Source organism: Quercus robur, chromosome 9, assembly GCF_932294415.1.
Source record: "Quercus robur chromosome 9, dhQueRobu3.1, whole genome shotgun sequence".
Classification (NCBI taxonomy): Eukaryota; Viridiplantae; Streptophyta; class Magnoliopsida; order Fagales; family Fagaceae; genus Quercus; species Quercus robur.
In genome coordinates, this window is record NC_065542.1 from 13,258,219 (window position 1) to 13,359,727 (window position 101,509).

At 33.4% G+C, this 101,509-nt stretch overlaps 6 protein-coding genes and 1 pseudogene across 9 annotated transcripts; 2 read left to right on the forward strand and 5 right to left on the reverse strand.

The window, feature by feature from the left end:
* Nucleotides 1-319: 319 nt before the first annotated feature.
* LOC126699797 (uncharacterized) lies at nucleotides 320-2,181 on the forward strand. 4 transcript variants are annotated; one of them, XM_050397767.1, is made up of 2 exons: nucleotides 320-464; nucleotides 679-2,181. In XM_050397767.1, exon 2 carries the CDS (start codon nucleotides 695-697, stop codon nucleotides 1,973-1,975), a length of 1,281 nt encoding a protein of 426 aa, XP_050253724.1. In that variant the 5' UTR covers nucleotides 320-464; nucleotides 679-694; the 3' UTR covers nucleotides 1,976-2,181. The 4 variants fall into 4 exon arrangements, with proteins under 4 accessions (XP_050253724.1, XP_050253722.1, XP_050253725.1 ...); XM_050397765.1 differs by having other exon boundaries at nucleotides 323-464; nucleotides 568-2,181; XM_050397768.1 differs by having other exon boundaries at nucleotides 326-464; nucleotides 719-2,181.
* Nucleotides 2,182-11,231: 9,050 nt separating this feature from the next.
* Nucleotides 11,232-14,409, forward strand: LOC126700734 (probable serine/threonine-protein kinase At1g01540). Its single transcript, XM_050398926.1, has 7 exons — nucleotides 11,232-11,818; nucleotides 12,965-13,066; nucleotides 13,228-13,350; nucleotides 13,441-13,602; nucleotides 13,727-13,850; nucleotides 13,940-14,149; nucleotides 14,245-14,409. Exons 1-7 carry the CDS (start codon nucleotides 11,232-11,234, stop codon nucleotides 14,407-14,409), a joined length of 1,473 nt encoding a protein of 490 aa, XP_050254883.1.
* A 655-nt stretch (nucleotides 14,410-15,064) lies between these two features.
* Nucleotides 15,065-18,806, reverse strand: LOC126700735 (probable polygalacturonase; annotated as a pseudogene).
* Nucleotides 18,807-20,237: 1,431 nt separating this feature from the next.
* Nucleotides 20,238-30,451, reverse strand: LOC126700736 (probable polygalacturonase). Its single transcript, XM_050398927.1, has 7 exons — nucleotides 30,427-30,451; nucleotides 29,453-29,722; nucleotides 29,260-29,294; nucleotides 22,623-22,970; nucleotides 21,856-21,976; nucleotides 21,512-21,757; nucleotides 20,238-20,996 (listed from the first exon to the last, which is right to left on the reverse strand). The coding sequence occupies exons 1-7, from the start codon at nucleotides 30,449-30,451 to the stop codon at nucleotides 20,305-20,307; spliced, it is 1,737 nt and encodes a 578-aa protein (XP_050254884.1). The 3' UTR covers nucleotides 20,238-20,304.
* Nucleotides 30,452-34,033: 3,582 nt separating this feature from the next.
* On the reverse strand, nucleotides 34,034-37,398 carry LOC126700737 (probable polygalacturonase). The gene is made up of 6 exons (XM_050398929.1): nucleotides 37,339-37,398; nucleotides 36,795-37,133; nucleotides 35,486-35,606; nucleotides 35,211-35,385; nucleotides 35,054-35,124; nucleotides 34,034-34,861 (listed from the first exon to the last, which is right to left on the reverse strand). Exons 1-6 carry the CDS (start codon nucleotides 37,396-37,398, stop codon nucleotides 34,170-34,172), a joined length of 1,458 nt encoding a protein of 485 aa, XP_050254886.1. The 3' UTR covers nucleotides 34,034-34,169.
* A 16,155-nt stretch (nucleotides 37,399-53,553) lies between these two features.
* LOC126700738 (probable polygalacturonase) lies at nucleotides 53,554-55,921 on the reverse strand (the record flags this gene model as incomplete). The annotated part of the gene is made up of 4 exons (XM_050398930.1): nucleotides 53,554-54,364; nucleotides 54,583-54,828; nucleotides 54,926-55,046; nucleotides 55,598-55,921. Coding segments are annotated over 4 exons (1,380 nt in total), but the record flags the coding sequence as incomplete, so codon positions are not given.
* A 23,013-nt stretch (nucleotides 55,922-78,934) lies between these two features.
* LOC126700739 (probable polygalacturonase) lies at nucleotides 78,935-81,198 on the reverse strand (the record flags this gene model as incomplete). Its single annotated transcript, XM_050398931.1, has 4 exons — nucleotides 78,935-79,623; nucleotides 79,842-80,087; nucleotides 80,185-80,305; nucleotides 80,875-81,198. Coding segments are annotated over 4 exons (1,380 nt in total), but the record flags the coding sequence as incomplete, so codon positions are not given.
* Nucleotides 81,199-101,509: the final 20,311 nt, after the last annotated feature.

A 101,509-nucleotide genomic window follows, 5' to 3' on the forward strand; every position in this document is an offset into this window, starting at 1 on the left:
TAAAGTTTACGATGATGTGACAATTGATGTGGTATGAAAATAATAATTTATTTTGATTGTTAATCACGTCAGAAATTTTCATCCATCACTTAACGGTAATGATTATTTTAATACAATATCAAAATGTTAGGGATTAAATTGACGCATGTGAAACGCTAGGGACCAAATTGACATAAAGCGTGAAAGTGAGGGACCAAACTTGTAGTTTACAAAAAAGAAAGAGAGAGATATTAATATTATACATGGGCTTTTAAAAATCTTCCAGAGTGTATTAAACATTGAGCTCTGGCCCATTATAGTTAACATATTACACTACTGGACTGTGGACCCATAAATCAAGCCCAAGTAATGTTAAAAAGAAAAAAAAAATGGTCGAATTTTTAAGTTCTCCACGTAGCTTCTAAAATTGCAGACTTGTCCCTGATTAGTATAGCCTAGCACTGCCAGCATCGAACATGGTTATGGTAAGCTAGTTTCTTTATCTTGATTTTCTTCCTTGTCATTACGTGTTTTTTATTTTTTATTTTCTTCAATTGACTCTCACTATAATCCAATTATTTTTGTAAGATATTATGTACACCACATGTTTGATGAATGGTCCAAACGAAATTTTACAGCTAATGTGTTAAGGTGGGATTTGGGTTTTGATCCAAAAGTTGTTTTATTATATATTTAAAGGAGTCTGGGCTGGCTTATGATGGTGCACACATATATACAGAAGCTTGTCCATGGTGCAAAGTGTTTAAAAACTAAGCAAAATGGAGCTGCTTATATGAATGTTATGCTATATCACTGTTCAGAAGTATCCCATCAAGAGCCTTTACATTGTGAATGGTATGAGAAGGAGTTTCCAAAGATAACAGAATTGAGCCACTTGTTGAGAAATGTGGATTGGCTTGATGGGAGGGTAGTTCATGTCAGGGACAATTCAATTGTCTTTGATGGTGAAATTGAGCACAAAATGCAAACTTTCAAGTCCCTGGCCAGGGTCTTTATTGGGTCTCCATCAATTCAGCAAAAGATTCAGAAAAATGTGATGGCCTCATCATTGGCGGCAAGTAACAACTGCACCCCATTTGTTTGTTTCAGTGAACCTAGTGAAAGAGAGCCTATGGTTGTGAATTCACTCACTAAAGTGTGCAACTTCCTGAACATTTCTGCCCAACAAAGGAAGGTGGTTCGGCACACAATATGCCCACAGGTCACGCAAATGCGGATATGGACAAGTACACTTGAGGAGATACTAAATGGTTTGAAATCTGAGTTGGATTTGTTAAGTTGTCAATGCTCTAGCAAAGGGACCAAGATGGGTCAGCAGATTGTTTCTAGCTGTCTAAAGTTCCTGGCTGACACAGCTATTTCCTTTGACCATGATTCTGCTTCGTGGATGCGGCTTGCGCCTGCAAAAGTTGTTGGCTCCTCTGCTTCACATAAATGGGAAGATGTTCTTGAGATGTTCAATGATCTCATTGAGTGTTTGAAAAGTGAAAAGGAATTATGTCTTCTTGTGGGGAAGGTTGAGGTCATGAAAGAAGGACTGTCTCAAATCAAGGACATATTGATTGATAAAAGTATTGGATACAAAGAAGCTCGGCATCAAGAAAGCCTAGTGCAGAAGAAGCTCTCCAAGACATTGGGCCACTCGTCCAAGTGCTTGTTTACTCTTTTATTATATTACCTCCATGGACATGCTAGAGATATTGAAGTGGATTTATGCGGTCGAATTTATAGCGTTGGTGGTGAGGATAGGTTTTGCTTGTACATGGGAAAGATTTTGACTACAGAAGAGGATAAGATGGTCTGGAGTGGGGTGAGGCAATTGGACAGGGCTCTTCGGCTTTTCAAGTTTGTGTGGGAAACTGCGGGAATGAGAGGAGTTTTGCAGCTGCAAGGCCATTTGTGGTGTGTTGGTGCTGAGGGCAGGATGCTTGCCTATAGAGGAAATACATTCTTTGTACATGGGATCAGTGTTTGACAAAAAATTCCCTATGCATATTAGTTCAGAAGGTGAAAAGATATTTCATGGTGATTCATGGATCAGCGCACACTCTATGCAAGTCATTTCCAGATACTTATACACAAACTATTATTCATATGTGAAATAAATTGATATGGAGCCATTCGTGTACTGTTTAACTAAGGAAGAATTTCGCAATACACCCTACCTTCTTTTTCCTCTTCCATGCCAAATATTCTTAGAATGCTAATGAGTTCTAGTTCAAATGGCACATCTTCCCTTGTAAGAGTAAGATAGAGGCTAAGGTCTTATGCTTAACACTCACCAAGGGCGTATGTAATATCAAAAGAAAAAAAAGTCAAATATTCTAACAAAAGAATTCACTTACTCTAATGATTTGAAAGCCTCCATGGTATATCAAGTAGGGAGGACAAAAAGGTTTACTAGTACTACTCTCTACTGCCACTTATATAACAGCAGTAAAGTACGCTTGAATGCATAATTTAAGATAATGCCGTTAGACCACAACAAATTAAGAGAGAAAAACTTTAGTCAATTTATCTTCCATAAACGACCTGAACTTTGCTAAGAAATGGTATTGGGTTTTCTCATATTTGAGGGTGATGGAGGTAAGTAATTTTAGTCATTTATTTTCAGGTGTGGCGGAGCTGGTTTTGCAGCCCTTTGATGTTTCTCACTGATGTCAGCTTGTTATTGTTATGAACTGATAAAATAGAATGGTAGTTTAGTGGATTCAAGGTGACTAGCCTCCTAAGAGGGAGAAAGACAATCTTAGGGTTTATTTTTTGTTTAATTCTAATTTGGTAGGTGGGGTTGTATATCTGTGGTTTACTTTTTAGTGATGAGTCTAAAGGATCCTGCCTTGGTGAGGTTCCATATCATGAAAAAAATGTATATAAGTAATAAAAAATGAGATGACCTCATTACAATCTAATCTTAAAAAAATAGGAAGCAATTTCCATCTAAATTCAATTTGAAAATAAGAATACAATTTGAAATAATGCAAATTATAATCCACAACTATAATTATTTAAATTTCAAACTTCATCAATTTGAATGATAAGCTTAGCGCCTCGTGAATCATAACAACATACTATATGTTGTTATGATATGATATTATTGTGTAGAGAAACAAAATGTTCGACAAAATCCATCCATTAAGCATGGTTGTTGAAATTCCTCACTCAAAAGCTGTATTTGCATTCTGAACTTAAAAAGATTCTTTTGCTTGAAATTAGGTCACTGCCAAATGGAGTATCAATCTTCAAAAGTCTATCTTTCAGACGTTCAGTACCAGAAAATATAACAACAATATTCATTAAAAAAAAAAAAAATCAAAATTTTTTGTCATGTTTTCAAGCCCCCAAGTTCCTTTAAATTTCATCAAGACTTGAGAAAATGACATTGTTCCATTATACAAACTAGAGGACAAAATGGCATATTTTGGAATCAATATATGTGAACAAGTATACTTTTTCTCTCACTTTGATCATGGTGAAGAAGAAAGATTGTGCTAGGCAGGAATGTTAAGAGGTGATGGGATCTTAATTAGGATGACAAGTTGCCTTCATCCTATCCTGCCTTGACCTACTCTACTCCAGGTTTGTGTGAGTTTTTCTTGTCTTGCCCCATTACAATCCAATTGGGAATGTTAGAAATAAAGAATATGAGCTACAACTTTGATCCAATTACAAAGGCTTACACAGGAGTACAACTATAGCTTTAGAAGGCTTTGTAGTCCTATCGGAGGCTTTAGAGTTTTTGGCAAACCCCAAAATCATGCCAACTAAGAACAAAATAACTCGTTTTATTTATTTTTGGTTGGATATTGTTTATGGTGGAAATAGATATTGTGGGGGGTATAAAACCGGAAAGCCCATGTCAATGTCTGCACTGGGCCTAAGGCCCGATCCAAGGAAGGCCCACCCCTTGGCCATGGGAAGGATCCTCCTCGGCCATGGGAAGGACCCTCCTCGGCCATAAATGTAGCCGAGGGCAAAGGGAGCAACTCGGTCCTGGTGATGACATTCTGGGTCATTTCGCCGAACAGGAAAAATACTAAAACGACAAAGAACAAGGGAAAGACTACCATTACTGCAATTAAGTACCCTGCACCTGACAGAGCCATGTTTTTCAGCTTTTACAACCATCCCCAACCACTTTGGGTATGGGTTGATGGGACAAGTGTCAGCCTTATAAAGCTGAACCTACACGTGGACGTTCGAGGAGGGGAAAAAGCTAGTATAAAAGGAGGAAGAAGCAGTCCAGAAAGGGGACGGGGGACCAGGTCCAAGAACCGGAACCACCCAGGCCGTGCCGAGGAGGAAGTCTTCTTGGATAAGCTCAGTTCACCTCTGTGCGATCATCATGAACATCATGACTAACGACTGTCCGTTTACCAAGGCCTAGCCTTTTAGCCCACTCTCTACAAATTCATTGTATCAGGCCCGCTGGTCCAAGATCCCACCCACCGTGTTGTATTGGGCTGAAAAATGAGACCTTACAATTGGCGCCGTTTGTGGGAAGGCTTGTGCGTTGGCACAGGCGGCGGTTAGTCATGGTGGGATCAAGCCCCCGTCAACAAGGGTCCCTTGAAAGAAATAATTTTGGCAGTGGTGCAAGCTATGCGAAAGCCTCTCCATCATTTCCAGCAGTACGCGGTTGTTGCTCTAACTCAGCTCCCACTCAGGGCTACACTTCGAAGCACCAGTGGCACGGGCAGTTCTAGGGGCTTCTAACATCAAGTCTATGCCCTACACATTTGCCAAGGGGCTAATCCTCGTGGGTCCAGTAGCCCGATTCATCGAATTCCCATAAGTGTTGGACAGGGGGAAACTAGTTACTAGAAAATACAAGTGTTGGACAGAACCAAGGTCTTGCATGGTCCTCGGACTCAAACCTATGGGGAAACCAGCTACTTCAAGAAGAAAGTGTTAGACAGAACCAAGGTCTTGCATGATCCTCGGACTCAAACCTACGGGGAAACTAGTCACTAGAAAATACAAGTGTTGGACAGAACCAAGGTCTTGCATGGTCCTCGAACTCAAACCTATGGGGAAACCAGCTACTTTAAGAAGAAAGTGCTAGACAGAACTAAGGTCTTGCATGGTCCTCGGACTCAAACCTATGGGGAAACTAGTTACTAGAATATATAAGTGTTGGACAGAACCAAGGTCTTGCATGGTCCTCAGACTCAAACCTATGGGGAAACCAGCTACTTCAAGAAGAAAGTGCTAGACAGAACCAAGGTCTTGCATGGTCCTCAGATTCAAACCTCTGGGGAAACTAGTCACTAGAAAATATAAGTGTTGGACAGAACCAAGATCTTGCATGGTCCTCAGATTCAAACCTATGGGGAAACTAGTCACTAGAAAATATAAGTGTTGGACAGAACCAAGGTCTTGCATGGTCCTCGGACTCAAACCTATAGGGAAACTAGCTACTTCAAGAAGAAAATGTTGGACAGAACCAAGGTCTTGCATGATCCTTGGACTCAAACCTATGGGGAAACCAGCTACTTCAAGAAGAAAGTGCTAGACAGAACCAAGACCTTGCATAGTCCTCGGACTCAAACCTATGGGGAAATTAGTCACTAGAAAATACAAATGTTGGACAGAACCAAGGTCTTGCATGGTCTTCGGACTCAAACCTATGGGGAAACTAGTCACTAGTAAATATAAGTGTTGGACAGAACCAAGGTCTTGCATGATCCTCGGACTCAAACCTATGGGGAAACCAGCTACTTCAAGAAGAAAGTGTTAGACAAAACAAAGGTCTTGCATGATCCTCAGACTCAAACCTATGGGGAAACCAGTTACTTCAAGAAGAAAGTGCTAGACAGAACCAAGGTCTTGCATGGTCCTCGGACTCAAACCTACGGGAAACTAACTATATCAAGAAAGGCTTAAGTCTTAGACAGAATGGAAATCCCGCGCGGTCCTCAGACCCCTAGCTCTAAGGAAACTAACACAACCAAGTGTTTAGACCTGGTACAGTCATACCTCAGTCCTCGGACCGGATGCCCAAAACAAGTTAAGGCTATGAATATCATTTGAAATGTGGCAAAGCACCCTAGTGCCCGGCGACCCCCTCGGACAGTTCATTTTAGGTTACACGTCCTCAGGTGATCACCCCATATGCAATACAGAACATTCAGCTGTTATCCCGGTTAGTCTCATATGGTTAACCTACTTGAAGTCGGCATTGTTGTGCCCGTCAATTTTGATAAGTTCAAAGTAATAACTCTTTGCTAACATGGGCATCGGCCCTAAGTACTATTTGAAAGAAAAGGACACCAGCACATCCATTCACAAAATAATTATTGCAGAAAAGAAAGAACACGCAAAATGGGATAAAGTCATCTTTTATTAGACAAAGAAGTAGTACAGCATACATAAAAGGGGTTTAGACAAGCCTATACCAGAAGCTAACTACAGAAAAAAAAAAAAAAAAAAAAAGGGATACACGGGAACGATAGATCCTTCAATTTTGCTCTAGCAGCGACTAAGCAAGTTTGGATGGCACCAGTGATGGAAGAGAAGAAGAAGCGGAGGCACCTGGTCCACAACCTTGCTTTAGCAGCGACTAAGCAAGTCTGGATGGCACTAGTGATGGAAGAGAGGAAGAAGTGGGGATGCTAAATCCCCATACCAGCTCTAACAGCAATCGAGCAAACATCATATTAGCAGCAATCAAGCGAGAACGGATGGTACCGGCGATGGGAAATCTCAGTGTTGTCGCACCAAAAATCTGATGCGACCTCCACCTGCTTCGGATTTTGGCTGAAAGAAGGAGAGGCTCCTTTCTTGCCTTATCGAGGAGAGGAAATGTCTTGAGTCTTTGTCTCCCTTGCCCTGACCGGACCATTTTGAATCTCGAAGATACCCAAGGCTTCTGAAGAGGGTGTGGTCCCTTCACCCTCATCTTGGCCTTGACTATGTCACCCCTAAGGCTCAGTCACATTGGTAACGGGGACTTTGGGCACAGTTGGAGGGTTAGAAATTTGAAAAGCTTAAAGGGTCTGCAAATAAAAGGAATGACCTCCCACTGTGTTTCTTATATGAGGGGCAAGCCTGACGTTGGATTTACGTCACCTCATAAAAAGACCTTAATAAAGGCGCGCCTCCTGTACCGAAACGGCAGGAACGTGGCATGGGTAAACTAAAAGAATGTCTCACAATCAGGAACGTGCTCCTGGTAAACGAAGAGGCTCCAGCATTGATGAAGGACAAGACTTGGCAAGCCATGACATAGGCTTGACGTCACCAAAACCCTCCTCTCCGTCCGAGGAACCGGATAGCAGGATTTTGAGGGGCTATTGTGGAGGGGTATAAAACCGGAAAGCCCATGTCAATGTCTGCGCTGGGCTCAAGGCCAGATCCAAGGAAGGTCCAAGATCCCACCCATTGTGTGGTATTGGGTTGAAAAATGAGACCCTACAGATATATTGCTATATAAAAACTATTTGTAACTTTAGTTCTTTCAATAAATTCTCTCCATCAAATTTTCAAATTTTTGTGATTTCACATTTATATTCCCATAAAAAAGTAGCTTTAAATTTGAAATTTTATAAATTTTATGTTAACTAAAAATTAGTTATGGCTTAATTATAAAAAAAAAAAAAAAATAGCTTCAATTTTGAACTAGTGTTATTTCATATTAGAAGATTTAGAATTGAACTTATTTTGTGGTTTGTTGAAGACCTCCTTCAGTTGGATTTCCAAATAATGGATCGTATTAATCTATCTATCATTTAAAGGGCTTCCTTTGTTTGGATTCCTTTTTTTTTTTATTCCAAAATACTCCCTTGCATCAAACTTATCATATTTTAAAATAATAGGGTCAATTTAGTACATTATTGTTACTCAACTTCCTAATATACGTTCTCATTACTTTGCACTCCACACCCTCCATTGAGTTTTTCAAATTTTCTTTTCCACCTCTTTTTCTGTTCCTTCCCATGCATGCTCATTTCTCTTGATTCCAAAATTGCACACTTCAGACTTCTCCCCACAAAAGTTAACTGATGGTTGCAGTGTGGAACTTGTTATGAGATTCAAGTTTGTGAAGTCTAAACCTTAGAATCATGGATTACCCCATCTAAAAGGTATGATATTTTAACTGGGATATTATGAATGCTGATTTAGTGTGCCATTTGTTTGTTTGTTTTTATTTTTTATTGAGTTTATAATATAGGGTTTTGCTTTGATGGAATTTTTTCTTGGATTTTCACATTGACTTTTGTTGAGCATGTAAATCTTTATTTTTATTTTTTCAAGTTTTACTTATTTGTTCTTACAAATGATGATGACCTTGCCAGACCTCTTCTTTTCTTTTCATGTGCGCAAATGTTAATTATTATTTGGGTGTTCCTCCATTTGCTTCAATTTGATTTGAAGTGGCAAAAATTATAGTTGCGATTTCTTCTTTTAATATAGTTGGAATACTCACGATTTATTTTTCTTAAAAAAAAATCAGACCTGTTTGATGACAGAAAATGATGGAAAGCTAAGTAGATTCTAGAAACACATGCTGGAGACAACAAATAATCTTCCCCTCTGGAGAATTGCTTTGCAAATGGATAAAGCAGCAACCGTTTATGTCAATATTGGTCATAGAACCTCACCATGTCTCCCTTGCTTCGGCTGTAAGTGAAAAATATAATTCAATTACTACATAGGGCAGCATAAGGATTAAAAAAAGAGATTGTAGAACTACAGTTTGTAAGAAAGATAATGGGTATAAAGGAAGGGGAAACTAACAATAACCCCATTTAGAACTTAGATAAACAACCCCATTGTTAAAATGGAATTAATGATGATAAAATTAATCTATAGATATCGCAAATGTTTTACAAAAAACATTGTGATGTACACACACATACAAAAGAGACATTATTCATATTGAAAATGCTTGAACTAGAAAAAGAGAACACATTAAATAACGAAGGAGTTCTTTTGTAAGTGACAATGACAGAAGGCATTCTATTGTCCTAGCTGAGGGAGTTACCTATATTCTTGATTTGAGTCTTATATATAGGCAGTAATGTTGTCTCCACTAACCACCACATTTCACATTTTGATGCCATTGGCCCTAACTTTCGATTATTTCCTAGATTTCAGCCTAGAGAGTTAAAAACAGAGTGGCACTATATAGTCAGTATCCAACTCTTTCAACTACTCCCATCAGGAAGTGGATTTTATAATTTACATGCTTTTTAATATTGTTATGAAAAAAAGCGAAAAATTAGAAAACCCGTTCATATTGGAACCATGGACAGTAATTCAAAAACTTTATACTTCAAAAACTTTCTTCTGCAGTTTCAAGATAGAAGAATCCTTTCTAAAAATTTTTTTTTAAAAAAAATTCTTGAAAATTTCAAGCCTACAAAAAGGCATTCTTAGTACATCAATATTATTTTTGAGGAAATTTTATATATTTAAATATGAATCTTTTAAAAATTTAATATTACTTAAACTTTATGATCTTGTTTTATATGCAAAATTACTAATTAACATAAACCATGTAGAATTTTTTTTTTAGAAAGTCTATAGACACAAAAAAAAAAAAAAAATTGTCAAAACTTCTCACACTTATTGATATGACATATTGATAGTGGTAAATAAAAATGTGATATTAGTGGTGAACCTAAATGAGAATTAATAAAAATTTATCAACTTAATTGTTGTGAAAAATATTGTGAAAGTTTTTGTGTATTGCTTTTTTTTTTAGAAGTGCTACATTCTTGATATTTTCACAAAAAATCCTAGGCGTTAAGTTATTACTCGTACTAATTTAAACCCACTACTGAAATTACTTTTTTGTCCACTAATAACAACCCGTAACAACCTGTCACTTAGGATTTGTTGTGAAAAATGTTGTGAACATAGCATTTTTCTTACTCTTTTTCTTGTTTTTCATTTAATAAAAAAATTATTTTCTTTATTGACTAATATTTGGATTAATTAATATTATTATAATGAAATAAATAACTCTATTGGTTAAAATTTGGAAGCGTTTTTTTACTTGGCGGTCTTAGGTGACTGCCTTGCCTATACTATAGAGTCACCCATTGAGACTCAAAATAAAATTCTAATCCAACTCAACCTAGTCCACCAACCCACAAAAAAACTAACCTGATATGTAGAATTGGTTTGGATTAAGTGGGTTTCATGGGGTTGGTAGTGTAGTGATGAATGTAGTTGGTATTTTCACTTCAACAACAGGGCCGACTCAATGAATTTGGGGGCCCTGGGCGAAAGCTTTAAATGGGGCCTTTTATTATATTTAATTATAAATTCATATATTTTTTTCAATTAAAATTTATTTTTCTTGCTTTTTGAGAGGCAAAATTACTAATTAAATTTTTGCATTCAAGTTCCGCTAACATTTCCTTTTCAATTGGTAATATGGCTAATCCACTTAATCTTTCTTGTGACATAGTTGATCTTAAATAGGATTTTATTAATTTTAATTTTGAAAAACTTATTTCTATGGAAGCAATTGTAACATGTATAGTTAGTAATATTTTGAAAGCAATACATGCATTTGGAAAAGATTCTAACCTTTTTATATAATTTAATACATTAATTGGAGAGTTTTCATTTATTTGCAAAACTTTTTTTAAAACTTTTAGTTTTGAAAATAAATCTAAACCATCAATATCGAAATAAGTTTCATGTGTGAGAAAATATTCAAGATTATACAATTTTTTTTCAGATTATACAATCTTTTTATGAGATATTATATAATATTATATAATATATTATTACTATTTGGGGCCTCTTTATCAGTGGGGGCCTTAGGCCACTGCCTAAGTGGCCTATAGCTTCAGCCGGCCGTGTTCAACAAGATAATTAATATAGTATAATATTTGAATTATCTTTTTATAATTGGATATACATTAATCTATAAGTTACATGTTTGAAAATGCAACGTAATAGTTCCTAGCATAACACACACACACATATATATATATATATATATATATATATATTGCAATGAAAGTCACTGATTGCTTTATGTGAATGGACTCCCACAACACTTCTGTCACCCAGATTTCCCACTACTCTCGCCGGTTAGTTTGCTATTTGAAATTTTCAATTCTATCTATCCCAAAAGAGTTCTAGCTAACACAAACTCTTTGATATTTTTACCTTAATATTTCCCAAAAAAAAAAAAAAAAAACCTAAGCTCTCTTATATTTCCACATTAAGTAGAATCCCATTATTCTCTTTGTTTTCTCTCTCTAATCATGTTCTTTGACATTGTTAAAAGAAAGCTTTCACACCATACCTCATTCTTTAACCTTCCATTATGGGCTTTGATACTTGTTATCATTGCAATATTCTTTGTTGCTCTCAGTGGTATCATTGTATGTCTATATTTCATTTGTTATCTTCGAAGAAGAAAGTCTTACAAAGCCAAATTTTGTATGTCAAATCCTATAGCTTCCAAGAATCATCCTTACCATAGTTCCAGCCTATCGTCCCTTGATAGGAGGCTACTCTCACGTAACATGTACGAGATTGAGATGAACAATAGTAACAGTAGGAGCGGTAAGGGACACCCAGTGTTGTTGTCTGATCCTTGGTCTAGTCAGAAACGTTGGACAGGGTCAATTAAAAAATGTGATGTCACTGATTTGGAAGAGGTTGCTAGGTACTTGCCAATGGCTGAGGATGTTTGGAGGGGTTGCAGGTTTAGTTTAAAGGAGATTGAGATGGCCACCAATGGATTGGCAAAAGAGAATGTGATTGGAACGGGGGATAATGGGATTGTTTATCGAGGTATTTTGTTGGATAATACGCGAGTCGCAGTGAAGAAACTAGTGAGTAGCAGGTATGGAGTATTTGTTTTTGTTTTTAAAAATACAATAGGATTTGAATTTACAGTGTTTGCTCTATGATAATTATTCTTTATTATTAGATAAAAATATATCAGTAGGTTTCTTTTTGGTGTAGGCAAGGGTTAGATCCTAGGTCTGTTATTCAACAACAAAGAGATTTTATCAATTACAATCCATTATGAGTACTAAATTAGTTAATATACAAGTGGTATCTTTTAGTTGTTAATAAAAAATGCTAATAGAGAAGTGTCACTAACCCAAAACACAAAAGTTACAATATATATGATTGTTAAGCTACTAAGAAAGAATCAATATGTTCATTAATTGTTTTTCTACTTTTCTGGTTTCAACATTTATTGATCTCACAGAAGTATTGTAGACTAAGAGGCAGAGTTAGTTTGTCGAATTTCAAGCAAAATTAAATCAAAATGACAAAAAGGAGTTGAAATGTATGCTGATATCTTAGGTGCTACTAGATAAATATATATCTTGTAATCCTAGGTTAGTTCATTTCTATGTTCTGCAAGACATGATCTCAGTTTCCACTTAGCACAATGTATTCTTGGAACTGCATACTAACACAGCATTGAAATGCTCTACCTACTCAGTTTCCACTTGTAATCTCCAGAAAAGATATTTAACAACCAAAACTACACAAGAAATATACTGAGAATCCTAATTCCTATAATCTCTTCCAGTCTTCTTGCTCAGCCGTCCTATTGAAATTAAATAACAGTAACATATATTTTAGCACCAGGGAAAATTGAATATCTAATCATCCAACAATGCCCTTACTTTTGTCTCAAATGTTTCAGTTGGACAAGGTCTGGTTTTGCCAATGATTGCTAGAACAAAGATCTGAATTCCATGTCAGCAAATGCTTTATGCCTTAAATGGTTGGGTAGGTTTAAATTTCCAGCAACTAGAATGGAGTTTAGGTTTAAATTTCAGATTTGGATGGAAATTTGTCTAAATGATTTGGAATATAGAAGATAAACCTGAAACTTATAAGTAGGTTGGCAAAGAATTTTGTGCTCTAAGTCTTTGACCAATTGTTATTTTTGGCTTGTAGTGAGTGTGTCTATCTTTGAGCAAAAAAAAAAAAAAGTAATATCTTTTAATGGAACTATAACCATCAGTTGCGAAGCTGAGGACTTCATAGCAGAAGTGGAGGCCTTTGGGCAAGTTAGGCACAAGAATCTTGTCAAGTTGCTTGGACACTGTATTGAAGGAACTATCAGGTATAAAACATTTTCCTTTTTATTTTATTATTTTTTTTAATCTTATAGAATAAGTTCATATAATTTTTCTTTTTCCACTTGATGAACGTTATGAACATTTTTTATCCATAATTGACTGATTAAGATATTCAAACATTTGACATGAGTTTCCTTTCAATTAGGATGCTTGTATATGAGTATGTAGATAATGGTAATCTGTACCAGTGGCTTCATGAAAATTCAGAAGAAGTCAGTCCTCTACCATGGAATATAAGGATGAAAATTATCCAAGGAATTGCAAAAGGGTAATACGTGGCTCCCAAATTTTAGATGTATCATTATATTCTTTGTTATGAGTTTATGCCATATAAGTTGAAAAGAATTTGTTTCTGCAGATTGGCCTACCTTCATGAGGACCTAGAACCAAAAGTCATTCATCGATTCCTAAAATCAAGCAATATACTCCTTGATCACCAATGGAATCCAAAAATAACTGATTTTGGCCTTGCTAAGCTTTTTGGTCCTGAATGGGGTCACATAATTATGGAATCATTAGGGTCAGTTTCTCTGCTTTCTGAATCCTTCATGCTTATTCATTTTCTTTGCTATCAAAACCTGTGATTTGTGATAGCATAATTTTTTAAATAAAATAATTAATATTAAAATTTCAAAAGTCTGCAGTTATGTAGCTCCAGAATGTGATTCAACTGACGAATTCCCAGAGAAGACTGATGTTTATAGTTTTGGGATACTTGTTATGGAGATCATCTCTGGGTGGACCCCTTTAGATTGCCATCAACGTGAAGTACAAATGCCTAATTTTGAAAATTTTAACTTCTTTTCTTATCAATCTTATATACTAGATTATGGTTTGACTGGATTTCTTCATTGCAGCCACATTTGATTGAGTGGTTAAAGTCCATGGTTGTGAATCAGAAAATTGATAATGTGGTGGATCCTAAATTGTCAGAAATACCTTGCTCAAAGGAACTCAAACGAATTGTTTTGGTAGCTCTTCGATGTGTGGATCCTGATATAAAAGATAGGCCTAATATGGGAGATGTGATTCACATGCTTGAGCCATGTGACATGATACTCAATAATGTAAGGACAAACTGTTTCTTCTTCCAAAATTCAGGTCCTACTTGCTTTCCTTTTTTCTTCTGACAATCCCACTTTTTTCTTGTTTCTATCCTAAGCGTTCCGGGAATAGGAGAGAAACTTCTCATGGTAATTACCTAGAAGAGAGGGTTGTTGCCATATCAGATGATGATCCTGACAGAACAGATCATGGTGAAAGCGGCAGTGAATCACTACCAGTAAATGATGTTGAAAAAGACACTACTGATCATGAAGGTCTCTGAGTTCAAGGTACAGTCTCTTGTAGACAATTATCAAGACTATATTTCTTCTATTGATAAGCTTAAGCCATAGGATGTTCGTTCATTTTGAATTTCATTGTTGAGACTAATCTTTATAAGAGAAGCACTCCTAAGTCATTTATGATTGGAAATGTTTTCTCTAATCTAGTTTTATGAGTTATGACTTTATTGTATTCATTCTATCCATAGTTAATTAGATTGGAGAATCTGTCATATTCTACGACATCCTAATGATAAAACTATCCATAATATGTCTTAATTGGAAAATTCTTGAACCCAGTGCACACAACATTGGCAGATAATGCCAGACTAACAAGCAGTTATCAGGATATAATTCAATAGAGCTTGTAAAAATCTGAACATCTGGCACGATCAATTTCTATAATTATTATTATTTTTTTTCAATTGCATGGGCTTTGTTTTATACTTTAATGTTCAAAGAAGTCATGGAAAAATCAGGGGCGACTTAAGCTGCTTTGCAAATTGCAAAATTTGCAACCAGTTTCTTAACTTGCACACACTTGGAAGACTTGTCTGCATGAGAGAACAGTTGAAAACTTTCCATTTTTTCTTTATTTAATTTTTTGGTAACAAAATGGATCATAGATAAAACAACAAAAAAAGTCTTGTCAAACTACTCTTATTTCACTCGATTTTCTCTCAACCAACATGTTTGAAACATGAATTTTCAAGTACATTTCAATCTCATAAGATGGCATTGGAAGCAGAACAAGTTTTCAACTGAAAATTATTAATGGGCAGCAGAACAAGTCTTAAACTGAACATCATCAAGCAGAACAAATCTTCAACTGAACATCATTAATGGGCAACCTATCCTCAGGGAAGGGACAATTCAGACCTTGTTTCTCAGGCAACAACGCACATGGCTTAGGAGTTACATTGCTTGTCACTCCGGAAATATCAGTACAATTCCACAGTAATTCTTCTGGCTTCTCAGTCAAAGTAGTGGCCGCATTAGAAATGCATATTCCAGTGAAGGGATCTCCCTGAATTCCAGCAAGACTTCCTGGATAAGTAACGTTCTCTGCCACCACATCTCTAAAATTAATTCCTTTAATCTCTGGAATTGCTTTTGGGTCGAAGAAAGGGTCTGGATGTTGATTATAATTGCCCGCCATCCAGAAAACATACTTCATGGTCTTCAAGGTCATTCTTCTTACATAGATGTCCTTGACATAAGCCCCTCTTCCAACAGCAGTCTTAATTCTAACTCCCGATTGAGTATCAATGGCTGTGATGTCTTCAGCTCTAACATCTTGGATTCCACCAGACATTTCGCTGCCTAGAGCAATGGTAGCACTGTCAGGGGATATGCAGGTAAGCCTTCTAATAATCAGGTGCTGTGTAGGAATTCCAACTTTGATTCCATATTGATCCCAACCACTTTTCACGGCAACGCAGTCATCCCCTGAGACTATGAAGCAGTCCTCAATACGAGTGTTTGTGCATGAATCTGGACACAAAAAAAGAACATAAATTCAGCAATCGTAAATTGTGTTAATGATGTCATGTGAAAATGATGATATATCAATCGTAAATTGTTACCTTAGGCGAAAAATATGGAGAAAAAAGTTGTGTTTCTATCGTTACTCCTTAAACTAGGTGAATGGCAAGGGAATAAGTAATTAACCTTTCAACTAAATATTAATCAAAGCAATTAGGACAAGTGCTAAACATACCTGGGTTTACACCATCTGTATTAGGAGAATCAACTGGTGCAAGGATTGTGAGCCCTTTGACTAGTACATTACTGCAATCACAACCACAGGATTCTAAGAAGTAGAGGTGCTATGATCATATGTGCTTGCCTGCTTGGGATAAACTTAGTCAGAGGAGCACAATCAAACCTGCTGTAAATGGGATGGACAAACCATGATGGAGAGTTAATTAGAGTGAGATCAGATATTTAGATTTGATCAGAGTACATAATCTCAATCATGTATGGTCGCGTCACGTTGTATTCCCCGGCACGGAACTTCTTCCACCAAGTAGGACCCTGGCCATCAATCGTGCCATTGTTACCTAATATAATGCCAATACAAATGGTTTCCATTAGGCTTGTTAAGGCCAAAAATATTTGTCCAAAAAAAGGAAAATTAAGAGGCTTAATTAATCTATAATTACCAGTGATTACGACGTCAGTGAGATTTGTACCATAAATGAGAGAACTAAACTGTCCACCAAGTGCATCCCTTCCTTTTCCATTAGAAGGCAGCACAGGAATAAGAGGCCATTGTAACTCATCCTGCCCATTTGATTACTCGTGTACACAAATGATAGTAAGATAAACATAGAATTTATATATATATATATATATATATATATAATATCATTTTATTTATTTATTTATGGTGGACATGGCATTACTCATTTACTAAGGGCACGTTTGGTAGACTGTAATAGACACTGTAATGTAATAACTATTCCTGTAGCATAATTATTTGGTTGTTTGGTTATATTTTTATTACAATGAATAATTATTCCTTATGAATAGCTATTCTTCAAAATGAGGAATAACTATTCCTTATCAAAAGTAATGAATATCTATTCCTTCACCTTATATAATAACTTTTTAAAAAAATTTCCTAAAAAGCCATTAGTTTCCATATCTTCAAAAGGAAAGAAATAAATTTTCCTTATTGTTAATTATTAGCTCCATTTTGAACATTCTAAAATAAGTGTATTTTAGGAAAGTTGACTTAAAAATAATTTAATTACACATTCTTTTTATACTCTACTAAATTGTGGATGCATATTCAGAATTCTATTCCTAAATAGTTACCAAACTAATGAATAGTAATACTTATTACATTCCAACTTAATGTATTCCTTGTAATATTTATTCCTATTCCCATATAATAATTATTTCAGTGTACCAAAACGTGCCCTAATTATAACTTATGCTAGTGTCTTCCTTGTTTTAAAAAGAGTGAAGAAAAAAAAAAGTGTCTTCCTTGTTTTTAGCTTCGGATAAGATCAAAGATTAAGAACAAGTAACGGTCAATTCCTTTTATGACAATTTGATTTTGGCAGTTTCTTGCTTATCATGCTATAATTGCTTTGTTTTAATTTCTTGGCCAAAATATGAGAGCATTTTCACGTTTCATGTAAAAGGAAAAATGTAAATAGGGCGGAGTAATTAAGTAAAATCAAGCTTGTCATCCTGTAGTTCTGGGTCTATCAATATAATTATTAGGATTGCTAATGTAGTAGCTTATAGATTATTATTATTTTTTTGGTTGAGAAAAATAGTAGCTCATAGTTTGTTGTTAAGAGATTTGATGTTTTTGTGCAAGCTTTGGGCTCTCAACTATTAGTGTGTTTGAAATAGCTTATTTTCTTTACATTATTTTACTCATATCTCCTACTACTACAAGATATGTTATTCTTTGGTTAGAGCCTATGTTTCTTTGTCAAAGTAAAATAGTGTCTTTGACGAGAACACCATGTAACAGGAGGGAGAGACGAATCAAGATATGTTTTCATATCATTTAAAATTATTTTATCATTTTTCTCCCAAAAAAAAAAAAAATTTATCATTCGTTATTTGATGAGATTAAATTTTACTGACCTGTTATTCCATATAATCTTTACCATAGACCATTTCAAACCAAGAAACTCAACCAAATCCAGAAAAAGATTAAACCTCAAATAAAAAAGGAAAAATAAAAATAAAAAGCATGCCTGTGTTCCAAGAATAACAGCATCCTTATGAAGAAAAAGGGTGAAATGGCTGGTGAGATTAAAGCTTCCAGTTAACCATTTACCAGGTGGTACAATAAGCTGTGCCCCACCATCTGATGCATATCTGCTTAGGTTCTGAATTGCAACATTAAAAGCCTTTGTGTTTAATGTTTTTCCATCACCAACTGCTCCAAAATCCGTCAAAACTGCACTGTGCTTTCGACAGTTTATTGTTGGATACTCACCATTAACTCTATTATAAAGATGATGATGATGATGTTTGTTTTGGCATTCTGCGACTCTTAAACTTAGTAATCCCAAGATAACAATCGCTGAGAGTACCTGTAAACGTTAACAAAAGAAAATCAAAATATTAATTTAAATGTCAACTTTTAATTCCCTTCAATAAGAAGGAAGAAATGCTTATAAACAAAAGTAAAAAACGAAGAAAACATTGTATTAAAACCGAAACACAGAAGCAAAAAACCATCTGCTTTGTGAGATTTAACTCGGAACCTAGCCCTCAGGGAACGCAAAAATGACATACACAATGAAAACATAGAAAACAGAACCATATTGATCATTTAAAAATATGAAAAAAAAAAAAAAAAAAACCTAATAAGAGTGGTAGGAAAACGTACATGGGATGTTCTGAGTTTTAGACACAGTCCCATGTTCTGAGAATAGAATGTTCAGAATTGATTTTCGTTGTAGAAGAAAGTTTTTTCTTTTTGATAAACTTGTAGAAGAAAGACTTTTTTTAAATAAATTTTTTTTAATGAAATTTAGAAGAAAGATTGAATTTATAGAAAAGGTTGGGAGTGAATATTTGGAAGGACATCTGTCTCACATCTGTATATTTATGGGAATGTCAAGAATAATAGAAAAGTGAAATAGATAATTTGAATTTGTATGTATAGAAAAGTGACTTACTCTTTTCTATTTATATTTTTTTATTCACTTTGATTTTTTTTGATAAAGAGGATTTTTTTCCTAGTGGATAAAATTTGATGAAAAATGCTAGAGTTACAAACTATTTTACAACATTTTCTACAAACTACAATTGTGGTAAGTGGTTATTGATGAGTAAAAAAGTAATGTTAGCGGTAAATCAGATTAGAACCGATAAGAATTGCCTACACTAACAATTTGTTAAAATATTGTAATGTTGTATCTTTCAAGATAAAGTAATACACAAAAAATTTGACAACATTTTTTTTAATACCTTTTTGGTTATTTGTGCCAACCATTGACAATATATATATATATATATATATATATATATTTTTTTTTTTTTCTACCACTAACAATATGCTATATTAGCAAGTGTTAAAATCATGCCCCTCCCTCCACTAGTGCCCCCAGATCTAAAGGGAGGTTGTATAATTTATTTTAAATTAATCACAAACGCATGCAATGCATAGAAAATTTTGAAACATTTTTCTCAAAAAAAAAAAAAAAAACTTTGAAAAATATATATATACACTACAATATTAATAATAAACTATAAATGGCATTGATAACATATACTAATTGTAGATGTGTAACTTTAACAGGACATACATCTTTCACCAACCAAGTCTATTGATGTTCGTTATCATAAAAAAAAAAAAAAAGAAGTCTATTGATGTTCCTTCTATTAATTTCTAGTTGTGTCACGCAAATTTACATGTTAATATATTGTTGTATTTATGACGTGTTAATGTAGCTTCATCAATGATCAATCAACTGCATTGTGTTCGTAAATTTCATATGGAGCTTTGTCATTTTGCCCTCCAGAGCTTTGTTAATTGGTTCTCTCTCTTTTTTTGGGTATCAAATGGATCATAGATGAAATAACAATAAAGCCTTACTTTCGTTTCACTTAATTTCTCTATGAATTAAATTTATAAGCGTTTTCAAAAAAGAAAAGAAAAAAATATTTTTTATTTTATTTATTTTTGATAGAGTTTTAATCTATGACATCTGTTTTTGATGATTGTGTTTTTTATCATCAAACAAAAATATCTATTAGTGTTTGGTGTAGATGGAGGATTGAACCTTAAATCTCTTATTTAACTATAAGAGATTTTACCAATTGACCTATCTAGAACTATAATTTATAAGAACATTTCACTCTGCCGAGTTTTTTTTTTTAAAAAAAAAAGTACATTTCACTTCAACGGAACATCATCAATGGGTGTAAGAACAAGCCTTCGTCTGAACATCTTCAATGGGCTGCTTATCATAGGGGAAGAGACAAGTCACATCTTTCTTCTGAGGCAACGACGCACATGACTTAGGAGTCACATTGCTTGTCACCCCATCAATATCAGTACAATTCCATGGTAGTTTATCTTCCTTCTGATTCATAGTAATTTTCATGTCAGAAAAGCATATTCCAGTGAAGGGATCACCCTTAATTCCGACAAGTTTTCCTGCATAAGTAACGTTCGTCGCCACCACTTCCCGATAATTAATTCCTTTAATCTCTGGAATTGCTTTTGGATCGTAGTTTGAGTCTGGATGTTGATTATAATTGCCTGCCATCCAGAAAACATACTTCATGGTCTTCAAGATCAATCTCCTTGCAAAGATGTCCCTGATATAACCTCCTCTTCCAACAGCAGTCTTAATTCTAATAGCTGATTCAGTATTAATGGCTGTGATGTCTTCTGCTCTAACATCTTGGATACCGCCGGACATTTCGCTGCCTAGAGCAATGGCAGCACTGTAAGGAGAAATGCAGGTAATCCTCCTAATGAATAGATGCTGTGTAGGCATTCCAACTTTGATTCCATATTGATCCCAACCACTTTTCACGGCAATGCAGTCATCACCTGAGACTATGTAGCAGTCCTCGATACGAACGTTTGAGCATGAATCTGGAAACAAAACGGGAACATAGACTCAGCAATAGTAAATTGTGTCAATGATCGATTATATCATGTGAAAATGATGATATATCAATCGTAAAATCACTCATAATTATACACTTCGACCTCAAAGCCACTCTTTTGACACTAGAGCTCTCACATTTCATCAGACAAACAAAATTAGCCCAAAAAATTGTGTTTAAATTCCTTTTTCAAAAGCGAGAAAATGAGGGAAGGGGTAACAAAATTCTATCCTAACTTTGGTCTACTCGTTTTTATGAAATTTTTGAGGTGACATGGTGTGTTTGATGCATAATAAAATATGTGTCAATGATATCATGTGAAAATTATGATATATCGATCAATCATAAGTTGTTCTCTTGGCAAGTTGTGAAAAATATGGTAAAAAAAGTTGTGTTTCTATCATGACTCCTTAAAATAGGGGAATGGCAAGGGAATAAGTAATTAACCTTCCAACCTCATATTAATCAAAGCAATTAGGACAAATGCCAAATTAAACATACCTGGGTCTATCCCATCGGTATTTTCAGAATCAACTGATGCAAGGATTGTGAGCCCTGAGATTATTATATCACTGCTGTAAATGGGATGGACAAACCATGATGGAGAGTCAAGTAGAGTGAGATTAGATATTTGGATTTGATTGGAGTACATGATCTCAATCATGTATGGCCGTGTTAGCTTCAATTTCCCAGCGCGGAATTTGTCCCACCAAATAGAACCTTGGCCATCAATCGTGCCATTGTTACCTAATATAAAGCCATTACAAATGTTATCCATTAGATATTGTTATAGCCAAAAATAATTATTAAAAAAAAAAAAAGAGTTCTGATTAATATATAATTACCTGTGATTATGACATCAGTGAGATTTGTACCAAAAATAAGAGCGCTTAACCGTCCACCAGGTGCATCCCTTCCTACTCCATAAGAAGGCAACACAGGAAGAGGAGGCCATTGTGACTCATCCTGTCCATTTGATCACATGTGTATAGCAAATAATGGTTAGAGAAACATGTAATCAAAGAAAACAGTTTCACTTTTTTTATAATAAGTGTATACCCAAAGTCTATTTGTGGTAATTACAAACAAAATAGTTGTTAGTTATATATATATATATATATATATATATATATGGATAATTGGTTAGTTATAATAGAAAATGAAGATTTGAAACCTAGATGTCTTTGCTAAAAAATATATAAAGAAGTATCAAACAGTTGAGCTACAAAACTTATCAACTACAAATAATAACTTAAGTTGGTGTTTTCCCTTGTTTTTAGCTTTTGATCAACTAATGGCCATTACCGTTCCCTTGTTTTTAGCTTTGGATTAAATAACGGCCAATACCATTTATGACAAGTTCATTTTAACAGTTCCTTGCTTATCAATTATCATGCTATAATGGCTTTGGTTTAATTTCACGGCCAAAATGTGATGGCATTTTCAAATTTCATGTAAAAGGAAAAATGTAAATAGGGCCCCCTCAACTATTAGTGTGTTTGAAATAGTTTATTTTCTTTTGATTATTTTGCTCCAAACAAGTTTGCAATCAAACTTTTTTCATCTAAAAAAATGATTAAACTGTTAAAAAACAAACAAACAAACTTTATACCTGCGTTCCAAGAATAACAGCACCCTTTTCAAGAAAAAGGGTGAAATGGCTTGTGAGATTAAAGCTTCCAGTTAACCATTTTCCAGGAGGTACAATAAGTTGTGCCCCCCCATCCGATGCATATGTGCTTAGATTACGAATTGCAGAATTAAAAACCTTTGTGTTTAATGTTTTTCCATCACCGACTGCTCCAAAATCAGTCAAAAATGCAGTATGCTTTCGACAATTTAGTGCCTGATACACTAATTTTTCAGCATGTGAACTGCATTCTGCGACTCTTAAACTTAATATTCCCAAGATAACAATCGCTGAGAGAACCTGCACAATTGTTATCAAGTATTGTGTCAACTTTTATTTCCCTTTAACAAGAAGAAAGAAGAAATACTACAATCCATAATACTTTCATAATAAATCTTAAGTAGTAATTGTTACTAGTTTTAATTTAAACCTTCTCACTGAAATTATTTTTTTTACTCACTGCTAACAAGAAGTAACAATCTGTCATTTAAAATTTGTTATGGAAATGTTGTGAATTACCATTTCTCTTTAACAAGAACAATTTTATAAAAAAAAAAAAGTGTTATAGCTACAAAATTTTCATAATACTTTCAACAAATCATGTAGTAAGTAGTTATTATTTCTAATTTGAACGCGTTACTAATATTACCATTTTTTGCCCACATAGTAACAATCAATAACAAACTACCATCTATGATTTTTTGTAAAAGTATTGTGAAAATATTGTGATAGCATTTCTCAAGTACAAAACCAAAAAAAAAATTATATTAAAACCAAAACACAAAGCAAGAAAACCTAGGAGTTCCGGGGAAAACGTACATTGGTTTTGAACTTTAGAGACAACCCCATGTTTTGAGAAGACTAAAGGTTGAAGAGAATGTTTAAGATTGATTTTCATTGTAGAAGAATTAAGAGAGAATTTATAGAGTTGTGGGGGTGAACTTTGGAAGGATATCTGCGTCACATCTATCTATGGGATGGTCATATATAGAAATTCACGTATTCTGTTTCCATTTTTTTCGCAGAGAATTAATTTACTTTATATATATATATATATATATATATATATAAATAATTAATTCACTTTTTTTTTTTTTTTTTTTGATAGAGAGATTTTTTTAAAGGAAAATTTTGATAGAGAGAATTACTTAACTTGCTTTTGAATCTTAGATGCCACTTTTTAGGTGATCATGCTGGGGTTCAAGGGGAAAAAAAGAAAAGAAAAAAAAAAGAGACATTAGTTAAAATTTAGGTACCACTTTTTAGGTGTTATATATTGGATGTTTGACGTTTCAAATGTACATTGCTCAATTCAGTATTAAAGATGTCATCTTTTTGTAAAATAAATAAATAAATAAGTTAAATTCAGTTATGTGATTTCTATCGTTTCAAAAAGATTCAGATATATAGTTGGTCAATGTTGCTATATAATTAAACTTAATTTAACTGAGTAATTTAAGGAATTGTATATATTTTTGTCCTTTCATGAGTAGGATATTTGAGAAATTTGTGTAAACAGATGAGAATTGTTCTGTAAATTTTGACTTCGTGGAGTTTTTTGGGTAGGGGTAGTTGGTTTGCTAATTGTGGTATTCCGGTAGTGTTGCCTATTTTGGGTAGGGGTGTATTGTATTTGTGGGTGGGAAGTTGGTTTTGTTGCCCCTTTTTGGCAGTTCAGTTGAGCTATTTTCTCATTTTTCTTAATTTTTTAGTTGATAAGATTTGCTTATTCAAAAAATAAATAAATAAATAAATAATGATTTTTAATATTTGACCCCTTTTTTTAGGAAGTTTAAATATTTGACCTAAAATCTTATTTTCATCCACATGATTAATATTGAACAAGGATGATTGATTCATCTCAATGACAAGTGCATCAAAGATTTCGCTTGATCGTTGAGAAATTATTAATTTATTACTATCATAGTAAAGAGAATACAACCCTTACTAAATCCCAGATAAGTTTACAAGTTACAACTTATGTATTTCTTCATTTTAAAGTTTCAAAATATTTTAAAACTTGAAAATATTCCCTTGACTAAACTCCAATCATGATTTGGTGATCAGGAATAATGTTTAACCAAAAAAAAAAAAAAAAGTTTCCCCTATTATTTAAAAAAAAAAAAAAAAAAAAAAACTATCACTAACTATTATTAGGATTTGGTCAAGGGAGTTTTTTTTTTTTTTTTTTTTTTTTTTTTTTTTTTTTTTTTTCATAATTTGAAATATTCTAATACTTAATAATAGAGAAGTGTTATATTTACAATATTTTCATAACACTTCACAACAAACCCTAAATAGCAAGTTGTTGTAGATTTTTAATTTGAATCTATTACTGAAATCACATTTTTGTCCAGCGGTAACAACAAGTAACAATTTGTTACTAAAAATTTGTTGTGAAAATGTTGTAAACATAACATTTCTCTTTAGGCTCTTAGCATTAGATAATTTTTTTTAGTAAGGTTTTTATCCAATTTGGATTGCATAAATTTTTATGCAACTCATTCTGTGATATTTCAAAAAAAATCCACTTGTATTATTTAAGTAAATCACACAATTCATTAAAAATGTCATATAACAATAAATACACATGGATGGTTTTTTTAATTGCCAAATAGTGGGTTGCATAAAAACCTGCTATAAATCAGATGGACAACCCATGATGAAGAGTTAATTAGAGTGAGATCAGATATTTGGATTTGATCAGAGTACATAATCTCAATTATGTATGGTCGCCACGTTGTATTCCCCGGCATGAAAGTTCTTCCACCAAGTAGAGCCCTGGCCATCAATCGTGCCATTGTTACCTAATATAATGCCAATACAAATGGTATCCATGAGACATTGTTAAAGCCAAAAATATTTATCCAAAAATAAATAAATAAATAAATAAGAGGTCTAATCAATTTTTATATAAAAGTAAAGATTTCGTGTGGGAAAGTATAAGGTTCTACTATGTGGCACACTCTATAAAAAAAATTGAAATACTTTTGAACTACATCATAAATAAGAACAAATTTAAAAATAGGGATTTTTCATTTCCTTTGGTTCAATGTTTCAATACTAATTTTGTTGCATTTTTTATTCAATATTGTTTTAAGACTATTATTTGTTTCATTTGGTTCAATGTTTTAAGATTTTTCCCTTTTTTTATACACACAAAACTCTTTGCATTTCCATTCACCCTTTATATATATATATATATATATATATATATATATATATATATATATGTATATATGTATATATGCTCACAGCCCTTCATGTCATCTCATCTCAAATAAACTTAGACAAAAAAAAATGATGTCATTTACCTTCAACTCTTCAACAACACCTACATGTATAACTCCAAGATTGTGATTCTAACTTGTATGAGTAGGCTATGACCAAGGAAAGGGGGCTTGCGTTTTTTATTCAGTAACGGTAGTTTACGATTTTGATGTTAAAGTCGGATGTTATGGATTTTGTGAAGGTTGTGATTTATTCTGAGTATTTGGGTGTTTGAGATTTTGGCTTGAGAAAGTCATAAATGTATTTTGTTTTAGAACTAAAAAAATAATAATAATAATAATTGATTATTTATGAAATTAGCTTTTTGTGTGTGTGTGAACTCATAATTTGTAGGTTTTTTTTTTTTTTTTTTTTTTTTTTAAAATTTTTATTGCTATTTTGTGTGGTATGTGAGCCATCGTAATAAAAATAAAAATCGATGATAATTTCAAAGTTTTTTCAGGTTTTTTTTTAAGGATACGGAAGCCTAACTAAAACCAATTTCTCTTTGTTTAATCACATTCTCTTTATGTTGATACTTACAAATGATTTCGTTAATTTCATTGAGATAATGAATTAGGTGTTTGTGATTGAGGTCTCCGTATTTGGTTGTGAGAAAAGAGTGGTTGAGGAAATATTTGGGAGCTTGCTTAAATTTATGTAAGTTTAGGATAAAAAAGTTTTTTATGCTTTAAATTCTTATTTATAGATTTCAAAATCATTTAATCAGTTAAAAAAAAATAAAATTTACTTTTAATTGTAAATATTATAATATGTTATAGTTGTATATTGTTATACACTTTTTAAAAAATATATGAATTAAGAAAATTAAGTTTTAGATGATGATTTCAAAGTTTTTTCAGGTTTTTTTTAAGGATACGGAAGCCTAAGTAAAACCAATTTCTCTTTGTTTAATCACATTCTCTTTATGTTGATACTTACAAATGATTTCGTTAATTTCATTGAGATAATGAATTAGGTGTTTGTGATTGAGGTCTCCGTATTTGGTTGTGAGAAAAGAGTGGTTGAGGAAATATTTGGGAGCTTGCTTAAATTTATGTAAGTTTAGGATAAAAAAATTTTTTATGCTTTAAATTCTTATTTATAGATTTCAAAATCATTTAATCAGTTAAAAAAAATAAAATTTACTTTTAATTGTAAATATTATAATATGTTATAGTCGTATATTGTTATACACTTTTTAAAAAATATATGAATTAAGAAAATTAAGTTTTAAAGTATTCAACAATATTGTAGGCAAACATAAATATTATACAACAAAATAAGTATTATATGTAAGTCTTAATATACATAAAAATGATTTTAAATGTAATTATAAAGTAGTCTGCGCATCTTACGAGACATAATCTAGTTAGTCTATAATTACCATTGATTATGGAGTCCAAATCTACTTTTCCTGCTCCACCAATAAAAACTTGTCACATATTTACCTAATTAATTAATTAATAATGGTAGTATTAATAAGTCAATCATGGTAGTAATTAATTAATTAGGTGGTGGAGCATAGAGTGGAGTAGGAAAAGTGAGACAGAAGATTTGGACTCATGATTATGACATTATTGAGATTTGTGCCAAAAATGAGAGAACTTAATCGCCCATCAGGTGCATCCCTTCCTTTCCAATAGGAAGGTAGCACAAGAATAGGAGGCCATTCTAAGTCATCCTGCCCGTTTGATTACTCATGGTAAAAGAAACATAGAACAAAAAAGGAAGGAATTATTTTTTTACTTGCGTAGCATTACTCAATTACTAATTATAACTTATGTTAGTGTCTTCCCTTGTTTTTAGCTTCAGAAGATCAAATACTAGGAACAAGTAACTGTCAATTCCTTTTATGACAAGTTTATTTTGGTAATTTCTTGCTTATCATGCTATAATTTCTTTGGTTTAATTTCTTGGAGAAAATATGAGAGCATTTTCACGTTTCATTTAAAAGGAAAAAATGAAAATAGGGCGAAGTAATCAAATAAAATCAATCTTCTCATCTTGTAGTTTTTGGTCTATCAATATAATTTTTTTCCCCTTAATGAGGGTCTATCAATATAATTAGGGTAAACTATATTTTTTGTCCCTATCCTATACACTATATTTCAATTTGATCTCTAACCTTTCAGTACCGTGTCCATTTAGTCACTGCCATTATCTTTTGGATGAAAATTGATGACGTGTCTAGTGGCCAAAATAAAAAATTAGGTTATCTCTGGTTATAGTTTTTGTTTTCTGTTTTTAAAAACTTGTTTTTGGGAATATAAATAAAAAATAATTTTCTTTTATTTTTGAAATTAAAAACATGTTTGGTTAGTTGAAATTAAAAAAATAATATTTTTGAAGAAAAACTAGAAAATACTAAAATATGTTGTTACTAGGATTTGAACTCTAATGTTAACTCATTAAATGAGATAGATTCATTGAATTAAATGCGTATTTTCATTGATTTTTGAAAATTAGAAACCGAAAAGTGAAGACAGTATTTTGCATGTTTTTAGTTTCCTTCACAAATTGAGTTTTGAGAAAAATTTTTGTTTTCTGTCTATTTTGAGTTGCCAAATAAGGTTTTTAATCTCTAAATAGAAAATTGTATTACTAATGTAATAACTCATAAGATTTTTTTTTTGGAGAATCTAGTAGCTCATAGTTTGTTGTAAAAAGATTTGATGTTTTTGTGCAAACATTGGGCCCTCAACTATTAGTGTGTTTGAAATAGCTTATTTTCATTACATTATTTTACTCATATTTCCTTCTACCACAAGATATGTTATTCTTTAGTTAGAGCCTACGTTTTTTAGCGAAAGTAAAATAAATTTTTTTTTTACAAGAACATGTAAGAGAAGGAAGGGAGGACTCCTCTCATCCTAGTGAATAATTTCTCTAATTCAAATTAGATTTACTCGTTCTTAATTAAAAGAATATGATGGACGATGACGTCCTAGGTTCAAAGCAAAAAACGAAACCAAATTATGAAATTGATCTCCTCCATTTCGTCTAATATATTATTTTTTTGGAGTGAATGATCTCCACCATTTACTTTTGAAATTAAAAGAGTATATTATATAGTAGAGTTTTAAAATAAGTTACCATATCGGCATATCATATGAATTATGATAATAGAGATTTAAAGTAGTTCTTGACTAAGTTTCTCAAAAAAAGTAATACTTGACTAATTAAAGGTAAAAATATGTTTTCATATCATTTAAAATAATTTATCATTTTTCTCCACAAAAAAAAAAAAAAAATGTCATTCTTTGTTTGATGAGATTAAATTTTAGTGTTTTCTCAAAAAAAAAAAAAAAAAAAAAATTAGTGACCTGTTATTCCATATAATCTTTACCATAAAAGGAATGCTTTCCATTTCAAACCAAGAAACTAAACCAAATAAATAAATAAAAAGATTAAACCACAAATAAAAAAGGAAAAATAAAAATAGAAAGCATATATACCTATGTTCCAAGAATACCAGCATCCCTTATGAAGAAAAAGGGTTAAATGGCTGATGAGATTAAAGCTTCCACTTAACCATTTACCAGGTGGTACAATAAGCTGTGCCCCACCATCCGATGCATATGTGCTTTGGTTCTGAATTGCAGCATTAAAAGCCTTTGTGTTTGATGTTTTTCCATCACCAACTGGTCCAAAATCAGTCAGAACTGCACTGCGCTTTCGGCAGTTTATTGCTGGATACTTACCATTAACTCTATGAAGCTGATGATGATGATGATGATGTTTGTTTCGGCATTCTGCGATTCTTAAACTTAGTGATCCCAAGATAACAATCTCTGAGAGTACCTGTAAACCTTAACAAAAGAAATCAAAATATCAATTTAAGTGTCAACTTTTGATTCCCTTTAATAAGGAGTAAATGCTTATAAACAAAAGTACAAAACGAAGAAAGTATTATATTAAAACCGAAACACAAGGCAGCAAAACCGTCTGTTTCGTGAGATTTAACTCAGAACCTAGCCCTCAGGGAACAAAAAATGACAAACACGCTGAAAAACATATATAGAAAACAGAGCCATATTGATCATTTAAAATAATTATAATATATATAATAAGAGTACTAGGAAACGTACATGGGATGTTCTGAGCTTTGGACACAGCCCCATATTTGTTCTGAGAATAGAATGTTTAAAATTGATTTTCGTTGTAGAAGAAAGATTGAATTTATAAAAAAGGGTGGCAGTGAATATTTGGAAGGACATCTATCTCACATTGGTCTATTTATGAGAATGTCAGGAATAGAAAGTGAAATAGATGATTTGTATTTTTAGTTATAGAAAAGTGACGCACTCTTTTCTATTTATATATTTTTTTTATTGACTTTGATTGATCTATTTATATTTTTTGTTGTGAAATAATTCACGTTTTTTGATAGAGAGGATTTTTTTTTTTTTTTCTTCTAGAGGATAAAATTTGATAGAGAGAATTAATTAACTTGCTATTTGTATCTTTCAAGATAGAGTAGCATTAACAAAAAATTTGACAGCATTTTTTATACCTTTTTGGTTATTTGCACTCGTCATTGATATTACTTTTTTTTTTATCTACAACTAATGATCTGCCACATCAACAAATGTTAAAACTCCCCCAGCCGCTAACGCTAGTGCCCCCGGATCTTAACAAAGGTTTGTATAATTTATTTTAAATTAATCACAAACGCATACAATGCACATAAAACTTTGAAATATTTTTCTCAAAATTTATTTTTTGAAATATATATATTATCTAAAAGCTGAAGTATAAAATTTATTTTTGTTATGCTCATGTTGAGCTCATCAATAGCCATACTATCCACTCATTTTCAACATTCTCTCTCTTGTTTAAAACTTTTTTTTTTTTCTTCTTAATTTGCCAACTTATTGTTATACTTTCTCTAAGTTTTCTCCTCCCTTTTACATTTTCAACTCCCCACTACTATCTACCTTATTATCACTTTTCATCCATCTCTTTATCTTCTTTTATTTTTGGCTTTTGTTATTCCCCTCCCCTTAATATAAATTTGCAATTCTCTTTTCCATTCTATACATAGTTTTTCCCACACACATAAGGTTATTTCTCTCTCTCAAAATTTTTTTTTTCATTTTTGGTGGATTTATTTATTTATTTTTCTTACATCTCTACTTTAGGTTGATGAGTTTTTCTATTATTTGGAACTCTACTTTGATTTGAGCAATTAAATTTTGTGTTTTTAAGTTGTTATCTTTTTTATCCTCCTTGATTTCATAGATGTTATCATATTGCATTATAAAGGTAGTATATAAAAATATAATGTTATTTTATTACATAATAGGACTGAGATAATTTGGTGTCGATTACTATATTTTTTATTTTTACCTTTTATCTTTTCATATTATTTTCTATAAATTTTTATTGACATAATAGGATAGGAGAGATTTAGTGTTCTCTCATTTGTGTTTGGTTAGGAGGATGGAAAAGTAAAGAGATGGAAAACTTATTTGTTTGGTTGAGAAGAAAAATAAGAGGATGGAAAATAAAGTTGGTATAAATTTACTATTATGTCCTCGTTAAATAAAACAAAAAAGTAACACATTTTTTTTATTAAAAAAATTGTGTATGGACACTTCAAAATTAAAATATATATATATATATATATATATATATATATATATATAGCACAAGCCAAAGAAAGATGAGCACCAAAAAAAAAAAAAAAAAAACACTACTGAGAAGTGCAAGAGAAGCCAAAAAAATAAATAAATAAATAAAGAAGTAGAAAAAAATAATAAATGAACAAAAAAAAGGGGGGGGGGGAATGTAACTAAATAAAACAAAGCAACTAGATGAAAAGGAAAAAAAAAAAAAAAAAAAAAAAGAAAAAGAAGGAAGAAGCAACTGGATGTGGACAAAACCCAACAAATTCAGCTTCTCCTCCCTAGTTTTCTCTACATTTTGGGGAGAAAACACCTTGGCCCTACCACATTTTTTCCTCTCCGGCCCTCCCAACCAAACACCTACTAAAAATCCTCTCTCCACTTTTCTCTCCTCAATTTTCCATCCTCCCTAAAATCCCTCCAAATAAACATACCCTAAAATAAATGAATAACTTCCTTAAATATTACATTTGTATTTTCATAGCATTTATGTTTATAAAAACTTTAAATTAAATTTAGTCATACCAAAGTGGACTAAAATGCTATGTTAATATGGCTCAACAAAAGCATAACAATAATAAATACTATGCTCAAGATTTTAGATATTATGAGTTTGAGATTATATTTTTTTATAATAAATTTGGATTTAGAGTAGTTGCTTTTAACCCAAACATGTTCCCCCCCCCCCCTCCCCCCCCAAATTATATAAGTGTACAAAAATAGATCGAAGTGGACCAAAATGGACTGAAGTGATTCGAATGGACCGAATTGGACTAAATGGAACAAAGTGGATTGAATGGACATAATAGGACCGAATAGAAACGAGGTGGACCGAAGGGACTAAATGTGACCAAACTGGACCAAATAAGAATAAATGGACAGATTAGGACCAAAGTGGATAGAATGGACTGAAAGGGACCAAATTGAACTAAAGTGGACAAACTGGACCAAAATGGACCGAATAGGACCAATATTGATTAAATAGGATCGAAGTGGACAAAATGAACCAAATAAACCAATGTGGACTGAATAGAACCAAAGTGGACAAAATGGACGGAATAGGACCAGTGCTAATTGAATAGACCAAATAGGACCAAACTGGATTGAATAAGAGTATAGGACCGAAGTGGACAGAATAGGACCAATATGGACGGAATAGGACTAAAGTGGACTGAATAAAAGCGAAGTGGACCGAATAGAACTTTAGCAGACAGAATGGATTGAATAGGACCCGTATCAACCAAATATGACCAAATTGGATTGAAGGTGACAAAATGGACCAAATAGAAACAATGTGGATTGAATAAGATTTTTGAATATTTATCATTTTTATTGCATTTTTAGGACGCATATTTCTAATTTCTAATGTCTATTTTCTTTATATTTTTTGACTCAAAACTAAAGAGTTTAGTCTAAATATAATAAAATTTCATACTTTTCAACCCTAAAATTAAGGGGAAAAAAAAGAATTTTTGAGCTAAACTTGAAAAGGCAACCTATAAAAAGAATCAATTTAAAGCCCGATTAGTCTTAAATGGATTGAAAGGGATTGAAATTGACCAAATAGACCAAATTGGACCGAAGTAGACCTAATTGGACCGAAATAGACCAAATAGAAACTGTCTATTTTCTAAAGAGAACAAATTATCTTCAACAAATTTTAGAGAAAAAAGTATACATTATATTACAATACAAAATAATTATTTATTCCCAAGCATCGCACGGGTTTACGACTAGTTTTTCATAAACCAAGTCTATTGTTGTTGACTTTAGCTTAAGATGTATTGAATTTATCTTCTTTTTAATAAAGTTACTATCTTCCATAAAAAAAAAAGGGTCTATTGTTGTTCCTTCTATTAATTTCTAGTTGTGTCACGCTTATCTACATTTTAATATATTGTTGTATTTATGATGTGTTGATGTAGCTTCATCAATGATCAATCAACTGCATTTTGTTGGCAAATTTCATATGGAGCTTTGTCATTTTGCCGTCCAGAGCTTTGTTGTCATGTTGTACATAGCTTTGTCAATAAGTCGTATTTGGTACCAGAGGTCCAAAATCCAATAGATGACTTAGGTGCATCATTGTTTAATAATTTCCATCAATTTAAAATGCGATTCACCGACACCAAGTCCAATAGATCCCCATTCTCAAAAAAAAAAAAAAAAAAAAAAAAGAAAAAGAAAAAAAAGTCCAATAGATCCCATTAAATTGCAAGTTGCTGACCAAGATAAACATAAATAACAACAAATAGAAAGATATTGAAGAATTCATATAAAGTGTGATTATAATAAGGAAAATGGTAATTATAATTATCGTTAAAGAGTTAAATAAGGCCAAGAGTTCCTATAAATAAATAAATAAATAAGGCCAAGAGTTTTTTTTTTTTTTTTGAGGGTGAATAAGGCCAAGAGTTGGTTCTTTTCTTTGGTAACAAAATGGATCATAGTTAAAATAACAAAAAATGCCCTGTGATGCTACTTTCGTTTCATTCATTTTATCTCTGAGCTAAAATGTTTGAAACATAAAATTTTCAAGCACATTTCACTCTCTTCTCAAAAAGAAAAAGTACATTTTCACTCCAACAAGATGGCATTGGTAGCAAAACAAGTCTTCATCTGAACATCATCAAAGGGCAGCAGAACAAGTCTTCAACTGAACATCATCAATGGGCAGCCTATCGGTGGGGAAGGCACAATCCACACCTTGCTTCTCAGGCAACAACGCACACGGGGTAGGAGTCACATTGCTTGTCACTCCAGCAATATCAGTACAATTCCATTGTAATTTTTTTGGCTTCTCAGTCAAAGTAATGGTCACATTAGAAATGCATATTCCAGTGAAGGGATCACCCTGAATTCCATCAAGTTTTGCTGAATAAGTAACATTCTCTGCCACCACATCTCTATAATTAATTCCTTTAATCTCTGGAATTGCTTTTGGATCGCATTTCGGGTCTGGATGTTGATTATAATTGCCTGCCATCCAGAAAACATACTTCATAGTCTTCAAGGTCATTCTTCTTACATAGATGTCCTTGACATAACCTCCTCTTCCAACAGCAGTCTTAATTCTAACACCGGATTCAGTATCAATGGCTGTGATGTCTTCAGCTCTAACATCTTGGATTCCGCCAGACATTTCGCTGCCTAGAGCAATGGTGGCACTGTCAGGGGAAATGCAGGTAAGCCTTCTAATGATTAGGTGCTGTGTAGGCATTCCAACTTTGATTCCATATTCATCCCAACCACTTTTCACAGCAATGCAGTCATCCCCTGAAACTATGAAGCAGTCCTCGATACGAGTGTTTGTGCATGAATCTGGACACAAAGAAAGGAACATAAACTCAGCAATTGTAAATTGAGTCAATGATGTCAAGTGACAATAATGAAATATCAATTGTAACTTGTTAACTTAGCAACTTGTGAAAAAATAGGTGAATGGCAGGGGAATAAGTAATTAACCTTAAACTACATATTAATCAAAGCAATTAGGACAAGTGCCAAACATACCTGGGTCTACCCCATCAGTATTAGGAGAATCAACTGGTGCAAGGATTGTGAGCCCTTTGACTAGTACATTACTGCAATCACAACCACAGGATTCTAATAAAAAGTGCTATGATCATATGTGCTCAGGATAAACTTAGTCAGAGGAGCATGGCCAAACCTGCTGTAAATGGGATGGACAAACCATGATGGAGAGTTAATTAGAGTGAGATTAGATATCTGGATTTGATCAGAGTACATAATCTCAATCATGTATGGTCGTGTCACGTTCAATTCTCCGGCACGGAACTTCTTCCACCAAGTAGAACCCTGACCATCAATAGTGCCATTGTCACCTAATACAATGCCAAAACAAATGGAATCCATTAGAAATTGTTTAAAGCCCAAAATATTTATCCCAAAAAAAAAAAATGAAGAGATCTAATCTATAATTACCAGTGATTACGACGTCGGTGAGATTTGAACCAAAAATGAGAGCGCTTAACCGTCCACTAGATGCATCCCTTCCTCTCCCGTAGGAAGGCAGCACAGGAATAGCAGGCCATTCTGACTCATCCTGTCCATATGATCATGCATGTGTATAGCAAATTATGGTAAGAAAAACATAGAATAAAAATAAAATAAGTATTATTTTGTTTATTTGTTGAGGGCGTAGCATTACTCAATTACTAATTATAACTTAGGATGTGTTTGTTTGGAGGTGAAATAGGGTAAATGGAAAATTTTGAAGAGAAAATGAGGAAATATAATTTTTTAGAGAGTGTTTGATTGGGAAGGAAAGAGGAAAAAAATGTGGTGGGACCCAAGTGTTTTCTTCTCGAGTCCACCAAAATATTCTCTCCAAAATAGAGAGAAAATTGGGAAAGAGAGTGTAATTGGCACTTTTTTTTTTTTTTTTTTTCTTTTGATTTCTTGGGGTGTGGGGTGACAGTGATTTGTTTTTGTTTTTGTTTTTTTTTTTTTTTTTTGGTTTAACTAGACGTGATTTTTTTTTTCTTGACATGATTTTTTTTTAAAAATAAATTTGGGTGAATTTTTTTTTTTTTGCTTGTTTGTCACTTTTTTTGTTTTAATTGGACATTACTTTTTAACAAGGACATGTGAGTAAATTTATACTAACTTATTTTTTTCCATTCATCCACTTTTCCACTCCTAACCAAACAAAAATGAGAGAAATTAAAATATTTTTTATCTTCCCACTTTCCTACCCTCCCATCATTTTCTATCCTCTCATTTTTCCACCCCTCCAACCAAACAGACTCTAAGGCTAGTGTCTTCCCTTGTTTTTAGCTTTGGATAATATCAAAGATTATGAACAAGTAATGGCCAATTCCTTTTATGGGGCAGTTTCTTGCTTATCATGCTATAATTGCTTTGGTCTAATTTCTTGGTATGAGATAAATTTCATGTTTCATGTTTCATGTAAAAGGAAAAATGTAAATAGGGTGAAGTAGCTAGTATCATAAAGTAAAATCAATCTTGTCATCAATCCTATCGTTTTTGGTCTATCAGTATGATTATTAGGATTATTCATCTCATAAAAGTAAATAATTTCTCTAATTCAAATTAAATTTTCTCTTCTTAAAATAATATGATGGAGGATAAGGTCCTAGATTCAAAGCAAGAAACTAAACCAAAATAAGCAAATTATCTCCTCCATTTTTAATTTCTTGGTAGTGAATGATCTACTCCGTTTGCTTTTGAAAATGATTAAGCCACTAATAAAAAGGGGGAAAAATCATACCTGTGATCCAAGAATAACCGCATCCTTATGAAGAAAAAGGGTGAAATGGCTGGTGAGATTAAAGCTTCCAGTTAACCATTTACCAGGGGGTACAATAAGCTGTGCCCCACCATCTGATGCATATGTGCTTAGTTTCTGAATCGCAGCATTAAAAACCTTTGTGTTTGATGTTTTTCCATCACCAACTGCTCCAAAATCCGTCAAAACTGCACTGTGCTTTCGACAATTTATCGCTGGATACTCTATTTTTCCACCATTATCTCTATGATGATGATGATTGTTTCGGCACTCTGCGACCCTTAAAGTTAGTATTCCCAAGATAACAATCGCTGAGATAACCTGTAAACATTAACAAAAGAAAATCAAAATATCAGTGTATATGTCAACCTTTAATTCCCTTTAATAAGAAGGAAGAAATGCTTATAAACAAAGATACAAAACGAAGAAAACATTATATTAAAACAGAAACACAAAGCCGCAAAACCGTCTTTTTTGTGAGATTCAACTCAGAACCTAGCCCTCAGGAAAAACAAAAATGACATACACAATGGAAAACATAGAAAACAGAACCACGGGATGTTCTGAGTTTTAGACACAGCCCCATGTTTTGCGAATAGAAAATGTTTAAGACTGATTTTCATTGTAGAAGAAAGAATGAATTTATAGAAAAGAGTGGGAGTGAATATTTGGAAGGATATCTAACTTACGGGTAATTCTACGGTAACTTCCTCTTTTTTTTTTTTGGGTACGGTACCCATTAGTAAGCAACCTGCTATATCAGGTTACCAAAACATCACATTTGATGGTACCATCTTCACATTGTGTAGTATAAACATCACATGTTATTGTACTTTTGTCACATTCAATGGTTTCCTTATTTTTTCTCACATTTGATAGTACCATCTTCACATTATGCAATACCAACATCACATGTGACTGTACTTTTGTCATATTCGGTAGTTCCTTTATTTTTTTTTTCACATTTGATAATACCATCCTCACATTGTATAGTATTAACATCACATGTAATTGTACTTTTGTCGCATTCGGTGTTCCTTTATTTTTTTCTCACATTTGATGGTACCATTCTCATATTGTGTAGTACTAGCATCACATGTGACTGTACTTTTTTCACAATCGGTGGTTCTTTTATTTTTTTTCTCAAATTTGATGGTACCATCTTCACATTGTGTAGTACTAACATCACATGTGATTGTAGTTATGTCACATTCAGTGGTTTCCTTATTTTTTCTCATATTTGATGGTACTATCTTCACATTACATAGTACCAATATCACATGTGACTGTACTTTTATCATATTCAGTTGTTCCTTTATTTTTTTTTTCTCACATTATACAATACCAACATCACATGTGACTATATTTTGCCATATTTGGTGGTTCCTTTATTTTTTTTTTCTCACATTTGATTGTACCATTCTCACATTATGCAATACCAATATCACATGTGACTGTATTTTGCCACATTTGGTGGTTCATTTATTTTTTTCTCACATTTAATGGTATCATCCTCACATTACCCAGTACCAACATCACATATGACTGTATTTTGCCACATTTGGTAGTTCATTTATTTTTTTTCCCTCACATTTGATTGTATCATCCTCACATTTTGCAGTACCAACATTACATGTGATTGTATTTTGCCACATTTGATGATTCATTTTTTTTTCTCACATTTGATTATACCATCCTCACATTGCGCAGTACCAACATCACATGTGACTGTACTTTTGTCACATTCGGTGGTTCCCTTATTTTTTTCTCACATTTAATGGTACAATCCTCACATTGTACAATACCAACATCATATATGATTGTATTTTGCCACATTTGGTGGTTCCTTTATTTTTTTTCTCACATTTGATGGTATCATCTTCACATTGCCCAGTACCAACATCACATATGACTGTATTTTGCCACATTTGGTGGTTTTTTTTTTTTCCTCACATTTGATTGTACCATTCTTACATTGTGCAGTACCAACGTTACATGTGATTGTATTTTGCCACATTTGGTAGTTCCTTTATTTTTTTTCTCACATTTGATTATACCATCCTCACATTGCGCAGTACCAATATCACATGTGACTGTACTTTTGTCACATTCGGTGATTCTCTTATTTTTTTTCCTCACATTTTATGGTACCAGCCTTACGTTGCGCAGTACCAACATCACATGTGACTGTACTTTTGTCACATTCGGTGGTTCTCTTATTTTTTTTCTCACATTTGATGGTACCATCCACATGTTGCGCAATACCAACACCACATGTGACTGTACTTTTGTCACATTTGATAGTTCCCTTTTTTTTTTCACATTTTATGGTACTATCCTCACATTGCGTAGTACCAACATCACATGTGACTGTACTTTTGTCACATTCGGTGGTTCTCTTATTTTTTTTTCCGCACATTTTATGGTACTAGTCTCACAAAGCGCAGTACTATCATCACATGTGACTGTACTTTTGTCACATTCGATAATTCTCTTATTTATTTCTCACATTTGATGGTACCATTCTCATATTATGGAGTACCAACATCATATGTAACTGCACTTTTGTCACATTTTATGGTTCCTTTATTTTTTTTTCCCACTTGAATGGTACCATCTTCATATTGGGTAGTACTCATTTTCTGATTCTCTGACTTTCTTCTCCTCTCTCTCAGTTTTTCTATAGTCTACTTTTCTCTCTTTAGTTTCGTCTCTCTCAAATTCTTCTCCTCCAAACCATCCACAAGAACCTATCTAGAGCGACGATTACTAAATAAAACTCTAAGCAAGACCCACAAAAGAAGAAACAGATCCCTAAACTAACAGCTGTTCTAGAGCCATACATTTTACCACAACTTATGCATATGTCAACTTGTAATTTAATTATAACACTTACACATGGATTCCACATTATTGGTACTTAATGAAAAGTAATTCAATGATCACTTAATACGTGTGTAAATTGTGACGAAGTGTGTGCTCTTAAATCTTTTTCATGTACTAATGGTTTATCCTTCATTTTTATGCAGAATTACACACACTTTTGTGTGTTATGTTTCCTAATTAGTGGCTTAAGGGGCCAAGTGGCCATACCCCGAGCCTGACTTAGCTTGGAATTTTTTCATGAGCGAAAAATTTAGGCACAGTATATTAAGTTCTTTAATTTAATTAAAATATATAGTCATATTGATTAATAAAGTACAAATAATTTTATCTTTGCTAAGGATAATTAAATTTAAAGCCACTAATAATTCCTTCAATCTGGATATTTCACTATTAATCCTTATATATTGTAAGTATACGCAAATTAAGAAGTATCGATACATTATTTAAAATAAAGATGTTGACAATTTAGAAAACATTTGAAACTTCAATTCCCAAAGAACATCTTAAGGATCTCCAAGGACAAGCTTTATTGAAAATAATTTAGTTGTTTATATTAAAAAGAAAATTCTTAAGAACTTAATATACATATTTGACTATGTCATGGGAGTAGAATTTTAACTATGGACGTTTCCATTAGAAACACCAGGAGGAGCCAATTAAGTTACAAAACTCATGGCATACATATTTGGTACTTAATTATGTTAAGGACAAAGTTCGGCTCTAACCATATTTGAAGTCTTGGGCTTCAATGATCAATAAGAGCTGACATTAATTAGTTCTTGTCATAAGTCATTTAATCCAATCAACTAAGTGAATCATGTAAATTACACATAACATGACATATATATTATTGGGGGTAATTCTATCGTACCCTCCCAAAAAAAGAGAGGGTACGGTACCCATTAGTAGGTAACCTGTTATATCGGGTTATCTTTTTCTCACATTTGATGGTTCCATCATCACATTGTGCAATTCCAACATCATATGTGACGGTTTTTTCGTTACATTTAACGATTTTTTTTCCTTCACATTTGATGATTCCATCATCACATTGTACAGTTCCAACATCACATGTGACAGTTCTTTTGTCACATTTGATAATTTCCTTATTTTTTTCTTACATTTGATGATTCCATCCTCACATTTTACAGTTCCAACATCACATGTGACAGTTCTTTTGTCACATTTGGTGGTTCTTTTATTTTTTCTCACATTTGCCAGTTCTATCCTCACATTGTGCAGTTTCAACATCATATTTGATAGTACTTTTGTCACATTTAGTGGTTCCCCTTATTTTTCTCACATTTAACGCTTTCATCCTCACATTGTGCAGTACCAACATCACATGTAACAGTTCTTTTGTCACATTTGGTGGTTTCCTTTTTTTTTTCTTCACATTTGAGAGTTCCATTCTCACATTGTACAGTTCTAACATCACATTTGACAATACTTTTGTTATAGTTGATGGTTTTTTTTCCTCACATTTAATGGTTTCATCCTCACATTATGCAATACAACATCACACGTGACTGTACTTTTATCACATTCGGTGGTTCCTTTATTATTTTTTTCCACATTTGATGGTTTCATCCTCACATTATGCAATTCTAACATCACATTTGACTGTTCTTTTGTCACATTTGATGGTTCCTTTATTTTTTCTTACATTTGACGGTTTTATCCTCACATTGTGCAATTCCAACATCATATGTGATTGTTCTTTTGTCTCATTTGGTGATTTTCTTATTTTTTTTCACATTTGATGTTTCTATTGTTACATTTGGTAGTAACAATATCACATTTGACAGTACTTTTGTCACATTTAGTGATTCTTTTTTTTCCTCAAATTTGACGGTTCCATTCACACATTATGTAGTACCAACATCACATGTGATTGTATTTTTGTCACATTCGGTGGTTTCCTTATTTTTATTTTTTATTTTTTATATTTGATGGTTCCATTGTCAACATTAGGCAATACTTACGTCACATTTGAAAGTAGGTGCTTATGCTTGTTCTTTTACCTACACTCCTCGTGAAAGTAGTGCAAAAGCCTTGGTAAAACTGAAATATTTATAAGAAACTACAACAACAATAACAACAAAAGGCAAAGAAAATAATGGCCCAAATTTGTTGGACATCTTTTTTAGTTGCAATTGTAAATACCTATCTAGGAAACAAAAGCTATAAATACATTTCTGATCATTTCATCGATGAGCCAATATATAAGAGTGATGACATAGCTCCTCGATGCATGATGTTCTATAAAAGAAGTTGAAACAATTTTGATTAAGGTAATGAAAATTGCAAGATTGGTGCCAAAATTTGACACTCCAGATTTAGTGAATGTACAAGTACAACTATAAGCATTCAATTGTTGTCATCAGAAACAGGATGCATAGCAGGCTACCTATTATTTTTTCCTACAAAACTCATATTTCCCAACAATTGAACTGGAAAAAAAGAACAAAATTTAGTAAGATATTCAGCACCCTTAAGCTTGAAATGGATGCAGTAGAAAAGAAACAAGTACAAAAATTGCAGCAGACCAAAGCCACCGGTTTGATCTTCCTTAGCTTTGGCATTTGAGCAAAGAAAAGTGTGACACTCAAAATGAGTCATGAATTATCAGAGCATTATAGCTGCTGATCAAGAAACAGGTCTTTAGGAGATTCCAAGTATTCTGAAACATTTGTAACATAATTTTTAAACCAGGAGGTGCTGCGAGTCAACCATCCAGTCTGAGTCAGTTCTTGCATTTCAAGCATGCTTTTCCTTTCTTCATCCAACAGTATATCTAGCCACCTCTTAGCCATGAAAACTTTGATAGCTTCAACCCCTTCCTTGACAACCTCCACTAGTGGTATTACAAGAGGATTTTGGTCCAGGTTGAGTTTGGTCAAATTATCAAGCGGACCAAATGTATCAGGAAGAGCATTTCCCTCCGCTAACCAAAAAAAAAACCCAAATTTCAACACCACACTAACAAGAACCCAAATCCCCTGATCATAAAAAACATAGACATAACAAGCTTGGAAAAACTGAATCCCAATGAAGCATTTCAACAAGCACTTTATGTGCCACTTAAAAAGAAATAACAAAATTAGTACCTCTTCAGCACAGAATTATTGCCTACATTGTGGTACAATGAAATTTAAGAGCGAAATCGAAAAAAATTCTCAAAACCCAACAAAGAAATTAGGGTTTTATTTGATCCTTACCTTAAAAATCAAAAGATTTGATCCTTTAAGAAACCTTCAGCAGTTGGTAAATGGGGATACCGACAAGATGACAGTGAAATTGATGGACATAAGGAACCCATTTGAAAAGAAGGAATCTGGGTTTTTTAAGAGAACACCAGAGAGGGAGGATAGGAGAAGGCTGGAGAAGAGGAACTACAGTTTTTTTATTCTTTTTTCTTTTTTCTTTTTGGCTTTTATATGTTTACTTGGTCTATCGGTAATTGGTTTCCCACTAAACTAAAATTAACGGTTAAGATTAAAACAACATAGTTTTAATGGCTGAGATTTGTGTGGGCACCATACCCACTAAAAATATAGGGGGTACCATACCCACTATGGGATTGTCCAGTATAGAAAAATAAAATAGCAAACTTTTTTCATTTCTTTTGTCGCTGTTAATTAATTCACTTTTGGGATAAAATTTGTTATCTAGGCTAGCTATTATTTAAGGGGCTTCCCCTTGATCCTCAATTTTGATGCCTAAAATATTTTCAAATTTACCAGTTTGTAAAGCTTAAATAATTTATACTACTATTTAAGTGGCTTCCCTATTTGGGATCCTCAATTTTCATGTCCAAAATACCCTCAAAATTTACCAGTTTGTAAAGCTTAAACAATCTACTAGCCTCATCACACGTGCTTCGCATGTGCGATGAGTCTTTCTTTTTTTGTTAGTGGTCCTATTTTGTAGAAAAAAAATTGTGTTTTTTTTTTATATATATATAATTTTTATTTTGAAAATTTAATTTATAAGTGTATAAATCAATTTAAAAATTAATATGAGAGTGATCTTATTTTTTAGGCAAGGTTTTAGTGAGAATTAGAGTTGCATTTTTACCGGATTGTCCTTTAGTTTTGTCTTTACTTAAACATAGGAGTGTAAGGGCATTTTTGAACTAAAAAATGAAGAATCCAAACAAGGGAAACCCCTTAAATAATAGTATAGATAATCTATACTATTATTTAAGAGATTTCCCCTATTTGATATCCTTAATTTTGACGCTCAAAATACCCTCAAGTTTACTGTAAAGCTTAAATAATATATATATATATATATATATGTAAAATTGCTAATTTAAAAACTTCTAAATTTTAACTAAATTTTAAAAATATAGTTTGCACTTTGCACGTTACTCCCTCACGTCTCTTTGCTTTTTTTTTTTCTTTTTTTTCTTTTTTTCACCCTCTTTTTCTACTGTGAAGGGATAAAGCTACTCCTAAATTTCTCCCTCTAAGGTTTTTTTTTTTTTTTTTTGCTAACATGAATGGATAAAACTGCTTTATATATACTAGCCTCTGAGCACGTACGTGCTCAGAGACTTTTCTATTTTTTGGGTGAATTTTAATACTTTACATCTATTATAATTTGGGATTTCTACATTTTCAAATCACAAAAAAAAAAAAAAAAAAAAAAAAAAATCTAGGGGTGTGATGAAAATCTGATGAGTATTATGCGTTTGTTGTTGATATGCAACTGACAAAAAATATATTTCAATTAGGAATAATATGTGGGGAAGTTTTATTATACACGTTTCTTTTTCATGAGAAATTCTATTTAGAAAATGTGGAGAAGGTAAATACGTGGGGAGTTTTGTAAGCTATTGAGTAGAAGTAGGAATTTATTAGAAGTAGGAAGACATTTCAACGTAAAAGTATGAATTTATTATTTTTGTCAATTTACTATTTTAACCCCATTTTTAAGTTTTAGGTAGGAGTATTTTTGACAGTAAAAAAAGCAATAACTATCTTTCTTTTGTCAATTTACTATTTTAACCCCATTTTTAAGTTGTTGGTTAATTAGTTTAGGGGTATTTTTGATAGTAAAAAAGCAATAACTAACTTTCTGAGTCCTCTGTTGAGATACAAATTTTCGGACCTTAATTTCATTAGCCCACTCACAAAAATACCCACACAAGTCCATAAACTATTTTAAGCCCACATAAATATTCCTCATATATATCATGGTTTTCAGACCCGGACCAGACCGTATGGTCTGACCGGGATAATCGAGAACCTCTCACTAACACGGTTCTTTAAACCACCAGAACCGTTCTATGCACAAAAAGCACAAAACCATTCAAACCGCGGTTGAACCGCCCGAATTTGAAAACCTTGAACAATTCTCACAGTTCAGATCAATGCTTTTTAAAAATTATATTAAAAAAATTTAGAAGTTCACAGCATCTTATCACCATGGTTGAAGCTTCAACCACTATGAGATGCTATCAAACATTGAAAATATTGAGATCCCATCATCTCTATCTTGCTAGCTCTGTCTCTCGTTTGTTATCTGTCCAGAACTTTTCTTCTTAATCTTCTTCTCTTTCTCTCTCTGTCTTGTTTTCCTACCTCAACTCCATCTAGATGTTGCGTAAACTGGTTTAAGAAAACTAAAGAAATGTTAAAAAAAGAAAAGGTATGAACTGGGAAGTTGGAGTGACGAAAGAAACGAAGGTTCAGAAGGCGAAAGAAGGAAAAAATATGTAGAAGTAAAAGGCTGACTTGGTGTAGAGATTTTTTTAAAGGTGTGGTGTAGATTAAACTTTGGGAAATGGAAGCCTTGGGGAAATAAATAATAATAATAAAAAGGAAAGTTGATGTTCTGATGAGACCAAACGTGATGTGTTGCATTTTCCATGGTTTACCAAAAAAAAAAAAGTGATGTGTTTTGGCACTAGAGTGGCAGGTGAATGGAGTGAATAAAAAGAAAAAGATTTTAAATTTGTATTGGGTTAGAAAGAGAACGATATTTTCATAATAAATTTTAAGTGGTGGGTTGTTATTAGTTGTCATTGTTGGAATAAAAAAGTAATCTTAATGATAAGTTCAAATTTGAATTAACTTATAATTTGTTGTAAAAATAATGTGGACGTAGATATTCTAGATTAGAAATTAATGTAATGATATTTTTACTTAATATTTTTATAATATTTATACAATAAATTATTGTATTGGATTAATATTTAAAGTAATGTTAATTCTATAATAAATTCATCATAAATCTTAGGTTGAAAAATGTTTATTTTCAAAATAAATTTCTATATATATATATATATAGATCTATTTTAGTTAAATTTTCATTTTTTACTAATTTAATATATTTATTTATATTTTAAATAATTATTAAATTAATTATGACTTCATCATGGTTCAACCTCGGTTCGATCTTAAAAACCTTGAACCTCTCTCTTATACGGTTTTTTAAACGGTCTGGGTTTCAAAACCATGATACATATTACCCAAATATTCTCCATGTTATTAAGCTCTCATAAATATTCCCTATATAAGCCCCATAAATTGCCCTGGGCCCTTTCACAAATATTACCCATTATATCCCACATATTGTCCAACTTGGGTTCTCACAAAAATACTCACCATATTGCTACCAAAATTGTGCCACAAAATTATGCTATCTCCACAAAAAAGCCCGACAAAACCCCCCTCTAAAGCCCGTTACGATACGGCACTCTAAAGCCCATTACAATACGACACCTCTAAAGTCTGTTACAATACGGCACCTCTAAAGCCTGTTACGATATGACACCTTTAGAAGCCTGTTGCTACACAACAATATTTTTACAAAATCTTACGAAACCCAAATATTATTTTGGCATTATTTTATAAAGCCCAATTTGGCACTTATTTTACAAAACCCAAATCTATTTTGGCAACTATTTATAAAAGCCCAAATGCTATTTTGGCACATACTTACAAAACTCAAATATTATTTTCTTGTTTTACATGTACTAAATCCCTCACTCATGGAAAATATAATTACTCATCCCTCAAGAAATACCTCTCTTACAAGATTTATAAAAGCTCATGTATATCACCTATGGCAAAACTATTCAATTTGTAGGGATAACTAAGCCCAAAGAAGCTCAACTACAATGCCCAGCTGAGCCAGCCCAACCTATACACAAATCTCAGCAGCTGGAGATCACGTGAGCTGACCAGCCAAATTCCAGCACAACTAAACAACTGGAGCCCATTCCCATTAAGTCCCAACTTGTCCAATCAGATCAGAAGATGACACATGTCCATTAGGGGTTAAACCCTTCCTTCACAAGCTAAAATTCCATCATTTCTCATGTGACATAAAGTTGAAGGTGATGTGACAGAAAGTTGGGAAGCTTCAGTCAACTGTCCCTTCTTTCTTCTCTAACCCATCCGATCAAGAACCAAGAGCAGCCATGACTAGGCCATTAAAGCTCCTGAAACAACTTGAGATTAATTCATTTTCATACTAAAAACGTGTATTCTCTGGTTCATGAACCAAGCACATGAACTTTAAATGGAAAAACTTAGGGAAATGTGGTTTGGAGGGCACTAAGGGGATCCCAGCAGAGTTCCCAGCAAGGACTCCAAGATTGACACCTGCCTTGGGGTGATACAATCTGCCCTAGGGAGCTCTAATTCTAGCAGTAGTATAACCAAGATCATTAGCCTAATGCATGTTCTAATCCCATCAGCCAAGGCCAATCAGCATTCAATGCTAAATCAGAATCCCAACTATTATTACCCAAAATAGCAAACACCTTCTAAAAGTTGAGCTTACCACTCTTAGCTAAAACCCTAAGAACGATTCTCTAAGGATTTTCTGAAGATTGAGAAAGATTTAACAGAGATTATTTGCTAATTACCTCCTAAAAACCCAAATATAAAGGGAACTCTCCATTAATGCTTCAGGGGGAGGAAGATACACACCAAGAAAGAACTCTTCCTTAACCTCTTTGTTTAAACCTTCTCCAAGCTCTGAAAAAGTCACTGAGTTCTTAGTTTCAAGCTTAGAAACTAAGTTCCCCAGCTCCTAGCTCACAACCACTCCTCATAACTCTACTCTCATAAACACTTATCTACCCCCAGCAGAAAGCCCCAGCAGCTTTACTATACACACTCTCTCTTTCTATTCATACTATCTGAAATATTCCTCATTACTTACTATATTCATAAGCATGCCTTTGTACCATAATGATCTTGCTGCGCTAGCTGGGATCTCTTTCTCTCCCTTCATCTCACACTAAGTTTTTCTCATTATTTGTTATAATGGAACCCATGATATTTACTTATTCATTTACTATTGAAAGTTATGATGTAATTGTTACTATAGAATTTTTCCCTTTTATTGTTGTATTAGAAGACTCTTCTCCAGAGCTAACGGATGCTGAGTTTGAAAATGTGGATACTTACCTTAATCTGTGAAATAGCTAACAACTGGAAGTTTATTCTGTTTAGTCTTACTTTACTGCTAGGCTATTTTCTGCAGAAACATTTTACTGCTGGGCTATTTCTTATAGTATGTTTTTTAACCATGCTGATGTGTTTGCTGTAGGGAGTGTTTATGGGCCACTCTTGTCAGTCTCCATCAGGCCCAAGGCATAAAATATAGTGAATTCATTGGATCTTCACCGATAGCCTTTAGGTCGTGCATCAAACTCATCGTCGAGTTTCAGTTTAGGCCCCCAACCCAACATAAATCTCATTTGTCGGAAGTAAAACTTTTTTGTCCCTGACATCCTCTTAATATATACAAATATATATATATATATATATAAATATAAATTCTTTCAAATAGCTTTTTTTTGTTGGGTCCAAAATACCCCTACACCCTAGGGTTAAGTAGGGGCAAAATTTAGTAAAAATGCTTCTTTAACTATCATGTAAAACACTTTCTACAAAATCAGACCACACTCATTGGTTTTCAAACTCAGTTTGTTTCTTCCTCAGTTCTCCCAATTCTATCAATTATGTGTTAATCTTATTTCCACCATTATCATCATCTTTTCTATTTGCTCATGCTTAATGGTATGTGTATGTCAATGCATATTGCTCTTTTCTATTTTGGTTTTTTTATTTAAAAATATATAAATTAGAAGCATTCTAAAAGTTTTTAATCATAGCCATGGCAACATGTTTATTGTTGAGATTTTCGCAATTGGTTTATGTTGAATTTGGTACATTACTCCTTTGTCTTTTCTTCATTGTTTCTAAAAGCTTAGTATTATGTTTGTTTTTCTTTACTACAAGGAGAAAGCCTATGGACATTTGCTTTTATTTTTATGAGTTGCTCTTTCGTATTTGCTTTCCTGTATTTGGTTTATAATTGGTTTCCTTACTTTGTATCATTATCCTATCCATATCATTATCTTATCTTATTTTTCTTTCTTTTTTTTGGGGTTTTTTTTTATGATTAATTAATTAAAGTAGTGAATAATTTAAATAATGAATTGTGAAAGCAAGTTAAAGGGTGTGTAGTGGTAGACAATAGACACTAATGGAGAGATAGAAATACAATTCATTATGGTCGGTTTGATGAGTAAAAAATTGTGCAATAATCTAAATAAGTAATTATTTCTTTTTTCACTGCATACTCTTAGTGTGATGGTCACTTTACAAGTATAAGTGTTTGTGGGGTGTGGGGTGTGGGGTATGGGGGGCAAGGTCCGAGGTTCATGTCTCTAGAAAGGAGCTTCACACACACATATACACTTAGATTAGGTTAGAGTAGAATTTCTATCTTATGTCCAAAAAAATTATTATTTCTTTTTCTCCATTATCACTTTAATTAATTACTCCAAGTATTACATAATCTGAAATTTCCATGAATAAACCGTTAATTCAACCTCATTTTATGTATGTTTTGGTTTCAGTATTCTTTGTGATTAGAATTGCGTTTATGAATTTTACAATCTTTGAATGTATTCTAAGTGGTGCTCTCTTTTCCATCTATTCTTTTTCTTTTTGATGTTTGTTGTTTTTCTTATATTTAAGCCTTACTATTATTTTTTGTCTTTTTTAAGGGGTGGCATATCAACAATTTTGTTAGATTGTATAGTAGGCACATTGGTTGAATTCGGATTAGAGACTTTACAAAAATTATCGTATGATTCAAGGTTCACATAAAGTGGTAGTCAATCTATCAAGTGGTTGTTAAAGACCTTTTTTTTTTTTTTTTTTTTGTAAATATCCTACCAATGCCTATATTTATTAGTGTAACACTACGTTTTCAATTAATTGAAACTGTTAAACTTTGGCTTCATTTTTCTCAATCTCATCTCTTTTATATGAAATTTAATATTGTTTTTTGTTGTGCCTTTCACAACAATTTTTTTAAAAAAGAAAATACATTTCTTAAATTAAAAGATTTATTGGTGATTTAATAGTAGATGCTAATGTTGAGAGCCTTTCTTTTTCTTTTCTTTTTTTTGGGGGGGGGGGGGGGGGGGGGGGGTTTAAAGCATCCTAAACTTTAGTTATGGATGTATAGTATGTGCCTATTTTTTAGGATTAAATATACCTACCATTTAAAATTAAATAAAAAATTGACAATGTAAGTTTTTCGCATTTTAAACTTTAGTTTTGGTTGTGTACTAAGTGGTTAACATTAAATATAACCTCATAACTACCATTTAAAAAAAAAAAAAAAAAACAATTGACAATGTGACAACCTTTAGTATTTGAAAATTTTGTTCTCAAATTATAATATATGCAAATTATTAAGTTTTATCCTAAAAAATAGAAAAGTTTCTGAGCGCATGCTACCCAAAAAATAGAAAAGCCTTTGAGCACATGCTACTCAAATTCTTTGTAGGACTCTCTCACTTCCCTAGAAATTTTTGTGATTAAAAAAATGCAAAAACTCCGAATTATGATAAATAAAAATTATTCTTTACAACCAAAAAAAAAAAAAAAAAAATTTAAGAGCCTTTGCCAGCAGAGAATTAGTAATTAACTTTCTATGTTGAAATCTTTCAAGATACCATATATAAAGGTAAGAACGTTGCGTTATTTGCATCCAACTTTCTTTGGAAATGGAATTTAAATTGAATTAAAGTCATCCATCTCAAAAAAAAAAAAAGAAAAAAAAAGGTCATCCATCTCAAATTTATGGGCCCACATGCATTTGGTCATCAGGTGGGTTCAAGAAAAAAGAAAAAATCGTCAATTCAAAAGTCTAAAGTCTAAACTTTAGGTTTCGCTTTTTAGATATGTGAGATATATTAGATTTTTTAATGAAATTTAATTGTTATAATTAATTATTTATTTTGAGCAATTCAGTACTAAAAATTTTATCTAAAAAAAAAAAAACAATTATATTCAACGGTGTGATTTCTGTCGTTTCAATAATTAAAAAAAAAAATTAACTATGTAATTTATTGGTTAATGTGATTATTTAATTAAATGTAATTAAGTAATTTAAGAAATTGTATATAAATTTTGTCCTTTTATTAGTATTCGACCTAGAATCTTATTTGTTTTCATCACAACATGATTAATTTTTAACAGGGATGAATGATTCATTTCAATGATGAGTGCATTAAATATTGCATTGATTTTTTTTTTTTTTTTTTTTTGAGAAGAGGATTGCGTTGCTTTGATTGTTGAGAAATTATCAATTTCATTACTATTATTTTTTATTCCATAATTTTTTTATCCACATAATTTATGACTATTATAGTAATGAGAAGTTTTTTTTTTTTTCTTTCTAAAAGGATAGTGTTTCTTACACACAACTTGTTACACATAAGTTTGTGTGTACAATATGTGTCTAAGAGTATTTATCCATCCTAAAATTTTGATAAGTTTACAACTTCCATTATTTTGCTATTTTATGGCAACAAAATATTCTAAAATTTGAAAATATTCATTTGATCAAACCCTAACCACGGTTTGGTGATAATGAACAATTTTTTACCACCTCCCCCCCCCCCCCCCCCCCCAAAAAAAAGGAAAACAATGATTAGGATTTGGTTAAGGGAATTTTTTTTTTTTTTTTTTAACCACCTTACTACTTTTAATATAAGGACTAATGTGTATTTTTCTTTAAATTTCAATAGAGGGGAATGTTATCTGCCTAAAGGTTGGGATCGAGTGTCATTTCCCTAGACATTGGCAAAAACATAATTTTTTTTCGGGGGCCAATAAGAAAAATTATATATACTTTTATTTTTTGTAAAAATTAAAAGAGGAAGGAGGAGAATGTTTAAAACCCATGCCCCCTTCCCTCCTCTAGTGCCCCCCATATCTCAAGGGAGGTTTGTATAATTTATCTTAAACTAATCACAAACACATGTAATTGATGGAAAACTTTGAAATATATATACACACTATAGTGTTAATAATAAACTATAAATGTCATTGATAATATACTAATTGTGTGAATTTATCACGATATTCATTTTTCATGAACCAAGTTCACTGTTCCTTCAATTAATTTCTTGTTGTGTCATATTTACATATTAATATAATGTTGAATTTATGATGTGTTAATGGAGCTTCATCAAAGATCAATCAACTACATTGTGTTTGCAAAATTCATATGGATCTTTGTCATCTTGCCTAGGGGTGTCAATTCGGGTTAGCATGTCGGGTTCGTGTCGTGTCGAGGTAGGGGTATGGGTATTCGACTAAATGGCTCAACCCTAATCCGACCCATTTAATAATCGTGTCATGATCCTTCAACCCTAACCCGACTTGTTAATAAGGCGGGTTGACTTGATCCAACCCATTTGACACGCTTAATAAACGAGTCGTGTTGGGTTGACAAGAATGTAACACAACCCTTTTCAACCTGCATAATATTAAATATAACATTCATCTAGAAATAATTTTTTTTACATCCCAAAAAGCAGTGCATACACTTCAAGTCTTCAACCCATATTTAAAATAACATAGTTCAACAAAAATATAAGATTCATCTAGAAATAAGTTCTTTACATTCCAAAAAAAGTGCATACACTTCAACCCAAATTCAAAATAACAAAGTTTAACAAAAATAAAATAACATAGTTCAACAAAAATATAATATCCTTGGAACTCGCCAAATACTAAGTATTAATATTGAAAGAATTTGAGCAAACAGTAGACTAATCCTAACTATGACCACAATTATCATCCATAGATTTTTTGTTGATGTCCAAATTCATAACATCTTCCACAAGCTCATCCAATTTCATTTGTGCAAGTTCTATGCCAAAAAAAAAAAAAAAAGTATTAGTAGTTCTAGTATTTGTAAAGTTTCAATTTCTAATTATATCCCTTGTAAATTTTTGTAATTACTCACTTTTCTTTTTAAATTTAAAATATATGTTGGATATAAAAGGTATTTGACAAATCTAAAATAAAATAAATATTTATTTGTTATACGAGTTAAACAGGTTGTGTTAAGTGGGTCATTTCGAGTTGACACAAATAAATTAGCGTGTCAAACATGTCTATTACGGGTTACGCGAGTTGACCCGCTTATGACACGTTTCTTATTGTGTCGCTTTCGGGTCGACCCGTTTATGACCCAAACCCATTAAGGCTCAACCCTAACTTGAAAAAACCCATGTTGGGTTCGTGTCGTGTTCGCGGGTTCGGTCGAACATTGTCACCCCTAAATTCTTGCCCTCCAGAGCTTTATTAATTGGTTCTCTATCTTTTTGGGGGTAATTAAATGGATCATAGACGAAATGAAAAAAAAGCCTTATTTTTTATTCACTTAATTTCCCGGTGAACCAGCATGTTTGAAACATAAAGTATATTTTACTCTCTGCTACCCAAAAAAAAAAACCAAAGTACATTTCACTCTTAAAAAAATCAAGTCTTCAACTGATCATTAGAAAATAATCTTTCAAAATGGAATAGATTTTGTGATTATTCGTGTGGTCAATGTGCATGTACAAAGTACATATATGGTGTTGTAACTTATTAGGAAGCTTTTCCTCAAAAAGAATAACTTGTTAGGAAGCTATTACGCGGAAGAACAAGTCTTCAACTGAACATCTTCAATGGGCAGCCTATCAGTGGGGAAGGCACAATTCACACCTCGCTTCTCAGGCAACGAAGCACATGGCTTAGGAGTCACTTTGCTTGTCACTCCAGCAATATCAGTACAATTCCATGGTAGTTTATCTTCCTTCAGATTCATAGTCATGGTCACATTAGAAATGCATATTCCAGTGAAGGGATCACCCGTAATTCCGTCAAGTCTTCCTGCAAAAGTAACGTTCGTCGCCACCACATCTCGATAATTAATTCCATTAATCTCTGGAATTGCTTTCAGGTCGAAGTTATCGTCTGGATGTTGATTATAATTGCCTGCCATCCAGAAAGCATACTTCATGTTCTTCAAGGTCATTCTTCTTACATAGATGTCCTTGACATAACCTCCTCTTCCAAGAGCAGTCTTAACTCTGACAGCTGATTCGGTATCAATGGCTGTGATGTCTTCAGCTCTAACATCTTGGATTCCACCAGACATTTCGCTGCCTAGAGCAATAAGAGCACTGAAAGGAGAAATGCAGGTAACCCTTCTAATGATTAGGTGCTGTGTAGGAATTCCAACTTTGTATCCATATTGATCCCAACCACTTTTCACGGCAATGCAGTCATCACCTGAGACTATGTAGCAGTCCTCGATACGAACGTTTGAGCATGAATCTGGAAACAAAAACTCAGCAGTGTCAATGATCGATGTCATGTGATCAAAATGATGATATATCAATCGTAAATTGTTACCTTAGGTGAAAAATATAGAGAAAAAAATGTTGTGTTTCTATCATTAGTCCTTAAAATAGGTGAATGGCAAGGGAATAAGTAATTAACCTTTCAACCTCACATTAATCAAAGCAATTAGGACAAGTGCCAAACATATATACCTGGGTCTACCCCATCGGTATTAGCTGAATAAATTGATGCAATGATTGTGAGCCCTTTGACTATTATATTACTGCTGTAGATGGGATGGACAAACCATGATGGAGAGTCAAGTAGAGTGAGATCAGATATCTGGATTTGATTGGAGTACATGAGCTCAATCATGTATGGTCGCGTCACGTTGTATTCCTTGGCACGGTACTTCGTCCACCAAGTAGAACCCTGGCCATCAATCGTGCCATTGTTACCTAATATAATGCCATTACAAATGGTATCCATTAGACATTGTTAAAGCCAAAAATAATTATTAAAAAAAAATTAGAGTTCTGATTAATATATAATTACCTGTGATTACGACATCAGTGAGATTTGTACCGAAAATTAGAGCGCTTAACCGTCCACCAGGTGCATCCCTTCCTCTTCCATAAGAAGGCAACACAGGAAGAGGAGGCCATTGTGACTCATCCTGACCATTTGATCACACGAGTATAGCAAACGATGGTTAGAGAAACAAATAATCAAAGAAATAGTTTTACTTTTTTATAATTAGTGTATACCTAAATTATATTTGTGGTAATTAATTACAAACTATATATATGGATAATTGGCTAGTTACAACCGAAATAATGATTTGAAATCTAGATATATTTGTTAAAAACACAAAAAACTGGCTAACAGCTTGTCAGCTACAAATAATAACTTGAGTTAGTGTTTTCCCTTGTTTTCAGCTTCGGATCAAGTAAAGGCCAATACATTTTATGGCAAGTTGATTTTAGCAGTTCCTTGCTTTTCAATTATCATGCTATAATGGTTCTGGTTTAATTTCATGGCCAAAATGTGAGGCTGTTTTCAAATTTCATGTAAAAGGGAAAATGTAAATGGGCCCCCTCAACTATTAGGGTGTTTGAAATAGCTTATTTTCTTTTAATTGTTTTGCTCAAAACAAGTTTGCAACCAAAATTTTTTCATCTAACAAAACGATTAAACTGTTAAAAAACAAACAAACAAACTTTATACCTGTGTTCCAAGAATAACAGCACCTTTTTCAATAAAAAGGGTGAAATGGCTGGTGAGATTAAAGCTTCCAGTTAACCATCTTCCAGGTGGTACAATAAGTTGTGCCCCACCATCCGATGCATATCTGCTTAGATTACGAATTGCAGCATTAAAAACCTTTGTGTTTAATGTTTTTCCATCACCAACTGCTCCAAAATCAGTCAAAACTGCAGTATGCTTTCGACAATTTATTGCCTGATACGCTAATTTTTTGCTAGGTAAACTGCATTCTGCAACTCTTAAACTTAGCATTCCCAAGATCACAATCGCTGAGAGAACCTGTACAATTGTTATCAATTATCGTGTCAAGTTTTATTTCCCTTTAATAAGAAGGAAGAAATGCTAAGATGCATATCATTTTCACAACAAATTCTAAACGGTAGGTTGTTACTGATTTTAATTTGAACCTCATCACTAAAATTATTTTTTTACCCACTATAACAGTAAGAAACAATCTACCACCTGATATTTGTTATGAAAATGTTGTGAATTATCATTTATTTTATGAAAATCATAAAAAAAAATTTATAAATAAAAGTACAAAGAGAAGTATTACTTTCACAACATTTTCATAAAACTTTCACAACAAATCATATATGGTATATAAGTTGTTATTGTTTTTAATTTGAACTCATCACTAAAATTACGTTTTTGCCCACTCAGTAACAACCAATAACAGACTACCACTTATGATTTATTGTGAAAATGTTGTGTATGTAACACTCTTGGTGTAATGGTCACTCCACAAATATAAGAGCTTGTGAGGTGTGGGGGGCAAAGGTCAAGGTTCAAATTTCTAAGAATGAGCTTCACACACATATACACTAGATTAGGTTAGAGTAGAATTTTTATCTTAAAATAAAAAAATAAAAAAAAATAAAAAAATAAAAAAGCAAGAAAACCTAGGAGTTCGTGGAAAACGTACATTGGTTTTGAACTTTAGAGATAGCCCCATGTCGTGAGAAGACTGAAGGGCGAAGAGAATGTTTAATTAAGATTGATTTTCATTGTAGAAGAAATTAAGAGGGAATTTATAGAGTTGTGGGAGTGAATTCTGGAAGGATATCTGCGTCACATCTATCTTTGGGATGGTCATAGAGAAAATCATGTATTCTGTGTCTATTTTTTCGCAGAGAATTAACTTCATTTATATATAAATTAATTCATCCCTTTTTTTTTTAACAGAAAGTTTTAATGGAGAGTCAGGTTAAAAGTTAGGTACCACTTTTCTGGCGTTATATATTAGATGTTTAATGTTATCTTTTGTAAAAAATTTAAATTAAAAAAAAAACAGTTAAATTCAGTTATGTAATTTCTATCGTTTCAGTTATATAGTTGGTCAATGTTTTTATATAATTAAATCAAATTTCCTTGAGTAATTTAAGGAATTGCATATATTTTTGTCCTTTCATTAGTAGGATATTTGAGAAATATGTGTAAAAAGAAAAGAATTGTTCTGTTAATCTTGACTTAGTCAAGTTTGCTCATTTTTGGGTGGGTTTCAAATTTTCAGTTAGCTCAATAGGTAAAGTTTTTTATGGTTGAATAAGAGATTTGAGGTTCAATCTCCGCCTACATCAAAAACCTATTGATCAGGAATGATGCTTAACCAAAAAAAAAAAAAAGTTTCTCCTATTAAAACAGTAACAAAACAAAAAACAAAAAACAAAAACTTTCACTAACTATGGTGAGGATTTGGTCAAGGGAATTATTATTTTCAAAATTTGAAATATTCTACTGGTTAATAATAAAGAAGTTCTACGTTCACAACATTTTCACAACACTTTCATTACAAGTCTTGGATAGCAGGTTGTTACAGGTTTTTAATTTGAATTCACCACTGAATTTAATTTTTTGCCCAGTAACAACAGCAACCTGCCACCTGGGATTTGTTATGAACATAGCATTTCTCGTTAAACCCTTAGCCTTAGATAAAAAAAAAAATTAGCAATGTTTTTATCCAAACTTGGATTGCATAAATTTTTATGCAACTCACTATAGGACGGTTAAAAAAAAAACACATGTACTATTTAATTAAGTTACATGATTCATAAAAAATGTCATGTGGCTATAAGTACACATGGATGGTGTGGCGGCGTGATTAAAAAAAAATAGTGATTTGGGCCCGAACCCTCAATTTATTTGTTATCTAGTGATGTTCTTGGCTTACAGTGGGAGATCCCAAAAATAGTTGGCTACTACGATGGATTGGGCCTTTAAGTTAATCCTTGTTGGTTCACTGGAGGTCAAGCCAAGGATATTATCCTCTTACCGAGCTCACTCTTCTAGGTCCTAAGTAGGGCTTCAGTTCCCTGGTGTTTTAACCTTTCCTTTCTCTCATGTTTCACACCCCAATTTTTACAACCTCTCTCACCTTGACATCCTTTCCCTTTTATACTCTCTCGTTGGTGGAGTCCTCATGATGATAAAATTGCTCACCAGTGTGTAGGACCTACCGAATCAGGGGTTCAAATAGCTATCTGGGTCTGTGACAATGTTCCCACCTGTCAAATCAATTATCAGTGGTGGGACCCATCCTTCTGACGTTGGGGGATTGCTTACTAACTTGTGCCTAACGTCAATTTAGGTGCTCGGGTGCATGTCAGTCTTTGGATGGGGCCATTGGTCCAAGCATCAAACCATTTCATAGCTTGCTCATCTTTGGGCCGAGCGTATTCTCTAGAATGGACCTCTCAACATCTTCGGCCCAAATTTGGAATGGGCCAAAGACCTATCCCACTACAAATGGTTTTTTTAATTGCCAAGTAGTGGGTTGTATAAAAACCTTTTCTTTTTTCTTTTAGGTAGCTAGTGAGGGATAAGGAGTGAGCCTCGAACTATCTTTTTTCTTTTTTACATGGGATGCCACAAGAGATGTTCTTAATCTTTTTGGACTATTACTTGAGCTCTTTACCATTCTATAAATTTTTTTCTTTTTCTTTTTAATGTTTTTAATGTTAAGCATCCTTTTTTTTTTTATACCCAAAACGGGAAATTCATTAAAACAAAAAAGAAGTTACATCAACTGCTAACTGATCAAAAAGAAAAGAGGGCGGGTCTTCAAGCCAGACACAACAAGAGGAAGAATACTATAATTGATTATTGATAAATGGATCTCATAAAAAATTATTTTAAATATAATGAATTAGTATGTGCAAAGTTGTGGTGAGAGTGTGTTTTTTTAATATATAAAAAAATAATTAAATAAAACGACAATGGAGAAGGTATGAGATTCTAATATAAAAGAACATCACAAACTAAAAAAGTGCTTCTCTTTAGTTCTCACATGAAGAAACTAGCCTCTAGGAGGTAAAAAAAAAAAAAAAAAAAAAAAAAAAAAAAAGCTTCCCCCAACCCCAACTCTAATCTTTCTTACACACCAAAACTTTTCCTTTTAGTTTTTATATTGTTTACGAGTAATACACTTAGATATTCTTGGAACACGGAGAATGGTGCTCCATTCTCTCACATTTATGGTGGGGTTTACTCATTAAATTCATGGTGGAGTCCATTATGAACGTGTGAAAAGGGAGCACCATTTATTTATGCTTTGAGAGTACTTAAGAATTTTCCCTTATTTTCACCCAAATGGCAAGATTCACAGCAATTTATTTTTCTTATCTCAATTTTTTCTCCTTTTTCACCAAAATTGCAAGATTCATAACACCTTATCCCAATTTTTCTTTCCTCAAGGCATTTTCAATTAATGGTTCCCATTTATACACAAAATAACTAATTAAAAACTATTTAGATTTCCTTATACGGTACTAAAGCCCCATCCAGTATCTTTTTCTTTTTGTTTTCTCTATTTTTTATCTCCACCATCTCTTTCCTCCTCTTTCATAGTATCAAATTCTAAATTTGCTATATCCAAATTTTAAAGACTTGAAGAGAAAAAGAAATATTGAATTCTACATATTTTTTAAGAAATATTCCAATGAGATGTATATACAACTTTGTAGGTATATTCACTAACGGAGCTACTCTTGGACAAGGGGGGGCAATGCCCCCCCACCCCTAAATTTTTTCTTAAAAATTATTAGTATATATATGTCGTAATTTTAGCAATTATGTTCTATAAAATTGCACTTTACCCACCTAACAATATCATTAATTCTTTTAGAGTAATGCTATAGTCACAAACTTTTCTACAATATTTTTACAAATCGTTGAGATAGTAAATTCTTATTGGTTCGCATCTAGGCTTACCACTTACATCACTTTTATACATAACAATAACCATTAACCACATTAGCAATTTATAAACACATTTGTAACTCTAGCATTTTCCTCATTTTAAAGGCTATAAAAATTTATTGATCTAAAGTTTAAAACAAAATATACAATCCTAGAAAAATTAGCCTAGCAATAAAAATTACCAATAGCAAAAAAAAAAAAAAAAATGCCCAATCAACCAATTTTACTCAAAACAAACAACTCGGCACTTTAAAAAATTATAAACAAACTAACTTTGTCCTTACCCAATAGTACACATCAAAGACACTATAAAAAAATTAAAAAAAAATAAAAAAAAATAAAAAAAAAAAACCCTTTGCAACTAAACAACATATCTAGAGGCTAGAACCACAATACGCAATCAGCAACAAAACTGTCCCCTAATTTCAAGTCCTGGTCCTGACCCTGTCCCTAAGTATATTGCTATATTTTTAATACTTTTAGATTTTTTTTTTCATTTATTTTAATGAATCAAATTAGATGTCTAAACTTTAGGTATTTAGATCAAGCTCTTACTTTGATTGTTAGAGTATTCTGAATTAAAAATCATATAGCGATTTTAAAATATGAAAAGCATCGGTGATTGTTGAGTAAATTAAACTAGGTATGAAAAAATAAATTATAGTTTACATTTATATTAGAATTTGTATGACAATTATATTTGTTTGCAACTTTTTATTTATTTTGTTATTAATTTCAATTAATATTTTTTAGTTTCATTTTTCTGACATTGTTTATTAATCTTGCCCCCTAAATAAAAATTCTAGCTCCACCAATGGGTAGGCCAAGTTATTTATAGTGAAGAGTTTTTTCTTTTTCTTATTTTTAAGTATTAAAAAAAAGTGGTTTATGTGTGTAATTACGCGAAGCCTATTAATACCATCAGTGCACAGCAAGACATGCCATTACTTTATTCCATTAAAAATAATGAGTTTCTTAAATCTCTCGTACTATAAGAAATTCACCGCCGACGCTAAAATGGTTTTTTTTTTTACTCTTTTTTCTGAGTTTTTGAAAAAAAAGAAAATAACAATAACAACAACAGCAACTCTTGTACTAATGAAACCTTAAATTGTTTCTATCATTATGGTCAAAAAATTGCGCCTGTCATTCTTTTTATCCATTTTGTCGGTTACAATGGGTTGTTATATTACACATTTGACATTAATCATTACTCTTTTTAGTTACAAAATAAAAAAAGGTTTTGCAAATCAAAACTCTTCATTACTCTTGTTTTTCGTCTTTATCAGAAGTTTCCTTTGACATCTTTGACCCTAATTAATAAAAAAAAAATTCATTTCCAAATCAAAAACAACCACGGCACACCTTTGACATGATGGTCATTCCACAAGTATATAAATGTTTGTGGGGTGTGTGAGGACAATGATCATAGTCCAAGTTTTTAAGAGGGAACTTCACACACATATACTTAAATTAGACTAGACTAGAATAGAATTCTATCTCAATTCAAAAAAAAAAAAATTAGAAAACCAAATTATTGCATCTATGTATTTATACTTAAATTAATTGTTCATAATTTATCAAAATGAAATGTTAACGGATGCCCTAGGGGAATTGATTTAGGAACTATTTTTAGAAACATTTTATGAAAAAAAAAAAAAACGATAGAACAATTAATGTTTTTGACAACTTTTTATATTTTCCATGAAAGTGGTGTTAAAACTTTTTTAATATAATTTATTAACAATTGCTCTAAGGACACCCACTAGATTACACTTTGCACCTTAAACTATCTGATTACACACTTTGCACCCTAAACTATCACGCTTATCACACTTTGCATCCCGGTGTTATTTTTGCTATTATATTTAACAGAATCTTGTTACATGTGACAAGCACATACTTCTTGCTTAGGTGGAACAAAATTAAAAGACTGAAACACCCTTCTTCAAAATCAATTTAAACAAAACCAAAATTTTTTCACATCTCCCTCTGTCTCACATGTCTGCCATCCTCTTCCCCAGATTTAGTTTGGTTGGCTAATTCTTGTAACCGGTGCAGACCTTCTCTGACTTGTCTCCCCCAGGATACAACAGCCCAACAAGTGTCGTATGGCTAGAACAACCTCTGCACAAAGTGTTCAAGCCCAAAGCTCCACCAGAAAGAACACCCTTCCTTGCCAATAATCTCTCTATTTTTTTTTTTTTTTTTTGTGTATTGTAAATTGCAGTAACATGGATCGGGTCTGAAGTAGGAGGATCCAAGGGGCTGATTCATTTCCATTTTTGATACCTCCACTCTTCACCTCCCCCCTGCGTACGTGTTTAGCCCAATATCTGAGACAATTCATGTTAGCACATTAATCACCACAATTAAAAAGAATAAAATAGTCTCTCTCTTTTTTAATGTGGGATTAAACATTTTCACAACTCTTCATCTTCCATATTCACTCTCACATCTTTACATTTATGTTATAACATTTACTTATTTTAATTATTTAATATTAAAATGTTCCAACAGTTTCAAAATATTTAAATTTACCTCTCTAATTCCATGGCAAAATTCATTCACAGTACCCCATCCACCTTCCTGGTATTTCTTAAACTATCTATAGCTTTCTAGTTATTAAAATAATTAAAAATCCCTGGTAAGGGAAGACTAGTTTGTACAACAACTGATAAATTGGCCACAAATATATTAGTTTTTCCGCAACTCTAGCTAGTGGTGATGCATCTCGCGATGGGAAGCTCTATTAATTGAAGGTGAAGGTGAGCACGGCTAATGAGGCATAGTTCCTGTCTGCCGTGCCACATAGGATTTGCTATTTTAACTTCTTTTCTACCATTTCGTCAGTGATGGAATTAAAAAGTATTAGATTGTATTTTATGAATCTGGGGAAGAGGATGGCAGACACGTGAGACAGAGGGAGATGTGGAAAATTTTGGGTTTTGTTTTAATTGATTTTGAAGAATGGTGTTTCAGTCTTTTAACTTTGTTCCACCTAAGCAAGAAGCATGTGCTTGTCACATGCAACAATATTTTGTTAAATATAACAACAAAAATAACACCGGGGTGCAAAGTGTGATAATTGTGATAATTTAGAGTGTGAAGTGTGCAGTCGGATAGTTTAGGGTGTAAAGTGTAATCTAGTGCATAGTTTAGGGTGGTAAAGTATAATTTCCCCTAAAATTAATGCAAAAAATCAAAAACCAAATTAATGCATCTATGCATTTATGGTCCCCAATTAATCATTAGTTATAAAAATTAATGCAAAAAAATCAAAAACCAAATCAATGCATCTATGCATTTGGTCCCTAATTACACATTATTTATCAAAATTAATGCAAAAAAAAAAAAAAAATCAAAAACCAAATTAATGCCTCTATGCATTTATGGTCCCTAATTAATCATTATTTATCAAATTAATGCAAAAAAAAAAACCAAATTAATGCATCTATGCATTTATTGTCCCTAATTAATCATTATTTTCATCAAAGCAGATGCCATAGGTTGAAATTCTCTTTAAAAAATCATTATTTATAAAAATTAATGCAAAAAAAATCAAAAACCAAATCAATGAATTAAATGCATCTATGCATTTATGGTCCCTAATTAAACATAATTTATCAAAATTAATGCAAAAAAAAAAAATCTGGTTAATGCATCTGTGCATTTATGGTCCCTAATTAATCATTATTAATCAAAGTGAAATGATAACGGATGCCCAAAAGGCATTGGTTTAGGAACTATTTTTAGAAACATTTTATGAAAAATAATATAAAAAAATTAATTTTTTTGACAACTTTTTATATTTCCCATGAAATTGGTGTTAAAATTTTATTAATATGGTTTATTAACAATTGCCCTAAGAACACCCGTTAACATACCCTTTATTAAAATGGAAATGTTAACCAATGTTCTTATGGCATTGGTTTAGAAACTATTTTTAGAAATATTTTATTGGAAAAATGATAAAACAATGTTGTTGATAGCTGTGAGGGTAGGTGATCCGAGCATGTTCTTTGAGTTATGGGCCATGCCCGAGGATGATCAAACACCCGAAAATGGTTGAAGGGTCTATACATATCTAGGCTAGAAGGCCGAGGAGAAAAGAGGAGATTGATGTAGCAACCGAGGTTCCCAAGGAGCAAAGGCACCTTGAGAGTGCTTTAGGTAGTCAACCATTTTAGAAAGATAAGCTTCAAGGGAAGTAGCAAAGAGCTGTATCAGCAACGAAAAGAAGAAATATCTGGGAAGGAGACTGTCACCACCATATTAAATGCACTGAACCAAATGAATTGGCCGCATTTATGAGGAAATGACACCTGAACAATGTCATCTCAGCTCATAGCTCTTCTTATTGCCTCCAAGAGGGCCTTGATGGGACAAGCATCCAAGGGATTTCCTAGAAAGTGGACAGGTGGAAGGCTAGGATGTAGGGAGAAGGGACTATATAGGGAAATGGCCATCATAAAATTGAGGAAGAAGATCTGAAGAAAAGAGAGAAGAACAGTTTGTATACAGATAAACCTGATTAATATAAGAACATTTCATCCTCGAACTGGACCGAGGAGCGATATTTTTCATCAATTTGTGTGTTAAATCCTGTTGTCTTGAACCCAATCTATTTAAGGTCTGCACTTACTTAGCTTAGTAGCTTGCTTGCAAGACCCACTCTCTAACAAATTTATTGCTTTAGGCTTCTTGGGCTAGATTCCACTGTTCTTGGTGGGCCTAGGCACCAAATCCTAGTCCTTACAACAGCTTTTTATATTTCTCATAAAAGTGGTTTTAAAACTATCCTATTATGGTTAATTAACAATTAACCTAAGGGCATCCACTAATATGACCTTTATTAAAATTAATGCAAAAAATCAAAAACCAAATTAATGCATCTATGCATTTATGGTCCCTAATTAATCATTATTTATCAAAATTAATGCATCTTTGTCTTGTCTATTTTTTGCACTAAAATACCTTTTTATATTCACATAAATGGCCATTTTTTAAGGAATTTAGAAACCAAAAATACTTCTTTCTATGTGGTATGATTACAAAAATAAAAATAAAAAGAAAAAATAAACTTATGGGTCTAGTTAATGAGAAGGTGTACATTACACCACTAAGGCATAAGAGAATGCGTATGTGGTTGGATATGGACCCTACATGTGGAATGGCTGTGACTAAAGGAAGAGAAGCGTTGGCTAAAAGATCCTATTCTTGGTCCATGCCAAAGGCATGACTGCCTTGGGAAGAAAGTAAGATATGCACCTCACATTGTACTCAAGCTCTCACAAAAGGGAGATAGTGACTTTCTAAGGTCAACAACTATGAGAACATTCTTTATTGGTTGAATGCATGTTGGACCACTTCTGAGACATGTGTATCATTCATAGTACTCCTAATGTCCCTCTTAATGTCCAGGGCCTGCTTCCTAAGTAGTGGCAAAGTCACCTACCCACGAGCCCCAGTGCCACGTATCTCTATCCTTTAGTCAGCAAATAATATCACATTTGTGAAAAGGTCCAAAATAAGGAAATGAGACTTGACACCTATCTTTGTACTCAGTCATATTCGTCAGATTATAAAAGGAACATGCAACTGTATTCTCAAATCTAATTTGCACATACATTTTTGGCAACTCCACTGGGGAATTTCTAGTTATTGCCATTTTAAGTGTGCTTTGTTGGGTTTTAAGTGTGTTTTTGTTGGGTTGTATACCTCTATTTTTGCTATTACTTTCTCCATGCCTCCAAGGAAGAAAGCTATGGGGATATAACTGGTATGGATGAAAACCATCAGCCAAAACTAAGTGCAAGATCACATATCCATGCATTTTGAAGGCATAGAGTCCAACAGGACACTATTGGCTAAAAGATCAGACTACTTAATCTTGAATATTTTGTTGCTGTAAGGTCAAACTAATGTTATGTTCCACAATACTTATACTATTATAAACAAAGTCTTCTATTCAGCTATGTCATATTCTCTTGTTCATAATATGTATGCAAAGTCTAGATAGCCTAGCTGAATAAAGCATAGTAAAGTTTATAACACAACCACATGGCCCTTCAAGACCATAAAATATTACAACTTGAAAATCAAATAATGTTTATGAGAGAACTAATGTTTTCAAGAGAGAAGTCTGGATGGCTCAGAGCTCCTAGCTCGCCTTCCAGCTTTTCAATCTCTTTCCTCAAAGAGTTACGTTCTGCTATGACACCTTCTAATTGAGTCTGAATGGCAGAACTCGCTTCTTGTTGGGATGTTAATTTTGCTTGAAGCTTGTTGATAAATTCTTGGAGCTGAGTGATTGAAGTGCTACGTACTTGTAAGGTTGATTTTGTTTCCTTTGCTTTGTTGATACAAGAGTTTTCTTTAACTCTTAACTCAATGAAGTGAGGACAAGGAAGCATGAACAAAGGGTCCTACCTTCTTTAAGTCCCTTAATGCAGTGACACGGCTTTTTAACTAGCCAACATTGACACTTAGTCCCTCGGTCTCACCCAGTGTGGAAAGGAAATTGTCAAGAGGAAAAGCTAGACAATCCTCTTTACCTTTTGACTGCATTTGGGATATGATAGACCCAATTTGCTGTAAGAGAAAGCCCCTAAGTGACAAGGTCCATTTACTGGTATCCTTCATGGTTTTAGGATATTTGGAGAGCAGTTGAGCAAGTTGAGAATAGTTGCCCTCAAATCAGGAGAAATCAATGGGAGCAATGGATCAGATTTTGTTTGGATGCTTTCACTCTCTTGATCTTTGGAAGTAGCTTCTACTATATCTTCTTTTTCCTGAGGATTTTTGAAATATACTTGATTTGAATCTTCCCTTTCAGTGTTAGATTTTGTTTCCTCATCAGAAGTCATTTTCTGTACAAAAACCTCTCGGGTTGAAGAAGTGACTTTTGTTTTAGGTTGAACTTTAGAAACAGATCTTGTAACCTGTCAAAGGTCAAAAAGGGAGAAAGGAAGAAAATTTACTTGCGCCATTGATTAAGAGAAGACATTGCAAGAGTTTAGTCACTACAGAGAAGAAAATGTACCTTGGCTTCTTGATAGAAGGGGTTTTTGCATTCTTCTTTCTCTTAGTGCCTGAAGGTTTGGCTTTGGAAAGGAGCTTCAAAGTTAAATCACCCTAAAAAATAGGTGGGACATCCACTCGCTAGGCACCACTTTCCCCAAAATTCCTAACACTTTCCCTAATGTTGGATCACCATGACTTGAACCTAGGTGAAGGCAGTCCAGTTCTTGTGGGGGAAGTAAAGGGGATTTTGGGTCTTGTTATCTATATCTTAATGAGATTCTCTCTTGTAAAGGCTAAGGAGACCACTACAACAAATAGAGCTAAAGTGGAGAAGTGTCCCAACATGCCTTGGTCAAAACCAAATTGGCGGGCAAACCTATAGGGATATAAGCTTGAGTCTCATACTCATCCTAAAAGTGTGCCTAGAGATGAGAGGGAAAAGCACAGGCAACAAAGGAAAGTTCTTCCTCAGACCAGGGGGTATTTTTGTAGCGAGAAACAAGGGTATTTTCTAAGGAAGTGAACAGTGGGGAAAGTCCACCCTCTAAGGCAAAGTAAGGTCTGGCTGTCCAATTAGTGGGGTCATCTAATACTTTGCTAAGAAAACTATTTGAAGACACTACCTTTTTGTTCCAATGCCAGGAGTGTGGTAGTCCTTGGGGTGATGGTAGATTGGTCTTGTAAGAGCTTAACACCTTAGGAACATGGGCATAATTCCTAAAGTGTTCCCACAACCATATTCGCAAAAAGGCAATGGGTACAAAGGTTTCAACTTGAAATCTACCCCATGAGCGTTGCAAGTCAAGAGTGAAATGATCCAAGTGAGAATACAAAGTTTCTAGAAAATAAGGAGCAAGGGGAAAGGAATGTCATTTGGCTAGTTTAACAGTTAGAGGGAAATGTATGCATAGGATCTTCTCATGAGGATATCCCTCAAACAGATGGCGAGATAATAAGAAAGCAATAAAGGCTTCAAGTTCATAAGGGCTAGAGTTACCTTCTCCTAAAACAAAGTCGGTGCCTTCCTTCAAGAAGTCTCCATTAGCTTCCTCGCCCACGCCATCAGCATATTCCCTCTAGAAGTACCTGATCCATCCCTAGAAGTTAGCCCTGAAACCTTTGTCTCTGCCAACACCAATGTCTTCTGGTACTTCCTCGCTAGGGGCTTTCCTTATTCTTACTGCTTTCAGGACTGGTTTCTTTAGAGTTTTCTTCACTACATCTTCAAGGAATTTCACGACTTTAGACTCATCAGGAGATAAAGAGATGTTGACTATTTCATCATCTCCGAACAAGGGAAGTCTCAATATCTCATAGACATCTTCTAGAGATGGAGAGATTTCTTGACAACCTGTAAAGTAGGTATGAGTAGTAGGATTCCACCGATACAGAAGGGAGAGAAGACTTTCACTATCCTTGCTGATATCCAGGCTAGAGAACACAAAAATGGTGTCCACAAGTTTTACTCTCTGTAAAGTATCCATGAAAGGAGGATGAGCCAACACCCTCCGACACCAACTTCTCCAACCTCTGGAAACAGAGGTGTGGGATTTAAAAACCACATCTACGGTGGGAGCAAAGTCCCCTCCGTAGGTGCCGAGCCTAGGAATGTGCTTCAAGTCTAGATCCATTGTTAGAAGGTCATCGGGTTCTCCACATTCTGTGTAGGGAGGGTCTTCAGAACAATGGACTAAATCTCAATCAAGACTTTTATCAAACAAATAGTCTTCGAAGAAGGGAGGGATAATCCATTGTTCCTCTATAGAAGGATTTTCATCTCCCCCTAGAAGGGGCTTGTTGCTCTTTGAAGGTGAAGGTTCTAAAAATTTTGCAGAGCTAGATCTTAAACCACGTTTCACACCCATGATTTGGTATCTAAGAAGAATTTTGGGTCTCAGGTTGAAGAAGAAGGAGATAAAGGAAAAAGGAGAGAAATAAGGAAGGGAAATATTCTTTTCCTTTTATACTTTGAGGAGTTACTCTTTTCCCTCCAAAAAGAAGCTTGTTCAAAAATGGGATATCTTTTCAAAAGTGACACGTGTCAGCAAAAGAAGAAAAAAATTGAATATCTGACAAAGGGGCAGTTGATGGTGCTGAAATCAAGAAACCACTTTCACAGACAAAGTGTAAAAGCGTGACCCTTCACCAACAAGTTCAGTTTACTTTGTCTCATTTCATTTTTGTTACTTGACATGTTTATATTTTATGTATTATGTAGGTTTGTTTTTTTTATGTGGTAAAATAAACATAAAGCATAACATAAATGTAAATAAGTAGCAAACATATAATGAAACAAACTCTTTTTTTTTTTTTTTTTCCTTGTGTAAGCATTACAAAAATTGGAAAGAGGGATTTACATAATTTGGCCCTTGTGGCCTATCACCCCTATACAGAGGCACTAATAAAAACAAAAATTATTTAAAGTTTTACAACCGAAGCCAATAGATGGCTAAACAAAAGGAAACACATTTAAAAAAAATTAAAAAAAAAAATAAAAACTGCAAGTTTGATGGCGAGCAGATCAAGGAGACCGTAACACATAGGCATCTGTGTCATCCCCAGAGTCCTCTTGGGGATAGTCTGGAGCCAGATACTCCATCTCTTCCTCATCCGCATCATCCTCTTCTTTCTCCTCCTCTTCCTCACCTTCATCCTCCCCTAAGTCAGAGCCATCAGAGGAGTCTAACTCCCTTGAGTTAGAAGGGTCTGAAGTGCTAGACTATGAGCCTAATTGAGAGGGCCTACACCTTCTCCTGCGCCTAGAGGGGGCCCTTATGAAGGCAACAAGCACTGCCTCTTCAGCGTCTTCTTCAGCCTTTAGCCAAAGTTCCTCCGAGTCTTCTTTTTCTTTGCCGCTCTAGTTGAAGGGAGCAACCTCTTCAAGGATGAAGACTTGGGGAGGTAGAGGTAATATGGGAAAAGGGAGAAGGGGATGCATAGGTCTTGGTGGTGGGGAGGGAATGTTATTGTCTAAAGAGATTGGAGCACTCTCAAAAGAGCTGGAGGTGTCTTTTAGGGAGTTAGAACTGGCAGAGGAAAGGTTTGAAATTTTTGTGGGGGTTAAGGTTCTTTTAGAGAATCTGAAGATACAGAAGGAATGAAGAATAAAGAAGAAACATTCCTTATTTAAATCTTCAACTACAGTTAAGTGAAGAGACATGGCATTTATGAAGACTAATGTCTGTCTGCCAAAATGCAAGAAACGAAGAGACGCCAAAACGGCTAAAAGAACCCCTACAAGCCATGTGTCCATGTTCAAAGGTCACAAGGCATGATCACCTGAGTGTTAATGCCTGAACCAATGTGACTGTCAAAGGCCTTTGCCATTAAACACCATTGACAGTCAGGGGGCTAATGTACATTATGTTGGAAAAACATGATTTGTATTGCATACAAAACATACGCGGTGAAAAATTAACGGATCTACTTCATTCGCAATAGATAACATGTACTATGTAAATTTCAAAGTATAAGAACAAAAAAGTGTACCTTGGTGCGGTGAAATTTAAAACCAAATATTAGAAGTATTTGGAAACACTCTTAATCTTCACTCCAATTCCACTTGTGCCCAAGAAGTGTGGTCTCTTAATCAATTTATATGAATGTGTTCAAGGGAGAATAAGAGAGTGTCCAACACTCACATACAAATCATTTCATTCTCTTACAAAATTTTGTATGTTTCTCTCCTTATAACTGATTATCTAATTGGGCTAGCCTTTTGGGTCATTCCAATTAGGTTTTAGTATGTGGCTTGGAGTGGGACCAAAAGGAAACAAATAAGACACTAGCTCTAATGGGCCTTGGGCTTTTCTGTCAACTCTTGACAAGTCCAAAATTATCATTAATTATATTTAATACAATTATATAAATATAGTTGCACTCTAAGCTTTATTAATAAATTATATCCCAAGACTTTATTGTACATGCAACCCCATCATACAATATTTGTAGTAATACAAAGTCATGAATGTAGACTGTCACTTTGAAGATCACTACATCTTAATCCTTGAGTACCCAGTTTAATCCTTTAATTTATTCATCATATATTTATGAAATCCAATTTCATAAATATATACTTTAGTAACTCCTTACTAAAGTGGTTAGGCTTAACACTCTGAAAAACCGAGCTTATTAAATTTATCTCAAGGGAATATTTTATATCTCCGTTAAGAGATTATAAATTTCATCTTGAGAATATATGTTCCATCAACACTAAATGTGGCTATCCAACATACTGAGGTTTTGATCGTGACTTTAGATCTCACTCCTAATATATCAAAACAACCTACACTTCATGATCAGGTCCATTATTCTCTCAAGATTAAGAGTTCATGTAAATAGAAGTCGTGAGATTTATTATTCATTTGACAGTCATTAGGAGAATAATAAATTTCACAGCAGTCTAGTTCAATATGTCTTAACTCTTAAAACATATCAACATATCAACCAGAAGTCCCCACTTCCATGATCAAGACAAATCATCTTAGTTGATATGTTATAGTCTTTGCAGATGAAATGCCAAATTTCATCACTGATTACGAACTAAAATTTTAAGTTTACAAAGAACTTATGATTTATATCTTTTGTGACTAAATTACATAAATCATATACTATGTATCTCATGGGCTATATGATAATGTCCAAATATTCATGTTACCATTATTTTATATAACAATAAAACAACTTTATTAATTATAACATTAAGTCATACATAATGTCATACATAGCATCATACAATAGGATTTAAAGGCACTAATCCTAACACATTACACCATTAAGGCATGGGAGAATGTGTATGTGGTTGCATTTGGATCTTACACGTGGAATGGCTATGAGCAAAGGAAGAGGAAGCGTTGGCTAAAAGATTTTATTCTTGGTCCATGCCAAAGGCATGATTGCCTTAGGAAGGAAGTAAAATATGCATCTCACATGATACTGAAGCACTCACAAAAAGGGAGATAGCGACTTTCTAAGGTCAGCAACTATGAGGACACCCCTTATTGGTTGAATGCATGTTGGACCACTTCAAAGACATGTGTATCATTCATAGTACTCCTGATGTCCCTCTTAATGTCTAGGGCTTGTTTCCAAAGTAGTGGCAAAGTCACCTACCCATGGGCCCCAATGCCATGTTGGTGCAATCTCTATCCTCTAGTCAGCATATAATATCACAGTTATGAAAATGTCCAAAATAAGGAAATGATGACTTGACACCTGTCATTGTACTCAGCCATATTCCTTATATTATAAGAAGAACATGCAGCTGTATTTTAAGGTAAGAACCCAAGTAGATAGTTGGAGAAGAGAGTGGAAAGTTGACAAAATAGGAAGGTAAAAAACAAGGTCTCTTTTTAAAGAAGAACACTCTTATTGTACAAGAGTGACCTCTTTTCCTCACATAATACAAATTTGAACGGAGCAAGAACATTCCATTCTTGCTCAAACTGTGGTTTTTCATCCCTTTTTTAGGGTTTTCCACATAAATCTTGTGTCCTTTTTATGTTCTTCCTATAACTTTCTTCTTCTCTAACGTGTGTCATGTCATAGCTAGCATCTTTGTCACATGGAAGCTTTTTCATGTAGATGTATTGTTAGATAACTTATTTTATTCCTTCATATAAGCTCAAATCTAACTTGCATGTACAGAAGGTATTTAGTATCAAATGATAACATGTCAGCGATATCAAAATCTAATAAATGTGAGACATGTCAGTAAAAAATAACTAATCCATTAATAATTAAAAGACATGTGTTAGTGGGTAGTTATATTAAAAAATATATCTCTCGTTTTTTGGATTTTGATACGGATGGCGTGATATCATTTGATACAAAATACTTTTTCTTAGTTAACAGGAGCCCTTAGAGCATTTGTTACGAGACTATTTTTAGGAAAGTTTTAATATCACTTTTATGAGAAATATAAATAGTTGTTAAAAAAATCAATTACTTTTTTTTCCTTTCACATAAAAAGTTTCTAAAAATATTTTCTAAATCAATGCACTTATGGCATCAATTAACTTTTCCCAAAAATCAAATCCTAAACTTACGATAAGAGAATAAATCAAATCCTAACCTTAAGCCCTCTTTGGGAGGAGGGAATGGAATGGAATGAAAATGACTAAAATTTTAGAATATTCTTCCCTTCTCTTGTTTGGTAGATAAGTGAGAGGAAATAGAATGAGTAGAAGGGAACACTTATTCCTCTCTATTCCCTTCAAACCTCAAATTTCCATTCTCTCCGAAATTGAGAGGAATGGGTAGGAATGAAATTAGATTTAATGAATTTTTTACTAAAACTCTGAAAATACCCCTATATATTCAACCATTTATTTTGAAATAAGGGTCTAATAGTAATATTGTCATAAAATGATTTTATTTCATTCCCTCTATCTTGCTTCCAAACAAGATTACTTACATTCAATTCATTTTTATTCCTTTCTATTCCTTTATTTTAAAATATCCAATCAAGGTTACTTAATTCCATTCCATTCCTTTCCCTTGCTTAAATACATTTTATTCTATTTCATTTCCTTATAATCATTCCATTCCATTCTATTCCCTTATGAACTCTCAAACAAAGCCTAAAAGAAGAGAATTATAATGTACTTTTACATTTTAACTAAGAATTAAAATTACTTTACACACATCCCCATCCCTTATTACATCAGGCATGTTATTGTTTTTTTTCACTAAACAGGCATGTTATATAGTTAGGTATCTCATATCTGTCATTTTTTCCATTTTACGTACGATGTGCTTGTCATACTACTAGTAGAAGATGCAGAAATTCTTTAACAGGTAAACTATATCTTGACATTAGTTGACTTCCATACTCAACTTTCTTTCTTTTTCGATAAACCATACTCATCTATCAACGCATATAATAACGGACAAAATTTAGCTATAAAATTGGTTGTAACATTAGGCTACAACCTTACTCGATGTCTTTTTTTTTTTGAAGTAAATTTTGACAAATTCACCATTGGATTACATCCTCTTCTTATATCCTTCATGCTTGCATAATTTATAGAAAATTAAGGATCAATAGCTATGTCATCAATAAATTGTTTAAATTGCAAGTTTTTGTAGTTTAAAATTATACATAAAATATAAACTTATAGATCATATAGTAAATAATATCTGATTGACACAAAATTTGACATTTGTATTAAGAGTATAAAGAACATGTAATTCAACGGTTTGATTTTCAAAATATAAAGTAATATTTATTTTATTAAATAAGGTTGTAGCCTTATTTTGTAGTTAAACTTTGTCTTTATAATAACGGCATAATCAATCCTAAGCAATTTGGTTTAATGCTCATGGTTATTAAACTTGGATTAGCAAGTCCGGTCAGATCAATGATCCAATGAATCAGAACTAAAGTTAGTCTTGTTATTTAATTAGATTACTTATACAATTAAGCCAATAAAATCCAGTAAGACCCAATGATTTTTTTTTTTAACCCCGTACGGTACAACTCAGTCGAGTTGCATGTCCATTGGTTTTATAATTCAGCACAAAAAATACCTCTATAAGTCTTTGGTAGTAATGTTTTTTTGAATAAATAGAGTAATGAAAATAAAGGAGTTTATAATGAATTTGATGTTAGACTTTTCAAGGGATTGGAGTAGTTAGGGAGATCAATATATATGCAATATCCATACAATGTGAAATATGCTTTTGTATATAGAATTTTAAAACCTAATATAATAGAATTTTATTTAGTAAAAATTTGACTACATTTTATGACATCGTCTTTTTATTTTGTGTTTTTTTTATTATTTTTCTATATTTTTAGGCTTTATTTATTTAAATAGTAAAATAGGTTTGCCTTTATTTTTTTAATTATTATATTTCTTTCTTTCTTTTTTGATAGACCATACTCATCTATCTACGCATATAAATAACGGCATAATCAATCCTAAGTGATTGGTTTAATGCTCATGATTAATTAAACTTGGATTAGCGAGTCCGGCCAGATCAATGATCCAGTAAATCAGAACTTAAGTTAGTCTTAATTAGATTACTTATACAATTAAACCGATAAAATTTAGTAAGACCCAATGATTTTTTTTGAAACCCATGCAACTCAATCGAGTTTGCATGTCCTTTGGTTTTATAATTCTGCACAAAATCACCTCTATAAGTCTTTGGTAGTAATGTTTTTTTGAATAAATAAAGTAATGAAAACAGAGGATTTTATAAAGAATTTGATGTTGGACTTTTCAATGAAAATAGAGTTTTAAGTACTAGCTCAGATTATAATCCAAAGGATTGGAGTAGTTAGGGAGATCAAAATATATGCAATATCCATACAATGTGAGATATGCTTTTGTTTATAGAATTTTAAAACCTAATATAATAGAATTTTATTTAGTAAAAATTTGACTACATTTTATGACATCGTCTTATTATTTTTCTATATTTTTAGGATTTATTTTCTAATTAGTAATTTAGGTTTGCCATTATTTAATTTATATATTTATATATTTATATTACGATCTCTTAGACTTATTTTTATTTATTTTTTATTTCTTATTTAACCTTGGGTCACCATCCAATTTGGATTTAATGACTATGTTAATGTTTTTAGGCCTATTAGGATAGGAAAATAGATTCTCTCCATTCGAAATTGATTATTTTATATGATTTGAATTAAATATTACAATAGAATATATTCACTTTGTAACTGTTAGATTGATGTCATTTCCAAGTCTTATTCGATTTATGATTTTTTTTTTTTTATATAATTATACTGTATGTATGGAACAAAATGGATTTACACTCATCCAGTGATACCTAAGCATAACATAACAAGGTGTCAGTTTTTGAAAGCATATCTAAGCACTAAAAACAAGTTTGCCTTAAAATTATTGTGTACTCCCGGAGTATCATAAATACGTACTTCCTCCTCTCACATGAATGGTAGGTCTCACCATGAATTGGTGGGACCTATCATTCATGTGAAAGGAGGGAGTACGCATTTATAGTGCTCCGGGAATACCTAATATTTTTCCATTTAATCATGTAATTGTGTAATTGGAATTGTGTGATTATCGCTAGAAATAGCTAGTAGTCATATGGTTTTTTTTTTCTTATTCTCTTTTTGGACGAGTGATTCATCAGTGCTATCAGATCGTAACATTATCATTCTTTTGATGGGAGGTATGTGAGCAAACTCTCCATGACATTGTTGACAAACTTTTTACCGAATTACTCTCTGCCCATCCTTATTCCCATTCTCTTCAATCAAACACTACATTATATACGTGCAAGTTTAGAAAACTTGTTAGGCAGGAAGTGAAAACATTAGAGCAGTCACGACTCACGTCAAGCTTGTGAAAAGCATGGTTCAATTCATATAAATGTTCTGCTATAGATGGAGGCCAGGGAACTTAAATTTCTTTACCTGTACGAAAGAAAACTAGCTAGGCCTCAGGCTGAACTTGTATATTGAATAATATTAGCGAGAGATAATAACTCAAGCTTTACTTAATTGAATAAACTTGGCGGAGGAGAAAAAACTCAAGCTTGCTTGAAAAAGATACTACCACGTTTAGAGTAATTCTTAAGCACTCTTAGAACACAAAGAATAGTGTTTTTTTCTCTCACATTTATAATGGATTCTACTCATTATAATCTTGATAAGGTTCACCATAAATGTGAGAGAATGGAACACAATTTCTCCATATTTTAAGAGTATTTAAGAATTATTTCTGCATTAGAGTCATTTCAGAGAAGTTTCCCCAAAGATCTAAAATATGACTCTGTGACTGTGACTCTGTCCCATATCTATTTCTCTTTGATTTTCTTCAGCGCAGTGCTAGTTTCCTTTTGAAATCTTCTTGTGTGCAGTGTGCTCATGACAATATGACATGCTCCTGAAAGATAAAAGGCTCTTGTGAGGAAATGTCAAATAAACAACCGTTTGGCCCATGTCAAATTGTGTTTACTACTTTTTTTATTCTTTCTTTCTCTCACCTAATTTTTGTTTGGATTTGAAAAATTAGATTACTGAAATAAAAACAAACACACAAACAAGCAGATTGTGTCCATTTAGAAACAACTTATCTAACTTTTGTTGAAAGTATTATAAATAAAAGATAAATAATAAAATAAGTGTGTGACTTGCATAAGACCAACAAATAGTAGGGGAAAAAAAAACAATAAGCTAGCTTATGAGTGCATCCCAAACAAACATTAACCTGCCAACAACTATGTCATACATACGAGCAGCCCAAGCTAGACAAACAAGATAATCAAGGCAGAAACAAGGAGGTCATGGCTTAAAATGGATGCTAGAACTCCTCAAAGAGAACATAAAATCATGTTATGAAGGTTTGTGTAACATGTAACTGTTGGGGATAATACACAAAGTAATCAAAAAAAAAAACAAAGTGAACACAAAAGACAAACATAAAATTAAATAACTTGAAAGCACAAAATTGTCATCCTTGGACAATATTTTCTCCCACACTATTCTTGCTAAAGGGTTACCACAAACTTGTTCTAAGGATACAACCAAGTTGTTGGATTCTACAGATAGCAGTTCTGGAGAATACCCACAGTATTTCATGTGTTTCTTTTCTTAACTAACTTTTAGGAGAGAAAAAGATTGATATCAAGTAAACATAAACCGTTATTTATACCCACAGGATTATATTCCTTCAAAAGGCATGTTTTGAGAGTTAAAATGTTTCATAAAACTGTTCACAAAACTTGAAACCTTTACAAACATTTAGAATAGTTATCAAAAAAATTTTGTAGAAATTTAGCTTTCACAAGTGTCGATCAATCAAGAAGAATTGAGCATCAATCGAAGGCTCTTTTCGATCGATGGAAGAGGAATGGAACACCAATCGAGTCAGGCAGAAACTTCAAGATTATTTTCCTCATCATTTCGATCGATCGAGCAAATCTTCAATCGATTGAAAAACTTGAATTTTAAATTTTCATTTTATTATCTTTATACTCTCCAAACTCAAATATCATTATTACAACTTATCCATATATATACCTATATATACAACAATAATATCGGGCTAGTCTAAGATTTAGCCCATTATGAATATTTTTCAATAGATTCATTGCGCAGCATAAATCTTAATAGTAATAGTACTGCTATCCTAGACTTTTCATCGTAGATGTTGACTAGGCCAAAGAAGCGAAACCACGTTAATGCAATGTATTCTCTCTCATTCTCTACGCTTTCCTTTAATTTCTTCTTCATGTTTACTCACACACTACGTGTGATGTCGAATTTCTTGCATTTATTGCTCTCTCTTGTTGAGACTTAAGAGTCGGTTAGGGGAGGAAAAAACAGAAACTTGAGCATACTTAAAAGCTGATCGGGAAACTTAAGTATTAAGCCAATCAAAGATTTGTCAGAGTAAACGGCAACTGATTGCATTATAGCAAAAGGCACATTGTCCCACTGTACAGCACTTTCCATTGGACAACCAGTCTGTTTAACAAAATTGTAGTTGTTATTTGTTAATACCATATAAAATTATCAAACATAATTTCATCTATACATTTTAGGCATCAGATTTTATTAATATATGTAGTGGCAATTTAAGATAATATAAAAAATTTATATGCAGTCAAATATTCAGATTTATTTGTTATATACTTTCAGCGGCATTTGTATACGCATAAAATGTTTTCTCCAATTTTAGGTGTTTAGCCCAGTTGAAAATATTGATACAGCAAAAAAACAATTTTGGTTTGACAAGGAAAAACACCTTCACAGGGTGTATATCGTTTAAGGCATCACATTTACATCAAGCCCCTCCTACAAAGGTTGATCCCTTTCACCTTCCTCTACCATCGTTGTGACCAATCTCTCCCTCTCTCTCTCTCAACAGTTTCGATTTTTTTTTTTCACCCTATGCTTGTCAACGTGCAAGATGATTTTTTTTTTTTTTTTTAAATTAAATAAAAATATATCTTCCAAAAAAGAATAGATTTTGTGATTATTCATGTCGTCAATATGCATGTACACAGTACATATATGGTGTTGTAACTTATTAGGAAGCTTTTCCTCAAAAAGAATAACTTATTAGGAAGCTATTACGCGGAAGAACAAGTCTTCAACTGAACATCTTCAATGGGCAGCCTATCAGTGGGGAAGGCACAATTCACACCTCGCTTCTCAGGCAACGAAGCACATGGCTTAGGAGTCACTTTGCTTGTCACTCCAGCAATATCAGTACAATTCCATGGTAGTTTATCTTCCTTCAGATTCATAGTCATGGTCACATTAGAAATGCATATTCCAGTGAAGGGATCACCCGTAATTCCGTCAAGTCTTCCTGCAAAAGTAACGTTCGTCGCCACCACATCTCGATAATTAATTCCATTAATCTCTGGAATTGCTTTCAGGTCGAAGTTATCGTCTGGATGTTGATTATAATTGCCTGCCATCCAGAAAGCATACTTCATGTTCTTCAAGGTCATTCTTCTTACATAGATGTCCTTGACATAACCTCCTCTTCCAAGAGCAGTCTTAACTCTGACAGCTGATTCGGTATCAATGGCTGTGATGTCTTCAGCTCTAACATCTTGGATTCCACCAGACATTTCGCTGCCTAGAGCAATAAGAGCACTGAAAGGAGAAATGCAGGTAACCCTTCTAATGATTAGGTGCTGTGTAGGAATTCCAACTTTGTATCCATATTGATCCCAACCACTTTTCACGGCAATGCAGTCATCACCTGAGACTATGTAGCAGTCCTCGATACGAACGTTTGAGCATGAATCTGGAAACAAAAACTCAGCAGTGTCAATGATCGATGTCATGTGATCAAAATGATGATATATCAATCGTAAATTGTTACCTTAGGTGAAAAATATAGAGAAAAAAATGTTGTGTTTCTATCATTAGTCCTTAAAATAGGTGAATGGCAAGGGAATAAGTAATTAACCTTTCAACCTCACATTAATCAAAGCAATTAGGACAAGTGCCAAACATATATACCTGGGTCTACCCCATCGGTATTAGCTGAATAAATTGATGCAATGATTGTGAGCCCTTTGACTATTATATTACTGCTGTAGATGGGATGGACAAACCATGATGGAGAGTCAAGTAGAGTGAGATCAGATATCTGGATTTGATTGGAGTACATGAGCTCAATCATGTATGGTCGCGTCACGTTGTATTCCTTGGCACGGTACTTCGTCCACCAAGTAGAACCCTGGCCATCAATCGTGCCATTGTTACCTAATATAATGCCATTACAAATGGTATCCATTAGACATTGTTAAAGCCAAAAATAATTATTAAAAAAAAATTAGAGTTCTGATTAATATATAATTACCTGTGATTACGACATCAGTGAGATTTGTACCGAAAATTAGAGCGCTTAACCGTCCACCAGGTGCATCCCTTCCTCTTCCATAAGAAGGCAACACAGGAAGAGGAGGCCATTGTGACTCATCCTGACCATTTGATCACACATGAGTATAGCAAACGATGGTTAGAGAAACAAATAATCAAAGAAAATAGTTTTACTTTTTTATAATTAGTGTATACCTAAATTCTATTTGTGGTAATTAATTACAAACTATATATATGGATAATTGGCTAGTTACAACCGAAATAAAGATTTGAAATCTAGATATATTTGTTAAAAACACAAAAAACTGGCTAACAGTTGAGCTAAAAGGCTCTTGTCAGCTACAAATAATAACTTGAGTTAGTGTTTTCCCTTGTTTTCAGCTTCGGATCAAGTAAAGGCCAATACATTTTATGACAAGTTGATTTTAGCAGTTCCTTGCTTTTCAATTATCATGCTATAATGGTTCTGGTTTAATTTCATGGCCAAAATGTGAGGCTGTTTTCAAATTTCATGTAAAAGGGAAAATGTAAATGGGCCCCCTCAACTATTAGGGTGTTTGAAATAGCTTATTTTCTTTTAATTGTTTTGCTCAAAACAAGTTTGCAACCAAAATTTTTTCATCTAACAAAACGATTAAACTGTTAAAAAACAAACAAACAAACTTTATACCTGTGTTCCAAGAATAACAGCACCTTTTTCAATAAAAAGGGTGAAATGGCTGGTGAGATTAAAGCTTCCAGTCAACCATCTTCCAGGTGGTACAATAAGTTGTGCCCCACCATCCGATGCATATCTGCTTAGATTACGAATTGCAGCATTAAAAACCTTTGTGTTTAATGTTTTTCCATCACCAACTGCTCCAAAATCAGTCAAAACTGCAGTATGCTTTCGACAATTTATTGCCTGATACGCTAATTTTTGGCTATGTAAACTGCATTCTGCGACTCTTAAACTTAGCATTCCCAAGATCACAATCGCTGCGAGAACCTGTACAATTGTTATCAATTATCGTGTCAAGTTTTATTTCCCTTTAATAAGAAGGAAAAAATGCTAAGATGCATATCACTTTCACAACAAATTCTAAGCGGTAGGTTGTTACTGGTTTTAATTTGAACCTCATCACTAAAATTATTTTTTTACCCACTATAACAGTAAGAAACATTCTACCACCTGATATTTGTTATGAAAATATTGTGAATTATCATTTATTTTATGAAAATCATAAAAAAAAATTTATAAATAAAAGTACAAAGAGAAGTATTACTTTCACAACATTTTCATAAAACTTTCACAACAAATCATATATGGTATATAAGTTGTTATTGTTTTTAATTTGAACTCATCGCTGAAATTACGTTTTTGCCCACTCAGTAACAACCAATAACAGACGACCACTTATGATTTATTGTGAAAATGTTGTGTATGTAACACCCTTGGTGTAATGGTCACTCCACAAATATAAGAGCTTGTGGGGTGTGGGGGGAAAGGGTCAAGGTTCAAATTTCTAAGAATGAGCTTCACACACATATACACTAGATTAGGTTAGAGTAGAATTTTTATCTTAAAAAAAAAAAAAACCAAACACAAAGCAAGAAAACCTAGGAGTTCGTGGAAAACGTACATTGGTTTTGAACTTTAGAGATAGCCCCATGTCGTGAGAAGACTGAAGGGCGAAGAGAATGTTTAATTAAGATTGATTTTCATTGTAGAAGAAATTAAGAGGGAATTTATAGAGTTGTGGGAGTGAATTCTGGAAGGATATCTGCGTCACATCTATCTTTGGGATGGTCATAGAGAAAATCATGTATTCTATGTCTATTTTTTCACAGAGAATTAACTTCATTTATATATAAATTAATTCACCTTTTTTTTTTTTTAACAGAAAGTTTTAATGGAGTGTCAGGTTAAAAGTTAGGTACCACTTCTCAAGCGTTATATATTAGATGTTTAATGTTATCTTTTGTAAAAAAATTTAAATTTAAAAAAAAAAAAAAACAGTTAAATTCAGTTATGTAATTTCTATTGTTTCAGTTATATAGTTGGTCAATGTTTTTATATAATTAAATCAAATTTCCTTGAGTAATTTAAGGAATTGCATATATTTTTGTCCTTTCATTAGTAGGATATTTGAGAAATATGTGTAAAAAGACAAGAATTGTTCTATTAATCTTGACTTAGTCAAGTTTGCTAATTTTTGGGTGGGTTTCAAACTTTCAGTTAGCTCAACAGGTAAAGTTTTTTATGGTTGAATAAGAGATTTGAGGTTCAATCTTCACCTACATCAAAAACCTATTGATGTTGCCTATGGGTAGACGCATATTGTGGGTGGAATTTGGTTTTGTTGTCCGTTTTTGGCAGTTTAGTTGAACTGTTTTCTTACTTTTTTTTTTAGTTGATAAGATCTGCTTATTCAAAAACTAAAAAAGATTTATGATTTTTATTATTTGGCCCTTTTTTTTGGAAAGTTTAAATATTTGACCTAAAATCTTATTTTCATCGCCACATGATTAATCTTGAACAAGGATGGTTGATTGATTTCAATGACAAGTGCATCAAAGATTTCACTTGATTGTTGAGAAATTATTAATTCATTACTATCATGGTAAAGAGAGTTTAATCCTTCCTAAAACCTTGATAAGTTTACAAGTTACAACTTATGTTATTTTTCATTTTTAAAGTTTCAAAATATTTTAAAAAATTTGAAAACATTCGCTTGACTAAACCCTAATCATGATTTGGTGATCAGAAATACCCAAAAAAAAAAAAAAAACTCCTATTAAAACAAAAACAAACAAAACAAAAAACAAAAACTTTCACTAACTATGGTTAGGATTTGGTCACAGGAATTATTTTTTTCAAAATTTGAAATATTCTACCAGTTAATAATAGAGAAATTCTACGCCCACAGTATTTTCACAACACTTTCATTACAAGTCCTAGATAGCAAGTTGTTACAGGTTTTTAATTTGAATTCACTACTGAAATTATTATTTTTTCCCAGTAACAATAGCAACCTACCACTTGAGATTTGTTATGAACATAGCATTTCTCGTTAAACCCTTAGCATTAGATAAAAATAAAATAATAATAATAATTGTGCAATGTTTTTATCCAACTTGGATTGCATAAATTTTTATGCAACTCCCTATAGGACGGTTAAAAAAAAAAAAAAAAAAAAAAAAAAAAACATGTACTATTTTATTAATGATGGGAAAATTTAGACCCCGGTTGATAGAATTAACAAATTTTTAACCCAAGTTGTTAATTAGATTTATTATAAATAAAATTTGTTAAAACAAACAAACATCAATATCATGTCAAAATCATGCAGCAGAAAAATAAATAAGACAAGATATGATGACCTAGGAAAACCAATGAAACAAAGTAGTTTCACAATTAAAAACCTAGGGGGAAACCTTCCCAAAAAGCAATACACTATAGTAAAAAGAAGTTTCAGATCTAGTACAAAACCTTTGTCCCTAGACTCTACAATCCTCGTAGATGAACTTACAATAAAAACCTTCCACCGCTTCAGAATCTCTGAACTCTTCAATATATGAACACCACCCCCTTTTGCACGGATCCCAATACATGACTAATCAATGATGCACGGCTCTCAATATGTGACTAACTAATTGCGCAAATCTCAGTACAAGACTTAATCACCAACTTGAAGAAGATGTTGACTGCAAAGTTCTTCACTTCATTAACAATAAAGATCAAAAAGCACTTGATTACAAAACCCTAAGGCGCAAAGACACAATAGCTTTTTTCAGAGAGAATAAGGCATTGGTCACTTCTTGCATATTCTCTTCTTGTATTTTTTTATGTAACAGTCTTTAAAATAAACCTTATATATGTCTAAGATTGTGAGAAAAGAAACCCTACACAAATACATAAGTATCGGCCGAAAATCAGATTTAAAAAACTGATTTTCGTATCTGTTGTGAGCTATCAAGAGATATCGAGAGCTATCGAGCTTGCTATCAAACTTTAATGAATCAGCACTTCTTCACTTGTTTCTTGGACAGATTTGCATGGCTTCAATACTAGACTTGAACTCTTATTCCTTGAAGTACTAAACCCATCCTAGATCTACCCAAATACAAATAAAGTGCGTTTTGTCAAAGGATTAGCCAATTCCATAATGACATATGTTCCTAACATGATTTACATATGTCCTAACAATCTCTCCTTTTGGCAATCCGTGACAAAATCACAACAAACAAATGAACATATGAGAGAAGTCATAAATCACTCAACTCATACTCACTTGTTGAATACAATAAAATCTATCCTAACACAAACTCTTGAAAAATTTTGCAAAAAGAGAGTTTATGGCAAGTAGACTTTAACAACCTGTATTTCTAAAACACTTTACACTTTTTTCAGAGAAAATAAGGTATTGGTCACTTTCTGCATGTGTTCTCTTTATATTCTCTTATGTGATGGCCTTTAAAATAAGTCTTATATATGTCTAGGGTTGTGAGAAAAGAAACCCTACACAAATACATAAGCATCGACTGAAAATCAAATCTGAAAAACTGATTTTCGTATCTATCGAGAGCTATCGAGAGCTATTGAGCTGGCTATCAAGTTTTAATGAATCAGCACTTCTTCACTTGTTTCTTAGACAGATTTGCATGGCTTCAATACTAGACTTGAACTCTTATTCCTTGAAGTACTAAACCCATTCTAGATCTACCTAAATACAAGTAAAGTGCGTTTTGTCAAAGGATTAGCCAATTCCATAATGACATATGTTCCTAACATGATTTACATATATCCTAACAATCTCCCCCTTTGGCAATCCGTGACAAAACCACAATAAACAAATGAACATATGAGAGAAGTCATAAATCACTCAACTCATACTCACTTGTTGAATACAATAAAATCTATCTTAATACAAACTCTTGAAAAAATTTGTAAGGAGAATTTATGGCAAGTAGACTTTAACAACCTGTATTGCTGAAACACTTTACACAAAACTCATCAAGGCATCTTAGTATGAAACGGAAATAATAGATTGTATACAAAAAATAAAAAATATGTGTGTAAAGAAAGAAAAGAAACAACACATGGAGAGATAGGTGAAATAACATACATCAAAATATATATAAACCAAATATAAGTACAATGTATGTCAAATGGTCACATGACCAATGTACAAGAAGAATGAAGTAAGCACTCCCCCTATAAAGATGAAACACATCTCCCCCTTATAAGGGCATGTATTTCTCCCCCTAACATATAGAATCTTAAAAAGAAACCACATTTTCTCCACAATTTTCCCCCCTTTTTGTCATGATTGACAAAAGGTACAAGAAGCTAGAAAGCTCTACCCGAGAAATATAAAGATGATCAAGGGGGTACAAAGAATCCATATAAATGCATGAATGTGATGAAACAAGATATTATGGATGACAAGATAAAAGAAAGATGCAATCATGGTATATTACATAAATTAATTTTATAACCTAGTTAGTAATGGATCGTACATAATCATGGTATATTACATAAATTACTTATATATGTGAATTAATTTTAGTTATATGATTAGGTTTTTTATGATTTATTTATATTGGACTCCTAGTTTTTTACACTAAATTAACTCATTTGACACAAAAGTTAAAAAACTTAAATTAGATGGGACACGCGACGCAAGATTAAACTCTAATTGAATTCCAATTTTTACACTAAATTAACTCACTTGGCACAAAAATTTAAAACTTAGATTATATGGGACACATGTCACAAAATTAGACTCTAATTGAATTCCAATTGAATTTTTTCTCAGCTTTACCTATTAATATATATATATATATAGATTACTAAAGCTACATCAGTAATTTGTAAAAATGTTTTAAAATAGTTTGTGTATGTACCATTACTCATCTCACATTATATAGATATTGCATATATATTGATCTCCCTAACTACTCCAATCCCTTGGATTATAATCTGAGCTAGTACTTAAACCTCTATTTTCATTGAAAAGTCCAACATCCAATTCATAATAAACTCCTCTGTTTTCATTTCTCTATTTATTCAAAAAAACATTATTATAACCAAAGACTTACATAGGGGTGATTTTTTGTGCAGAATTATAAAACCAATGGACATGCAACTTGACTGGGTTGTACGGGGTTAAAAAATACAAAAAAAACAAAACAAAACAAAAACTAAAAAACCATTGGGTCTTATTGGATTTTATCGGTTTAATTGTATAAGTAATCTAATTAAACAATAAGACTAACTTAAATTCTGATTCACTGGACCATTGATCCAACCGGACTCGCTAATCCGAGTTTAATAACCATGAGCATTAAACCAAATCACTTAGGATTGATTATGCCGTTATTATATGCGTTGATAGATGACTATGGTCTATCAAAAAGAAAGAAAGATGAGCATGGAAGTCAACTAATGTCAAGATATAGTTCACCTGACTAAGAATTTCTGCATCTTCTACTAGTAGTATGACAAGCACATGGGAAGTAAAAAGGAAAAAATGACAGATATGAGATACCAACAATATAACATGCCTGACGTAATAAGGGATGGGGATGTGTGTAAAGTAATTTTAATTCGTAGTTAAAATGTAAAAGTACATTATAATTCTCTTCTCTTAAGGTTAGGATTTGATTTTTCCTCCAAAAAAAAAAAAAGTTTAGGATTTGATTTATTCTCTTATCATAAGTTTAGGATTTGATTTTTGGGAAAAATTAACTGATGCCATAAGAGCATTAATTTAGAAAATATTTTTAGAAACTTTTTACGTGAAAGGAAAAAAAAAAGTAATTGATTTGTTTAATAACTATTTATATTTCTCATAAAAGTGGTATTAAAATTTTCTTAAAATAGTTTAGTAACAATTTCCCTAAGGGCTCTTGTTAATTAGGAAATAATATTTTGTATCAAATGATACCACATCATCCGTATCAAAATCCAATAAACGAAAGACATGTGTACAAAAATAACTACCCGCTAACACATGTTTTTTAATTGTTAGTGAGATAGTTATTTTTTACTGACATATTTCATATTTATTGGATTTTGAAACCGCTGACATGTTATCATTTGATACCAAATATCTTCTCGTTAGCTAGACCCATAAGGTTTTTTTTTTTTTTTTTGTAATCATACCAAATAGAAATGAAGTATTTTTTGTTTCTAAATTCCTTTAAAAAAAAAAAAAAAGAGGCCATTTATGTGAATATAAAGAGGTGTTTTAGTGCAAAAAATAGACAAGACAAAGATGCATTAATTTTGATAAATAATGATTAATTAGGGACCATAAATGCATAGATACACTAATTTGGTTTTTGATTTTTTGCATTAATTTTAATAAGGGTCACAGTAATCGATGTCCTTAGAGCAATTGTCAATAAATTATAATAGGATAATTTTAAAACTACTTTTATGAGAAATATAAAAAGCCGTCAACAACATTGTTTTATTATTTTCCCAATAATTTTTTTCTAAAAATAGTTCTTAAACTAATGTCATAAGAACATTGGTTAACATTTCCATTTTAATAAAAGGTATTGTGGGGGTAAAATTCGCCAGTCAACGTTGGGCCATAGTACTTGTACTAAACCCAACCACAATAAGAAGCGAAGACACGGGCAGAGGACCCCCCAGCCCAATTATGTTGGGCCGGGCTTGCTTAGGGGCATCCGAGGAGGAGTACCTCCTCGGACGCACCAAATGGGAGTCCGATTCACACCCTTTACATGGCGAAAGGTCATCCAATATCAAGGAAGAGTGCATGACGTTCGGGGGGGGGGGGGGGAGCAACCACAACTGCCGCATTAAATGCAAAGGAGCTACTTTTCCAGCCGCATTAATGTGGAAAGGACAGGAGAACAGAATTATCTTGGCCAGTGCAACTCACAGAAAAGAAGGAAGATGTCCTATGGGACAGGCACTCAAGTAGAGGCCCAGATGATTAACAAGTGTAGGGTCATTATCGTAGGAAGGATGATATATAAGAGAAGAAAATCCCCATGGCCAGGGGATCGCGAAAAAAAGGAAGAAAAAGCAGAGAGAAAGAGAAAAGGAATTAGAGAAACAAAGCATAAGATACAGCCCCACGGACTGTTATCCCAGGAAGCTTAGAGGAATATCCCCATGTCCAAATGGTTGCATGGCTTGTTCATAACTATGTTCACTCTGTCAAGACCTAGTTCTGTAACCTACTATCTACAAATTCATTGTTGAGGGACTTTTGGGCCAGAATCGCTTGCTTGTTGGACCTGAGCCCCAAAAACAGCCCCTACAGGTATGTTAATGGGTGTCCTTAAGGCAATTATTAATAAACCATATTAAGAAAGTTTTAACACCACTTTTATGGGAAATATAAAAAGAGTCATGCTAACGGATACCCTTAGGGTAATGGTTAACAATTTATTTTAGAAAAATTTTGACATCACTTTTATGGGAAATAGAAAAAACTATCAAAATATTAATTGTTTTTTTTTTCTTTTTCCATAAAACTTTCTTTAAATGGATTGTTAACCATTGCCCTAAGGACATCCGTTAGCATTTCTCATATAAAAAATTGTCATAAAAATTAATTTTTTTATTACTTTTCACAAAATGTTTCTAAAAATAGTTTCTAAACCAATGTTTTTAGGCCATCCATTAACATTTCACTTTGATAAATAATGATTAATTAGGGACCATAAATGCATAGAGGCATTAATTTGGTTTTTGGTTTTTGATTTTTTTTTTTTTTTTTGGCATTAATATTGATAAATAATTTATAATTAGGGACCATAAATGCATAGATGCATTGATTTGGTTTTTGATTAGTTTGAATTAATTTTGATAAATAATGATTAATTAGGGACCATAAATGCATAGATGCATTAATTTGGTTTTTGATTTTTTTTTTTTTTTTGCATTAATTTTGATAAATAATGTATAATTAGGGACCATAAATGCATAGATGCATTGATTTGGCTTTTGATTTTTTTGCATCAATTTTGATAAATAATGATTAATTAGGGACCATAAATGCATAGATGCATTAATTTGGTTTTTTTTTTTTGCATTAATTTGATAAATAATGATTAATTAGGGACCATAAATGCATAGAGGCATTAATTTGGTTTTTGATTTTTTTTTTTTTTTTTTTCATTAATTTTGATAAATAATGTATAATTAGGGACCAGAAATGCATAGATGCATTGATTTGGTTTTTGATTTTTTTGTATTAATTTTGATAAATAATGATTAATTAGGGACCATAAATGCATAGATGCATTAATTTGGTTTTTGATTTTTTTTTTTTTTTTGCATTAATTTTGATAACTAATGATTAATTGGGGACCATAAATGCATAGATGCATTAATTTGGTATTTGATTTTTTGCATTAATTTTAATAAAGTGTATGTTAATGGGTGTCCTTAGGGCAATTGTTAATAGGGAAATGCTAACAAATACCCTTAGGACAATGGCCGTTAACAATCAATTTTTAAAAAGTTTTTATGGGAAAAGAAAAAAAAAGTAATTAATGTTTTGACAATTCTTTCCTTTTTCCATAAAGAGTAATGCTACAAACACAAACTATTTTACAATATTTTTACAAAATGTTGATGTGTCCAACCTCTTATTGGTTTTCATCTAAGCCCACCATTAATATCATTTTTTTTATTTACCAATAATCACTAACTAAATTAGCAGTTTGTAAAATAATTTGTATCTCTAGCATTATTCTTCTCATAAAAGTGGTGTTAAAATTTTTCTAAAATGGATTGTTAACTATTGCCCTAAGGGCACCCATTAGCATGGCCATACATTAATACCTCTTTATATTCACATAAATGGCATTTTTTAAGGAATTTAGAAACCAAAAAAAACTTCATTCCTATGTGCTATGATTACCAAAAAAATAAAAATAATATGAGTTTGGTTAACAGGAGCTCTTAAAACATTTTTTATTAAATTATTTTAGGAAAGTTTTAATATAATTTTTATAGGAAATATAAAAAAAATTGTTAAAAAATCAAATACTTTTTTTTTCTTTTTACTAAAAAATTTTTTGAAAATACTTTTTAAATCAATGCCTCATCATCAATTAAATTTTTTCCGAAAATCAATTCCTAACTTTATAAGTTACTTTTACATTTTAACTACCAATAAAAATCACTTTGGAGTTTACACATATCCCCATCCCTATTACGTCAGGCATTTTTTTTTTTTTTTTGACGGGAAAACACACAATATTTTATTCAAAATTGGAAAAGGAGAGTACATCATGCATTCACGCATGCTCAATACAGCTAGGGCATTCCTCAAGCCAAACTACAAAGTCCTCCACATTAATTGCATGTTAAGCCAGTACATGGGCAGGGGCATTTCGTTGTCTTTTGGTATGGGAAAAAGCAGAAGTGTGAAAACCTTGAACACGTTTAAGGATTTCTGTGACTACATTCTGGACCGATGAAGCTGCTTCAGTCAGACCGTGGATAGCATTACAGATCACTAGTGAGTCACCCTCAAAAGTCACGTCCCTAACCCCGACCTCTGTCGCGAAAGTGACCCCTATCTCTATGGCCTTAGCCTCAGTCTACAACGACCCCAACGGAGTGTACAGCTTTCTATTAAGCGCTGCTATCACATGTCCTGCGCCATCCCGTATTACCACTCCCACGCCAGCCTACTTCCTTTTAGAGAACACGGCCCCGTCAACATTCACTTTATAGCCTCCCAACTGTGGAGGGACCCATTTTACGACATGGTTCCGTTCTGCAATGGCCTTTGGTCTTTTATTTGCTATCTGGAATTCCTCCAACAAACTAAGAGAGCTTCTCGTCACTAACAGTCCACTCTGAAGCTTGCCCCCGTGTCTTACTTCATTCTTATCTTTCCATATCCCCCAACAAATCATGACAGTCCGCTCAAAAATTCCTGGTCGTGACTCCTCCCACTTTTGTAAATGCCTTATAACATCCATGTAATCCGACAAAGGATGAATTTCAAACAGAAAGGATAGCTTGCATGAGGACCACGCCTCTTTCACATGGTCACAAAACCAAAATAAGTGGCATATGGACTCCACCTGCTCCCTACATACTTCACATGTGCTATCTTTTATGATATTCCTCCACCATAAATTTTCCTTTGTAGCTAGGATGTTTCTACAAGCTTTCCACGCAAAGTGTTTGACCTTGTTCGGTACATTCATCTGCCATAGTCTTCTCCAGGTTTGTTTCATAGTTAACTGGTTTGAGCCTTCAACCATCTCTTTATCCCATTGGTCCTTCTGTACCAGTCTATACGCGTTTTTGACCGTGAACCTTCTGTTCCTGTTTTTGGCCCATATCACTCTATCCCTTGCCCCAGTGACACTCAAAGGTACGCTTAGGATTGCATCTGCATCCTGTGGTAGAAAACATTGGCTGACTATGTCTCTCTTCCATTCCTTGCTATCTTCGTCAATAAGATCACTGACCCGCTGTATTTGCCTCGGTAATCTCTCAGGCGTAATAACCTTGTATGTTTGTAGACTTGAGATCCATTTGTCCTTCCAGACCTTAATCTGTTTACTGTCTCCCACCTGCCATCTCATTCCACATCGCACCAATGGCTGGGCTGCCATGATGCTCCTCCATGCATATAAAGGTTGACACCCTATACCAGCATCCATAAAATCACAGCTTGGGAAGTATTTCTCCTTGTAAACTCGGTAAAACAAGGAGGAGGAATTTGTTTGGAGTCTCCACCCCTATTTTGCCAGAAGAACAAGGTTGAATAGTCGTAAATCCTGAAATCCCATATTGCCCCTCTCCTTCGGCAGGCACATTTTCTCCCAACTCAGCCAGGCTAATTTCTTTTCATCCTTTACTTGTCCCCACCAAAATTGCCTAACCATTCTAGTCAACTCCTCACATAAAGTATTAGGAAGCTTAAAGCAGCTCATTGTGTAAGATGGAACTGCTTAAGCTACCGCCTTAATCAGTACCTCCTTCCCGGCATTAGGCAGTAGTTTTTCCTTCCACCTTGTAAGCTTGTTTGCCACCCTTTGCTTCAACTGTGCAAATATGTTTCATTTCAATTTCTCCACCAACAAAGGCAAACCCATATAGGATTCATGAGGCTTGATAACCTGTACTCCAAACATTGCCTTTATTGCTTCTTTTGTGTCATGGTTTGTGTTATGGCTAAAAAAGAGGGAAGTCTTGTTTCTGTTGAGTTGTTGACTAGAGGACTCCTCGTATACTTGGAGCACTCGCTGTATTTCCTCACCCTCCCTAACCGTGGCTCTTTTGAATATCAAACTATCGTTAGCAAAAAATAGATGGGAGATAGTGGGTCCCTTAGCCGAGGCAGCCACACCTTTGACGGTCTTGTTTTGGACAGCCTTATGCAGCAGTGCTGACAACCCTTCGACACAAATGAGAAATAGGTAGGGTGATAGAAGATCCCCTTGCCGCAGCCCTCGTGTTGGAACAATGTGGCCGCATGGTTGACCATTAATTCGCACTGCATATGTCACTGAAAAGACACACCTCATCACTAAGCTTATCCACCTTTCATGAAAACCTAGTTTTACCATGATTTGTTTTAGACAACCCCAGTCCACCCAGTCATATGCCTTGCTTATATCTAATTTTAGGGTCATCTCTCAATTTCTACCTTTCTTCTTCCTGTTGATGTGCCATTAATTCATGAGCCACCAAAACATAGTTTGTGATGAGCCTCTCTAAGATGAAGGCGCTCTGATTTTCGCATATAATATCCTGCAAGACCAGTTTAAGACAGTTTGCCACTGCCTTGGATGTAAGCTTGTAGGCCACATTGCACAAATTGATCGGCCTGTAATCCGTCACTTTCTCAAAGTTTTTCATTTTAGGGATAAGTATAATGTGCATTTCATGGAACTTAGGAGGGGCTACACCATTGTTAAGAAAGTCTAACACAGTTTTTATAACAATAGAATTCACATTAGACCAAAAGTGCTAGTAAAAAATGGGAGGCATATCATTCAGTCCAGATGCCTTCAGCGGGTGCACTTGCTTCAATTCTTTTTCCACATCATGAGCATGAAATTCCTGCAAGAGTAAGGTATTCATTCTATCTATCACCTTACCCTGGATGGCCTCAATCAGCTCTGTACTGACTCCAGCCTGAGATGAAGTAAGCAGCTATGTAAAATACTCCACAAAAGTTCTGCCCATTATTTCCTCATCATCCTGCCAAACATTATTCGACTCCTTGATCCTGGTGATGATATTGCGTTGGTGTCTGTTAGAAGCCTTGGTGTGAAAAAAGGATGTGTTGCGGTCACCCAACTTCAGCCAACAGTTTCTTGATCTTTGCTACCACATGTCCTCTTCCACCAAGAGCATTTTATTCAACTCTAACTTTGTTTCCTGGATCTCATCCATAATATTATTGGTACTTTTCCTGCCCTCCAGCCCTTGAAGCTTTTCCTAAAGCCTTGCTATTTTTTTGCCTACATGACCAAAAGTATTCTTATTCCACGCTGTCAGGTACTGTCTACACTCCTCCAAACATTGAGAAAACGGGTGTTGGCCCCCCATATTCAGTGCTCGATCCCATGCTTCAGTCACTACCTCCTTGCACTCCTCATCCCTCAGCCATATGGACTCAAACCTGAATAGCTTCTTTCTTTGAGTTCTCCGCTGTCTGTCTCGAGGAGCCTTCAAAACCAACATACAGTGATCCAACATGGAAGCTGCTACATGATGTAGCCTCACATTTGTGAATGTAATAGACCATTTTGTGGACACCAAAGCTCTATCGAGTCTCTCTCTAATCCATCCACAATTACCCAGTCTCCTGCACCAGGTGAAGTTTGATCTTGTGTAACCTATATCTCTCAGGTTGCATTGATTGACCGCTTCACAGAAATTCTTCATTTGCCACTTTGGGCATATATTACCACCTTCCTTCTTTCTCCCATGCATTATCTCATTAAAGTCTTCTATACAAATCCATGGTAGGTCACTTCTTTTACTTAGCTCTTCTAGCAGTCTTCAAGACTCCTCACATATATTAGTTTCAGGGTGATCGTAGAAACCAGTAAATCTCCACTATTTATTACTCTGTTCTTCAGTAATAATCGCATCAATATGTCAGGGTGAATAGGTTTGGAAATCCACTTTCATAGAGCTTTTCCATAGGAGTGCTAAACCCCCTTTCACGCCGAACACTAGGAACTACTAGACCCTGTTGCCGATCTAGTTTGCGCTTAATACGTGCCATCTCAGACACTACAATTTGGTTTCCATAAGAAAAACCAAGGTGGGATCTTCCTCCAAAATAAGCTTCTGGAGAGCTTTCACTGTACAAGGGTTCCCAAGCCCCCGACAGTTCCAACATACAGCACTCATTGCTCCCGGCACGGCTGCCTCGCAGCCAACGCCAATCCAAGGTGTTGTGTCATGATTTTCCCTAGAGCCATGACTTTTCCATCCAGTTTCTGTTTCTTTCCAGTTTCATCATTAACTGGTATCTCCTCCAAAGGTATTCGTTCCTTCCTTTTAACTTCTACTTCGTTTGCTTCCACATCCATTGACATATCATCCTCTTTTTTCTCCCCATGCACTTGATCCCAAGCCCTACTTGCATTGTTTTCCTTCCCTACAGAGTTACGTCCCACTTTCTTCTTTTCCTAAGTAGGTGCCCTAGTAGTTTTGTTTTTATTAACCCCCTGGGGCCTGGGAGTCAGCTGACCCATAACAAAATTGCTTCCCATTGTTTCATGGGCCGTGTTCAGATTAAATTTATGAGGAATGGTAGTGGTCAAGTTTGGAAATCCACATTTTAGGCCAAGTCCATGTTAAGCCCGGCCCAACTTTCAACCTTGTTTTCCCGCTTGTCACTTCCTTCTTTAACCCTTGTGCTTTGCACCGTGTTTTGCAAATCAGTTGAAATATCAAGCACACTATCTGCATTTAATGGATTTTCTGAGATTACCGCCCCGCCCGTGATGGCCTCATATATCTCGCGAATCTGCTTTTCAAAAGTTGGAGATTGCAGATTTTCTGGGATTTGACGTATCTGATGCATCTTTAGTGGATCTAAGATTGCCACATCACTCCTCACGTGCTTCCCACGAGCTGTCTCGGTCATCATGCCCCGGTCATCCTCTGCCACCACCACCACCTTGCATGCCCGATCCTCCTTTTCGCTTGGGCTCTCTTTGTTTCCTTGCGATTTCCTCCCACCCCAATCACCTTTTGTTACAATGACTAACTGTGGTTTCTATAGCCGTTCCTGGGTTGCACGCAGCCAAGGGCCATACTATTTCTCTTCCGCCCTAAGAGTTTCTCTACTCCGAATCCACTGAATGCAGTCTCGCTCATCGTGGTCTACCATCCCACACCAATAGCAAAATATTGGTAGATGTTCGTACTTGAAGTCCATCCATGTTGGCGACAGCCCGCCAAGACGAACTAGCCTTCCTCAGCATAAAGGTACGAATATATCCATTGACACCCTGATGCGCATATGGCCTCCCAAGCAAAAACCTTTGTCATCCACATCCACCTTTTCCACCATCCCCAAGGTCCCACTGATCAATACTCCTGCATCCTTTGTCTGTCACATGGTAGGAAGACCATGGATTTGTACCCAAAAGGATGCTTTGTTGAACTACACTTTTGTCACCGCTTACTCCAAGTTTGTGGAGGATCAAAAGATATTTATCAAAATACCACAGACCCAGCAGAAGCACCTTATCTAGAGCCTCCTTTAAACCAAATTGGAAGAGAACCTTGTTGTCACCCATATCATACACCTTGAAATTTTCTCGGTTCTCCAAATCGTCTTCAAGACTCTCGACACTGATTCCAGATTCACCCGTCTCTTCGTGCTAAATTTTCCTGCCAGGACATAACCGTGCTCTCTTGCTATCGGTGCCAAGTCCAACTCATTCCCTTCTCTTTCTGATAATTTTAAACCTGCACATTGGTCCGTGATCTCCTCCATAAGGATTGGTGTTGTGAGAGAGAATAAAACTATTTGATTAAGTTCTACCACCGAAACAGAGAGAAGATGTTTGCCCAACAGCAAACCCTAGTTTCACCTCAAGGTTTTCGAAGAAAACCTAAAGAGAAAATGTAAGGTATGTATAACCATCAAGCGTGTTATATTGTTAGGTATCCGTCATTTTTCCTTTTTGCTTACCATGTGCTTTTCATACTAGTAGAAGATGCTGAGAGTCTTTATCGGGTGAACTATATCTTTGACATTAGCTGACTTCCATACTCATCTATCAACGCATATAATAACGGCATAATCAATCCCAAGTGATTTGGTTTAATGTTCTTGGTTATTAAACTCAGATTAGCGAGTCCGGTCAGATCAATGATCTAGTGAATCAATACTTAAGTTAGTCTGGTTGTTTAATTAGATTACTTATACAATTAAACTGATAAAATCCAGTAAGACCCAATGGGTTTTTTTTTTAAACCTGTGAAACTCAGACAAGTTGTCCATTGGTTTTATAATTCTGCACAAAATCACCTCTATAAGTTCATGGTAGTATTTTTTTTTTTTTTTTTTAATACAAGATAGAATTTCTATTCTAGCCCAATCTAAGTGTACATATGTGTAAAACTCCCTCCTGAAGACTTGAACTCCGGCCTTACCCCTACAACCCACAAGCACTTATACTTGTGGAGTGACCATCACACCAAAGGTATACGGTGGTAGTAATGTTTTTTAAAATAAATGAAGTAATGAAAATAGAGTGTTGATAATGAATTTGATGTTGGACTTTTCATTGTTTTTTTTATGAAGATAGAGTTTCAAGTATTAGCTCAGGTTATAATCCAAGGGATTGGAGTAGTTAGGGAGATCAATATATATGCAATATCCATACAACGTGATTTTTGAGTTTGAGATATGCTTTTGTTTATAGAATTTTAAAACCTAATATAATAGAGTTTTATTTAGTAAAGACTTGACTACATTTTATGACGTCGTCTTTTTATTTTATGTTTTCTTATTATGTGTCTAGATTTTTAGGCTTTATTTTAATTAGTAATCTAGGTGTGCCTTTATTTAATTTATATATTTATATTATGATTTCTTAAACTTAGTTTTATATTTTTTTTTTCTTATTTAACCTTGGGTCACCATCCAATTTGGATTTAATAACTATGTTAATGTTTTTAGGCGTATTAGGATAGGAAAAAAAGATTCTCTCCATTTGAAATCAATTAATTTTTATGATTTGGATTAAATATCACAATAGAATATATCCACTTTGTAACTATTAGATTGGTGTTATTTCTAAGTCTTATACGATCGACGTTACTGAACGAAAGTGATTACACTCATGCAATAATACCTAAGCATAACATAACAAGGTGTCGTTTTTTTTTTTTTTTTTTTGATGGGACAAGGTGTCAGTTTCTGAACGCATATCTAAGCACTAAAAACGAGTTGCCTTATTATATTTTAATCATGTAATTTTGTAATTGGGGTTGCGTGATTATCGCTTGAAAGAACTAGTAATCATATGTTTTTTTTTTTTCTTACTCTCTTTTTGGACGAGTTGTTCATCAGCGCTGTCAGTATCAGATCGTAATCACTATCATTCTTTTCATGGAAGGTATGGGAGCAAACTCTCCATGACAATGTTGACAAACTTTTTACCGAAATACTATCAGCCCATCCTTATTCCCATTCTCGTCCATCAAACACTACATAATATACGTGCAACTTTAGAAAACTTGTTAGGCAGGAAGTGAAAACAATATTAGACCAGTCACATGAAGCTTGTGAAAAGCATGGTTCAATTCATATACATGTTCTGCTATCTATGGAGGGAACTTAAATTTCTTTACCTGTACGAAAGCAAACTAGCGAGGCCTCAGGCTGAATTGTATACTGAATAATATTAGCGAAAGATAATAACTCAAGCTTTACTTTGTCGAAAAAACCTTGGCGAAGGAGTAAAAACTCAAGCTTGTTTGAGAAAAATGCTACCGCATTTAGAGCAATTTTTAAATACTTCCAAAGTACGAAAAATGGTATTCTTTTCTCTCATATTTATAATGGAGTTCACTCATTAAATCTATAATAGAGTCCATCACGAATGTGAAAAAAAAAAAAAAAAAAAACAAACAATTTTTACGTATTTTGGGATTACCCAAAAAAAAATTTCCACATTTAAGTCATTTCAGAGAAGTTTAGTCAAAGATAAATAATGACTCTGTGAGAGTGTGACTCTGTCCCATGTCTATTTCTCTTTGATTTTCTTCAGCACAGTGCTAGCTTCCTTTTGAAATCTTGTCGTGTGCGGTGTGCTCATGACAATATCAATATGACATGCGGCTGAAAGATAAAAGGCACTTGTGGGGAAATGTCAAATAAACAGCCATTTGGCCCATGTCGAATTATGTTTACTTTTGTTTTTCTCTCTCTCTCACACCTTTTTTTTTGGGTTTGATAAATGAAATTATTGACATACAAATAAACAAACACACAAACAAGTAGATTACGTCTGTTTAGAAACAATTTACCTAACTTTTTTTTTTTAAATACTGTAGATAAAATGTAAAATTTAAATAAAATAAATAGATAACTCGCATGAGGTCCACAAATAGTAGAAAAAATAAACAATAAGTTAGTTTATAAGTGCATCCCAAACAGACATTAACCTGCCAACAACCATGTCATACTTACGAGCTGTTCAAGCTATACAAACAAGATAACAAAGGCATAAACAAAGGAGTCATGGCTTAAAATGGATTCTAGAACTCCCCAAAGAAAACATAAAATCATGTTATAAAGGTGTGTGTAACATGTAACATCGGGCTAGGTAGTCTAAGATTTAGCCTATTATGAATATCTTTCAATAGATTCATTGCAAAACATAAATCTTAATAGTAATAGTACTGCTATCATAGACATTTCATCGTAGATGTTGGCTAGGCCAAAGAGGCGAAACCATGTTAATGCCATGTATCCTCTCTCATTCCTTTAATTTCGTATTCATGTTTACTCACACACTACATGTGATGTCAAATTTCTTGCATTTATCACTCTCTCTTGTTGAGACTTAAAAGTCGGTTAGGGAAGGGAAAAACAGAAACTTATGCATACTTAAAAGCTGATCAGGAAAGGGTGAAACATAAGTATTGAGCCAATCATAGATTGGTTAGAGTAAATGGCAACTGATTTGCATTATAGCAAAAGCCAATCTCTGTACAGAACTTTCCCTAGGACAACCAATCTGTTTAACAAAATTATAGTTGTTAATACCATATAAAATTATCGAACACAATTTCACCTATACATTTTAGGCATTAGAGTTTTATTAATGTATGTAGTGGCAATTCAAGATAATATATAAAAATTTTGTATACATTCAAATATTCAGATTTATTTGTCATGTATTTTCAGCTGCATTTGTATTGGCACAAAATGTTTTCTCCATTTTTAAGTTGTTTAGCCCAGTTGAAAATATTGATTCAACAAAAAATAATTTCGGCTTGACAAGGAAAAACACCTTCACAGAGTGTAAATCGTTTATTGCATCACATTTACATCAAGCCCCTCCTTCAAGGTTGAACCCTTTCACCTCCTTCTACCATCATTGTACCCAATCTCTCTCACTCTCTCTCTCAACAATTTCGATTTTTTGTTTAACGTACAAGATAATTTTTTAAAATGAATAAAAATAAATCTTCTAAAAATGAATAAATTTTGTGATTATTGGTGTCATCAATATGGTGTTGTTATTTTTAGCAAAATTACTATATTGAAAATATGCAAATATATGTGTTTTTCCATAGTCAAATGATGGATAATGTTTTCTAAACATTTTTAGGAACGCAATCAAATATAGGAAATGTTTTCAAAAGTTTTGCATGCAGCCTTCATTTTCTTTTAATTAACCATAATTAGTCCTTTTTGGGGTCAGGACTTATTGGCATGCTGTTATACCCCATCGTGTTAATGGCCCAATCTTTGCACAGTGATGGAGTTGGGCGACTTCCAATAAGCAGACATCTTTAGTTTCAGATCAAATCCATAAAAGAGATTTTTTAAGGATAGTAATGGAAAAAGAGATAAGCCCACGAGGCCCATTTAGAGTCCAGTTCGTGTGTTCTTCTCTAAATAGACTGCTCCAATAGGGCGATTTTGGCCCATTAGCATTTATTTTTAAAATATTTAGGCCCGAAACACTGTTTGGGAAATATATAGCAATATACCACTTTTTTAGGTACTCGAGCTTGCCAAGCTCGAGTACCATGTTTTTTTAATCCACTATTGCCCCATATTCAAGGAACCCTATAGTGGCGTTTTTAAGCCCTATAGTGACGTTTTCGGGCCAAAAAAACGCCACTATAGGGCCCCTTGAACCTGTTTTGGGACTTATAAAAAAATTTTGCAGGAAAACGCCGCTATAGGGCCCAAAAACGTCACTATAGGGCTTAAAAACGCCACTATAGGGCCCCTTGAACCTGTTATGGGACTAATAAAAAAAATTTTGCAGGAAAACGCCGCTATAGGGCCCGAAAACGTCACTATAGGGCTTAAAAACGCCACTATAGGGCCCCTTGAACTTGTTATGGGGACTTATAAAAAAAATTTTGCAGGAAAACGCCGCTATAGGGCCCAAAAACGTCACTATAGGGCTTAAAAACGCCGCTATAGGGCTCCTTGAATATGGGGCGATAGTGGATTAAAAAAACATGGTACTCGAGCTTGGCAAACTCGAGTACCTAAAAAAGTGGTATATTGCTATATATTTCCCAAACAGTGTTTCGGGCCTAAATATTTTAAAAATAAATGCTAATGGGCCAAAATCGCCGCTCCAATAGGCTAATATAAAGAAGGTAGTCTTTTCTTGTCCGAAAACTCTTTCAGATTGAATTCCAAGGAGTCACACAATTTTTTTTTTTTTTTTTTTTTGGAGAGTGCAAGGAGTCACACACTTGAAGAAAAAAAAAAAAAAAAAAAAATTCTCGTCACTGATGACATATGCCAAAGGTTAAAAAATATTAATTACAGTGCACGTTTTTTTATAAAAAAAATATTTATTTATTTACGATGTTTTTTTCAATGCATAACTCAAGGTTGTTATTTTTACTCTGTGAATGTTTGGATCCATGTTCACTTTTTCTTTTTTTCTTGTTTTTTCTAGCACATATGAACAGTAATATCACATAGATTTATTGTGTAGGAGATAAAATACATTGTTCATGTACTGTTTACGCACTGTTCATGAGTTCCACGACACTATTCACACATTTAAAAATAATTTTGCAATAGTGTTTTCAGTTTTTAGTTTCAGTAAAAATAAGT

Excerpts from the sequence above, each read along its gene's own strand:
- LOC126699797 (XM_050397767.1), top strand. The coding sequence starts at position 695 with ATGATGGTGCACACATATATACAGAAGCTTGTCCATGGTGCAAAGTGT.
- LOC126700734 (XM_050398926.1), top strand. The coding sequence starts at position 11,232 with ATGTTCTTTGACATTGTTAAAAGAAAGCTTTCACACCATACCTCATTC. Across the intron at positions 13,351-13,440 it reads ATCCAAGGAATTGCAAAAGG|ATTGGCCTACCTTCATGAGG; the intron begins GTAATACGTGGC and ends TTGTTTCTGCAG. Across the intron at positions 13,603-13,726 it reads ATAATTATGGAATCATTAGG|TTATGTAGCTCCAGAATGTG; the intron begins GTCAGTTTCTCT and ends AAAAGTCTGCAG.
- LOC126700736 (XM_050398927.1), bottom strand. The coding sequence starts at position 30,451 with ATGACGAGTGCAAATAACCAAAAAG. Across the intron at positions 29,295-29,452 it reads ACAGCTTATTGTACCACCTG|TTTCTTGGTTTGAAATGGAA; the intron begins GTAAATGGTTAA and ends TATTTGGTTTAG. Across the intron at positions 20,997-21,511 it reads TACCGATGGGATAGACCCAG|ATTCATGCTCAAACGTTCGT; the intron begins GTATGTTTAATT and ends TTTTGTTTCCAG.
- LOC126700737 (XM_050398929.1), bottom strand. The coding sequence starts at position 37,398 with ATGGGGCTGTGTCTAAAACTCAGAACATCCCGTGGTTCTGTTTTCTAT. Across the intron at positions 35,607-36,794 it reads CGGTTATTCTTGGATCACAG|GATGAGTCAGAATGGCCTGC; the intron begins GTATGATTTTTC and ends TCATATGGACAG. Across the intron at positions 35,125-35,210 it reads GTCCATCCCATTTACAGCAG|TAATGTACTAGTCAAAGGGC; the intron begins GTTTGGCCATGC and ends TTGTGATTGCAG.